This window comes from Puma concolor, chromosome A1 (genome assembly GCF_028749965.1).
Source record: "Puma concolor isolate L17-30 chromosome A1, mPumCon1.1.hap2, whole genome shotgun sequence".
NCBI lineage: Eukaryota > Metazoa > Chordata > Mammalia > Carnivora > Felidae > Puma > Puma concolor.
Genome location: NC_141667.1, coordinates 151,088,529 through 151,204,978, shown reverse-complemented (window position 1 = coordinate 151,204,978; position 116,450 = coordinate 151,088,529). Strand labels below are relative to the sequence as shown.

Here is a 116,450-nt window from a genome sequence, read left to right as displayed (position 1 = left end):
TGAAATGAAGATGAGGAGACTGGATTATCTGGTGAGCCCTGAATGCAAGCAATGGTATGTAATCTTAAAGAGGGAGGCAGAGAGGGGCACCTGGGTGGCTCAGGCGGTTAAGTGTCGGATTCTTGGTTTCAGCTTAGGTCATGATCTCGCAGTTTCGTGAGTTCGAGCCCCACATCGGACTCTGCGCTGACAGTGCTGAGCCTGCTTGGGATTCTCTCTCTTCCTCTTTCTCTACCCCTCCCCTGCTCACACTGTCTCTGTCTCTCTCAAAATAAATAAATAAACTTGAAAGAAAGAAAGAAGAAAGAAAGAAAGAAAGAAAGAAAGAAAGAAAGAGGGAGGGAGGCAGAGAGGTTTCACACACACACACACACACACACACACACGAGGAAGAGGCTCCATGACCACAGAGACAGAGACTGGAGTGGTGCGACTATAAACCAAGGAATCTGGGCAGCCACCAGAAGCTGGGAGAGGCCCACAGAGCCTCTGGAGGGAGCCTGGCCCTGACAGAGCCCACACTTTGGCTCAGTCCAGCCTCCAGACTGGGAGCAAATAAATGTGTGTTGTTTCAGCCACTAAGTATGTGGTGAATTGTTGCAGCAGGATCAGGAGCCAAATGCAAAGGCACCCCCCGCGATGCAGGCCACCTAGGCTCTGGACACACCCTCAGCTGCCCCCACCACTGCCTTCTGCCAAAGGTTCCCTAGGGATTGGGGGTAGTCAGGGGGCTCTGAAAGCCTATGTGAGGTGAAGGGTCAGTCTGGCTTCAATAAAGTCCTGGCCTTGACCACTATGATTTAGGGGCCTGAGACCAGTCTCTTGGCCTCAGTGGTGAAATGGGGACACAATGACACACACATTGCTGGGTAGCTATGGGGATGTATTTTTGGAGTTGGAAATCTTTGGAGTTGGAAATCTCCTTGGAAGGAGACCTACCATCACTGTTCAGGCTCATGGGAAACCAGGAACAGGTGTACTCTGACCACTATGCAGGAAGGAGGGGTGGGTCCTTTAAAGATAAAGAACTCCAGGAAGGGGATGAAGGGAGACCACTGGAATGCCGCCGAAAAGCCAGGCTGCTGGAAGCCCACAGATTGCATGCCCCTACCTCCTCCAGCCTCTGGTTTCTCTCTGTTCTTTCCCTGTAGTCAACTTTTTCTAGTCCTGTCAGCACAGGGGAAGGTGTCCACAGGTCAAGTCCCAAGGTCCCACACTGATCACCCCCAGCACTTCTGGGGTCTCCAGTGCAGAATTCTGGATGGGGTCCTGGCTTGCGGGGGTCTCGGCCCTGGGCCAGTGCCAATTCCCTCCAGTCACATGGGGCTGTGCTTGGTCAGCCACTTCGGAGAAACAGGTAGCTGCCTCTGTAATGAGGCGTACTTGGAGGCAGATGAGGCCAACAAAGCAAACACAACTAGGTGTCCATTCTAAGCTCTCCTAGCATAAAGAATAGGACCAGGGTGGCCCTCTCCATAATGCCACAAAAAGTGCCCCTCTCCAAAATGACTCAGGAGGGGTGTCCAGGTGGCTTAGTTGGTTAAGCGTCAGACTCTTGCTTTCCACTCAGGTCAGGATCTCATGGTTTGTGGGATCTTGCCCTGTGTCGGGCTCCCTGCTGACAGCATAGAGCCTGCTTGGGATTCTGTCTCTCCCTGTCTCTTTGCCCCTCCCCTGCTCACACTGTCTCTGTCTCTCTCAAAATAAATAAACTTTAAACAAAATGACGCAGGAGGGGCGCTTGCGTGGGTCAGTTGGTTAAGTGTCTGACTTTGGCTCAGGTCATGATCTTGTGGTTCATGAGTTTGAGCCCCACATTGGGCTCTGTGCTGACAGCTCAGAGCCTGGAGCCTGCTTCCGATTCTGTGTCTCCCTCTCTGTCTGCCCCTCCTCCACTCATTCTCTGTCTCTCTCCCTCAAAAATAAATAAACATTTTTAAAAATCTTTTAAAAAAATGACACAGGAAAATGTCCCTCATCTGGACTGGGCCTGGTGTGTGGAGGATCATCTACCCCTCTGCACCCCAACCTGGCAGTAACCGTGAATTGGACTTGATAAGAACCCTGAAACCTTGATTGTCAGGAGCAGAGCTGGACCCTGAGCTGGGCCCTGGTGCCTGCCCTTACAGCGCAGTGACCATGGACCAGGCCACATGTGCTCAAGCAACACCAGGGCACATGAGCAGCATCACTGCCGGGGGCGGTGCAGAGGGGCAGGTGACCCCCCCAAGCACTCCACCTCAGTCCAAATAAGAATATTTTCCTTATTTTTGGCAGTGACATTATGAAGACAGCCCACAGTTTCTGTGACAATGCGTTGTCTCCAGTTATTTCCACTAATGGCAGATGGTTTCTCCACCATGTACGTACAGGAGGCCCAAAGCCAAGTGCCAGTGATGTACTTAAGACCACAAGAAGGTTTTCATTTTAGTTTCTCTTTGAATAAAAAAATAATATAATAATAATTATATGTATAATGGATCCAGCCTGGATTCATCAATATAGTCATGAAATATATACATGTATTTTTTTAATTTATGGAAGAAGACACCCACACACCAAGGCAAAAGTCCTGGGGAATGCACAAAAGGCACACTGCAGGCCTGCTTCCTTTTATAAGTAATTGTCACGGACGTTGTCACAAGGCATTTTTGTTGGCATATCTGTTTATGTCTGTAGGATTAATTTCTAGAATTAGATTTGCACAGAGGGAGATTAACAAGAAAGGGGCTTGACCCCTGAGGCCTCTCAAATCCCACAAGGGATTTCTGTCATCTATAGAACTTTGTAAACACTGGTAATTTTTCCCCCAAAGGGTGAATTGTCTTTTATCAATAAATCGTTGAAAATTTCAAAACAATTTTAGTCATTATTTGTTTGAGAAAACTTGGGGCTTGCTTTCTCTGTGCTTGACTTGACAGTGGTCAGAAAAAATGAGGTTCTGCTCCCATTAGTGAGACACCAGGAGAATGAAGCAGGTAGGAAGACATCAGAGACATTTGCAAATTTAAATCTTATGATTTCCATTAAGCACATGCATTTACTTTACTCTCTCCCAAATTTCTACTAAAAATAGACTAATAATAATTGTTTCAAGTTGTAAACCCACAAAGACAAAAAAAAATGGTCATAAAATGACAAACAAGCCAAGAAATTTCTGAATGATAAAAAATGGATGAACGGGATACCCACATGCAAAAGAATGCAGATGAATCCCTACCTCACACCATATACAAAATGTAACTCAGGAGCACCTGGGTGGCTCAGTCAATTAAGCGTCTGACTTCAACTCAAGTCATGATCTCACAGTTCATGGGTTCAAGCCCCACATCGGGCTCTGTGCTGACAGCTCAGAGCCTGGAGCCTGCTTCAGATTCTGTGTCTCTCTTTCTGCCCCTCCCCTGCTCACATTCTGTTTCTCTCACTCTCAAAAATAAATAAACATTACAATTTTTTTAATGTAACTCAAAATTGAATTGACCAATAACCTAAATGTAATAGCAAAAAACACAAAACTCTTAGAAGAAAATATAAGGATAAATCTTCATGACCAAATCTTGGCTTTGGCAATGAATTTTTAGATATGACAACAAAAGCACAAGCAAGAAAAGAAAAAAATAGGTAAATTTGATAACAAATTGAAAACTGTGCACCAAAGAACACTATCAAGAAAGTAAAAAAAAAAACCACAAACAAAAAAAGAAAGTGAAAAAACAACTTACAGAATTAGAGAAAATGTTTGCAAACTATTTATCTGATAAGGGTCCAGTATGCAGAATATATAAAGAACTCTTACAGCTCACAACAAAAAGACAAAGAACCCAGTTTAAAAACGGGCAAAGGACTTGAGTAGAAACTTCTCCAAGGAAGATATGCAAATGTCCATCAGTCATTAGGGAAATGCAAATAAAAACATAATTAAGGTACAATTTCACACACACTAGGATGGTTATAATAGCAAAACAAAGACCAGAAAACAAGCGTTGGTGAGAATGGAAACATTGGAAACCTCACATAAAACAGTACAGCTCCTATAGAAAACAGTTTTGGAGGTTTCTCAATAGGTTAAACATAGAATAACCATAGGAATCAGGTTTCCATTCCTGGGTATCTACCAGAAGAAGTGAAAACAGGTACTCAAATAAATACTTGCATACACATGCTCACAGCAGCACTATTCACAATAACCAAAAAGTGGAAACAGCTCTCATCAGTGGATAAGTGGGCAAGCAAATTGTGGTATGTCCATACAATAGAATAACTGGCCATAAAAAGGAACGAAGCACCACACAGGCTACAACATGGATGAACCTAAAAATATTATGCTATGTCGTACGTTGTATGATTACATAGATATGAGATACCCAGAATAAGCAAATTCATAGAGACAGGCCATGGACTGAGGGTTTGGCCAGAGCCAGAGAGGGAGCAGGAATGGGAAAGGGCTACTTAGTGGGTATGGGGTTTCCTTTCAAGGGGATAAAAATGTCTTGGAACTAGATAGAGGTTACAGTGGCACAACATTGTTCACTTTGAAATGGTTAATTTTATGTTATATGAGTCTCATCTCAATAATAATTTTTTTAATTTTTAAATATATTTATTCATTTTTGAGAGAGAGAGCGTGAGCAGGGGAGGGGCAGAGAGACAGAGGGAGACACAGAATCCGAAGCAGGCTCCAGGCTCTGAGCCGTCAGCATAAAGCCCAACATGGGCTCGAACCCACAGACCGTAAGATCATAACCTGAGCCAAAGTGTACGCTTAACCGACTAAGCCACCCAGGTGCCCCTCAATAATAATTATTTAAACCTTATTAGACAAACAATAGAACAATCATTTCCAGGGTGAGGGGGTGGTAGGTAGAGGGATTGGCAGTGCCAAGGAAGGGAAACTCCACGGTCTGTGCAGACACCACCCCACAAAGGGCTCAGAACAGGGAGTCTGGGCAATGGATGGAAACAGGGATAATCCTATAGGCAGAGCAGCTGAAGCCCCAAGTCCCCTACCCCCGCACACACCCCTCCACACACACACACAGCTGGTGACTACCCAAGCCCCATCCTGGCTGGAGCCTGAAGTTGACCTTGATCCTCTGGGGAAATTGAAGGAAACAAAGGGACACACACAACCCAGGAGGAGGTGATTCCCTGGATGGAATTCCCAGCATAGGGCAGCCACTGGGACCCCCTCACCTGAATGGAGCAGGAAGACACAGTTCTTGACATGGGTGTGTCTCTGTAAATGTCCCCATCCTGTAGATGACCCCAGTGAAGACATCCATGGGAAGAATCAGCAAGACTAGTAGACAAAACTTAGCAAGTAAAAATACAAGGCACTCAGGGTGCCTGGGTGGCACAGTTAAGCGTCCGACTTTGGTTCAGGTCATGATCTCACAGTTCATGAGTTTGAATGCTGTCAGCATAGAGACTACGTTAGATGCTCTGTCCCCATCTCTCTCTGCCCCTCCCCCACTAGTGTGCGTGCTCTCTCTCAAAAAAAATAAACATTACACAAAAATAAAAGGCACTTGTGTTTGATATCAGAAAAAAATATATACAAAAATGTTAAATGTGACTTCATGCAATACTTTCATTGCTACCTCTTATCTCAGATGCAATGAATATTTGTGGGGGCACTTGCCCTGGGCACCAGATGCAAAGATGGAAGCCCAGCTGGGAACAGAGTGACTGTGGCTTGGCTCTGGGGAGGAAGGTCACAAAAGTTCAGATCCCTGGTTCCATAATTCTGGGTCAACTCTTACAGTCGGCCTTCTCTTGTTGGGCCCTGGTCATTTAGTGCATTTAAAAAAGTCAGATAAGGCTCAATGAAGAGCCATCTGTCCCTGGTGAGGCCAATGTTGGGATTGCAGTTCCATTAGATGGGTTTTGGCCAAGAACTCAGGGAATTTTGCCTTGCTCTGGCCATCCCTTTGGAACCCCCAAGGGAGCAATGGTGGAGAAGAATAAAACCCCGGAGTCCTTTTGGCCCCAAACCACAAAGGCCTGAAGCTGGGTCAGAGCCCAGAGCCTAGACTGCAGGGCTGAGGGGCCGCTTCCATGGCCCGTACCTAAGAGAGAGAAGAGCCACGGGGCAGAGAGGACCAGCACTGGCTGAAGCACAGCCACCTGGACAAAAGAGGAAGAACAGTGGACCCACCAAATGAGCAGGACCATCAGCTGTGAGGGGCCATGGACCAGCTGGCAGGAGCTGTGGTCACTGGGGCTGTGGTGCTTGGCTCGGGATCCCACCCCTGCAGGAAACCTGGTCCATCCTTTTCTTCTGTAAACCCACCCTGACAGCTAAAGGTGTAGGTGACCAGGAGTGGAGAGCATCGCCACCTCCCGACCCCTGCCATCAATGACAGGGTCACTTTGCGTCCTTTGCTTCATGAGGTCAGGACTGCTGTCGGGGTGCGGTCCCAGAACCGTGAAATGGGTCGGTAATTAAGTCAGCCCTGAGGACCCACTAACTCAGAATCCTGCCCTGTTCTGGTTCTTATTTGGAATTGTGTTTGGTTGTGCTGTCCAAGCTCTGTGGACGAGGGGTGCACTGTGACTACAAGCCATGGAGTCTGGGTGAAGCCAGCTATGCACCACATGCAGGGCTTGACCAACAAGAGGGCAGCCCCATCTGCATTCCCCACAACCAGATGCCACTTGGAAGTCATGGCTCAAGTTCACAAGGAACAGAGCCTGACCCTGCCCTTCTCCCTCTCTCCACATTGCCCCCACCCACCCCCAAGACCCCAGTGGGTCTGGGGTCCTTTCGCTGCCTGAATCTGACAAGTTAGGTGGCCCTGTGACTGCTAAGCCTTCCTTCCAGTCCCAAGCAGGGATGAACCACATCTCCTGTTTATTTCTTTCTTTGATTTTTTTAATGTTTATTTATTTTTGAGAGAGAGACAGAGTGTGAGTCGGGGAGGGGCACAGAGAGAGGAAGACACAGAATCCGAAGCAGGCTCCAGGCTCTGAGCTGTCAGCCCAGAACCCGACATGGGGCTTGAACCACAACCTGTGAGATCATGACCTGAGCCGAAGTCAGACGCTTAACCGACTGAGCCACCCAGGAGCCCCTACCCTGCTGGATCCCACTCTCTTGTTGGGTCTTGTCCTTGCCTCAAGAGCAGGAACCCTTTGGAAAAATCCCCCGAAGGTGAATTTTTACAAGTTGGAAATGTATATTCTATTGCAATTAGTTCCACATTGAGAATGATAATGCAAAGCACCCCCAGACAATCAAGACAAAGTGTAAGAATTGTGTGAAGACCACACGAATGTTCACACACTGGTCACAGCTACTTAATAAATCCTGTGCTGTCTGCAGGCGGAGGGTGCAAAGTGCCTGCCGTGGGAGCTCAGGAGTGGCTGGAGACCTGCCAGGCTGCAAAGGTCAAAATCCTCTTGTAACCAAAGTGGGGGGTGGGGGGGCGGTATTCTATGACACTCCGTGAAAACTCAGATCTCCCCACCAATGAGCCTGTGTCATGGGGCTAAATATGTTCTGCTAATCCTCCATTGTCATATTCTGTAGTGACAGATGTGTAAGGACTTTTAAAGAAACTCTTAGTATGGAGACTGATGGCAGAGTTGGAAAACTGTCCCAGGTCCTTGTGTTCTCACTGGTAGCTGGCTGTGGCCTCACCAGGGAGGTGGCCAGGAATGAGGTCTGACCTGGGTGGGCTTGGACTTTCCTCTCTGCCTCTCCAGGACCAGAAGAGCTAAGAGGACCCCCACTGCATGCTATTTCCATGGTCTGGCAGCAGGAGGAAGGACTTGCCCCTTCCTCAACAGGGCCCACAGCAGTGCTGGAGGACCAGGTGGGGTCAGAACAGAGAGCTCTCTGCAAAGGCAACATCCTGGGTGGGCCTTGTGCGCACAAAGCATAGCCTACATTCCTGCTCTCAATGAAGAGCCCAGCCCTCTGGTCCAGGGGCCCTGCCAACAGGAAGTCCTTGGGCCCTGGGTGTGTAGCAGGGCATGGGTCTCCCAGGGCCCACCAGGCTGAGGAGGAAGTTGGCCGGGGCTCTACTAGCTGAGCAAACAACACATTTCTCAGGAGGATGAGGTGGGTGAGGCCCCAGCCTGGGAGAGGGGTGGGTGAGGACAGGGTATATGAATCACAGCGAGGCCTGTCTCTGTTCCCAGGAGCAGCCACTGAGCCCAGTCCACCATGGAGCTCACGGCCACCTTCCTGGTGCTCTGTGTGGCTCTGTTCAGTCATCCTGGTGAGTGCCTGCAGGACTTAGTTCCCAGCTCTTCTCTATGGGGCCTTGGCAGAGGCTCTGGTCGGGTCCCCTGTTGCCCCTGCCTTGGGCACAAGGCCACTCCTCTGCTTACCACCTCCTGGGCTCTTCGTCCCTCTGGGCAGGATGTCCTGCTCCTTCCTGGAACTTCAAGGTCCTCTGGGGTCTGCCTGCCCCAGCCCTCAGACTTCCTTTCCTATTCCCACCATTCCTGTTTTCTTCTCTTCACCCAACACCAGGCTGTCCAAGCCTTGGCCAATGCCAGTGCTGGCCCTGGTCGAGGACTACCCATCTGCTCTCTGCTTCTTCCTTCAAGGCACAGCCCAGGTGTCCCCTCATCTGGGAAGCCTGTCTTGGATCCTACTCAGAGCTTTCTTCACCTCCCTCCACCCTCGAGCCACCTTGTATGTCCCTCTGTCCAGCTGCTTGCTTGCTGGGCCACAGCGATCTGCTTACATGACTGCCTCTCCCAACCAGCAGAGGACTCCTCAGGGCTGGGCCTCCCCCAACTCAGACAGGGTAGCTGTCAGTAGGTGGTTAGGGGAGCATGCACAACCTGGAGGAGACAGGCCCTTGGCAGGTCTCCATAGAGGCCCAATCCAGACAGAGGGCTCTTCTCTACTTGTGTTTGCAGCTGCCACTTTCTTCATGGACACAATGGTCAAGCCTGTGGCCTCAGCTCTGACTGACCTCAACCCTGCTGTGGAGGCTGGGGCAGAGGCCCTGGCTGGGGCAGAAGACATAACTGAGACAGCAGCTCTGGCTGGGGCAGGGGCCATGGCCAACCCCCTTCTCAAAGGCTTCAGCCCCCTGAAGTTCATCCTGACCATCCTGGGGATCCCAGTGGAACATCTCATTGAGGGTTCCAGGAAGTGTGTGGCCGAGCTGGGCCCTGAGGCCGTGGGAGCTGTGAAGTCTCTGCTGGTAATGTGGGCACCCTGTGCACCCTCCCTGTGAAGGCAGTCCTCCCCAGCCATCCTCCCAGAGTGGAACGATCTGCTCCTCAAAATGCCACAAAGGCATCCCAGCCCCATGTCAGGGAATACTCGTTGCTGGCCCCCAGAAACAGGATGTCCTTGGGTGGGAACCAAGTTGACCACATACGAATGGCAAGGGGGCTGCTGAGGGCCCTTGGGGGTAAGGTATAACCCTGTTGGGGACTCTGTCCAGAGTCACATCTGTGCCCTCAAGTGCCCAGTGGCAGTGGGATGGAGGAGAGCACACTCAAACTTGGCTTCTCCTTTCCAGGGGTCCCTGATGTACCTTGGCTGAGCGGAGGCTGGAGTATCTCTGCCTGGGGATGATGCTGCCATCTGTAGGCTGGGGACCTGCTGCCCAGCCCTGAACATCCAGCCTTCCTTCCCCTACTCTCTCAATAAACATGGATAAGAGCAGCTTTGAGGCTGATTTCTTCTTGCCTTGATACCAAAGCCTGTTCCTCCCCCTGCTGTAAGTGATGGTGCTAAAGGGGCCTGCAGGTGGGATGGTCCCTATGCCTCAGGAGGTACACCATGCCCCAGATTATGTGAGGGTGCATGCATGTGTGTGAAAGACACTACTGACATTTGGCAGGTGACTCAGAGCCACCAATTAAAGGTGATGGGGATTGGGCAAGTATTAGAGTTAGTTAAAATGGATTTTTCCCCCACCTGTTACACTTCACAATTGTTAATGAAGCATGGGAATTATCTAATCCTTGGAAATCAGTGAGAACCCTCCAAATCTAGCCATTTGTTGCTAATATTTGAAAGTTTTGTTATCTTCCCTCTGACAGCTTTCTTTCCTGGAATGGAGCAGGACTAAGGGAAGACTATGTCATGTTTGGTTTTTCTCTAGGTTTCTGGTAATTTATTACTGAAGTAATTTAGTGACTTTGGGTCCTTCCATTCTACCAGAAGACCCACCATTCCTGGACTGATCCCCAGTGTTGTGGGAAGGTGCCCAGAGCCTGAATATTGATGTCTGTCTTGAGGGAAACTTCCCAGAAAACTCCTTTTTGATTGATAAATTATAACTCCAGGAAAAATATAATTCTGCTTCATGCTTTCTGGGAAGGGTTCTCCCTGGTTTGACTATCAACCCACCGTGGACAATCAAATCCACTTGTACGTATTTTATATGAAAACATGGATCTGGCTTTTTTTCTGTTCCTATTTTGACAAGGACATTCAGGGCTTTAAATGGGGTGGGGGGAGCGGCTGTATTTTGACAAGTTTACACATCAACCTAGAAGAGGGGAGGCAGCCACTGGGATCCAGATTAAATTTAAATCTCTAATCAACACCATTGCCCCCAAGATTCTCAAGGGTTCTGAGTCTTTGTGTAAGGCTCTGGTCTGGACAAAAATGAACCGATAATTAGATGAATCATTATGAATCTCTGGTGAAGAAAGCAGTGGGGACATGACCTGACCTGAAATGACCACAAGCCAATTTCTGGGGACATTACATATGTTCCTCAATTAATGCGCTAGATTAAATTATTCAAGGGGATTACTGGAAAACACCATTCTACTACAGGAGCTTTTTGGAACTGACAGGGGGCTTGGGGGTTCAGGAAAGGACCCCGTCCTGAGATGACCCTGCTACCTTCCATCTCTGGAGCCTTCCCAGGCAAACACTGGAGGGGAAATCACAAAACTCCCTGGAAGAGGGAGTTCATGAATTACACTTGAAACCCCAAGCCTAACAGCAATAGCTAGCTTCCTCCACCCTGCAGATTCCTGGGAAGATACCAACCATAATCCCAGGGAAAGAAGGAATATGGCAGAAGGCTAGATTTCCTTAAATATCCTATTTTGTGGGGCACCTGGGTGACTCAGTCGGTTAAGTGTCTGACTTTGGCTCAGGTCATGATCTCAATGTTCATGAGTTTGAGCCCCGCATCAGGCTTGGTGCTGACAGCTCAGAGCCTAGAGCCTGCTTTGGATTCTGTGTCTCCCTCTCTCTCTGCCCTTTCCCCGCTGGCATTCTGTGTGTGTGTGTCTCTCTCTCTCTCAAAAATAAATTAACACTAAAAAATTTTTAAAAAATCTTTTGCCCATTTGACTTGGTAACTATATAAATATTTTACATGATTCTAAAAGACCAAATAAAAAATTTTAAAGCACTCTAAAAATTGAAATTATAAAAAAAGAGGAACAAACCTAACTTTATTTCTCATGGTGGTATAATCCCCAAAGAGTATTCCAGGGCACCTGGGTGTCTCAGTCTGTAGAGCATATGACTCTTGATCTCAGGTTCATGAGTTTGAGCCTCACGTTGGGCATATAGATTAGTAAAAAATAAATAAGTAAATAAACAAACTATTCCAAGTAACATGAAAATACAGTAATTTAACTCTACATTCAGGGTGGGGGGGGGGGAGTAACACCCCAAGAATGAGAACAGTAAAAACAATCAAGTTTTTCTTGGTGGTGGTGTTGCTATATTGAGGCTATTATCTGCATATTCTGTGATATGACGAATGATTAATTACCTGAGTGTTATTGAAGAAACTTGAGATTTCTGGCAAAGTGGAAAGAAGGTGCCGATATAAGATTATTAAGGTTCAGTAAAAACTTTAGGGCTCAACATTTGAACCGAAAGTAGAATTATAAATACCTGGTGTGTTTTATCTTCAGAGGAAAAAAAAAACTCTTATCTCTGTCCCCTGAAAATTTCTAGAAACTCACAAATCCAGTAGCAATGAGAATCCTCACACCTGGATTGTGGCCTCTAGACACCATTTCTCACTGAAGGAGCCAGGAGTCTTTGGAGAAATGGCTTGTTCCAGAACCTAGAACATCTTTTCATACCAGAATAGAAGTAAGCTACTGAAGACGACCAGGATGGTGCCAAAAAGACACAGGGAACAGTCTGAATAAATCTCTCACTGGCCAAAAATGGGGTAATCTGAACGTCAGTAATGGTAATAAGTGCAATGGATGGCATTAATCAAATATGTTTAAACTGTGTGTTTTTGAAACAGAGAGAAAAAAAAAATAGCCTGTTTGGTAACATTTTGAGGACACAAGAAAATCAGTTCATCATTCTGAAAACCGAAAAATATTTCAAAATACAAAGTTAAGAAAAATTTAAAAGACAACCAAGAAATTATGCAAGACACATTAACCAATGAAGGGTAAGCATCCTGTGTACATAAAGAACTGTGAATTAACCAGAAAAGGACAAAGTCCTCAATAGGCATAAAATCATAAGAGGAACCTGAAATAGCAAAAATATGTCTGTTATTAATAAAGGAAAGATAAACAGAAACACAATGAAATACCATTATACCCACCAGATTGCCAAAAACGAAGTCGGAGAAAAACAAGCATTGGTAAAGTTGTGGAACAATGGGAAAAATCTCATAAACTTCTGATTGGAGAGTAAGCAGAAACACTTTGGACAGGAATGAGTATATCTAGTAAAAATCACATGCATGCCCCCAACACCTAGCAATTCCAACCTTCTAGAGAAGCTAGCACACAGTGGCACCTACCAGAATGTTCAGACCAGAATGTTTTTAAGGGTTGGGGGAAGGAGAAAGAAAACTAGAAACAACGCAAAGATACCTGCAGAGAAGGGTAGAATTTGGAATATTCATACAATGGCAATATCACACTGCAGCTATTACAACTACATGCATTAACATGAGTGAATCTCAAATAATTGAAATCCCATAAAACTCACCCTTTTGAAGTATATAATTCAAAGGCTTTTTAGACTATTCACAGTATTGTGAAACCATCACTACTATCTAATTTCAGAATATTTTTATCACTCCAAAAAGAAACTCAGTCTTCTTGGAGAATGTCTATTCAAATCCTTTACTCATTTAAAAAAAAAAAAAAAACTTTTTTAATGTTTTTATTTTATTTATGAGAGAGACAGAGAGCGTGTGTGATTGGGGGAGGTGCAGAAACAGAGGGAGACACAGAATCCAAAGCAGGCTCCAGGCTCCGAGCTGTCATTACAGAGCCCGACATGGGGCTTGAACCCACAAACTGTGAGATCATGACCTGAGCTGAAGCCAGACGCTTAACCGACTGAGCCACCCAGGCACCCCTCCTTTACCCATTTTTAAATTGGGTTGTTTTTCCATCGTTGAGTTGTAAGAGTTCTTTATATATTCTGGAGACCAGACTCATCAGATACATGGTTTATAAATATTTTCTCCCATTCTGTGGGCTGTTGTTCCACATTCTTTTCCTTTGATGCACAGAAGTTTTTCATTCTGATGAAGTCTAATTATCTGTTTTCCTCCCTTCGGTTGCTTGCACTTTAAGATGTCTTACCCAAGAAACTATTGCTCAACCCAAGGTCATGAAGATTTATACCATGTTTTTTCCTAGGGGATTTTATAGTTTTAGCTCTTAGATTTTTTTTTATTCCTTTTACTTTTTGTACGTAGTGTGAGAATGAGGTCCAGCTTCATTCTTCTGCTTATGGACACTAATCCTTTCCGTACTTAGGTGTCTTGGCACTTTTGTCACAGATCAATTGACCATAGATGTAAGAGTTTATTTCTGGCCTCTCAATTCAATTCCATTGATCTATATGCTATCCTTAGGCCAATACCACACTTCTTGATTATTGTAGCTTTGTAATACATTTGAACTCAGGAAGTTTGAGTCTTCCAACTTTGTTCTTTTTCAATATTGTTTGGCTATTTGGAGTTCCTTGGATTTCCATGAATTTTAAGATCAGCTTGACAATTTCTGCAACAAACAAAAAGCCAGCTGTAATTTTGATAGGGACTACACTGAATCTGTAGATCAGTTTGGGGAGCATCACCATTTCAATAGTAGTAAGTGTTTCAGTCCATGAACATGAAAAGTCTTAACACTTAATTAGGTGTTCTTTCAATGTTTTATAATTTCCAATGTACCAGGCTTCCACTTCTTTCACTAAATTTCTTCTCAAGCATTTAATTGTTTATTGTTATTGTAATGCAATTGCTTTCTTAATTTTATTTTTGGTTTGTTCATTGCTAGTGAATTGAAATACAATGATTTTTGTATATTGATCTTGTTTCCATTAACCTTGCTGAATTCATTTATTAGTTCTAATAGGTTTTTGGTATGTGGATTACCTGGAGTTTTCTATATACAAGAACATATCATCTACAGATATAGTTTTACTTCTTCCTCTCAGATTTTATTACTTTCTTTTTTTTGCCTAATTTCCCTGGCTAGAGCATCTGGCATAATGTTGAATAGAAGTGGCAAGAGTAAACATCTTGTCTTTTTTCTGATCTTAGGGGGAGAGCCTTCACTCTCTCACCATTAAGTAGGTTGTCCATTTTGAGTTCTTTGTAAAAGCGCTTTATCCAGCTGAGGAAGTTCTCTTCCATTCCTCTTTGATATTCTGTTGTAGTTTTTAAATTAAAGGTTATAGAATTTTTCTGTGCCTAATGAAATGATCCTGTCGTATTGCCCTTTATACTACTTGATGAAGTATATTACATTAAGTGTGGATATTAAGCCAACCTTGCATTTTTTAGATGAATCCCATTTGTTCATCAATTTTGCTGATCTTTCCAATCAACTTTTGTGTTTGTTGATCTATTTTCTATTCTCTATTTCATTATTTTCTGTTCCAGTCCTTATTATGACCTTTCTTCCGATTTTTTCCTTTGGCCCATTGGTATTTAGGAGTGTACTTTAAACTTCCACATATTTTCAACTTTCCCAACTTTCTTTCTAGTTTCAATTCATTATGATCAGGGGACATACTTTGTACAATTTCAATTAAGCTTACTGACTTGTCTTATGGCATCACCTATGGTCTACTGGAGAATGTGCCATGTGTGGACTTGAGGAGAATGCGCATTCTGATACAGTTAGGTAGAGTGTTCTATACATGTCTGTTAGGTCTACTTGTTTTATAGTGTTGTTCATGCATGCTATTTCCTTGTTGATCTTCTGCCTAGTTGTTCTTGAAAAGCAACCCTAAACTTACCAAGATACCAACAAATTGTTCCAAATTTTTCTTGTAGTTTTAGTGGCCAACTTACAAAATGTGATTACGATTAAAATTTGTTAGAAAATGTACAAAAATCAGCATTCTTGGCTTGTATCATGATACAACATAAATTTTTTGTATCCGTCTGTGAAGGTCACAAATACTCTTTCCTTGGAGTTTCAATTTTTGTTCACTCATATGCAGCTTGATACTGGTGAGAAAAATGTGTATCATACTGATATGGTTTGCTTTTGATTACTGAATATTTGGCAAGCATTCCTTTCATTGCAAGATAACTTTAAATTGGTATTAAAATAACTGTAAGCCATTGTTAAAATTTCTTCATAATTCAACCAATGAGCTACTATTAGTAAAAGAAGACAAGATCATTAAATTGTCTTCTATCTCTCTGAATAGTCTTAACTGGTGATGGTTCTTTGATTTGAAATTGTATACACTTATCAGCTATGACACTTTTCAGTCTGTTTCGGAAATTTCAATAAGCATAAGGTGAAACACAATAAAGGAAATCAAGGCTCATAAAAAAAATTCCGATAAACCCAGATTTTTAACCTAACATAGCTAGAGTACCATCTGTAGTGACAGAAACAATTTTTCTTCGTATCTAGAAGAAAAATTTTGGCAGATGTAAAAGATGCAAAAATATCTAGGCTGTAAGTTTGATTTTAGGCCGAGAATTCCCATTTCTTGGTAAATTTGGAAGTCTGTTAAGAAATAGCATACAGTAAGTATTAACTGGTTAGTGCCTTTTATATCACAAAACTCCTCTAAAGCTAGTAAGTACTTTCAACTTTTCAAATATTGAACCAATTGATCTTTAATAGTATTAGGAAGATCTTGTATTCTATAGGTAACTGTTGGCATAACTGAACATATTTCATTTTTGTAAAATATTGTCTTCATTTTCTAACAAAATTTCCAAACAAATATATTTTTATAGCATATCTCCATTAAAAAATTCTTTTCCTGTGGAAGAATACAAGCCCTTTTATAGCTGGCCAAATCTACAAGCGCATATCCTATTATAGTTAGAAAAAAAACGAAAAACACCTTTCTGTGGGACTTTCATTTCAGGTGATTAATTTCATCTATTATTCTTTTTTGACTGTTAACAGAACACTGAATTCAGTAAGTATTTGAAGAAAATGTATCTTAATGTTCACTTTATTACCTCTCTAACAGAGGTTTTTCCTTTTCCTCTGGTGCAGTAAATTGCAATTGTCATTCATCATGAAATTCAATGACACATTTTCTAGTCTTTATTGGGACTCGCTCACTTCTATCTATATCACTACTGACTTTAAATTTAGTAATTTGACCATAGTTTTTAAACCAGAAAAATAATTTATATTAAAATGAACAAAGGGATCTCAATTACTAATGATTTACACAGGCACAGTAACTCCTGTTGCCAGCATAAAGAACTCAAACACATCTTAGTGTTACTTTGGTTAGTAAAATAGGGTAGAAACAGTTCTTTGACATCAACTGGTGAAGTGTTTATGTCTAACACAATACAGTGGTTTCATATCTTACACAATGTGTCAGATACAGGGAAATTTGGTCCTATCACAATAGGGTTTCATTTAACAGAAAAACATTTTAGTTCCAGTCACACGAGCCATGTTTCAAGTACTCAAAAGGCACGTGTGGCCAGAAGCTACCATACTGAACACAGGTCTAATCCTCGGTGTGAGGGGATACTTACTTGGGTTTGGAATTTTTGGATTCCTTCCATTTGTTATGTGTTGCTGTATTAAAGTACCTTAAAAAAAATTTTTTTTAATGTTTATTTTTGAGAGAGAGAGAGACAGAGAGAGAGAGACAGCACGAGCAGGGGAGGGCAGAGAGAGAAGGAGACACAGAATCTGAAGCAGGATCCAGGCTCTGAGCTGTCAGCAGTCAGCCCAACCGACGCAGGACCCGTGAACCCATGAACCCATGAACCGTGAGATCATGGCCCGAGCTAAAGTAGGACGCTCAATGGACTGAGCCACCCAGGTGGTCCTTAAAGTATCTTTAAATGCCTACTAATTAATTGTTCAGCAGAGAGACACACTGGATCTATTTTGCAGACTAAAATCTGCATGAAAAATAATGCGAAATGTAGTAAAGCGTAGCTTGAGAAACAAAATTCTTTGCCTAAATGTTTCGGTGAGGTCAGTAAAGGAAAAAAAACAGGTTGCTTTTGAGGCAAACACGTCTCTTACATGGAGTCAGGGTTTGTCTAATGAAAGTAAGGAGTGACTGAACAAAACTTGCTTTTCACCCACAAATGAGGAGGGATAAATCACGGTTCTTCCTAATTCTATTTCCTGAACATTTCAAATTCTCCTTTCTTTCTTCTCTTCTCTTACTGCCCCACAAGCCATCCTCAGCTTACAGACCACAGCAGAAGCCAGTTAACTAGTTTTACTGTTTTTTTTTTTAATTTTTTAAATGTTTTTATTTATTTTTGAAGGAGAGACAGAGGATGAACAGGGGAGGAGCAGAGAGGGAGGGAGACATAGAATTTGAAGCAGGCTCCAGGCTGTCAGCACAGAGCCCAATGCGGCACTCGAACTCACGAACTGAGATCATGACCTGAGCCGAAGTCGGACGCTTAACCGACTGAGCCACCCAGGCGCCCCTAGTTTTACTGTTTTAATCCACCCTCCATAGCACTACTACAGCAGCCTTTCTAAAACATAAGCCTGGTAATGCTGCTCCTATTTAAAACCCTTCTAGAGGCACCTGGATGGCTCAGTCAGTTAAGTCCAACTTCGGCTCGGGTCATGATCCCAACGTTTGTGAGTTTGAGCCCTGCGCCTGCTTCAGGTTCTGTGTCTCTCTCTCGGCCCCTCCTCTGCTCGCTCTCTCTCTCTCAAAAATAAACATTAACAAAGGTCTTAAAAATCCTTCTGTGGCTCTTTATCACCACCTACAGAGTTAAGTTCACCACCTACGGCTCAAGGTTCCAAAGGCATCTACTGTGTCCCAGCCACTCCCTAGTGCACTTCCCACTGAAAGACCCACATGTTCTAAATCCATTCTATTCATAACTATGCACCTTTCACAAAGGGTTTTATTGTAGCTATTATTCACCTGGGAAATAAGTTCTTAGTCCTTCAAAACTAGCTCTAAGGTCCCCTCTAGAAAACTTTATAGGCTCATGTACACAGAGATTTGCTCCCTCCATGCCTGGTGTACCTTTAGCACATGTTACATTGGATTATAATGACCAAAGAGCAACTTGAAGTCAGAGACCAGGGATGATAAATCTGTATTTCCAATCTTAGCATAATGTCTGACAAGAAGAAATTTCAAATGAGTATTGATGAGTATGGTGACCAAGAAAAGTACATTAAGAACAACTCTGATTCACCAAAATGGACATAGGGCTCCCACTATCAGGCCTGTTCAAAGTTACCACTAACAAGCATCGCATCAACGAGGAGAGAAGGTTCTGCTAACTCACAAAGCTCACAGTGTTGAGCATATACCCCTCACACCTATGTCACTGCCCTGAGAACCAGCCACCTCCATCAGCAGGAGTATTAAAAGGAAAGCTTTGGTCATGCCATCATTCCTTTTCAGTCTTTAACAGACCAGGTTTTCAAGAATTACGTAAAATTGCAAAATAGATACTACAAGTGGGTTTGCCATGCAGGGTAGACACGGAACTCACAGGGCTGAAGGACTGGTGGATACGACATTAACTAAGACACGGCTGTGCTGATGGGCTCCTTGGGGCCTGCAGCTTACTCAAAGTGAGTGCTAGGATGGCCTGAGAACTTTTGAGCCTGCCCACCTCTGCAGAAGTCACACTAGTGTAGTGAGCAAAATTTCTTATGACAGGCCCAAAATAATTGAACAGCTTTTGAATATTAGAGTGATCTGAGGGTTGCAGTTCAAGAAAATTTTTAAAAACTGACATCTCCTTACTTACTTGATTAAAAATGTTAATGTTGCTAAAGAAACCACAGAAAACTGGTTCACAATCCACCTTGTAATCCACTAGTTTTCCCAGTTCCTACAGACTGGTCAGTTAGAGTCATTTGGAGAGCAATCCACTTTGAACATTTTATGTTTTTTATTTGGAAGAAATTAGAGAAATGTTTCTCAACCTCTCATAAAATTCTAGTAAAAACTATCTTCTGTATGATTCTTCTAACACAGAATGTTTACTAAAGTTGTCTTTACAGTACTTGTGAAAGCTTATTTTTTTATGTTTATTTATATTTTGAGAGATATGGGGGGGGCAGAGAGAGAGGGAGAGAGAATTCCCCAAGTAGTTCCGCACCGTCAGTCTATAGCCCCCACATGCAGCTGGAACTCACCGAAACCTAGAGAGGGACACTTAACCAACTGAGCCACCCAGGTGCCCGTGAAAGCTTATTCTAAAATCAATTAAAATGTGAATACCTAAATAACACCCCAAATTGGGAATTCTCCGTATATACATGTTACCTAGAACCCAAAAAAGCTTTATTCTAAATATATTTCACTTCATGTTCCCTTAGGTACTTGGTTCCTCTAAAGAACATAAACTAGAATTTATAAAGTAACACGGGCATAATACTTCACTTACTTTTTTACACACTTCTTGACATTTACAAGGAACAAGACTTTTCTGTTATAGAGACAAAATTACATATTAAGGATTAAGTAGAAAATGCCTACTTTAAAAACTGGACAGTCTTGGCAAATGCTCATTGTCATCTGATTTTAAAGGATTTTTTCTAGCATACATAAAAACTCACATGTGTTATCGAAGTAGTTTCCAAAAAGCAAATGGGCTTTTTCTGAAGAGTTGGGAAATCCCATCTTTAAAGCTTATATATACAATAAAATAACACACATGAAAAGCAAAACATCTAATGAATTAGTATAACCCCACCAACACAATGTTTGTTACCGTGTTTAAAAGCATTTATTTAAAATACGTCAAACTCCTTCCAAAAAAGACGGAAGACACGAGCCTAATTCTTATATTGAACGAGGTATATTGGTAACAACAACAACAACAAAATTCCTAAATGCAAATGGACCATCAGTTGCCCAAATATCAAACTGAACTTTGGCAAAGATAGGAGTGTTATACAGAAAACACAGTCAGTACATGGTCTCCCATATCACGGCCCATTCACTCACCCTTTCAGAGGATGACTTACAACCCTGTCCCAGACGACTCAGAATTTTAATCATATGGTCTGCTAACACTTATTCTTCTCAAACCTCAGTACTACAGCTATACAAATTACACTTTTAAGATATTTGAAACAGATATTGAATTTATTGGTTGGCTATGAGTAGGAAAATACATCAGTAAAGAAAAGAGACCCTGTATATAAATATAATACTAGCTAGTTACAATTTGACCAAGAAGGTTCCACTGAAAAGAACAGTAAAAGCCCTTGTTACCACCAGTCCATAGGTACATATTCAGTTTCCCATGACCCTTATCAAAGAGCTGCCTAGGCAAATGCGACATTCTTCAAGCTTAGTGCAGATAATGTGCTGGGTTCTGTTACATGAACGGTAAACACAAATTAGCCCAGTGCATATTACACAAGATAATGTACTGTGAATAAAAACTAGATCTTCTATTTTAGACGCTACTTCAACATACCGGTTATTAAACTTTATGTAACCAAAAAGAAGAGCCAAGTGAACATCTTAAAATACTGTTTCTGAGTAGGGGAGAGACACTTGCTAAAGGTGTTGTTTGAATTATCTGCAGCATTTGTATGGAATACTCTGATAGGTTCATTAAAAGAACAAACTGCTGTAATTGCTTTGCCTAGGTTGGCTTTTGTCTTACAGATGACATGACCCCAAGACCTTAGAAGTCACTATGGAAACGAATTCCATGAATTGAAATAGTAAAAAATGGAATACTACAACTGGAATTTGTCACTGAAAGCTTGAATCTTAGAAAAGCTTTGAAATTTTAATTTCAACATTTAGAAGTGCATTCCACCCAATTTAATAATGTCCTTAGGTTTCAAAGTGCTAACTCAAAATAAGTTTTCCTGGCTGTCACCAAATCAAGAATGAAAACACATTTCTTGGAGATGTTCCTTGCCTGTCTTCTAGAACTATTGAAGTTTCAATCAACAATTTCTACAACTTTAGTTTAAATTATGCCATAAGTTAATTTTGATGAACATTATTTAAATTCTCAAAGCATAAATAATTACCAGTAATACGGTAAAATGTACTTCAAGAGATTTACAACAAGGAATTGAGTGCCTCCAAATTTCTGATCAGTAAAAACAGAAAACATACCCCAAAATTCTCTGTATAACATTCACAAAATGGATTTATCCAGCAAGAACACTGAAATTACATTATGGCAACACCACGTTAAATACATGTGTTACAGAATTTTGAAAAAAGTCTATACTGTGAAAACATACTAATTTTTATTGCATTTTAAGGAGTATGGATTATTGGAAATTACTCAGGACACAGAAAAGATTTAAAACACAAAATTATTTTGGTGTGACTGTTCAGTCCTTACGGACCCAAAATATTTCTTTCTCTTTTGAAGGTGACACTTGTAAATCTACACCCTTGGTTCAATTTATCACTAGATGGAGAAGCTGTTCAAACTGGCCCACAGAATGCAGTGTGCCCAGAAGAGGCAAGAACAAATAGTTGAGACACAACAGGCCCTCATATCTTACTATGCTGCCCCCAAATTCGAATATATTGTAGACAATAACAAATACAGATGAAAACATTTTGTGTAAAGCTCAAACCTTTAGCATCTAACAAGTGCACTCTAGTTCCAGCATCTACAAAAAGAATACATCCTCTGTTAACAAATACAAATGAGTAAGTGCTTCTCCCCTCCCCTGTCCATAAAGCTCTCTGGACCTGTTCTCACGTAATGCAGATCATAGGAAAAGCAGTTCCCTTGCCTCATCAGTCCAACCAGCTCCAGCTCGCCCTCGCTGGAAATTGTCATGATGCACGTTACCAACACAGTGTTTAGGAAAAAATGAGTAAACACACCTTTTATTCACACTTTACAAAAAAATAAAACAAAACAAAACAAAAACCCCATAAAAAGTTATGCATTGGTTCTACATCAGTAATACCAGCTTTCCAATGTACTGATTATAAACTGGATGTGTTTGGTGTCAGCACAACTTAAAACAAAAAGCAAAAAATAAAAAGTCATCACAACAAAATCTTTAAAACCCTCAAAGGAAAAACCAGGTCCCAGACAAAGATTCAAGATCAACACCTTTTGGAAAATTCTTTAAAAAAGAAAAAAAAATCATTTATTTAAACAGCATGTAATTTTATTTTCTCTTAAAAACAGAATAAGCACATTTAAGTGCTGAATATTTTTCATAAAATTTTAAGTCATTATCCAAAATGACTCATTCTCTGTATAAAAATTAAGAACATCTCAATGTTTTTTCTTAATGCTCACATGGTGTCCTTTTGCTCCCCTGCCTGCAGTTGAAACAAAAGCAGTTAGACCACGTTCCCTCTGAATTCATTTGACTTTTGAGAGAATGAATGAATGAGAACAGAATACATACAAGTTACCTTTGCAAAGTTAAAAGCTGGCTTTAATCTCTAATCTACTACTGGCACTATGGGCAAAATACAGGGTACAACAGAACCTTTATCTCGGTTGACCTACTAAAATGACTCAGTCACTTTATAAATGATCTGAAGAATTGTCGTAGGGACCTGTTTTGAAAATACATCTCATTTATACTGTTTCATAAATGGAAAATTATTTTCTTTTTTTTTTTTTTAAAAAGGAATGATTAAAAAAAAACACATGGAAAACAAAAAGAATTCACATGATAGTAGTATTCTGGGTGACGAACAGCACTGTGCAATGACAGACACCAAGAAGCAGTGCCTGGGTCTGGTGAGCAAAGACCCAGGGACCCACCCTATGAACATGTTCCAAAATGGGATATTCAATGCTTCACAATGGAAAAAAAGCCACAGCTCATACAAAAGCATTTTCATAAAATTCCCACAAATGTTAAAACAGTATTTAAAAAATATAAAAGAGGATGCACAGATTTTCTCTGCATGCACAGGCAGTGCTTGGTGAGAACAAATTTAGGCAGGCACAGTGGAGATAGGACAGGAAGTGTCTCAAAAAGGAGTTAAGAAGCTGTATCCAAGCAGCTGGAATTTTTTAACTTAAAAAAGTTAAAGATTAAAAAATACCAGAATGTACATATATCAACCATTACATTCAGTCCATAAATGCCTACAGATCATTCACTGCTCAGCTTATCTGTCCTGGTAGATAGTTTTTGTAAAAACCCAGGAATTCATGAACAAGTTGCCTCTGGTCTGAGAAAATGTCCAAAGCTTTAAGCAGATTTAGATTTAAAGAGCAATGTTCTCAGTTTAAAAATAAAGTAGTACAAAAGGGCTAACAAAACCCTAACAGTGCAAATCATCAGCAGAGAAAGTCTGTTGCAACTTCTTTTACAAGCTGGCCTTTATAACACATGAAACAGTAAAAAAACTTAGCCTTAGTTTACAATACAATCATTTCCAAATCTGAATTTTTAGTACAAAATTTCATAAATCAGGTCTTCTGTGGATCATATACAATCATAAAGGCTAAATTCAAAGTCTCTATTTTACAAACAAGTCTGAAAAGGGAGGGAGTAGAGTATGGAAGAATGGTCTCTGGATGTTATTACTGGCCTCAAAAAAGTAGTGCTACAGATTTCTGTGCAAAGAGAATATGCTGTTCAAACATTTTCCTATTTCAAGGCATGAAAATATTACATTGGATACAAGAAACAGGAAAATTACTTGTAACAAATTAAAGATAGGTGTAAACACACCGATCCCTGTCTAACAGTATATAAAGCATATTGGGCTCAGAATTTGTCTGTTGCTAGCACCTGGCTTTCATACGATATCCTTATCAAATAATCAAGATCGAAAATTCAAATCCTCAAGGAAAAGAAAACAACAAAACAAAACCCTGGTGGCCATACCTCACTCCCCCACATTCAGATTTTATGAGTTTACAAGTGAAATTGAGGTTGTCCTCTGAAGGTACTTGACTACCTCCTGCCAGGGAGGTGAATGCCGTTGACTTGGGGCAGGAAAGGCAGTAAGAGCTCCAGTTGTGCAAAAAGTGAGAAGTGGTCGGAGGGGATGAGTGGATGTGGGCAGCCGCTGATGTTATTCTCAACTAGCCAGTGGTGGTCCAGAGGTCCCAGGATGCCTAAAGTGTTCAGCTGAGGTTTAGAATAGAAGATGTAGTCAATTATACCCTGAAAAATAGAAGGAAAAAAAGATACAGCCTCACATAAGAGAATACTGAAACACTGAGAGCTTTCAAGACATACCCTTACAGTCATGTTTGGTAAACAAAGAAAGTGGCTGGCGTGTGAGAGGTAGGAAGACATAAACCAAATTGTCCCCCAAATGTCCAATCTAGCAGAATGAAGACAGTTTAGGTAGGAATAATAATCATGCATTCTTCCTCCTTTCTGGACTTTTTAGAATCTTTAATGAGACCTACAGGATCCTTCGTGGTATGGTCTCTGCTTCTCTGCCCTAACTTGATTTGTAATATTTTCCTATGCTCACTACCCTATCACCACACTAGCCTTCTTTTTTCCGGGTGGGGGTGGGGAAGACATTCCTTGAAGATGCCAAGCTCTTTCTTGCCCCAGGGCCTCCACATATACTGTTCCTTCTGCCTGGAACACTTTCTTCTTTCTACATGTCAGTTGGTTCATTTCTTCTCAGCCTTCGCGTGTTGAGTTCACTTTCCAAAGACCTTCTTGAATCCTGCCCTCACCCACTTAATACCTGTTACCACCTCCAAGTTTATTCTCTTGCTAAGGCGTACCCCAGGTGTAACTACACACTCATCTGCTTGGTCGAGACCTGCCTCTCCCATCAGACTGTCAACTCCATGAGGGCAGGGCCATCTCTGCCTTTCACATCCTCAGCAGCACCCAGCACAGCACCTGGCGTCTATTTGCCCCTCTCCTCCCTGTAACTTGAGCCTCTCCTCAACATGGTTTCAGCCAAAAATATTTAAGCACATTCAGGTGTCTTCCTATCTCTGTATCAGCAACAGGAACAAGAGAGAAAAAATCCCTACCTCTCCCACCTTTTGGTTATCAGCCTCGCCTCCTCTTTACATTTTTTAAAAATGTTTATTCATTTTTGAGAGAGACAGAGCATGAGTGGGTGAGGGGCGGAGGGAGGGAGGGAGGGAGGGAGGGAGAGAGAGAGAGAGAGAGAGAGAGAGAGAGAGAGAGAGAATCCAAAGCAGGCTCCAGGCTCTGAGCTGTCAGCATAGAGCCCGACGTGGGGCTTGAACTCATGAACTGTGAGATCATGACCTGAGTCTAAAATGATGCTTAACTGACTGAGCCACGAAGGTGCCCTCCTCACCTCCTCTTTAAAACAAAAATCTAAAAAATTGGTTTTCACTATCAGTCACCTCATTCTTCAACTCACCATATTCCAGTCTCTGTGCCTAGCTCTCCAGTGAAGCATCTTTCACCAACATCTTTCTGAAGCACAAAGCACACTCCTCTTTCCCTAGAAAGGCCTTCTTTCCTTGTCAGGTAGGCTCCTACACTGCCCTGGTTTTCTTCCTCTCTCTGATTACTCTTCTGTTGTTCACATGTTCATTTTCCCCAGTCTCCTCTAGCCTCTCTTCAACCCGACACACTCATTTGTTCCCAGGGTTAAATCATTATCTACAGTACTGTGGCTCCTCCAAAGTCAAATTAAAAAGATTTCAAGCTCTAAGTCTAAACAGCGCTCCCCCTCTAAAATTAAGAACCAGCTAACACTAGTATTTTCACTCTAACACATAATCTAATCTGAATGATTATTTTTCCAGGAGGTTAGAAATGGAAAACTAAGATTTAGGAGAGCAGAAATTCAAAAGATGGTTAAAAAGGACAGATGAATGCAAGTCCTAAACAATCACCGATATTATTATTATTTTTTTTTAACATTTATTTATTTTTGAGACAGAGAGAGACAGAGCATGAACGGGGGAGGGTCAGAGAGAGAGGGACACAGAATCTGAAACAGGCTCCAGGCTCTGAGCGGTCAGCACAGAGCCCAACGCGGGGCTCGAACTCACAGACCGCGAGATCATGACCTGAGCTGAAGACGGACACTTAACCGACTGAGCCACCCAGGCGCCCCAACAATCACTGATATTAAAAATGAGGAGAAGCTCTAAGGCAAGGCTCCATATTGTAAGCCGTTAACTGCATATGAAATAAATAGAAGATGTATTTTAAAATGGCTAATATAAAACACATTTTGGCACTTGAGGAGTAGTTTCACTTAAATTATAATATGAGAGATGAAATATGTCACTCCAGCTGACACCAAATTAGATACTACACAGTACTTTCCGAACAGCTGAGCATATAAGAAATGTATCTGCCCCAAAACAGTAACAGTTAACTCAGGATTTACTATCATTATTTCATATGACTTCTCACCCTGGAAATGATTCTATCAAGTACCTCTCAAGTAGGAATGGGACACGGATCACATCAAATTCCACAGAAGAGTGATAAGAGAACACTGCTGTGAAGTGATTCAAGATGGCTTGCTTCCAGTCTGAACACACACCCACACTTGTGTTCAGAGAGAAAGCGCACGCACGTGTGCACATGAGTGGTTGCGGGGAGGGAGGTAGCACAGAGGAAAGGGAGACAGAATCCCAAGCAGGCTCCACACTCAGCAAGGAGACCAACGTGGGGCTAGATCCCACGACCTTGGGATCATGACCTGAGTCAAAATCAAGAGTCGGACACTCAACCGACTGAGCCACCCAGGCACCTCTACACATCCACATTTTAAAGACATAATAAAGTTACAAGACTCTCCAAAAAAACTGGAGGTTTGAAAAGTTTCTCAATCTCAAAAGTCACCTTGAAATCGAACGTGTAATTTGTGTAAGGCATCAGGCCGCTCTCGTAGGCACTCTTCAACTTGAAACCATGAGTGATCCTTCCATTGGTTGTCCCGTTTTTCCCATTACAGCTGAAGTTTGTAAGACTCTCATTATATCTCAGTTCCTTAAAATCTTTATGATTTGTTTCTACTCCACCGGTACTCAAGTATTCCACAACACCTATAATGAAGATACAGGTCCTTTGCTCACTGTCAAGTAGAATATGCAGTGTACAAAACTACAATGTAACAGTAAATACTTTAAACAGCACGTTCCTCCTTTCTAAAATGTTTGGTTGGTTGTTTTACGTCTCCTAGAACCTATCTAAATCCATTTTTACATGGTTTTGATCGTAGTATACTGCATATTTTATACTTTGCTGTGGCACATGAACTCGTGTCTTTTCGATCACCATTTTTTTAATGGCTGCTTAATACAACTGCCCTGGTGTTTCATATTCGTTAAACCAGTTCATTTCTTAAAAAACTTCAGGTTGTTTCCACTTTTTAAGAAGAATTAATACCATAATCAACATCTTAGTATGTAGGTTTCTGCTTATGCTGAATTATTTACTTGGTATAAAATACCAAGATTAGAATTAATGTGCCATTATACATACTGCCCACTACATAAGAGAACGCCACCGGTTAGATGGGCTCTACAAATAGTTCTTTTACTTTGCATTTCATTAGTTAACAAGGTTGGACACTTCCCCATGCGTCTGCCACTATTTTTAACACTGAAATGAGACTTACTATGTATTATTTGACTAGAGTCTCCCTTTGCCCCTCAGATACTTTGTAGCTAAACAGAATGCAGAACACACATACAGCAACTACTAGAGAATAGTTGTCAACTGCTTTAGCAGCTGTAATGCCCAGATAGCTTGATGAGATGGACTAAAGAATTATGGACCTCAGCTACCTTTACTTGCCCTGAAAATGAATTTTAACATAGTTACAGCTCCCATGTATCGTGACGGCAGTGATGTACTAGTGAACTGAACCAACCCAAGTGGACGTATGTGTGTGCATGCATGCTTACACACATACACAAGTGCCAGGGAAAGTATTTTGTGTGAATGAGAAACTATAATCAAGGAGGAGCTGAAATATAAAAAGGAATAAGTACTTAGTTTGATATTATAAGAACTACGGCTTGTTCACTGTACTATCTAATGGAAAAGTATTCAGAAATAAGCCTTTCTGTATTCTTCTGCTTTGTAATAAAAATCAAGATCCCTGTTTTTTGGTGTTTTGTTTTTTTTTGTTGTTGTTGTTCAAATCACTTGCCCGATCTGTGTAAATAAAGGATCTCAATTTCCACCTAAGGTTTATTATTATTTTTTTTATATTAAAAAAAAATTTTTTTAACATTTATTTATTTTTAAGAGACAGAGAGAGACAAAGCACAAGTGGGGGAGGGGCAGAGAGAGAAAGAGACACAGAATCCGAAGCAAGCTCCAAGCTCTGAGCTGTCAGCACAGAGACCAACACGGGGCTTGAACCCACAAACCGCGAGATCATGGACCTGAGCCAAAGTCAGGCACTTAACCAACTGAGCCACCCAGCACCCATAAGGATTATTTTTTCTAATCAAGCCCACCAAAACGGAAATCCTGTAAATATCCAATTTAAACTGGTTTGTATTACTACATGCTGGAATCCCAAAGAAGTGGTCTTAATAACCTTCTCAGAGTCTGGATTATATGTCACCTGGGGATATGGAAATCTAATCACACATTCTTTCAAGTTATCAACCACATGTTTATCGAAGATGATTAATGTCCTTCCTTCTTAGGTTTTCATCTCATTTTTAAAATAGTCTCCCTATTTGCACACAAAATATGTTAAACCTGATTCATAGTTGACGTTACAAACTGAATATTCATTTTGACTAAATTTGGGATTATCAGAAATGATACCTTACAAAAACATTTTAAGTCAAAAAAGCATTCTATATAAAAGAACTTTTCTTACCAGAATCTGGCAAAGAATTAAGATCTGCACATAACACCAGTGGAATAGTTCCAAATTCTCCCAATACACTGGACTGGAGGTTTCGTGAGGCTTTATCAATAATGTTCTTCACTTCTGAGAGGAACATCATAGTTTGAACCAACTTCACATCAGAGTATTCAGGGTCCCAATGCATATGAGCATTAGCCACAAGAATAAGTTGTTTTTCTGTTCCAAGATGGGGCTTTCCAGCTATATTAGATAAAAAGAAAAGAAACAGACAGACAAAACCCGCCCATCAGCCCATATATTCTTACAGGATTCTTAAAGGATTCTACAGTTTCCAAACAAAAAAGGACCCTAAAATTTACCTAACAATCTCCCGACAACTAAATCAATCAACAGGACCACAAACCTGAGAAGCAGTCATCTATGCCTCTGGGTGAATAGCCTCTGGGTAAATACTCTCGAGTAGAGGGCATTCACTACTTGAACAAAGCCCATTCTATCTCCGCCAAAACAGCTATCTCCTTGAAACTTCTAGCTTCATCAAGATGTCCTAAAGTGAGTCTCACAAAATCAAATCTACAGCCTTTTTTTCCTAGATATGTTTAATACAGTCACCAAGCTCCATCTTCATTTTTGACTCTTCAAGTTAAGTATCTCTAGTTCCAACTGTTCCTCAAGTGACAGAACTTCCAGTTCTCAGCACGATGGTCACTCTAAATATACTTTTAATTTGAAATAAGTGGTCCATTTATCCAAAACGCAAGACATTTAAAGTAATGATTACAAGTAGGTCAGGAAGAGAAGTTAGCTTACAGAGTATCCTTGCTGTTAAGAAATTACAGGACTGTATGGAGTTCTTCTCTCTGAGCAGTTATTTTAACTAATATTTACTTCAACATTGTTTTTGTGTGAAAAATAGTGGGGAGCAAAAACACCCATTTTCTCCTCTGGTTTTATGCCTTTCAAAATTTGGAATAATTTTCTGGGCACTGCTTTCTCAATCTTAAGGTTTGTGGTAGAGAGAAAGGGATAGGATATTTTAGAAAGGACTTAAATTCTCACTGAGTTTCTTCAGGTGTTAGACAAGACTATTAATATGTAACAAATTTTCTGCTTTCTATCAGATTTTGGAAGTCAATTTTACAGGAAGTGAAAAGGTCACTCACATGACATTTCAATCAATTCCTTTCGAAGTTCTAGCAGTACTGCAACTCCAATGTTATCTTTTGTCATGACTCTGTTCAGCATGGCTTCAGACCCTTCTGAATTTGCCATTGCTAGCTGATTAAATTCAACAGTGTGTTTCTGAACCAAAGTAAATCTAAAACACAAACAAAAACACACACACAAACATAGAATTGGGAATACCAAAGTATTAGCTTTGTGGGAAATGCAGTTTTCCCGAACTTCCTGAACAAATACAATGGCAAGTAAATCACATTATGGAAAATCATCCACACTTAACACCAAGCTTCCCACATCTGTTTCAAGTTATTCTTCGTCTGTTACTGATACAAATAACATCTTGAAATACTTTTACAATGTAAGATAAGGTAGTCATCTTCTGTGTAAGTTTCATGTTGGAATAGTCCATCTTGTAATTTTTAAATAAATCTTTTCCAAAATCTGGGTTTAAGAATCCCTCTACCATCCTAGAGGGAATGTTAATTACAAGAAGTTTCAATTAACAATTGGAGTTAAACCCTAGTAAACACCTGAAGAAACAGCAGCACTTTCAACAAGTCTCCAAAACAAGATTATTTCTGATGATTTAAAACAAAACTATTGAAGAGTACTGTTTTACTGAGCAATAACAACAATGCTTCATTCTCTTATTTGTCGACTAATTTCCACACCCTTGACTCCCTGCAAATACTGAGAAAATTTTCTTTTTTAAATGTAAGAGGACTTACTTTTCCGTCTTGAAGAATATTGCACAGCCATCGACATGTTTTCTTTCTTGTTCTGACATTGTCCTAGCTCTAGATTTAGGACTAAAGAATCCATTATAGCCACGTTCTTTCAGTTCTACCAGAAAAAAACTGTAATACTGTTCTGTTTCAACCTCCTGAAAAATTGTAAATGGCAAAGTTATTTCATAAGACAAAAAATCAGTCCTACGCATTAACTTTATGTGTACAGTTTGAGGGGCTCAAATAATTTCAAAGGACTGCTATGCACAATGAGGAACATAACATCTTTCCAACATATTTTATCTGAAACCCTACTTGTCATTTTATAGATACCTGCTGGTATCCTATTGCTTAGGAGTAAATAATGGAAAGACATACACCTCCATGTGTGTATATTTTCTTATGTTTTATAATAGATGGGGAACAAGAATCAACAGAGGTAGAAGGAACATCACAGATCATACTTTCAGACCACAGGGAGAAAGTGACTTGTCCAAGGTCATAGGAATTATCAGAAGAGGACTGAGACCCCAAAGTTACTGTGCATCAGGTTCAACGCTCTTTCCACCATGTCCTAATTCCTCTATTACTGCTGATGGTAAAGCAAAACCATACCTTGACAATGCCACAGTTTCAATAATATTTGCCACCCAATTAAAAAATAGTGTGCAAGGGCATTTGAGAGGGAAAGATGAATATTTTAACTGTCAAAGCAAATGCCTAAAACCCAAAACAACCTATTTGCTTAATGTGGCAGCACAGCGCAGCTAAATGAAGCAGGTAGTGAATGTTCCAGGATTCACTAAAAACAGAAAAAGCCAATACTTTAAGAAGTGCTAAAGCTGGAACTTTAAATGTGTCAGGGTAATGCATTCCCATTTTGCTCCTTGCTTATCAACACTGGGGCATTTGTGCAATTTAAACACTGTTCCGATGACTTACCTGAAGACTTATGATATCAGCATTGCAGTTCAAAATTTCTTGAATAATGGCCTTTTTCCTGTAGTCCCAATTTAGTGCCCAAGATGGACAGTAGCCGTATAACTGCCGGGTCGCATATTTATCACAAAGAACATTATAGCACATGACAGAAAACAAGGCTGTAGGAAAGATAACTTTACTTATTCACACACGTGGCAGAAAAAAAAACATAATTAATATCAATAGTTTTCACTTAAATGCTAAGGTTGACTTTATTCATTCAATATATATTCATTGAAAAGCTACTATCTGCCAGACATAGCGGATATAAGTTGGATAAGGAAGGAAGGTCAGATAGGTGAACAAATTATAACACAATGTGTTATCTAATGTTACAGAGATACCACAGAAGGCTCAAAGCTAAAAGACTAAGATCTTGAGTCCCTTGGTCTGTAAGACCAGGGCTCCTCATTTCTATACTCCCCCTACCACTTTGCTAACTGCTAATGTACAACGTGGAAACCTGACAATCCTCTTAATAGGCATGGCTTATTTTCTTTTAAAGAGCAACTATTATTAATTCACACAAAAGGAAAAGGTATCATAGACTAAATCCTATTATACACATCATGTAATTCCCAAACTATTTTCATACAATTTAAGTTAAAAGGAAATTAGGGGTCATTAGTTCAATTTCTCTCTCAAGTAAGTGCTTTAGCTGTCTTACAATTCTGTAGTATCAAATACATTTGGAACATAATAGGGTTTGAAAACTTCCAATATAAAGATTTTGGTATATTTATTATAACAAATGAGTCTGATCAATTCTTTACAGCCCAATTAAAAAATAGTGTGCAAGCTGGGGCACCTGGGTGGCTGTCTGACTTCAGCTCAGGTCATGATCTCACGGTTCGTGAGTTCGAGCCCCATGTTTGGCTCTGTGCTGACAGCTTAGAGCCTGGAGCCTGCTTTGGATTCTGTGTCTCCCTCTCTCTCTCAAAAATTAAATAAACATTTAAAAAAATTAAAAAAAAATAGTGTGCAAAGGTATCTTTTCAACATAATTTCTAAACAATGGCATCACTAACATTACGGGTGGGTAAATTCTTTGCTGTGGGGGGCTGTGCTGTGCACTGTAGCATGCTCAGCAGCATCTCTGATCTCTAACCATGAGACATCAGTAGCACTTCCCCTATTTGTGACAATCAAAAAATGTCTCCAGACATTGCTAAATGTCCCCCAGGGGATAAAAATGCCTGAGGTTGAGAAGCATTGCTCTACAGCAGACCTACAGCATATTACAGAGGTCAGGTAAGCAATAATTAAGTCTTTATTATGATCTCCCAAGCCAAATCAATCTCAAGCATACAAATGTAACATAGCCCATAATCTAAAGAATGCCAACAACACTGTTAAATATGTAATATCAAGTAAAAATAAGTTAAAAAAATATAAGGCTACCAACCAGTTGGCCTTGTTCTGTCCGGTTCTTGTAACATAATCCAAGATCTTGGAGGTGGCTGTTCTGTTGAAACTAGTTGAATATAAACACAAAATTAAGTAATATTCTTACACATCTTATTAAAAAAATCATTTAAGCAAATGACCACTTACTTCTTTTTGCAGTACCTGCCAAATTATCAAGCAAATAGTTCAGTAGCCTTCTTGTTCCATCTGGTTCCAGATAGAGGTTCAATATATCCTGGGTAAGTGGATTTCCTGGAAATATTTTTTAAAAAGGTAAAATGAAACCAAGAAAGGTAATAAAATATTGCAAAAGTGAAAAAACATACCAAAATTATCAGACCTATCACAATATATGTAGTTATTAGTAAGATACCAAACTAGTGGAAATATTTTTTCAGTTTCTGACATGAAGAATAAAAATGATTGAAACCACGTTCTGCAGAAGTATCCAGAAAACAATTATTGTGGACTAATGTCAATCTAGAAGATATCTAATAGTGCTCTGTATCTGGCCCTGTGTCATCAACACTTTTATGACAATCAAAAGCAAGTGAAACTGGACGGGGAAGAATGGGAAAGAGGACAAGGGAAAGAGGACAGCCACTATAATGGATCAGAGAATCAAAAGTTAAGATGCAACAAAGCTAACATGAAGATATCCTCATGACAGATGTAGTCTTCATTTAGATTTTTAAAAACTCTACTAAATAAAGCAATAACAAGATGGGACAGATCTGATTTAAGATCAAGTTACTGGAGCGCCAGGGTAGCTCCATCGGTTGAGCATCTGACTCTTGATTTTGGCTCAGGTCATGATCCCATGATCCCAGGGTTGTGGGATTGAGCCCTCTGTCAGAGTCTGTGCTGAGCATGGAGCCTGCCTGAGATTCTCTCATTCTCTTTCTCTCTCCCCCTCTGGCCCTTTCCCCTGCTCATGCTCTCTCTCTAAAATAATAAAAACATTTTTTTTTTTTAAATTTTAAAAAAGATGTAGTCACTAAGGAAAAGGGAAAACCTCAGGACTGTGAGCCATCTGTAAATTCAATGACGGTTTCATAAGTGCTAAAAATGAAAGCAAATGCAATGATTTACATGTATCTACAAGAGTCTCAAATCCTCTCAGAAGGATTTCTTATGTGCTTATGAAAATTAACAGTATAATGAACTGTTTTGAACAGTGAAGGTCCCGGATACCATAGCTCCACTTTAAGAAAGACTAATAATAAATTTTATAAATTGAAAAGGATGATTTATAAATCATTATAAAGTGATTATAAGATGTTAACCATGCCAAATGAAAGAAGTTCAAAAGATACTGCCCCCCTCACTTTCTCTGCCAGAGCAGTTAGAAAGAGCAAAATAGGTTTAAGTAAGATCCAAAGTTTTATAATATAATATGAGTACGTCCAGTTTCAGGTGAAAATCACTCATCCTACCAAGAACTAGGAAGAATTCAAACTAAATGAATAAAGATAAACAAGACTCAACACCAAGATGACAAAAACATTAGAATAATCTGACCTAAATAGAGCAGGCATGTTTCAATGAGCACTTCAATGAGAAATTACAAACATGCTTGAAATAAATGAAAAAAATAGGAAGACTCAACCAAGAAAAAGTTTTGGCAAATTAACAAAACATATTTTTAAAAATGGAAATATTGAAACTGAAAAACTGAATACATGAAATAAAAAGCTCGGTGGATGGGTTCAACAGCAAAATAAAGCATCAAAGGAAATAATCAGTGAACTAGAAGACAGTAAGGAACAACAGAAAGGAAACTGAACAACAGAAAGGAAACTGAAAAAAAAAAAAATGAAAAGAGCCTCAGGAACCTGTAGGACCACAAGAAAATTCTAAGGTTCATGTCCTCAGAGTTATGGAAACAGACAACAAGAAGCACAGAGCTGAAACAGTACTCAAATAACAGCTGAAAAACTCCCCAGATTTGGAGAAACACAAACGTGCAGATTCAACAGTCTGATAAAATCCAAATAGGACACATTCAAAAGAACCCACAACAAACCACACAGCAACTAAACTTCTAAAAACTAAAGACAAAGACAATGTTGAAGGCAGCCAGAGTAAAACACCTTCCCTCTAGGTAAGAGTAAGAACTAGGGGAAACACAACTTGAATGAGCAGATTTCTCATCACAAGCCATGGTGGTTAAAGGGAAGTGGCACAATAGCTTTAGGTGCTGAAAGAAAAGAGCCAACAACCCAGAACCAATCTCCAGTGAAAACAGCCTTTAGGAATGAAGGAGAAATAAAGACATTCTCAGAGGACTGAAAACTAAGAGAATCTGTTGCCAGCAGGCCTACTATAAAAGAATCAGAACAGAAGTTCTCTAAATAGAAAGGAAATGATAAAAGAAGGAACCCTGGAACATAAGAAAAAAGACCATGGTCTTTAAAAAGGGGCAAACATAGGCTTTCCTTCACTTAAGGTTTCTAACTCATGTTCAGCCATTAAAATGTCTTTGCTGACTTGGTTCTAAATATAGGTAGAGAAAATATTAAGACAATGATACTATAAACAGGGGGCATATGAAAGGTCATAGAGTTAGAGATTCTATTATTTCACTCAAAATGTAAAATGACAGCCCTACAAGACTTGATAAGTTATGTATGTTATCACATGAAACTTGCTTCAAATATAACAATACAAGCAGGCTGAAAAGAAAAAGATGGGAAAATATATGTCATGTAAACCTTAACAAAAGGAAAGCAAGGGTGACTAATATCAGATAAAGTTGACTTCAGAGAAAATAAATTTACTAGAGAAAGTGACATTATGTAATGATAAAGGAGAAGACACAGCAATTCTAAACATGCATCCACAAAATGAAAGAACTAAAAAATATTTTAAGCAAAAACTGATAGAACTGAAAGGACAATAGAAAAATCTACAATTATGCTGATACTTCAGCACTCATCTCACAATTGACAGAACTAGACAAAAACAAACAACAAAAAGAACTAGACAAAAAAATCCTCTAAATACCATCAATCTAACAGACCCTAGTGTTAATATAGAGGATCCAGATGAGATTTATAGAAGATTCTACCCAATTCATATTCTTGTCCAGTGTCCAAGGGACACAAAATTTGTGGCTGGACACAGTTAAAGCAGAGCCAAGAGGGACTTTTATAGCACCTAATGTATATATTAGAAAAGGAAAAGTCTCAGGGGAGCCTGGGCGGCTTAGTCAGTTGTGCATCCAACTCTTTATTTCGGCGCAGGTCATGATCTCATGGTTCATGAGATTGAGCCCCACATCAGACTCTGCGCTGACCGCCTTAAGTCTGCTTGGATTCTCTCTCTTCTTCTCTCTGCCCCTACCCTACTTGAGTGCTCCCTCTCTCAAACATTTAAGTCCCATCTGAAGAACCTAGAAAGAGCAAAATAAACTGAAAGCAAAAAGGATTAAAAACACTAAAAAATAGGAATCAATGAATTGAAAACAGAAAAAGAGGACTTTTTTAAAAAGCGGTTTCTTTGAAAAGATCAATAAAATTGGCAAACTTCTACCAAGACTCACAAAGAAAATGAAGACAAAAATTACCAATATAAAAAATATAAACCCTACAGAAATCAAAAGGATAAGGGAATACCATGAACAATTCTAGATACATAAATTTAACAACATATATGAATGCGGCCATTTCCTTGAAATACACAAACTGTACTCACTCACCCAGTACAAAACTTAAATAGCCCTATACCTATTAAAGGAAATGAATTCAAAATTTAAAAACTACCAGAAATCTCCAGGCCCGAAATGTTTCACTGGAAAATTCTACTAAACACTTTAAGAATTAACTCTAATTCTATAGACTCTCTTCCAGAAAACAAAAGATGAGGGAACACTTTCAAATTCATTTCATAAAGCTAGCATTACCTAGATACCAAAACCAGACAAATTGAGCATAAAATAAATGAAAATTAAAGACAAATACCTTTATGAATATCGAGTCAAAAATCCTTAAGAAAATATTAGCATACAGAAGTAAGCAATATATAAAAAGATTTATAACCATGAGCAAGTGGGATTTGTTCCAGGAATGCAAGGCTGGTTCAATATTTAAAAATCAATTACAAGGCTAACAGGGGCGCCTGGGTGGCGCAGTCGGTTAAGCGTCCGACTTCACCCAGGTCACGATCTCACGGTCTGTGAGTTTGAGCCCCGCGTCGGGCTCTGGGCTGATGGCTCAGAGCCTGGAGCCTGTTTCCGATTCTGTGTCTCCCTCTCTCTCTGCCCCTCCCCCATTCATGCTCTGTCTCTCTCTGTCCCAAAAATAAATAAACATTGAAAAAAAAAAAAATCAATTACAAGGCTAACAAAGAAATCATATCAACTGATACAAAACAAGCATTTGACAAAATTAAACACCTATTCATGATTAATAACTCTCAGCAAAAGGGCAGAGGGAAACTTCCTCAAATTGATAAAGACAATCTACAAAATACCTACTGCTAACGTTATACATAATAGTGCACACAGAATACTTCCATATATCAGAAAAAAGAGGGATGTCTGTTCTCACAACTCTTATTCAACATGATGCTGGAAGTTCTACTCAGTACGATAAGTCAAGAAAAGGAAAGAAAAAGCAGACATATTGGGAAGGAAGAAATAAAATTATCCCTATTTCCAGATGACATAATTTTCTACATAGAAAATTCCCAAAAATTTTACCATTAAGTATACCAAAAAAAGCAACTCCTAAGACTCTAATATAAAAATATAAAAATCCATCCAATTCAAAAAGATATATGAACCATGTCTGACTTATTTTACTGAGTATAAAATATCCTGTACATCCATCCACGTTGTCACAAATGGCAAGATCTTGCGCTTTCTCTCTTTTTATGGCTAAGTAATATTCCACGCAGCATTATTCACTATGGCCAAGAAGATATGGAAGCAACCCAATTATCCACCCATAGATGAATGGATAAAGAAGATGTGGTATGTACGTACAATGGAATGTTATTATACTAAGTGAAATAAGTCAGACAGAGGAAGACAAATACATGATCCCACTTATATGTGGAATCTAAAAAGCAAAACAAATGAACAAACAAACAAAACCAGACTCTTAAGTACAGAAAACAAACTAGTGGTTGCCAGAGGGAAGGGGGTGGGGGTTGGGAGGATGGGTGAAATTAAAAAAAAAAAAAAAAAAAAAAATCCATTGTATTATGTCCAGGAACATACACATGGAAAGCAAAATTTAATACATTATAATTTACAACCACTTGAAAAAAAAAGAAACCCAAACAAAAAGACTTAGAAATAAATCTAACAAAACATTTATGTGGTTTATATACCAAAAACTACACAATACTGATGAAAAAAAAAATCAAAATTCTAAATATAAGGAGACATGGCATATTCACGGATCAGAACACTCAACATATTAAAGATGTTAATTCTCCCCTAATTTGATATACAGGTTTAACACTATTCTGATCAAAATCCCAGCAATATTTCTTTTAACTATAGACAGGACTATTCTAAATATATATAGAAAGGCAAAGGAACTAAAATAGCTAAAAACATTTTGAAAAAGACTATTGTAGGGGAATCGGTCTATCCTATTTCAAGACTTAATTACCTTATTTCAACTTTCAAGTAACTACTGGCAAAGGGGCAGACACATACATCAATGGAAAAGACGAGAGAATCCAGAAATAGATCCACACAGATATGTCCAACTGATTTGAGAGAAAGGTGTAAAGGAAATTCAATGGCGGGTAGACTTTTCAACAGATGGTGCTAGGGCAACTGGACATTCACAGACAAAGGAATGAAACTTGAACTACTCCTTTACTTCTTTTAGCTCTATTTTAACTCAGATCACAGACTTAAATGTAAAACATAAAGCCATGAAACGTTCAGTACAAAACACAGGATCCATAAAAGGAAAATATGATAAACAACTTCATCAAAACCAAAACCTTTTGTTACAGAAAAGACCCTGTGTAACATCATGATTTATAATAAGAAATACATATCTGATCTTCATCCACTGTTCCTAAAGCTCCTAAAATCCTGAAAGTGATTCAAGGATTTCTTCCAAAGTGAAGTTGTAGAGGTGCCTCTTGAGGTGTCAATGAAGTAACTTTCAGCCTCCACAGGAGGATGGGGGCTGGCTGACAGGAACCAACCATGTGACTGGAAGGTTAGAACTTCCAGTCCCAGTCCCCCAGGAGGAGGGGCTGGAAGTCAGCTCAATCATCAAGGCCAATGATTTAATCAGTCATGCCTATGTTATGAAGCCACCACAGAAACCCAAAAGCATGGGGTTCAAGGAGCCTCTGGGTTGGTGAACAAACAGAGACTCGGGAAGAGTGGTGCTCTCGGAGAGAGGGAGAGGGCATGGAAGCTCTGTGCCCTTTCCCCATACCTTGCCCTACTCATCTTTTCCATCTGGCTGCTCCAGAGTTATATCCTTTTATAATAAATTGGGAATCTGTGAGTAAACGGGTTTCCTTATTACTGTGAGCCACTCTCACAAACTGATCAAACCCAAGGAGGGGACTGCGGGAACCTTGATCAGGAGCACAGGTGACAACCTGGCCTTGTGACTGGAATCTGAAGTTAGGGAGGCATGGGCAAGTAGCAGTCCTGTGGGACTGAACCTTTTATCCATGGAATCTGAGGCTATCTTTGGGTAGGTAGTGTCAGAATTTAGTTGAATTACAGGACATCTAGCTGGTATCCTAGAATTGCTTGTTGGTGTGGGGGAAAGCCCCACAGCGCTGGAACTGGGTGTGTTAAGTGGGTGAAAAGACTACACACTGGGGAAAAAATGTCTGCAAATCACATATTTGACAAAGGCCTAGTATCCAGAAAATATAACGGACTCTGAAAATTCAACAGTAAAAAAACAATTCAATTAGGACATGGGCAAAGGCATGAAGAATATTCCACAGATGATGACATACAGATGACAAGTAGGGACATGCAAAAATGTGCAATATCTTTACCTAACAGGAAAATACAAATTAAAACCACAATGAGATGTCACTGCACATCTATCAGAAAAACTAAAATAACAGTAGTGACAACACCAAAGCTGGGGAAGATTCAGAGTAACTGGATCACTTATTCATTACTGGTGAAAATGTTAAATAATACAGCCAGTCTGGAAAAGTCTGGCAGATTCCTAAAAAACTAAACAACACTAAAATATGACCAAGCAATTGCATTCCTGGGTATCTATCCTAGAGACATGAGGACTTATGTGCCATAATAATCTGTACACAGAATTGTTCATAGCTGCTTCATCCACAATAGCCAAATACTGGAAACCAGCCAGATGTCCTTCAACAGGTGACTGGTTAAACAGACCATGATTCATCCATACCATGGAACACTGCTCATCAATATAAAGAAGCAAACATGCAACAGCCTGCGAGAATCATCAAAGAATTAACCTGAGTGGAAAAAACTATTCTCAGGTTACATACAGCATGATTCTACTAACACAATATTCCTGATATAACAAAGTTTTAGAAATGGAGAACAAATCAGCGGTTGTCAGAAGTTAACAAGTGAGTGGGGCAAGCTCAGAAAAGTAATGGATTTGTCCAAAAAATCGGTGAAACTCTATTTCGAAGAAAGAAACCTAAAACCTAGATGTCAAACATTTTAGAGGATCTTTCTGAAATGAAAGAGCAAGGGATCCTCAAAAACTAAGGTGCCACAAAGACTGCCCTATCACTCCCCAACGCTTCCAAGGCTTTCATACACATTAACACAATGTGGACATGTGTGACCAATGACCCTAATGTCAAATAAAGTTTGTGAATCCTTAGAGAAATGAACACATTTTTGTAAAATAAATACTGTTAAGATTACAAAACCTGAAACTAAGAGGACATAAAACAGTAGCTGCTTCTGGGATGAGAAAGGGACCTAAAGAAGAACAAAGAGGGTTTTTACATTCTGTAATGTTCTATTTCTTTGTATTAGAAAACAGACACAATATTAATTGTTCATTCTGATGTTGCTACATTTTATATTTTTGTTTTTCAAAGTTAAAACAAAACTTTAAAGGGCTTTTAAGGAGCCTCAGTCAAAGGGTGGCTGGGTGGCTTAGTTGGTTGAGCATCTGACTTCGGCTCAGGTCATGATCTCACAGTTCATGAGTTCGACCCCATGTTTGGCTCTGTGCTGACAGCTCAGAGCCTGGAGCCTGCTTCAGATTCTGTGTCTCCCTCTCTCTCTTCCCCTCCCCCACTTGCACTCTCTCTGTCAAACATAAATAAACATAAAAAAAAATTTTAAAAGAAAGCCATTTATAGTATGATGACATAAAGTATGATCTGAGGAATGTATCATCAGAACACTGAACTGAATGAAACAAAGGATAGAAGAAAGAAAAGCCGGGCTAGGAGTAAAAAGGAATACAAAGATTAGCAGACAGTCTCCAGGTGGACAAGAGAGAAAACCACTGGGATGTACCTAAAAAACTGATGAAGTCTGGGGAAGAGTGAGCCTGCAAATCCCTGGCGACAAGATCCCCCTCTTACAGCTTCTTTAGACTCAAAGACACAACATACAAACCACAAGAAGCACAAATATGAGAAATCATACCTTTCAGGCCTAAAGTCTGCAACTGAAACAGTTTTCCCAGCTCAAAAGGTAGAACTCGTAACAGGTTGTTATTTAAATGGAGTTCCCTGTGGATGTAAAAATTCCACATCAGAACATATATTACCTTTTAACCCATGGCTAAAATCAGCACTATAATTTCTAATATTCTTCTCAGAATGAAAAATTTTATATTATATTCCAATGTCTAATATAGTGCTTCTCAAACAATGATGTAGCAAAGAAACAAAACACGACAAAAAAACCCCAGATTGCCACAGACCAAACATTTTAAAAATAACAGAAAACCGGGGCACCTGGGTTAGTATCCAACTTCAGCTCAGGTCATGATCTCACAGTTCATGAGTTTGAGCCCTGTGTCAGGCTCTCTGCTGACAGCTTAGAGCCTGGAGCCTGCTTTGGATTCTGTGTGTGTCTCTCTCTCTGCCCCTCCCCCGCTCACACTGTCTCTCTTAAAAATAAATATTGAAAAAATTTTAAAATATTTTTAAATATTTTTAAATAATTTTTTAAATTTTTTTTTTAAATTTCTAATTCAAGAAAAGAGAGGAGAAAAAAAAAAAAAAGACCAACAAAGCACAAGTCATATTTTTAAAGTGCATTAGATTCAATAGATACAAAACTGCTCTCACACGTTGTCTATTTCACTGCAGGCTGATGACACAGTTTACAAATGGGCACAGTCCACAGACTGCCCAAGAGCAGCACTGATCCAGCCACATGGAGTCTACTACACAACTTTAAGAAAGTGGAAATGATAAAACAGCCTAACAAGTTAATTGTTAAATGAGATTTAAAATGATCATGTAGCACCAACTGAAAATAGCTTATGACAGCTGCAAAATTAAGTTTACCATTAATATTTCTCCAAATTTTAAAGTTTCACATTAGACATAATGGAAGCTTTATTAACAATTAATATTTTTTTATGAACTATCAAAAGAATCTTCAGTAGTGAAAAGAAACAAAGACTCAACACTGAGTGAGATACTTACAATTTTCTGCGTAAGTTTTATTTATCAATTTTTAAAGGTGAGGAGAACTACTTCTAAAAAAAAAAAGAACCAGTATAATCCCTGGTTCTTAGAATTTAAATGAACCTCGGTTACTACTTAGTGAACCAGAGGCTGGTGAGGCCATAAACTAAACAAGCCTAAATAATTTGTTCCCATTTATTTCCACATATATCACATGGGAAAGGAGGTCTTTTAAGGAGATTAAAAATGGTCATGGTATATACTCAGTAATTAAGCCCAAAACAATGTCAAAAAGCTGGAGTGGGAATAACAAAGGTAAAGAAACTCTCACGAGGTCCTTATTCCTTTGTACTATGCAGCAAATGGTAGGAAGCAGCAAAACAGCCAGGGGAATAAAAGAAAAGGCAAGTAATACGATATGGAGCAAGATTTTTCCACTGGGATTAACATAATAACTAGAAATTAGCTTTACTTTCAACTTGGGTGGATCCCATCTACCATACAAAAAAACAGGGATAATAAAAGAAATAGCAATTACCATTTATTAAATACAATATGTGTCCAGCAGGGTGCTAGTAGTTTCTTACTCATTATCTCAGGTATCTCTAATCTCAGCCCTGGCTAGGTAGGCTTTACAGTAACTTTACAGAGGACAAAACACTCAGCAAAGTTAAGGAGATTGCCCCAAATCACACAACTTGTAAATGGCAAAGTCACAGGATTCCAAACTGAACTGTGTGACTCCATACATATCCTATCTACTCCTCTACTCCTCACTGTAGTCCTCCAAATGCAGTGACTAATTCTAAATGTTTTTTTGAGTCCAGGCTTTATTACTATCATGCGTACAAGCCCTGGGATGGCCAAAAAGGTGTCATTCCTTGGCAGTGGTATCCTGGACCCTGTGTTAAGCATAATATGGTACCCCAGAATTTAGAGGGGAAAGCACCACAATCATTTGTAACAGGAGAGTCCGTATGTAGGATTAACATAACTGCCTTTTATTTATTTACCCCCACTTTATCCAAAAATTTTGTTTAGGAATAAAGTATATTACACATAACATAGCAATAAAACAAATTTTAGGCAATGTATCTACCTAATTTATTATTTATTGACATTCAATTTTCCCAGAAAACTTTACAAGGGATACAATTATGTTTGCTCTTGTTCAAATACCATTTAATTGGTAGTGCAGTTTCCTAGCAAAATAAGTGTTCTATTTTGTTTGTAGGGGGTTAAAGTCAGAAAAGAAGTCGAATCTGCACACCTGAGTGATACCATGTTTCCGAGTTCTGCCGGTAAACTCCGGATTTTATTAGAGGACAGGTCCAGATACACCAGATTGTGAAGCTTGGCAATGTCTGAAGGAATGCGGGACAGGGAATTGTCACTCAGATGCAAAGCTGTCAAGTGAGTTAGTGACCACAAAGATGAGCTTAAGCTTCTTACTTTTCCTGTAAGAGAAGGAAAAAATGGGGAAAGGATTATATGGTGTTGTCTACAATTTGGTCCCTGGATCAAATAACATTTAGATGTTTCAATGAATAATAATCTATCTTTCAAAACATTGTGAGGAAGGGTTTAACAGGAGAAAGCTTACCTATTCTAGGACAACGTACTGCTATGATTAGGCTATAAGCTCTACTTAGCAAACCAAAAAAATCTCAGTGTTTAAAATGCATCATTGTTTTTTAAGAGCACAACAGCTAAGACTTTATCCTTTAAGGTTGCCTCAGCTATGACACGAAAGAAAGATATGAATGATTTATAGTAATGATAAATCTAGTACGTCACCACGATCAATTTGGATACGCAAAAAAAAATCAAATCCTCTCTCGGAGGCTGTTCCTATCTATACCCTAGAAAACAAGAATTCTGCCTGCAAAAAAAAGGTAAACCATATATTCTCAGCTTAACAAAGTTTTAAGACCAGTGTACTCAAGTGATAACTGCATCAAGAATCGTATAACTAAACAAAAGCTGTACTGAATAATTTACAAGCAAAAATACTTGCCCAGAAACATCAAAGATATGAAGTCATAATCAAACAGTAGTAGACCCCGGGTTCAGTAACTAAGAAAGTAATCTCTTTCAATGTAACATTAAATCAGTACTTTGGTACTTCTTGGTAAGATGACAATCATTTCTACAATCCATCTAAGAACCTTCCTCCAATCTCTTTAATGGTCTAAGATCTAGTCTGAGACAGAATGAAACAAACAGATGTAATGGAAATACACTAGTCTTTGAGAACTGATTTTCTATTGGCTGAAAAAGCAATCTTAAGATTTCTAATCAAGGTGGAGTAACAGAGACCAAATTTACTATCCTACCTGAACAACTACCACACCAGACAATATATATGAATCAACAAATTTCAGCGATTAGACTTCAACCAGTGCAGAAGAGTGATCCCCAAATGATCACAAACAAGGCAGGCCTTACAACTGTCTCAGCTTCCTGGACTGCACAGGTAGGAGATCCCAAGGGCAGCACAGTGATCTCCCCTAAGTTCTGGAGCAGGGAAGCCAAGATGACCAGAATTTACAAAGGCAGAGACAGTACCAGAGAGGAAGAGATAAACAAAGAAGTCTGGAGATGGGAAAAAGTTCCCCCTCAAGTTTTCAGCTAAGTATTGATCAGTATAAACATGTGAGAAATTGCCTGAGCCAGAAGGAAAAACACCCAAAAGAAGTAAAAACAATCCCTACATTTACACAGAACTGAAGCTAGCTAGTGCTGCCAACTACCAGAAGGAAATGTATCATAACTCACAAGGTGCTGGATTTATTAGTGGTATAAAATCAGGGGCACCTGGGTGGCTCAGTTGGTTAGACGTCCAACTTTGGCTCAGGTCATGATCTCACGGTCTATGAGTTCGAGCCCCGCATCAGGCTCTGTGCTGACAGCTCAGGGCCCGGAGCCTGCTTCGGATTCTGTGTCTCCCTCTCTCTCTGCCCCTTACCCGCTCATGCTCTGTCTCTCTCTCTCTCAAAAATAAATAAAAACATTAAAAAAAAAAAATCAGCCCTAAAGATTGCTCTGGTCTCACCTAAGAAAGTTTAAGAGCAAGCCTCAAAAGAACTAAACTGTTTCTGAGTAACCTAACTGTATCCCAAAATAAAGTTCAATACTGGTTATAGGAATACAAAAATATGCATTGCCCAACAGGGCAAAATTCACAATACAGCAACAAAACTACTCAAAATGAAAAGAGAGAAAAATACTAGAAAAAAACACATGCATGGGCACCTATGTGGTGCAGTTGGTTAAGCATCCAACTTCCGATTTTGGCTCAGGTCATGATCTCACAGTTTGTGAGACCAAGCCTCACCTCAGGCTCTGCGCTAGCCTACTTTGGATTCTCTCTCTGTCCCGCCCATTCGTGCTCTCCCCCCCCCCCCAAAATGAATAAACATTAAAAAAAAAAAACAACGTCCATGAACTCTTGGACAACTTTAAGCAACCTAATATATATGTAATTGGAGTCCCCAAAATAGGGGAGTTGGGGACAGAAAAAAATATCTTAGGAAATAAACCCAAAAGATAACCAGATATCCACATGTTTTAACTTTTAAGAGTTAAACCTTTACCTTACACCATATACAAAAACTGACTCAAAAACTTTTGGAAGAAAACAGAGGCATTTACCTTCAAGACCTGAGATTATGCAATGGTTTGTTAGATACGACACTAACAGCATAAGCAACAAAAAATATGTTAAACTGTACTTCACCAAAATTAAAACCTTTTGTGCCTCAAAGATCACCATCAACAAAGTGAAAAGTGTGTTCACACAGGAGAAACTATCTGAAAGTCATAAATTTAATAAGATATTTGTATCTAGAATATATAAAGAACTGATACAACTCAGTAAGAAAAGACAAATAATTCAATTTATAAGTGGGCAAAGAACAGGCACTTCTCCAAAGAAGATACACAAGTGGCCAACAAGCACTTGAAAAGATGCTCATTATCACCAGCCATCAGAGAAAGGCAAATCAAAAACAACAATGATACGCTACTTCATACCCACTAAGATGACTATAATAAAAAAGACAGAGTATTGGCAAGGAGTAGAGAAACTAGAACCTTCACATACTGCTGGTGGAAATGTAAACTAACGAAGCCACTTTGGAAAATAGTATGGCAGTTCCTCAAAAAGGTTATACAAGTTACCACATGAGCCAGCAATTCATTCCGATGAATATGCCCAAAAGAAAGAAAAACACGTGTCCACACAAAAACTTAAATGCTCACTGCAGAATTATTCTTAAGAGTCAAGAAACAGAAACAATCCAAATGTCTGTCAACAGATAAATAAAATGTGGTATATTCAAACATATGAAATATTAATACGTGTTAAAGCACGATTGAACCTTAAAAATAATTCGCTGAATGGAAAAAGCTAGTGACCACACATTACATAATTCCATTTATTTGAAATGCCCAGGAGAGTAACAAATCCATTCAGACAGAAAAAAGATTAACGCTTTCAAGGTCTGGCTAGCTGAGGTGAAATGAAAGCTAATATGTATCGGGTTTCTTTTGGAGGCAATGAAAATGTTGTCAAAACTAATTGTGGTAATGGGTGCAAAACTCTGTGAATATACAAAACCACTGAATGTGCATTTAAGTGGATGAATTATGTGAATTATATCTTGGGCTATCACCAAAAAGAAAAAAAAGAAGACAATGAAGAGATGCAAAAAATTTTCTACTTTTCATGAAAACTATAAACCTAGACACAAAAAGCTCAATGAACCCCCAAGTATATGAAAACTCCACGAAGAATAAAAAAGAAAACTACAGGAAGGCACATCTTAATCAAATGGCTTAAAACAAATGATAAACAGAAAATCTTAAAAGCTGCAAAAGGAAAAATAATTACACAGAGAAACAAAGATAAAATGTCTGCAGACTTTTACTTGTGAACAGTACGAGAGAGATGACAAGCAGAGCAAAATCTTTAATATACTGAAAGAAAAAAAATACTATGAACCTAGCAACCCAGTAAAAATACCTTTCAAAAAAGAAGACAAGTTAGAAGATGAAAAGAGCTACAGAGATGGATGGTAGAGACGGCTGCACAACATTATGAGTGTTTTTTTTTTTTTTTTTTTAATTAAGTGTATTTTAAGAGAGAAGGAGCACAAGCAGGGTAGGGGCAGAAAGAGAGGGGGGAGACGGGGGGGGGGGGGGGGGAGGGAGGGAGGAGAGAGGGAGAGGGAGAGGGAGAGGGAGAGGGAGAGAGAGAGAGAGAGAGAGAGAGAGAGAGAGAGAGAGAGAGAGAAATCCCAAAAAGGCTCCACACTGTCAGCGTAGAACCTGATGCAGGGCTTGCACTCATGAGCCTTGAGATCATGACCTGAGCTGAAACCAAGGAGGACGCTTAACTGAGTCACCCAGGTACTCCTGAACATATTTGATAAAAACCTTCCCACAAAGAAAATTCTTGAACCAGAAAGGCTCATTGGTGAATACAACCAAATATTTAAGGAATAACTATAACAATTCTACACAAACTGATCCAGAAACGTGAAAGCAAGAAGATCCTTTCGAACTCATTCTATGTGGCCAACATCACTCTGATACCAAAACCAGATAAAACTAGTACCAAAAAAACTACAAATCAAATCCTGCATGAACAAAAATGCAAATTTTAACAAAATTTTAACAAATCAAATTCAACAATAGATTAAAAAGATAATGGCCAAGTAAGACTTGCGCTAGGAAATTCAAGGTTTGTTAAACATTCAAAATAATTTTTCAAAAAACTTTAGAAAAGAAAATCATATACACAGATGTAAAAAAGCATATGACAAAATCAACATTTAAAAATCAGCATTTAATCAAATCAAATCCTGATTTTAAAAAAAAAGCTTGCTTGTAAGCTAAGAACAGAACTTCCTAAATCTTGAAGAAGGGTATGTATAAGAAGGTTAGTGGTAAGGGAATGAACACTTTCCCCCCGAGATCAGAAACAAAGCAAGATACGTCCACTATCACCACTCCCAATCAAAATTATGCTGGAAGGTTTAGCCTGTGCAATGAGAAAAAAAGTCGAAAGAAGTAAAGTCATGGTTATCTGCAAATGGCACAATCATCATGTAAAATCCTAAGAATCTACGAAAATACCACCAATAAATGAGTTTAGCAAGGTTGTAGGATAAAGTATCAATATACAAAATATCTACTGTATTTTTATATACAGCAATGCATAATCAGAAACATATTTACAATCACATTTACATTAGTACCAAATTACAAAGTAGAGGAAAATATGACAAAAATATGTGTAGGACCAATATATTAAAAACTATAAAACACCCTGAAAGCAAGTAAAGAAGTCCTAAAGAAGCAGAGAGAGGGGCGCCTGGGTGGCGCAGTCGGTTAAGCGTCCGACTTCAGCCAGGTCACGATCTCGCGGTCCGTGAGTTCGAGCCCCGCGTCGGGCTCTGGGCTGATGGCTCAGAGCCTGGAGCCTGTTTCTGATTCTGTGTCTCCCTCTCTCTCTGCCCCTCGCCCGTTCATGCTCTCTCTCTGTCCCAAAAATAAATAAACGTTGGAAAAAAAAAAAAAAAAAAAGCAGAGAGATATATAGTGTTCACAGATCAGAAGATTTAATGTTAAGATATTAGATCTCCCCCAAATTGGTTTAGAGTCAACACAATCACAATCAAAATGCCAGCATGTCTGAAAATGGCAAATGGATTCTAAAATTTGCATGGAAATTCAAAGGCCTTATAAAATTCAAAACAACTTTGAAAAAGAAGCTGGAAGACTAAAACTACCTGATTTTAGAAATTATATAAAGAACTCTCAAAACTCAGTAATAACAATGCAATTTTCAAAACAGGAAAAACATCTAAATAGACACTTCACCAAAGAAGACATACAGCTGGTAAATAATCATATGAAAAAATGCTCAACATCAGCATCATTAGGGAAATGAAAATTAAAACCGCAATGAGATACCACTACAAACCCAGAAGAGTGGCTAAAATTAAAAAGACTTGACAAGTGTTGGTGAGGGTATGGATCAAAGATATCTAGTAAGAATGTAAAATGAGACAACCTCTTTGCAAAATAGTTTGAGGTTTTTAAAAAGTTAAACCTTACCTACCTTATGATCAATTTCATTCTTAGGTATTTGCCCAAGAAAAATGAAAGTTATATCCTCTATAAAGAAGTGTACATAAAGCTTTATTTGTAGAAATTATCAAATATTTTCATCAACAAAGAAATGGGTAAATAAATGCTGGCACATACAAATAATAGGATACTACTCCGTAATAAAAAGTATGAACTATTAAAAACCAACTGCATGGATGAATATCAAAATAAGTAGCAAAACTAAACAACAACAACAAAAAGTAAATACTGTATTACTTCTTTTAAATAAAAATTCTACAAAATGTAAACCAATCCTATGGTTAAAGAAAACAGAACAGCGATTACCTGGGATTGGGGGAAGGGACAGAGAAATGAAGGAGGTAGAGAAAGGAATTACAAATTTAGGGGAATGATAGATATGTCCCTTGAATGTGGTGATGGTTTCAAGGATGTATAGATGTCCAAATATATCACATTATTCACTTTGCATACATGCTGATTATTACATGTCAACTTAAATCAATACAGCTATGCAATAAAATCTATCTTGGTCTAAGAAAGTATTTTTCCTTACTGTGTAATAATTACAGTAGAAACCACATCATTTCCTATTTGTAAAACAAATTTATTTACTTTTCAGTTCATAAAACTAAAGCACACAGCTAATAGTCAATATAAATAAATAAAGCACTTAAAATATCACAAACTACTTATTGGGTACATGTCTTAACATATGTTTCAGCCTCAAGATAACACTTAACAAAAAAAGGTAGAAGGGTTTGAGAAATACATTTTTATACCTCAACTTAATAGGAAGGATACAAAATTAATTCTCAAGAAAGTAGGCAGAAAGAAAACCAAGAAGAAAGGATGAGGGGCTGGGTGGCTCAGTTGGTTAAGTATCCAACTCTTCATTTTGGCTCAGGTCATGATCTCATGGTTTGTGGGTTCAGACTCTGCACTGGACTCTGCACTGACAGTGCAGGGCCTGCTTGGGATTCTCTCTCTATTCCTGTCTCTCCGCCCCCACTCCTGTCTCTCTCTCAAAAATAAACATTAAAAAAAAAATTAATCAAGTATAAGGAGTCATGTATTAAATAAATCAATCATACAAGATTTAAGGGAGAGGGAAAGGAGGAATCAGATCTCTACCATACACAGATAAGTAACACAAATAAATTTCTAAATGCCAAAAAACCAGAAAAGTAATGGAAGAGATTATTTCTAAAAATAACTCAAACCCAAGATTCCAGAAACTGTCAGGTTTGAGTACATTAAAATTTAAAACCTCTCTAATGTGGAGATGCCAACAAGTACAGCAGCCAAAGAGATAATATTCAGGGACACCCAGGTGGCTCAGTCAGGTAAGCATCCAACTCTTGATTTCGGCTAAGGTCATGATCTCGTGGTTGTGAGACTGAGCCCCACATAAGGCTCCGTGCACAGATCTGCATAGGGCTCCACGCTGGACATGGAGCCTGCTTCAGATTCTATCCCTCTCCCTCGGCCACTCCCTGCATGAGTGCCTGCTCTCTCTCTCTCTTAAAAAAAAACAAAAACAAAAACAAAAACAAAGAGAGAGAGAGATAACATTCATTTATTCGGTCAACTTTCAGTGACTAGTAAGCTGGTGTGGGGACAGAACAGTAAATATAAAGTCCTCAAGAAAAAAGGGTTAGTTATAAAAAAAATGTCTATTTCAATAATAAAACATATGCAAATTTAAACAAAGTATTCACTTCTACTTATGCAAATAACAAAATAAGATTAGTATCCAATATTCACAAGGCTAAGAGGGTTGAGACACCTTCATTAATTATGGGGAAAAACACAACTATATTTTGAAACCAATCCTGAAATAGCTACTAAAAATTTTAAATGTGAATATCCTTTGCCCCATCACAATTCCTCAATTAGATTAAAACTCTACTGGTAGAACTATGTAACCTAAGAAATTAAGGTTCCTAATTTTTGAGAATAAAAGAGAGTCACCTTTTGAAATTCTGAGGATATCTATTTACTTCTCCATAAAATTGTACATATTCCTCTGCATCCAAAAATGTGCATTCAATTTTAAGCAGCTTTGTGACTTGAGAAATGCTGAGATTATCCTGACCTAAATTAAGAGCTGTGTTTTGAGAAGTAATTTCATTCTAACATATCCAGAATCCTTTATTTGTTAAATACTAAGAGACAGGGGGAATCTAACTAGTGTTCCCTCAAATCAGAGGGGCGATTAGCAAACTCTAGGGACCAGGTATAATGAACATCCCTATGAAGAAATCAAAATTGCTACCTCTACATTTGCAGATTTAGAGAAAGCAAGGAAGAAAACATCTTGACTTGAATCTTTAAAACTGACATTTTAGAAGAAAAGGGAATTATACTTATCTCCATTATTCCCAGATTCTGTATCTGTGAATTCTCCTATCCCCTCCAGTTTACTTGTAACTCCAAATGCAATTCTTGTATTTCTGTTACACTCATTCACAAACATGCATAGAGAAGCAAAAAACTGTAGTCACCCAGAACAGTTCCCAGATGAGGTCCAACAAGGTAACACTCTGGCTTCTTGCTCCACTTTTCACAATGTGAACAAGTGTCTTCTTCATAATTTAGTGCTATATTTGTTTTTGCATATTTGTTTTTTACGTATTTGTGCTTTTTGTGGGTGAATTTGAGGTTTTAAATGGCCCTAAAGCATGGGGCTGAAATGCCAGCTGCAAGGCTGTGAGGTGTCTAGTGTTCGAGCTAAGTTTCCCTCAGGCATTCGTTAGTGTCCAAGAGTTCAAGGTTAATGGGTTGACAATATACATTAAATAAGGTGTCTTTAAACATAAACACACATAAAACAAGCTTATGTATTGATAGTTGATGAAAAGTGTTGTGACTAGAGGTTCACAGGAACCTAACCATGTATCTCCTCTCGGAGCAATGCTTCAGTACTTGCTAATTCCATGCTCAAGGTGACCATATATAGCATAACTACTGTGAATAACAAGAATCCACTGTAACTGGAAACGGTGGCCATTTGAAATTTTCCCCACTCACAACTCCTGATGAAGTTAAAGACCAGGATTTCGGGGTCACGGTAAGGTAAACTTCACAAAAGGAAGAGGACTGTGCTGTGAGAATGGCAAATTGGATTAAGAAGAAGAAGAGAGACCCGATTAAATTACATGAAGGGCACTAAGGAGAACATTTGGCAGATTAAATCCATTGATAGTGCTTAATTTAAAAATAGCAAAGTTGATGGGGAAGGAAACAGCCTTAACAGGGCATGTGAGTTAACAAATGGAAGTTTCAATCCGTGAAGGAAAACACATCTGCAAAGGTACCCTCATCAAACTTTGGTGGGAAAGAATTCAGGTCTTAAATGCAAGGAAAGAATGTCGCTTGTTCAAATTAAAGAGATCTAGTTTAAGTAAAAGAAGATTAGGCCTGGAGGTAAAAAGCCTAGAACCTGAGAATGCAAAGACTGAGGCGAGTATTAGAAAAAAGGCAAAAGAACAAAGAAAGGTGAGAATATCAGGCTCAAAACAGAATGACAGTGGAGGTGGTGTGATGCAGATGAAGAAAGGGCTGAACTCAGGTAAGGGGACTCACAATCGTCTGTGCTCTACCACTAAGGAGCTCTACCATCTGGTTAACTGACCTTAATAAAAGGAAATGTTTGTTGCGAAGCTCAGTCAGTAACATCTGAACCGGTTACACCTTTTGCACTTTCCTAACTTCATTTTTTAAAGATTTTATTTTTAAGTAATCTCCACACCCAACATGGGGCTTGAACTCACAACTTCAAGATCAAGAGTCAAATGACTGAGCCAGCTAGGTGCCCTGTTAATAAATTTATTTTTATTATTATTTAAAAAAATTTTTTTAACGTTTATTTATTTCTGAGACAGAGAGAGACAGAGCATGAGTGGGGGAGGGGCAGAGAGAGAGGGAGATACAGAATCAGAAGCAAGCTCCAGGTTCTGAGCTGTCAGCACAGAGCCCGATGCAGGGCTCGAACTCACAAACCGTGAGATCATGACCTGAGCCGAAGTTGGTCGCTCAACCAAGCCACCCAGGCGCCCCTAATAAATTTTTTAAATGAACATGCTTATTATATAATTCAACACTGTTTAAAAATACCAAATCCCATCACCTGGTGTAACTACCATTATATCACATTCGTGTTAATATAAAAAAAAAAAAACAAACAGGAAACAAAATTAAACTATACATGATTCCTTAATGTGATTTAAAAAAAAAAAAAGAAAAAAATTAAAAAATGATGGAACTATAGAACTTTTGTTTGCTATAAAAGATTTTCTAAAACTGATCTAAGATTAACAGAGATTCTAAAAACATTAAAGGTTACAAATCTTAGTTTTAACTGCATATTTTGCTTTTAAACTTGATTGCCTACAATGAAAGTGAAATAGACCATCATTGTACATTTCCCCCATCCACTCATTACATACTTTTTCTATCAAAAGCTTGTATCATCTCCAAGGAAGATAAGTAAATGGTCAATAAATACACGCAAAGATGCTCGATTTCATGAACCATCAAGGAAACCCTAATCAAAGCCACAATGCTTCTTTCATGCCCACTAAGATGGCTAAATCAAAAAGACATATGTAACAATTGTTGCCAAGGAGTGGAGAAATTGTAACCCTTGTACAAGGTGGTTTAGAATGCAGAATGATGCAGAAACTTTCAGAACAGTCTGGCAGTTACTCAAAAAGTTAAACATTTACCATATGATCTAGTAATTCCACTAAGTACCTACCTGACAGAAATGAAAATGCCCACAAAGAAACTTGTACACAAATGTTCACAGCAGTATTATTCTTAGAGCCAAAAAGTAGAAACAATCTGTGATGCTTTGATTTATAACAAAAAATATACATTTGATCTTCATCTCTGTTTCCAGAATGGAGCTCCTAAAATCCTTGGAATTTCTGAAGTGATTAAAACAGTAAAGGTGTCTTTTATTACAGGTGCTCCTTTCAAGGACACCAGAGTTTAACCTTAAATGAGGTGACTTTTTTAATGCCCCCATAAATGGGGACTTGTTGCCAGGGACACCAAGCAGGATTAGAGAATTGAAATTTTCAGTCTTCACCAGCCCCCATCCCCAACCACCAGGGAGAAGAGAGGGGGGAGAAGTTGTATCAATCACCAGATTTAATCAACCGTGCCTAATGAAGCCTCTGAGGGAATCTGTTAACTATGGAGTTCTGAGCTTTCAAGAGTAGGGAACACAGGGAGGTATGGGGAAGGCGAGGGGTCTGGAAAGAGCATGGAAGTTTCTTACCTGTTCCCTACACCTTGCTCTATGGGATCTCTTCCATTGGCTGTTCCTGAGGTTTTATAATAAGCCAGTAATCTAGTAAGTAAACTCTTCTCCTGGTTCTGTGAGCTGATAATAGCAAATTAATTAAACCCAAGGAGAGGATGATCCTGGGAACCTCTGGATTTGTAGCTCCTCAACTGAAAGCACAAGATAACCTGGACTTGTGACTAGTGTCTGAAGTTGAAGGGAGCAGTTCCGTGGGACTGAACCCTTAACTTGTGGTACCCGACACTAGTGTCAGAATTGAGTTCAATTATAGGACACCCAGCTGAGGTGGTGTCACAGAATTGCTTTAAGTGTAGAAAACCGGCACATCCAGTGTTGAAGTAAAGTAGTATTGTAGTAGAGTACTGAGTAGACAAGACACACAGGAGTGTGTTTTTACACAGATAAATAAATACAATGATACACAGATAAATAAATACAATGATACACAGATAAATAAATACAATACAATTCCATGTGTGATATCCACACATGGAACATTATTCAGCCACTAAAAGGAATGAAGTACTAATACATGCTACAACACGGATGAATCTTGCAAACATTATCCTAAGTATTAAGAAGGCAGTCACAAAGACCACAAGAAAATGTTTGGAACAGGCAAATCTATAGATGTAGAAAATAAACTACTGGCTACCTAGGGCTAGGGGACCGGAAGGAAATGGGAAGTGACTGCTAATGAGTATAGGGTTTCTTTTGGGGTGCTAAAAATGTTTTAAAAGTGAATGTGATAATGGTTGCACACCTGTGAATAAACGAAAACCCACTGACTGTGCACTTTAATGAATTATAGGATATGTGAATTATATCTCAATAAAACAGTTACATAAAAAAGTTTATAGCATAACAGAGAACAAAGCACAAAATAACATATGCAAAACAATTTGCATGTATACAATAATTAGATGAAAAAGTAACAGAAGATTCTATTCATAAGAAGAACCAGAAGGTAAAATACCTATGAATAAATCTACCAAGAAGTATATAGGACTTCTACAAAAAAACAAATGGAAAGACATCCTATAGGGAAGCCTGGGTGGCTAAGTTGGTTAAGCATCTGACTTCAGGTCATATTACAGTTTGTGAGTTTGAGACCCACATTGGGCACTGCACTGATAGCTCAGAGCCTGGAGCCTGCTTCGGATTCTGTGTCTCCCTCTCTTTCTGCCCCTCCCTGCTTGTGCTCTCTTTCTCTCTCAAAAATAAATAAGCAAACATTAAAAAAAAAAAAAAAAAAAGTATCCTACAAATCACCCTAATTTATAAAACAACATGATCATGATAAAAATGCCAGGACCAGATAAGTTGATTCTGAATTTCATTATTGAAAAAAGTTGCCAACTATCATCTGTCAAAATTATAAACACATACACCCTTTTGACCTACATATACATTAGAAAGGATGCAAAACAATCTACAAGGTTATTCACTGTAGCAGTGGTTTGTCATAGACTGAACATCAATATAGTACTACTTAAATAAGTTACAGGGGTGCCTTGAGCCCTTCATCCGGCTACACACATGGAACCTACTTGAGATTCTTTCTTTCTCTCTCTCGAAAATGGGAAGGGAGAGGGAAGGAGGGAGAGGGAAGGAGGGAGAGGGAGAGGGAAGGAGGGAGAGGGAGAGGGAAGGAGGGAGAGGGAAGGAGGGAGAGGGAAGGAGGGAGAGGGAAGGAGGGAGAGGGAAGGAGGGAGAGGGAGAGGGAAGGAGGGAGAGGGAGAGGGAAGGAGGGAGAGGGAGAGGGAAGGAGGGAGAGGGAGAGGGAAGGAGGGAGAGGGAGAGGGAAGGAGGGAGAGGGAGAGGGAAGGAGGGAGAGGGAGAGGGAAGGAGGGAGAGGGAGAGGGAAGGAGGGAGAGGGAGAGGGAAGGAGGGAGAGGGAGAGGGAAGGAGGGAGAGGGAGAGGGAAGGAGGGAGAGGGAGAGGGAAGGAGGGAGAGGGAGAGGGAAGGAGGGAGAGGGAGAGGGAAGGAGGGAGAGGGAGAGGGAAGGAGGGAGAGGGAGAGGGAAGGAGGGAGAGGGAGAGGGAAGGAGGGAGAGGGAGAGGGAAGGAGGGAGAGGGAGAGGGAAGGAGGGAGAGGGAAGGAGGGAGAGGGAAGGAGGGAGAGGGAAGGAGGGAGAGGGAAGGAGGGAGAGGGAAGGAGGGAGGAAAAATTACAGTGATAAGAGAACTATCTATTATTTAGAATCTCTCCACAGTACAATGTTACATGGGAAAAAAAGCAAAGTGCAGAAATTTGTACATAATATACTATCTTTTGAATTAAAAATAAGGTGTAGGGGCACCTGGGTGGCTCGGTTGGTTAAGTGTCCTGACTTCGGTTCAGGTCATGATCTTACAGTTTGTAGGTTCGAACTCTGCGTTGGGCTCTGTGCTGACAGCTCAGAGCCTGGAGCCTGCTTCAAATTCTGTGTCTCCCTCTCTCTATGCCCCTCCCCTGCTCATGTTCTATCTCTCTCTGAGAGATATTTAATGAATACACATTAAAAAAAATTTTTTTTAAATACGGTGTGGAATAAGAAACTGTATTTGTATTTACATATGTATGGAAGGACTCCAGAGGTGTATAAAAGAAACTAATAACCCTGTGTATGAATGCATACGTGTGTGCATGCTGGGAGGTATAACGGGAAAAGGGGGATGAAAGGGAGACTTCCACTGTATACTTTATATTCTCCATGTCCCCTTTTCCTGTGATGTCCTTAACTCCACTTTCTCCTGGCTAATATCATTAACTCAGTAGTCAGCTATTCTAGGATGTTTTCCCTGATCCTGCCAAGCTGGCTAAGACCGTCTTAAAGAAAAGATAATATAATAGGTCAAGCTTTCTGTCCTGTATTTATCATGGTTTTATAATTATCTTCTTGTGGGAGTCTTCTATAGCCTGTAAGATTCCTGAAACCTTATGTCTCATCACCTTCCACATCAGAAGTCTCAGAGTAAATGAATAACATGTAAGTGATTTCCAGTAAGTTAGTGATGGCCTCAAAACTAGTATTGTGCATGTCCTGCCTCCACTTGAGTTTCCCTCCTCTCTTGTTTACCTGTCCGCACTCTAGACTTCCCTAGAGTAGACATCAGGGTCACCGAGAGGGTGGACAGCTGCACAAGCTGTTAACATTCTGAAAGCTACTTGACTCTGGAGTTACACTTACCACAACTACCGAAAAGAGCTAAATGTAGTACTATCTTTAAAAAATTCAGAAGAACTTGGGACGCCTAGGTGGCTTTGTCAATAAAGCGTCCAACTTCAGCTCAGGTCATGATCTAACAGTTCATGAGTTCGAGCCCCATGCCGGGCTCTCTCTGCTGTCTGTGCAGAGCCTGCTTTGGATCCTCTGTTCCCTCTCTCTCTGCCCCCCACCCTCACTCATGCATGCTTTCTCTCTCTCTTTCTCAAAAATAAACATTAAAAAAAAAAATCATACTGGCACAAAAACAGGCACTCAGACCAATGGAACAGAATACAGAACCCAAAAATAGACTCACAAACATATGGCCAACTAATCTTTGACAAAGCAGGAAAGAATATCCAATGGATAGACAGTCTCTTCAGTAAGTGGTGGTGGGAAAGCTTGCCAGTGACATGGAGAAAAATGAACCTGGACCACTTTCTTCCCCATACACAAAAATAAACTCAAAATGGATGAAAGACCTCAATGTAAGACAGGAAGCCATCAAAATCCTCGAGGAGAAAGCAGGCAAAAATCTCTTTGATCTTTGCTGCAGCAATTTCTTACTCAACACGTCTCCGGAGGCAAGGGAAACAGAAGCAAAAATGAACTATTGGGACCACATCAAAATAAAAGGCTTCTGCACAGCAAAGGAAACAATCAGCAAAATGGAAAGGCAACCGACAGAATGGGAGAAGATATTTGCAAATGACATATCAGATAAAGGGTTAGTATCCAAAATCTATAAAGAACTTATCACACTCAACACCCAAAAAACAAATAATCCAGTGAAGAAATTGGCAAAAGACATGAACAGACACTTCTCCAAAGAAGACATCCAGATGGCCAACTGACACATGAAAAAATGTTCAACATCCCTCATCATTAGGGAAATACAAATCAAAACCACAGTGAGATCCCACCTCACACCTGTCAGAATGGCTCACATTAACAACTCAGGCAACAACAGATGTTGGCGAGGATGCGGAGAAAGAGGATCTCTTTTGTACTGCTGGTGGGAATGCAAACTGGTGCAGCCACTCTGGAAAACAATATGAAGGTTCCTCAAAAAATTAAAAATAGAACTACCCTACAATCCAGCAATTGCACTACTAGGTATTTATCCAAGGGATACAGGTGTGCTGTTTCAAAGGGACATATGCACCCCAATGTTTCTAGCAGCACTATCAACAATAGCCAAAGTATGGAAAGAGCCCAAATGTTCATCGATGGATGAATGGATAAAGAAGATGTATGTGTGTGTGTGTGTATGTATGTATGTACGTACACACACACACACACACACACACACACACACAAATGGAGTATTACTCGGCAATCAAAAAGAATGAAATCTTGCCATTTGCAACTACGTGGATGGAACTAGGGGGTACTATGCTAAATGAAATTAGTCAGAGAAAGACAAATATCATAGGACTTCACTCACGAGGAATTTAAGATACAAAACAGATGAACACAAGGGAAGGGAAGCAAAAGTAATATAAAAACAGGGAGGGGGAGAAAACATAAAAGACTCTTAAATATGGAGAACAGACGGTTACTAAAGGGGTTATGGGAGGGGGGATGTGGGCTAAATGGGTATGGGGCATTAAGGAATCCACTCCGGAAATCATTGTTGCACTGTACGCTAACTTGGATGTTAATTTTAAAAAATTTAAAAAAAAGAAAATCAGAAGAACCTGATCCAGAATTTGAGCAACATGGTCTACCACTCTTCATGGAAAAACATAAAGAAAGCTTACTCAAACTAGACTCAAACTCAACTGAAGCCTTCAAAATGTCAGAAAATGTCACAAACTAGAAAAGGCTAATGTGTGACCCTACAGCTAAAGGCACCTGATTTATAGATCATTTAAAAACTACCAAGGAGGACCCCCCGCCCTCCATGGCCCCTGCACCCACTCTCCTGGGTGCCCAGCAGGCAAAGGTGCTGGAGGACATGCTGTGAGAACAGTCTGAGCCGCTGCCCTAGCTGGCCACCATCTGCCAGTTCAAGTGGTTACCTCCAACTGGTGCTGGAGCAGGAGCATGTGGCCAACACCAAAGAGTATGAGTGGATAAAAAAATCTGAACTTTGGTTTTGCCAAACTGAAGGCACTTGTGCTATTTCTTCCCCAGAGCAGGAAGCACAGCAAAGCTGATATCCTTAAAGGTGCAACTGAATACATGTAAGTTCCCAGTGATATTTTCAAAAGAGCCAAAGACTCAGAAGAAAATCCAGATCACCAGAACTATAGCAACAATACTTCTGAACCACATATATCCTTGGCTAGAAATCTATCGAGAAACAACACCCAATATGCCAGCTGTATTGTGGGCTTGAAGAATGAGGAGGAAAGGCCCGGGGCAGATGGTAGCAGTGGTGAGTCAGCATACACTTAGTCGCCAGAGCATGATGTCTAGGACTGGAGAGATCTCCCCAACCGGGAGTCTGGACAGATTCTTAGAAGTGGATGTCCTGAGTCACAGGCTTCCCCAAGTATGCGAAGTGAAAAGGCCAGACCAGGCCTACCTCCTAGAGACACATGCAGTCTTGAAAGTTTGAAAAAAAAAAAAGACTCCCAAGGAGTCCAGACCTAAGTTCCTATATCCTGGAAGGTTCCTTAGTGTGACTCTGGTCAGTATATCTCTCCCTACCTGCACTGCCGCCTCAAGGGCCTGGAACAAGTACCTGTTCTGGGCTACAGATGTACCTCAAAAGCAGGCAGTCACAGTGCTGCCACAACACAATGGAAGAACAAGAGGAACATGAAAGTTGTTTGTTACCTGCAGATTCTTTATGTAGAATTTAAAAATTTGTACATATCTGAATTTCAGCTTCCTGTAACAATAAAATAATTTGCTGTTGACCAACCACCCTACTGAAGGAAAGAAAAACTAGATGAAAACTGGGTACAAAACACAAAAATGAATTTGAAAGCACCAGAGAACTACCAAGGCAGCAAAGAGATGAGAGACAAAGAGCTCAGAAGAGAAGTACCAGGTAGGACAGGTCCCACATTACCTTTGGCAAAATATGCAGAATCACAAGCAGCTAAGGCAAGTAGATGAGGCGAAAGCAGAGAGGCTGAGGTGCTAAGCAAAGCTTTAATCCCTCTTCCACCGCTGGGGAAACAACACAGGAATTCGGGAACCATCACAGAAGACCCTGCTAAATCATCAAGATTCTAGTTAGGATCTATAAATGGTGGGGGGGGTGGGGGGGTGCCTGGATGGCTCAGTTGGTTAAGCTCAGGTCATGATCTCACAATTTGTGAGTTCAAGCCCCGCATAGGGCTCCCATGCTGACAGCGCAGAGCCTGCTTGGGACTCTCTCTCTCCTGCTATCTCTTTCTGCCCCTCCCCTGCTCATGCTCATACTTCCTCTCAAAAATAAATAAATAAACTTAAAAAAAAAAAAAGAAGATCTATAAATGTAGTAAGTAAGACCTGCAATAAGCCAACCCAATGAACACCACACAAAAGGAGATAAATCCTTGATTAGATTATGGTCAGCTGCTCCTACCGTGACTACCTGCCCAAGGACAAAAGTAAATCCACCCGTAAGGAAAAAGAACACCATCCAGACTATCAAATTATTCTACCATTTCATACAATTTCCAGAACTCAATGAAAATCACCAAAGTGGGGTGACTGGGTGGCTCAAGTAAGTGTCTGACTCTTCATTTTGGCTCAGGTCATGATCTCACAGCTATGAGATCAAGCTCTGCAGCAGGATTCATGTGGATCCTCCTTAAGATTTGCTGTCTGCCCCTCCCCCGCTCATGTGCATAGGCACACTCTCTCCCTCTTTCTGAAAGAGAGAGAGAGAGAGAGAGAGAGAAAAGGAAGGAAGGAAAGGAAAGGAAAGGAAAGGAAAGGAAAGGAAAGGAAAGGAGGAAGGAAGGAAGGAAGGAAGAAAGAGAGAGAGAAAGAAAGAAAGAAAGAAAGAAAGAAAGAAAGAAAGAAAGAAGAAAGAAAATTACCAAAGTATTGAAAACCAAAAGAAAAACAACAAAACAGAACTCCCAGGAGATTTGGATATTGGAGTTATCAGACACAATCTTAAAAAAAAACTATGATGGGGGCACCGGGGGGCTTGGCTGGTTGAGCAATCAACTTCAGCTCAGGTCATAACCTTGCAGTTCATGGGTCTGAGCCCTACATCAGACTCCTGCTGTCAGCACAGAGCCCACTTTGGAGCCTCTGTCCTCCTCTGCCCCTCTCCCACTTGCACTGTCTCAAAAATAAACAAACATTGAAAAAAAAAAAAAAACAAACCTATGATGGACTTGCATTTTAGGCAAGAAAGAGTGACACATACTAGATTTACCCTCCTACATAAAACAACTAAAAACCAAACAAAAATATGAAAAATTGAGTTTCAGACATTAGACATCAAGTAGCACGGGACAATAATCATTGACAGATGGGACACAGACAAGGTGAGCCTTTGTGACAGTTGTGCCTGGACGGCTTCCTTAGAGTGGTGTGGGGAGATGGAACCCAAGTGGAGTCTGGTGGTCTATGTGAATTGAGATGAAGCTGTCAGTCCAGGGACATCAAGGTGGCTACAGTTCACAGGGCAAAGTGCCAGAGAGAGCTACACAGATAGAAAGCTCTAAAGATCTGAAGATCCTCCTGAGTCTTCAGCTGAGTAATGATCGGCAAATGCATATGAACAGAATCTGAGACCAGAGATGGGGGAGGACAAACAGAAAAGGGCAGAGGAAACAAACCTTAGATAGATCACACAGGACAAGGAATAGTTTGTGTTCCCATCAGATGGAAAATTTCATAATTCAGAGAATTTAGAAAGGTAGTACTTAAAGCAGATCTTGAGAAAAATCAAACTGTTTCCAAATAATTCAACTGCATCCCAGAACAAAGCTCAGGAGTATTTATAGGAGTACAAAACCTTCAAGCACCCAAAAAAGTAAAATTCACAATGCAATGTGACTAATACAAAATTACCAGACATGCAAAAGGAGAGAAAGAAAAAGAGCAATGGGTAGAGGGAAAGTGAAAAGGAATCATAACCAATCCAATCTATCTAAAAAGACAGAATTAGCAAATAAGGACATTAAAAGTTATTTTAACTGTATTACATACCCTCAAAAAGGTAGAGGCAAAATGTTAAGTAAAGGCATGGAAGATTAAAAAAAAAACACACTTTTAACTTCTAGTCATGAAAACACTATTACTGGATGAGATTAACAGCAAATTAGATATTGTAAAAATTAATGAAATTAAAGACAGCAATAAAAACTGTCTAAAAAAAAAAGGAACAAATTAATAAACAGGATTAGTGAGCTATAAGGGAACTTCAAGATACAAGTACAGTAAAACCTTGGATTCTGAGTAACTTCTTCTCTTAGTGTTCCACAAGTAAACATTTCTTTTTAAAAAAAATTTTTTTTAATGTTTATTCATTTTTTGAGAGAGAAGAGAGACAGAGCATGAGTGGGAGAGGGGAGAGAGAAAGAGGGAGACACAGAATCCAAAGCGGGCTCCAGGATCTGAGCTATCAGCACAGAGCCTGCCTGACATGGGGCCCAAACTCATGAACCACAAGTTCATGACCTAGCCAAAGTCAGATGTTTAACTGACTGAGCCACCCAGGTGCACCGATGAGCAAACATTTCTAGCACATTTTAACTTGAAAAACGAGCCATGTCTTGCAATAAGAGTAGTATATGACGCTGAACGTCACATGATCACAACTGAGCCAATGGTTCTTCTTTCTCTCTCTCATTGCAGGATTGTGGGTGATCCTCTCCCATGGCTGTGGTGCTTGCAGAAATCAGTGATTTCTTTTAGAATGTTGGAAGGGCACTAGTGTATTTTTTGTCGACTTCAAAGCACCTATGGACAGTCCTTTTCCACTAAGGAGTAAGCTTAGGAATTCTTTGCTTCATTCTAGGTCAGGCTGCCTGCAGGGACCCTTTCCTCTGTCTTACTGCCAGTTACATTAACTACAGTATATAACAAGAGTTTATTAATACTGCACTGTAGTAAACATCCATGAGAGCACGTACAATGGCTCCCATGCAGAAAAAGGTTGAAAAGAAAGGCTGTAAGAAGGAGATGATTACAGTGGAAGTTAAGAAGAACATCATGGAGGGACGCCTTGGGTGGCTCAGCCGGTTGAGCGACCAACTTCAGCTCAGGTCATGATCTCACGGTTTGTGAGTTCGAGCCCCACATCAGGTTCTGTGCTGACAGCTCAGAGCCTGGAGCCTGCTTCTGATTCTGTGTCTCCCTCTCTCTCTGCCCCTCCCCCACTCATGCTGTCTCTGTCTCAGAAATAAACATTTAAAACAAAAAAAAGCAAATCATCCAGAAGCATGAATGAGGTATGAGGGTGGCCGAAATTGAAAGATTTTGTAAGAAGTCTACATGTGCATCTCATCTGTAGAGAAGGAGGAGAAAAGGCGGAGGAATCCCTCACTTCAAATGAGATTAGGGAGATGTGTAAAATGTGGGAAACAGTCCAAAATTTTGTAAAAAAGCACCACCTGAATAAGGCTGTGGCAGTGCAAGTGATGAATCTGTTTCACAATAATACAATATTCCATTTCTGAGAAATCCTCAATGACAAAAGCCAAGTGTCATTGGATAGGTTCCTTGTTAAAGCTGCACCAAAAGAAAAAGATTCCATTGAGCCAATGAGTAACAGTGATTCCGTTAGGGATACTGGAAGTCGTCCTACACAATAACCCTCCTCTCTCATCTACCTCACATCAGTCATGAAGGTTTTCAAAGGTAAGTGCAGGTTAATTTGTTTATTTTTCTTTATAATTTTGTATTTTCTTTATTATTTTGTATTATATTACAGTATTGTAATCATTTTTATATGCATATTTTTGGTTGTGGAACAAATCATCTGAGTTTCCATTATTTCTTATGTGGAAATTTGCTTTGATAGACAAGTGCTTTCTTTGGATTACATGAATGTTTCTGCAACGAATTATACTCACAAACCAAGGTTTTACTGTAACTGTATTCCAAAAAAGGTGGGGAGTGGAGGGAAGAATATAAAAAATTACTTAAAGAGTAGCCTAAACTCTTTCAAATTTTCTGAAAACTATTAACCTACAGATCCAAGAGGTTCAACAAAACCTAAGCACAAGAAAAAAAAAGACACCAAAATACATCATAATCACATTGCTTAAAACCAGTAATAAAGAAAAAAATCTTAAAGCAGCCACAGAAAAGGGACATACATAAAAGAGGCAAGGGTAAGAACAACAGCAGACTGCTCATCAAAAACAATGCAAGCACAAAGATGGAACAGGATCTTTAAAGTACTTCAAGATGAAAACTGTTAACCCAGAATTCTATACCCAGAAAAATTATCTTACAAAAAAGAAGGCAAAATAAAAAGACTTTTCAAACATGAAACCTGAACAAACCAGCAAGCATACCTCCACCACAGGAAATACTAAGGGGAAGTCCTTCAATCAGACAGAAAATGAGAACAGAAAAAAACTTGCCTATACACAAAGAATCAAGAACACTGGAAATAGTAAGTACATGGGTAAATAAAAACAACTTTTCCTAATACTTCAGTGTTTAAAGCAAAAATAACAATATATTGTGAGATTTATAACACATATAAGGAAAATATATGACAGCAACAGCACAAACACCAGGAGAAAAGAAACAAGTAGACTGTTAAAACTCTCATACTAAATATGAAGTAATAGAATATAACTTGATATACTTTATATTAATCCTAAAGAATTAGACATTATTAAACAAAGAATTATAGCTTACTAGTCAACAAGGAGATAAAATGCAATTTTACAAAAAATACTGAGTTAATTCAAAATGAAAAAGGCAACAAAAAAAGATTATGAAAATGGAAAATAAATCACATGACAACAGATTTAAGCCCAACTAAAAGAACTGAAAAGAGAGAAACCAGCTAGTATCCACTGGAAGCACCTATCTGAGAACATCATCACAGCTGGGAGGAGTTTAGTGCAACTCAATTACGAGAGCAAAGTGTCCACAATAAGTCAAAAAAGCAGTCTGGACCCCAGGAATTCCAAAAACTGGCCAGCCAAGGCCCCCCACTGGGGGGGGGGGGCAGGGGGGACACAGACACTCTCTAAAAATGAGAGCAGGGAACAGAATCAGGAAGTTTCACTCTGCAAAAACCAGAAGAGGAAGCTCTAAAGTTAGAAAAACAATCCTGAATTACACCTTCTAAAAGTTCAGAAAAATGAAGTTTAAATAAAAATGAACAGAAAAGTTATATGGTCAAATCTCATAGAAGCTGTTAAGTTTTTTTAAAAGTAACAGAATAACTAAACTCCCTATGGACAAGGAAAGCATACCACAAACATGCTCAAAAAACTACTTATAATTTCAAACGGAGCTAAAAATTTGACATTAAGAAATGATAAAAAAAAACATAAATAAGAATTAGAAAAACTCAGTAAAGGAAAACTAAACTACCAAGAACTTAATGATGAATAACCACAAAAAGAGTATGCTTTTACAAAAAGAGGAAATTTTTAAAAATCACAAATAAATGAAGAACTAAGGGTTCAGAATCAATTGTTTTGTTATACACCAGCAATGAACAATTGGAATTTGACATTAAAAACAGCAATACCATTAGCACCCCAAAAATGAAATACAGTAAAATTTTGATTTGCGAGCATAATTTGTTCCAGAAACATGCTTATAATCCAAAGCATTAGTATATCAGTGAATTTCAAGAACCCTTGTCTCAGTTGTGATCATGTGAGATTCGGCATCACGAAGGACTCATATTGCAAGCCACTGCTCATTTATCAAGTTAAAATTTATTAGAAATGTTTGTTCATTGCAGAACACTTACAGAACAAGTTACTCACAAAGGTTTTACTGTACTTATGTACAGATCTAATAAAATATACACATGACCTGTATGAGGAAAACTAAAACTTTGACGAAAGAAATCAAAGAATTAAATAAATGGTAGATATTCCATGTTCAGCAATAGGAAGACTAAATATTATCAAGATGTCAGCTCTTCTCAACTTGACCTATAGATTCAATGCAATATCAACTGAAAGTACAGCAAGTTATTTTGTAGATGTTGACAAACTAATTTTAAAGCCTTATATGCAGAGGCAAAAGATCACAAAATTATCAACACAAAATTGAAGGAGAAGAAGCTGGAGGATTGATGCTAGCTGCCTTCAAGACTTACTCTAAAGCTACAATCATCAAGACAGTGTGGTACCGGCAAAAGAATAGACAGATCAACAGAACCCCAATACATTCATACAGTCAACTGATCTTTGACAAAAGAACAAAGACAATACAATGGAGAAAAGTTTTTCCAACAGATGCACAGGAGTAACTGGATATCCACAAGCAAAAAAAAAAAAAAAAAAAAAAGTAGATACCTCACACTCTTTATAAAAATGAATTCAAAATGGATCACAGACTTAAATGTAAAACACAAAACCATAAAAATCCTGGAGATAGTACAGAAGAAAATCTATTGTGATTTGGGTTTGCAATGACTTTTTAGCTATAACACCAAAAACACAATCCATGAAAGAAATAATAAGCTGGACTTCATTAGAATTAATAACTTCTGGGGGCGCCTGGGTGGTGCAGTCGGTTGAGCATCCGACTTCAGCCAGGTCACGATCTCGCGGTCCGTGAGTTCGAGCCCCGCGTCGGGCTCTGGGCTGATGGCTCGGAGCCTGGAGCCTGTTTCCGATTCTGTGTCTCCCTCTCTCTCTGCCCCTCCCCCGTTCATGCTCTGTCTCTCTCTGTCCCAAAAATAAATAAAAAACGTTGAAAAAAAAATTTAAAAAAAAAGAATTAATAACTTCTGTTCTGTGAAAGCCACTGTCAAGAGAATGAAAAAACAGGTCATAGACCGGGAGAAGGCATTTGCAAAGACCTATTTGGTAAAGGACTGTCAATCAAATACACAAAGAACTCTTAAAACTCAACAATAAGGAAACAACCCAATTTAAAACTGGGCAAAAGAGGGCACCTAGGTGGCTCAGTTAAGTTAAACATCCAACTTTGCCTCAGGTCATGATCTCATGGTTCATTAATTCAAGCCCCACATTGGGCTCTGTTCTGAGAGTGGAGACCCCACTTCAGATCCTCTGTCTCCCTCTCTCTCGGCCTCTCTCCGACTAGTGCTCACTCTCTCTCTCAAAAATAAACATTAGGGGCGCCTGGGTGGCGCAGTCGGTTAAGCGTCCGACTTCAGCCAGGTCACGATCTCACGGTCCGTGAGTTCGAGCCCCGCGTCAGGCTCTGGGCTGATGGCTCGGAGCCTGGAGCCTGTTTCCGATTCTGTGTCTCCCTCTCTCTCTGCCCCTCCCCCGTTCATGCTCTGTCTCTGTCTGTCCCATAAATAAATTAAAAAAGTTGAAAAAAATAAAATAAAATAAACATTAAAAGATTTTTTTAGCATATAAGCATAAGAAAAGTTATGCTCTTAATCATATGTCATCAGGGAAATGAAAATTAAAAATAGTAACAATGAGATACCACTACACCTACCATTTAGAATGGTCAACATCCAGAACACTGACAACATCAAATGCTGGAAAGGATGTGGAGCAATAGGAAGTCGCATTCATTGCTAGTGGGAATGCAAAATGATATAGACATTTTGGAAGAGTTTAGCAGTTTCTTACAAAACTAAACATATTCTTACCATATGATCCAGCAATTGTACTCCCTGGCATTTACCCAAAGGAGTTGAAAACTTACATCCACACAAAAACCTGCACATGGATGTTTATAGCAGCTTTATTCATAACTGCCAAAACTTGGAACAACAAAGATGTCCTTCTGTAGATGAACGGATAAATAAACTGTAGTAAACCCAGACAATGGAATATTATTTAGCACTAAAAAGAAATGAACTATCAAGCCATGAAAAGACATGGAGGAACTTAAATGCATATTATTAAGTGAAAGAAGCCAATCTTTAAGGCTACATACATACTATATGATTCCAACTATGTGACATTCTGGAAAAGGCAAAACTATGGAGACAGTAAAAAGATCACAGGTTGCCAGGGTTCAAGGAGAGGGAAAAGGAGGATGAATTGGCAGTGCACCAAAGTCTTTTAGAGCAGTAAAAATATTCTCTATGACTCATAATGGTGGATACACTCCATTATATATTTGTCTAGACCCATAAAATGTACAACACCAAGAGTGAACCCTAATGTAAAGTATGCACTTTTGGGTGATCACATGTCACTGCAAGTTCATCAACTGTAATAAATGCATCATTCTGGTAGAGGATGTTGATAGTCAGGAGGTGGAGGGAGTCGTGCACTATACTTTGTCAAATTTGCTGTGAACCTAAAACTGCTCTAAAAATTAAAGTCATTAAAAAAACAAAAATCTAGATCAGTGGCTGCCAGGGGCTGGAAGTCAGGAGGTCTGCTTAAAAAAGGTTCATGGGGAAGTTTTTTGGGGGTGATAAAGCTCATATTGTAACTGTAGTCGTGGTTATACAACTGTGTATTTATTTTAAAAGCTGTACAACAGTAAAGTGAATTTTACGGTATTTTTATTTTACTGTAAATTATACCTTAATTTTTTTAAGTTTTAAAAATGATTCAAGAGACCAATATGCAAATTCAGAGAATAAATCTCTGAAAAAACACAAAGGAATTGGAATAATAAAAAAATATTATCCAAACTATACTGAAATGGTTTTCTTTAAAAATAATGTATAGTTTGAAATTTTTTTTCTTTATATACTGTACTTGAGAATATCAAGATAGAACAACCAACACCAAGATATATTCCAGTAAAATTACAGGTAAAAAAAAAAAAAAAAAAAAATCCTTTGGGTATCTAGGCAAAAAGAGCAACTAACTAATAAAAGAAAGAAAATTATACTGGCATCAAGGCCATAGCAAAACTGAAGTAACATACATAAAATATTTAAAGAAAAAATGTGAGCCACCAATTTTACATTCAGCCAAACTGACTTTCAAATATAAAGGACACAAACTGTTATCAACATGCAAGAAATACAGAAAATACTACTCCCATGAGCCCTTTCTAAAAGGAAACATCTAGAGAACAAGCTTCCAGAAAACCGAAATGATTAGGAATAAATGAACTGGTGGGAGGCACTGAATATATACTTACCTACAAAACAAAGTCTAAATGGGGAATTATGCAGGTTAAATGGGAAGGCTGATAGTATATGACTACATACTCTATCTAACAGTATAGACAGAAAACAACTACTTAATGGGAGTGAGGAGGGAAACGGGGATAATATTCCGAGCAGTTTTACCCGCTTTCAGTACTCATATTAGTAGTAGTATTTTTAGTACTGTTATTCTGAGACTGCAATGTAATATGGGATAAACCAAATAAGTAATTACAGGATATTCAAATTCCATCATCCCATGTCCCTGAGAACTAGGACACCCAGTATTAAAGGAGATACACATGTAATTACAGAAAAGGTTAACTAAAATCCCTGTTATTCTGATTCTGAATCAAAAGTCTCAATATATTTTTATATTTTAACTGTAAATATACACATATATTTTTAAAGATTTTTATAATAAGTATGTATATATCATATAAGTATATATCTTTCAATCATAAACATGTACGACTATACATATATGATGAAAAGCTATGATGCATATAGTCTTATTTCACAGCTCTGTCCAGTGAAAAGACCTAGAAACAGTGACCAACCCAATAGTAACAAGCATCTGTAGCAACAGATATTTTGGTCTTGAAATATCATTTCCAACTTAAAAAAAAAAAAGATTTCTTGGAAAAAATTATAAATTCCAGGTTTGAGGCAGTAAATACACAAGATGAGTCAAGAAAATCTTATTATATCAGATAGCAAGGAAACTACCAAAGACAGGGTTGTATCAAAAACTCATAAATCCTTTAAGAAGCTCTCCCACTGGCCAACAGAGCAATTTAAGCATCAAAATAAAAGTAATAATCACAATCCACAACATATGTTTGAAACTAAAATGTTTAGATATCGTAGTTAATAATGACACTTTAAAAAAACCTAATTAGTCACCATCAAAGAATGATAGTTTATACTGAAAACTGGTAAATAAAAGGAAACAAGCTTTCTTTTCTAATTAATCTTTAAGTGTGGGAAAGCATGTGTTTGTAGATGTAGCTCACTTAATGAAAAAAGATGACAGAATTAGAGTATCACTATTTTGCTTAGATATACATAATTTACTATTAAAACTATAAGGAAACAAAGGAAGTGATTAAAAGAAAGTAATGGTTACTTTTGAGAGCACAGAGGTGGTTATAATTGGCTGTGGCAAAGGAAGGGGCTCTGGGGTAGGTGAAAAAGTTCTAATTCTTGACCTGGATAGCGGTTACAAGGCTATTGACCTTATAATAATTCATTAATAGATTTGTCTGTGTGGTTTTCTTTATCTGTGTTTCATTTTACAATAAAAAAGGTTTTCTTTAAGAAGTAAATGATGAATAGCTGTTTGGCTTATCTGGTTAATACCAAATGGCAAAAGGAACTCACCACCCATCCCGCTGGAACCAGAGGAGCATATGAGATAACTGTGGGTCCAGGATTCAATGACCTCAGGTCCCTAGAACTCTGCATCACAGAATCTTAAGGAACTGGTGCTAAAGCATATACATGAACTGTCTTTGCATGAACTGAATTCAGGCCTTGACAATTTCTACATGTAGGAGCTTATGTACTCAAGACTGCTAAAACAAAAAGTGACCTTTCTGATAGCGGCTTTATTACAAGGTCCTGTTCCATAGACCAATTTCAACCAACAGTTTATCCTCCGTGTTACTTGGTAAAGATACGACTATTTGTTAAGAAAGTTACTTCACAGGAATCCTTTCTTCCTTCCTATCTTGTATACAGATTTCTTACCAAAGCTCAGAGTAAGCAGAAAACAATGATTCAAAATTGTCAAGTAGTTCTCAACATAAGGTAAAGGGGGGGGGGGGGGGGAGAGTGAGGTAGTAGGAGGAAAGAGTGGAAGAGAATCCTCTTAACCTCAGAGATATAATCTCACTGACCAAAGTGAGTACTTTTTAGTTTATCCTGGTATTGCAAGAAAATGGAAACTTCCCTACATGCAAGGACCTATAATTCAAAAGCCACTAACACAGGCTGAAAAAAAGAGAAAAATACAGTTAAATACCAATCATGAGGAAATTAAAAGGGAAAAGCAAGAAAGGGTGTCTGCCTGAGCTTTAAAGGTAACTGGTAAATCAGACAGCATGTTTCCCTTTGGGCTTACCTGATCCAGAAAGCCATATCTGACAGAAGAGGGAGAAATTTTACTCTCTACCACACCTACTCTATGAAACTGAACACCCCTTACTTACCACCAGCACTCTAAAGAGAGAGGGAAACCAAGAGAGACTCGCGTGGGTACCCAGGGAGAGTGTTTAGGTTTACTGAATAGGTTCATAGAGATTTTGAGCTGACAAGGAAAGAATACTACTATCATTACTTTCTTTTTGCTGCCTGTAAATATTTTCCTGCCTAGTCTTGGCAATTCTATTTTGTCTATTAGTTACTTATATAGGTGCACTCCGTTCTTCTCACTCCCTAATATGCCATAAGCTTCAGAATGCAGGGACTGTGTTTTTTTCCATCCTATGTATCTTCCATATACCTAGTACAGCACCTGGCAAGATGTTATACACATAGCATGTGTTCAGTATGTTTGCTGCATTAAATTAAAAAAAAAAAAAAAAAATTAAGGACAGTCAGGAAAAAGAGGAGAAAACTTGCAAAACTCAAGACAGAATAGAAGAAAAGTATGAGGAGGCATATTAGGCCAATATTAACACAAAACCTCTTTAGCACTGGTTGCCTTAAGAATAAGGCACCTGGTATTAACCAGGTGTATCCCTTCACCACCTTTGAAGTATTAAAAAAGAGGCTGCAGGCCCCCCGGCAGGGATGATGGGGATATCTCTGCGGCTTTGGTTCTAGGGGCTCTCCTATTTCTTTGACTAGGTCTAAACTGCATTAAAGTAGAAGGGAACTTTGAGATCTGCTTTGAATTCTTTAAAGATTTTGTGTTTCTGAATAAGGCTATCCTTAGAGACTCAGACTGAAAAGCAAATGAAAAAAATAAGGAGAAACAAATCTATCACATAACCTATTCTAGAACAGGCATTTCCCATCCCACTGGAAATCTGTAATTTGATAATACAAAAGCTCAATCCTACTTTATCAGAGAATTAAGTATCAGAACAAACCTTTATGCACTAGGCAGTTCACATGTGTCATTTTTATTTCATCCTTGTCATTCCCATTTTTATAAAAGGACACTGACACTGAAATAAGCAATGAATGGGTTTTGAACTTTGACCAAAACCATATTCTTTCCACTGAACCTTCCCACTTCTAAGATAATTAGCACTGGTAAAATACAACACTGCCTCTTTAGTGCACTGGCATTAGAAAGCTTAATTTCTACCATCTTGATTTCCACACCATTAAATTTATGCGTGCATGTCTTACCACTTATTTCAAGCTCTGCCCAATGTGATTTCTTTCCATTTGCTGCTTCTTCAGAGGACATAATTGTGTACATCCTCCTAGGGTCAGGAGGCTCGTATTTTTCTTTGGGCATGCCTGTTGAATTGAAAAAAGCAATCAGTATTCTGAAGAACCAAATAACTGGAAATAACCAACATCCTTTTAAGAGTAAGTACCCATATTATCATCTCTAAATACCACTTCCCACTAAAAAGAAGCTTCTTGGAGAAATGGAGAATTGCAGGTCCAGGATCAGAAAAATATAAAACAAGGCTGGGTGCTAACAAAGATGCTGTGACAGCAGACAGCTTGGAGAAGCTTCCATTGGCCACAAGTAAGACAACATGAACATCAAAAGAATTAACTATTAAAAAAAAAAAAATTAAAAAAAAAATTCAGTCACCTAAAAAGTGACAGAAGGGAAAGAATTAAGCATTTATCCTGCATTTCTGGCCAAAACTAAATAAGGGAATAATCTTAATAGAATTCCATCTAATAAATGCAGAAAGTTAAATAGTTAGAAAAATCACTATTTCACAACCCAAAATGAAAAAAAAAAAAAGGACTGAGGCAATGACCACCAATGATTAATGAAAGCATTAGGTGAAAAAAGAATACAATGGAAAAATTACAAATGGATATTCAGGCTATGAGATGTCAACACAATGGTCCATCTCATCATTAGGATGACTAAACTCATGTGCCAACACGACATATTTTGCCCCCTCATCTAAACATAGTAAAAATAAAAAAATTGAACGTGAATCAAATCAAGCCCTCCTACTCCTGGTAACCAGTTGACACAAAATGAAGAGGATAGAGGAATATGTTAAAAATAATACATTCGGGGTGCCTGGGTGGCTCAGGTCATGATCTGGTGGTTCATGAGTTCGAGCCCCACGTTGGGCTCTGCACTGACAGCTCAGAGCCTGGAGCCTGCTTCAGATTCTGGGTCTCCCTCTCTCTCTTCCCCTTCCCCACTTGTGCGCATGCACTCTCTCAAAAATAACTAAACATTAAAAAAAAAACACAAGACATAACAACGTGAACATACTGAACACTTCTGAACTGTATACTTAAAAATGGTGAAGGCAGCAAATTGTTATATTTAACCACAATTAAAATTTTTTAAAAAATTGTAAACAACTCCACAAAAATACAGCCAACCAGATACAGAATATGGAAAGTTCTACATGAGAAAGATCCAATTTCTTCAAAAATAAAGGACATGAAAAAGAGGAGACCAAATTGACATGGATTACACAACTTACAGGGCACAGCAATGAAATGCAATACCCACACCTTGTTTGGGTCCAATTTGAACAAACCAAGCATAAAAATTTTTGAGAATTTGAAAAACTAAATGTAAGTTGATACTGAAAGATTACTCTTCATTTCATTTGTGGTTATTTCCTTAATCCTTATCTGTTATCCATACATTCTGACATATTTACGTGAAACGAAGTCTCACACCCTTGCATATCCCCCAAACTCCTTGCCTGAGTCTTACTTCACCTTATTTGTTTGGATGAGCCCAAAGTCACTTAAGCCAACTCTCCATCTACTATGGATACATACCCAGATAAATATAGCCAGAGAAAAACCTACTACACCATGTGAACTTAAAGGGAATCACTCAGCAACCACTTACGTCAAATGGACTATTTACGCCGCCAAGAAATTATACTTTAAATTCTCCTAGTCCCTTCTACATGACTTTCTCTTCAAACTTCTAACATTTACCCTCCATCCTCCCTTTCTTACTTCCATTTTCTCACTGAAACAGAAAACAACCAAAAGAGGCCTTTCTATGAACTCCCACCCCCACCCATCTACACTCTCATTTAGTAGGACAAATTGCCCCTCTGAACACTCAATCTCATCCCCATCATCTTGCCTGTTCAAGGACATTACTTGGCAATTCTCTCCTACATCACTTTCCCCCTCTATACTAGATCTTTATCTTCAGTATACATATGTATGGTATTATCTCCTTTATTTAAAAGTCCTGACCCCATTTCCCCCTCCAGTTACACTTTTTTTCTCATTCTCTTCACACACACACACACACACACACACACGCACACACACACACACACACACACACACACACATTATCCTTGGAAGTTACATATGCTGTCTCCTCCTCCCTTTTTCCCAGTTAAAATCATTCAAATCAGTATGTGCTTTTAACATTCCACCAAAAACTGCCAGGAAGAAAACCAGTGGCCCAACATTGTTATAATCAATGCTCGTTTCTTAGAACTACTTTTGCTTGTCTTACGATCAGTATTTGATGTAGATGATCACTCCCTCTTAGACAGACTCACTCAGTTGGCTTCCAGGATATCTTTTCTCTTGGTTTTCCTCTCACCTTACTAAATTTAGTCTTTTGCTAGTTCTTCCTACAGTCAGAATTAACTCCATTTTACCAGCAGAAACCTGAAGCCCAAAAACGTTTAAGAAATTTAACCAGCATTATAAGGCTGGGAAGTAGCAGAGTCAGGCTTTGATTGCATCTGATTAAAAAGTTAAAGCTACTTTCTAAGTGAAATAAGACAATCACAAAAAGACAAACATTATTTCATTTACATGAGGTACTAAAGTAGTCAAACTCACAGAGACAGAAAGTAGAATGGCAGCTGCCAGGGGCTGGGGAAGGGAAGTTACTGAATGGGTGCAGAGTTTCAGTTTACAAGAATTACGGAGATGGATGGGGGGTAACTGTTGTACAACATTATGAATGTATTTAATACTACTGAATGCTACATTTAAAAATGGTTTTAAGGGGCGCCTGGGTGGCGCAGTCGGTTAAGCGTCCGACTTCAGCCAGGTCACGATCTCGCGGTCCGTGAGTTCAAGCCCCGCGTCGGGCTCTGGGCTGATGGCTCAGAGCCTGGAGCCTGCTTCCGATTCTGTGTCTCCTTCTCTCTCTGCCCCTCCCCCCTTCATGCTCTGTCTCTTTCTGTCTCAAAAATAAATAAACGTTAAAAAAAAAAATTAAAAAAAAAAAATGGTTTTAAGATGATAAATTTTATGTACATTTGCCACAATAAAAAAAGACTGGAAAAAAGTCAAAGCAACTTTCATTATACTATGCTGCCTTCCTAACTGATGGGAAGTAGAGCTATTTTTGAAACAGAAATGAGCTTTGGGCAGTCAAAACATATTAGTAAATAATCCTTAAAAAGCTGCTTTAAAAAATATAAAGGATGAGACTAATCATCTGCACAAGAAACAGCACATGTATTTTTTGTTTTCTTAAATATTATTGATGAAACTGTTGTCTTACATGTTAACTTCTGGAAAAGAGAAATACAAGGTCTGAAGTTTTTAGACTGTTACAAAATACCTAACAGAGAGCTATACAGTCAGAAAACTGTTCCTATTCTAGAAGACAATCTGGCAAAGCAAGTGCCTTTTCTGAATGATATGAATATCCTAGTAATAACCTAGAAAATATAAAACGTTGTGTAAGGCTACCAAAGCTTGATGGTTAACAGTGCTTAAGATCACCCAAATGCCATGATTTTGATCAGACTCTACTTAGAAAACAACCATCTGGGGGCACCTGGGTGGCTCAGTTGATTGAGCATCCAACTTCAGCTCAGGTCATGATCTCGAGGTACATGAGTTCAAGCCCCACACTGGGCTCTGTGTGACAGCTCAGAGCCTGGATGGAGCCTGCTTCAGATTCTGTGTCTCCCTCTCTCTGTGTCTGTGTGTGTGTCTCTCTCCGCCCCTCCCATGCTCATGCTCTCTCTCTCTCAAAAATAAATAAGACATTTAAAAAAATTTGGAAACCAACCATCTGATCTTCATTGGCTTTTCCAAATAGAATTTAACAATGGTAAGAAATTGGCTCTCTCCAGCTGAGTTTAGTATCTTGGTCCTATTATTAATCATTTGACTCCTTAGTGAAAGTTCAGAAGTCTGATTTGCCAACTACATGTGAGCTTAGTTTGAATCAAGGTCCAGAGTTTGATTCCACTTCGGAGAATGGACAGAAGTGCCACTGAACTAATAAGAAATCTGAAAACTAGGCCCTGCACTTGGGGTCATTCCATTAGAGGGTCATAATTTCTGCATAGGTAGCCAACCACTCCCTTTCTTGATTTTTCATAATGTGGGATGGGTTGTCTTAAAATTTAAGAGACAGCTCATTAAATGTGAAAGCAGTGAGGAGATCATCTTTATTTCCAAATCCCTGAGACTGAGGATTCGGAAGTGGGGGTGGGGGGAGGTGTATGACAGCAGAGAAGTTGGCCAACCACTATACTGTACACCTGAAACTAATTTAACACTGTGTCAACTATAGTCAAATTAAAAAAAAAAAAAAAAGTAGCAAATTGGACAAACTCCAGAAGCAGCAAGACAAGCACATCTGCCCACTGAACATCTCCCCATTTTTTTTTTTTTTTTTGACTCTGGCAAAGCATAGCATTGGTAGGGAAAAGGATATAAGAATGCACACAATTTAGGATCTTTCCCAAGACTTTGAAATCAACAAGCAGATCTCTCTTCTAAATAATCTGCAGTGGCATACCTTATTTTTATCTAAAAAGACTAAAAGGTTTCCAAAACAGACTTAAAAACTGTCAAGGATTACAAAAGAATTAGAAACAGCTAGGCCAGGGTAAGCAGCTATGCAGCACCTGACTAGTCAATCCCCTATCCCTCCAACCCAATACCAGACATCACTACTGACCCTGGAAGCATAAAACCCACCCCCACTCTGGATCTGAGAAACAGTTTTTCATTATCTTAGAATAATTATTTGCCTTAAAGAAACACAGGACATAATTTACCAACATAGAAAGACAGGCTTTCATAATTAAACATTTTAAGAAATGGCCTCAAAATACAGAACTATAATCACAGTGGGAAAGTTAGCATTGCAAAGCAGAGTTACAAACCATAACACAACTAATAAGGTTATCCTGGAGTGTTTAAACTAAGAGTGGCCTAACTGCATACCATAAACTTAGAAAAACAGCTATCTAAATGAGGAAAAAAAATTAGGAACCTACAGATTCTTTACCTAACATTTCCAGAAATGGTCTGTGTGTGTGTGTATGAATATGGTGCAGTGAGGGGCCTGGGGCAGGAATCACAGGGAGGGGTTACGAGGGATTTATCAGAATCTAAAATAAAAGAAGAACACGTAAATAGGAAACAGACTAGAATGAAGATACAAAGATAACTTGCAAAAAGTTCCACCCCACCCCCATAGCCCTGAAAAGATTCATAGTTCCCTAATCAAAGGCCTTATATTAAATCTATTTTAACCATCCTCTGGCTAGGAGTGGAAAGAAACAGCTGCTAGAAACAGGAACATAAAGAAAGGGGTAGGAACCTCTGGTCTTTTTCCTGTTAGGAACCAAACTTCTACCAATCAAAACCAGGGACAATCAGGTATCTGAATGTTCCCATGGAAGGAAAATGTAATTATAAAAAACCACCAACTGGGGGCTGAAATCCACTAATCATAACTACCCACAGCCAATAGGTGTGCCACAGCCTGCCTCTCCCTCATCTGTACTTAACCTTCACAATCAGTCCGAGTGGAAGCCAACAGAAGTGCTTAAGTACCCACCCACACCATATCTGTATAAAATGCAAGTCAACAGAGTGGTCAGTGTCAAACACAAAATTAAGCATAATACACGTAGCACAATGATTATACAAAATCATACAAAAGAAAAAAGAAATACTACAGAAATCGAAAAATATTCCACAAAAAAATTGTTTCTTGTGCTTAAAAAACTACATAAACAAAAACTACAAATAAAGAAGTCAACTGTGCAACAACAAAAAGTGAGATAAAAAGAGTGTAGATCTAAGAGTGTAGAGGAAAAAATATTTGAATATTAGAATCTCTAGAACAAAATCAAGGCAAAAAAGTAAAGTCACAGACTACATAAACATAATTCCTACTAAAACAAGAGGCAAAGACAGGTGAAAATTAAACACACGTTTTTATGGAAAAACAAAAGAAAAGAGATGATTAACATAATATCTAAGAGAGTAATTGAGTAATGCCATAACTCAATAAACCTACGCTTTGGTATTTACCAAAGAGAAAAAAAACTGCATTTCCAAAAAAATACATTTATATAAACTTGCATAATAGTTTTATTCATAAGTGCCAAAACCTGAAAACTGAAATGTCCTCAACAATGAAAGGATAATCAAAGGATAAATACTACTCAGCAATAAAAAAGGAATAAACTATTGATACATAACACACATATACAGATGAATCTCAAACATTACACTGAATGAAAAAGACCCAAAAGAGATTCCATTTACATGAATTTGCAGTGGTAACACTGGCTGCCCTAATGGGAAATGATGAAAATACCCAATATCTTAAATGAGGTGTGGTTTATATTGGTATATATTATGTATCAAAATTCAAACTGTACATTTAAGGCCTATACATTTTACTTTATATAAATTTTACCTTAACTAAAAAACCTTTTGTACTCAAAGACTTGGTCAGGTGTGAAGACAAACAAAAGGACATTTTCAAGCAATTACTAACAAAACATACAACCCATGTACTTTTCTAAATTACTCATTATAGCATTATGACAAAAAGTGCACACAACTTAAGTGGCCATTAACAAGAATGTTCAATTAAATGAGTGACTCTACAGCCACACTAGGGGAAATCATGCAGCTGTGGGAAGAATGATGGTAAGTATTGGCATTACATTGAATTATTTACTTTGTATTTTAGGATTAAGCAAAGAATGACTTATGTCAATGATGTTAAGAACCAAGATTTTCAGGGTAAGAAAGCATTTATAAATCAAGTGAAAACACCAACACCAAAACTGACTTGAGAATACCAATATAAACTAATGATTTTAAATTTGTTTCTAACAATGCACTGGAGTGCTTCAGAAGCTATGCTATGTCTGGAATAACAGCACCTCTAATCCTCAGTTTTGATCTCTAATACCAAGAAAGCAAAGTTCTTTGTAAAATGGATGATTACAAGTCTGCGGCAGGAAATGTATAAAATGTATAAAGCCTGAGACATCCTTTAGTGCCAAAAACCTAAGTCAACAGGACACAGGAGCCAGTTAGAAGGGGTCCTCACTGGCCAAAACTGTGGACAACTTGAGCAAAAAGAATCATAAGTATAAAGGAATGAAATACACTGAATCAACAAAGATGTGTAGATAATGTAAGTACCTGTGCTACAGAAAACAGCTGGCAGTGCTGTAAAAGGTGGATTAGCAGCAGAGGAAACTACTGCAGTAATCAAGGCAAGAAGAAAGCAAGGGGGAGGAGGAGGAGGAAAGGGAGTGCCAAAGGTGCAAGTTAGACAGACACCATTGGAGGCAGCTTTCAAACTAAGAAAATTGGTCACCCAAGAGAAAGATTTAGGTGTTTAACTTTTCAGCAAGTACCGCATTTGAGTTAACCAAACAGTTCCAGTTGAAGAACAGCCCCACTTTACAAAAAAAATGACAGCTAACAAATGAATAATAAAAAAAAAAAAGGCAGTATCATTTTATAACTCCTTTTTTAGGCAAGGATTCTAAATTGTGTTAAAACCATTAGATGAATCACTGGCACTGGTGTAATGCTAAGGTAACACCATCATCCAAATTGTTTTTGGATCACAAGGTAGAAAATGTTCAAGGGAGGAATAAAAGGTTACCTTCTTCAATCTTCACGACACTAATGGGGGGGAGAACCAGACACTGACTGAGTCTCTTGATATGACAGAACCCCAAGTGCACATCAACAATGTTCACCTTGATGAAGAACTAGAGGAACTGGCCAGATAACACCAAAGAAGCAATCAGACAAAGTGAGAATGCAGGAGCTTCTGCAGGATAACTGGTCTGCTTCAACAAGCTGGTGCCAGAACTATTTTAGATTTGAAGAGAATTAAGGGATACATAATCAGAGGTAATAAATGGTCCCTATATAAGACCCACAAATCAGCAATAAAGGACATTTTGTGGGCAGCTGGGGAAACATTTAATACCTAGTTCATATTTAAAATATGAATGAATAAGGGACGCCTGGGTGGCTCAGTTGGTTGAGCTCTTGATTTCAGCTCAGGTCATGACCTTGCAGTTTGTGAGATGGAGCCCCATGTCTGGCTCTGTGCTGACAGATTCTTGGGATTGATTCTCTCTCTCTGCCCCTCCTCTGCTCATGCTCTCTCTCGCTAAATAAACATGAAAAAATTTTAATATTAATGAATAATTATGAAATCATGTTATTTTGGCCATGTACAAAAATGTTAAGAGGCACTCTGAAGTTGAAGAATTTATTTTAATTATATTGGCCAGATCTTTTTCAAGGAAAATGAAGTTGAATTACAGCCATCCTCAACTGACAAAAAATGCTAAATTTAACATCTCTTTTTTCCTTTTTACATTTTCATATCCATTCTTTGTGTATTCTTTCTCAAACATGAAGGAGAAAAGGACTGGGGCAGAGGAAAGGGAGGCAGGGAAGCAGAAAGAAACTCATGCGCAAAAAGACCCTTTTGATTGACTTATCAGGCCCCTGTCAGAGCTACAAGTTAGGGTGTACAGTTGACACCTGAACAACACAGCTGAAAACCCATGTGTAACTTCCGACTCCCCAAAATCTTTACTAATAGCCCACTGCTGACCTCAAGCCTTACTGATAACATGAACGTCTGATTAATACATATTTTGTATGTTATATATTATACACTGTATTCTTACAATAAAGCTAGAGAAAAGAAAATCATATGGCAGAGAAAGTAGTTACAGAACTGTACTATAAAAAATCGACACATAAATGGACCTGTGCAGTTCAAACCCGTGTTAAGAGACAACTGTATTTGAAAAACTAGTGACACTAACCTTGGTGCCAATTTATTTCTTCTAATCCAATCTTTCACTAAATCAGACTTATTTTTAACTCTTTATAATTTCTAAACCTGTCGTCTCCATTTTCACTGCTACTGAAGCTAATTTACACCCTCCTCATTTCTCACCTTCAAGTACTAACAATCTCCTCTATCCACATCTACCTTCCAGATAGATGCCTGCTCATGTTGCTCCCCTGCTTAAAAACCAAAGATGGCCCTTTCCACCGATCTACCTACCTAAATTTCAAATTTCAAATTCCTTTATTATCTAGACTTAGCCAACTATTTTCTCATTCCTCTTCATCCACTTACACTCATGCCACCCTATAAAGTCCTAAATTGATTACAGCAAACCTACTTCTAAGGGGTAGTATTTTAGTATGTGCTAACCCCTTCACCAAAGACAACCTTCACGCTAGACTTCTACTCGCCCTCCAAGCAAACCCAAGTCACATGTTGGAGCCTCTGTAAACCCTTCCCAATAAAAGCACATGTTCACTACTCCCTCCTCTGCGCACCAAACACTTTCTCCACACCGAACACCCAAACAGTTTGCATCTCCCGGAGTCTGGTGGAAGCACTACTAGAACATTCCACTAATGAACTGGTCTAAACATTCTTTCATTCATGACCCAGAATCAGGTTTTCACAGAAGAAAAATCCCAAAGCAACTCAGTACATCTGAACCATGCTTCCTTAGGGAGCTTTCTTTACAGAATCACTCATTCACCAAATGCTTACTAATCACCTTCTCTGTGTCAAGTACTCTGTCAGGTGCCAGGAATAAACAATAAATAAATACATGGTCATGGCACTTTATCTGCTTGGGGAGCAACAATTTCACAATCATATAATCACACTACAACCCTTTCTTATTTTTACAGTCATCACTCTAATTTAGGACTTTGCCTTTTTTCAACTATTATAATAAACTTTCATAATTGGTATTTATGCCTTATAGATTACAACTAACCTACATAACACTCTCAAATTATTATTATTAACCTACATAACACTCTCAACTTCTAAAGCTGAGTCCTAATTACACTGCAGAATTCAGGAAAAAGAACCATTCTTTGTAAAAAACTGGGAAGTCTTCTGGAATGATTTCTGGTCCTATATCAGCTCTAAAACTGGGATTCTATGGCATCCTCTCTCCCATCACTGCCCCCCACCTAAACTTTCTACTCCTTAGAAAACAAATTCAAACTTCTTAGTTTAGAATTCAAAATATTCCCTTTCCAGATTTTATCCAATACTTTTTTTTTTGGATGTAACTGCCATCCTTCAAATATGCTCCACTATCTTCTACTACCATTACAAAAACACCAAGCCACTGTAAGAATGCCACCAAAAAAAAAAAAAAAAAAAAAAAAAGAAAGAAAAAGAAAGGAAGGAAAGAAAAAGGAAAAGAAAAAGAAAAAAATTACTCCCTCTTTGAATACAATCCAATTTATTCACAGGTACATTAAAAATCTGCATAACAATAAATACTAATTTAACCTGTTTTCTGTTCCTACCAAGACATGTAATAAGACATGTAAAATGTCACATAAACACAATAATTCGATGCTTTTTTAAAATATGAATACACTCTGGAATTTTAAATCGATAGTAATTATGGCAGGCCTAGCACACCCTGTACCTTACCTTCTGTTTCTTCCAGGTGTATTAGTTGAATTCTACACATGAGAAACATGTGACTCTCTGTAACTGAAATCAGCTACTTCCCGCGGACTACATTCTTAAGTCTTTTTTTAGAACTTCAAGTCAGTTAAGGCACAGCTCCATCTCACTTTAAACCCCAATCATCCTGACTCTCAATGTCATCACATTTGTCTTCTTTTTCTATCCAGATTTCCAGCACGATTGATGGGCCAATTAAAAGTTTACACAGATGATAAGCCTCATTCAGGAGCTGTCCTTAGTGGCAAAACTATCACCCTGTCTATCACTAGTGCCCTGTGGCAAGCCAAGCATAAAAAAAACCTTTGCAGGAAGACTACTCTTATCTAAAACGCAAAACTTAAATCCAAACTGTGAGATCTGTTGAGTTCAAGGCTACTGTTATAAACAGCCAAAGATACAGCAGGTATCTTACATTTCATGATTATCTCTCAAAACAGGTTTCTGAATTGCATAGGAGAGATAATAGAAAAAAACAAGGCACCAAAAAGATCTTACTAAAAAGTGAAATTGTCTTCTTGGTCTTCCAACCTGCCCTTCCTCTATGATCCCCACACTAGCTTTCCAAGCCAGAAATAGGAGTATTATCCTTAACTCCTTCCTATCCAATCCCAGCCTTCATATCCAGTTCCCTAGTTCTAGTCCACTTGACCTCCTAAATCTTCGTCTCACCCAATCTGTCTCAACCTCCCAGGCTCTTCCCTGAGATACGAGCTAATGCAACAGTCTCAGACCCACGTTCTTCTGCTGCACCCCAACTTGAATGTAGCCTTAGACACTATCCAAAGTGACCTCCTAAAAACACAAGTACTTAACTCATGGTCCTAAAACCACATCTCCTTCAACTTTGTACCCACGGACTGACAGTGTACCTGACACAAAGGAGGCTCAAATATGAGTTGAATTAAACAGAGGAAACCCAGGCTCATCTACAAAACAGGCCCCTGTGTGCCTCTCCAGTCATATCCAATTCCCACTTACCTCTCACAAACCTCTGTGCTTTACCATATGCTATCGCTCCTGCCTGAAATGCCATCTCTCCCTCTCCTCCAGATACCTTAAGGAACTCTGGTCATCTTCAAATGCCAAATCAGATATCCGACTTCAAACAGGTCCTTCCTTCCCTATCCCTCCCAAACACAGAGCTTATCATTCCCTGCTTTGAGCTTTTCCGAACCTTGAAGATTTTTTCTGTAAGAGTATCTTTAACCACACCTGACTTTTTCTTTTATGTCTCACTCACCTACTCTAATATAGCTCCTTGCACTTCTATTTTTAATATTTTTTCTCTTCAGAGCCTGGCAAATAGTAAGTGCTTGGTGAATAATTATAAGAATTCAAGGAGAGAAGCTGTGATAGTTTAAAAAAAAAAAAAGAGAGAGCAAACATTTGTAAGAGACAAGTGTGCTAACAGAAGCAGGGCCCATTTTACCAGCAATAAGAAAAACTAACATCTATACTTCTAACCTTGAGAGCAAAATCTAGAAAAACCAGACAGAAAGGACCAAAAACCGAGAGTACTGGTTCTAGGAGAAGAATCAAGGGGACAAACTTAAAGATTAAATTGTATAAACATAATCTTAGTGACATGCCCTAGCAGATTAAGAGCAAACCTCAAACAGATGGGGGTAACGGCAAAACTGTGTTGCACTGCCCATCTGCCACACTCTGCACTTGGCAGTAACAGCCAATGTTATCTGAGCACTTACCTCGTGACAGGCCTATCAGGCCCTTCACATATATGGTCTCATTTAACCCTTCAGGACTCCTGTAAGTAAATACTACTATTCTCCTTACAAACAGAAGGGAAGGTCCAGAGAATGAGTAACTTGCCCGAGGTCACAGAGATACCAGTGGCACAACTATGATTTTAACCCAAGTCTGATCCACAAGTCTGTGCTCTACCTAACCACTATGCAGTCATTTACTTTTATTACTCTCAATTCAATTCTCAAAGCAGCCCATGAGTTAGATAATATCGCATTGTATTTTAGACGAAGACACAAGGGTTTAAATCATTTGCCAAGGTCATACATGCTTGTTAAGTAGTAGAGCTGGGGGGCGGGGGGAGGGGTTGAACCTAGGACAATCTAGCTCTTCACACAACTCTAGAATTCTGGCACTGATAAAGCCAAGATCTCATGTTCATTCCTCAAATATTGTGTGGTTGAGACCATCAGCCCTCCAGTTTCCTTCACAGATGTATCATCTTTCCAAGCTACTCCCCACCTGCCTTCTCTACTCCCAACCTCTGCCTAATACTCTAAGACAGATCTCAAACACTATCGCCTCAGAATGCTTACATACTTTTAAAAACTCACAAATACCCCCAAAGAGCTTTCATTTATGTAGGTTATACCTATCAACATTTGTCATCCTAGAAATTAGAACTAAGAAAATTTTAATATGTATTAACTTGTTAAATATACAACCATCCCATGTTAAAACATTTTTATGAAAAGGAACTATTTTTGAAAACAAAGTAAAATTTTGTGAGAAGAATGACACTGTCTTGCATTTTTGCAAGTCTCTTTAATGTCTGACATACTAGAAGACAGCTGGATTCGCATATCTGCTCCGAAGTCAATCTGATCAGATCCCACACATCATTTTTTTTAGCTTCTGGAAAACTCCACTGTACACTCACTAAGAGATTAAGAACGAAAAAGACAAATAACATCTTAGTAATATTTTTAAGAACTTAAGGTTTCTGTAGCCACCTCCCCCTCCTCCTAAAATCTCACACACAATTTCCTTAAATCCTTTTTCAAGTAGTACAAAAATAAGTTCCAGTCCAAATTGGTTTAAAATTTCCAATCAGTAAAAGACCTTGGTGAAAATGGAGCAATTTTTAAATTATGGTAAAATATTCCTCCAAAACATAGAGCTGAACAGCAGATGTAGCAGTCAAAACCAAGCTCTAACAGGAAAAGATCGGCATACCCATCTGCATCCGTAGTGCCCAGCCCGTAACAGACAGCCTGCAACAGCCTGTTACCAGACTCCTGTCACAACGCAATTCTAACTGTGTGCATGGGCCCAATCACACACGAGTGAGTATAAAATATAGTCAGAGAAGCAGAGAGAGAAGTTTCCTGTGCAACAACCATAGGAAACTACCAATTTGAAAGGTCAAAAATGGTTCAGGGGGCACAGCTCAGTTGGTTGGGCATCCGAATTCAGCTCAGGTCATGATCTTGTGGTTTGTCAGTTGTTTATGAGTTTGAGCCCCAGATCAGGCTTGTTGCTGTTGGCGCAGAGCCCACATCAGATCCTCTGTCCCCCCCCTTTGCCCCTATCCCACTTGCGCTCTCTTACTTAAAAAAAATAAGTAAATATATTTTTAAAAATGGTTGAAATACTAGCAATTTCAGTCAATCCAATAAATTAACTCAAAACACGACTATGAAAATACAGCAAATACAGGTTAGGTTAGATTTTTATTTTCTATATTTGAAGTTAAAGTACAACATACTAAGACAAGTAAGATTTGCCATCTAATCAGCAAAAGCTAAGTAAGTGCCCACTAATAAGCAGGGTAAATAAGTCAAAACCTCACCAAGATCAAAACAGCAAGGTAAGGGGGGCCACCAATCCTAAATCTGCTCCTTAGCATGAGATAAGCTGTAAACAACCATCTCATTTACAGCTTCAGCACCAAATGATGGATGCCAACAGAAATCTCTTCATTTCCTTCTTATCTTTTGTCAGATTTTCCATAATCTATTTGCTGCTCTCTCTCTTACAATAACTCATGATGGTCTAGCTACCACCAACTAGTGGTGATTTTGGCCTTTGAGGCATTCAACATTTATTCTAATTCATATATCCAATCACTTAGGAGGTTTTAATATCCTGGCCATGTTTTAACCCACTAGTCCTTTTTTCCCCTACAAGAAAATTATTCATGAAATGCTGACCTTACAAATCATCAATAATAACACTACAATATTGCTCTGAAGCTACCTAGTGATGTTTCAGAAGATTTGGAAAGAAATCTTAAGCAACTCTGTTGAAATGGAGTTCCATTATGCACTGCTTTCTGACCACATAAGTGACTGCCTTTTCCTAAAACAATGAAATGCTTTAAAACTGGATTTTTGGCCAGCATGAATAGTATTCTTATGTGGACTCTCATGAAGTTTTTGATCCATAACCTAAGAGGATCACAAATATTAAGAATCTGCCAGGTAGTTTCATTCTATCAATACGATCAGCCACCAATGTAAATGGTTATAAATTTGGGGCAGCAATTGGGTCTCCCTATATCATCAAATGTATATCAAAGGTCCATTCTAAGCCACAGCACCATGAGACTGTGTTAGGACGGAAGTGGGGGATGTACAGTGAAATTAATACAAACTAGAGGGGCGCCTGGGTGGCTCAGCCAGTTGAGCATCTGACTCTTGATCTCAACTCAGGTTGAGACCAATGTCATGGTCCTGAGACACAGCCCCACATCAGGCCTGCTTAAGATATTCTCTCTCTTGGGGCGCCTGGGTGGTTCAGTCAGTTAGGTGTCCAACTTTGACTCAGGTCATGATCTCGCGGTCCGTGAGTTCGAGCCCCGCATCAGGCTGTGTGCTGACAGCTCAGAGCCCGGAGCCTGCCTGAGATTCTGTGTCTCCATCTCTCTCTGACCCTCCCCCGTTCATGCTCTGTCTCTCTCTGTCTCAAAAATAAACGTTAAAAAGAAAATTAAAAAAAAAAGATATTCTCTCTCTTTCTCTCCCTCTGCCCCTCCCCTGTTCACTTCCACTCTCAAAAACAAAAACAAAAACAAAAACACACAAACTAGAGTCAAACAGACCGATATCAAGAAAGATATGTTTACATTCATCTTTAAGGCTAAAGCTTCCTCATTTATAAAATGATATCTACCTCACAATTTTGGTATGAGGATTAAATAAAATAACACATGTAAAGCACAATGTGTACCACATCATTAGCATTCAACAAAGCTCCTTCTTTCTTTGACTGCAAATCCCTAAGTCTGAATATCTCTAGTCTCCCTAAAATTAGAAACCAAATGGTAATTCTTTAGATGTCCCAAATAAAGTACAGTTTTCATTTTCAACAATTTTAGATGAAAATATACAAAAGAAGCTTTCAGTCCACAAAACATGGCAGTTAGCTTCATCAGATACTGCTTTATGATGCTGTGGTGTTTGCATACAACCATACACAATCTTACGGAAGAAAAAAAAAATTGCCCCCCAAAAAGCTGAATGCAAGAAATACTTTTGACTTAACTTGAATAAATCTTCGTTTCTGTTTGGTCTTAATTAGCAAGGACTCCTCTAATATCCTTTTTCATCTATCTTGCCACACCACCCCCACTCAAAATCTGCCTAGTTAGGGGCGCCTGGGTGGCGCAGTCGGTTAAGCGTCCGACTTCAGCCAGGTCACAATCTCGCGGTCCGTGAGTTCGAGCCCCGCATCCGGCTCTGGGCTGATGGCTCGGAGCCTGGAGCCTGTTTCCGATTCTGTGTCTCCCTCTCACTCTGCCCCTCCCCCGTTCATGCTCTGTCTCTCTCTGTCCCAAAAAAAATAAAAAAAAATAAAAAATAAAAAAAAAAAAAAACGTTGAAAAAAAAAATCTGCCTAGTTAAAAAAAATCTATATGGGACAGCTAGATGTATCCAGAGAATCACCTGTAATACTCCTTTTAGATACAAAGATCACTGTCTAATTTTTGTTTTGTTAGATCTCCATATGCTTACTTTGTAAGGTATATATGTGTAGCAAATAACTTTGAAAGAAAATGACTATGCCTTCTTTGCTACTATTCTACATTTAAAAGTACATCAAACATTTAACTCAACTGCAGACTGCTGAGCACAGGACAAATACAAATCTAGCAAGGGAATATGAAGAGTAAATTTTAGGCTTTCAGTAACTGAAGACTGAAAGTTCTAATATTATGATTTCACATCAGGTCCACCTCCAATGAGGAAATTTTTCCTTTGCTTTTTAAATCACATAAAATTCCACAAAGAAAAAGCTTTATGTGATCCAATAAAAAGTTCATCATTTCAGCTAATATATCAGGGAAAAGTCTGAAATATAAATATATATAGAAATTTCCTAAGTTTTGGGCTTAAGGAAAACATAAGGTAGGCAACAAATATAGGTGTTTACCTTCAGTCAACCCTGTCCTCTTCTTTATATTACCCCCTTTCCTTCTTTCCCACTCTAAACTTTTCCAAACAGCAGTCTATAACATTTTTCCATCTTAACCTCCCATTTGTCCCCAGCCTAACCTACAGTCTGACTTCCACCTCCCTGGTTCCAGAAAAATTTGCTCTGCTTATATTCACCTAACCGCCAAATCCTATTAAACTATTCTCAGAGCTCATCCTACCCTAAACCTGGCCATCACTCGTCACTGAAAACTCCCTCTTGCTCTGAAAACTCCCTCTTGCTCGGCACTCCTACCTTTCTTGGCATCTGTAATTGTACTCTCTTATTCTCCTACCTCTTTAACCATTTTATTGCCGTTGTGTCCAAAATGTAATTTTGGCTGTTCCTAAGGGTTCCCTTGGTCACCTCTTCTTCCTGTCCTATATTATCCTGTGTTTCATTAAGTAAGTTTCACACTTAAGTGTATGCATATTTTTATTCTCTTCAGCAGGAGCCATAATTCTCAACCGATTCTCAAATGGGGACTCTACCTCCCTAAAAAAAGGTAAAAAGCATTTGTTCATACACTCTTCCTGAGTGATCTCCTAACTTCCAAAACTAACTATATACTAACCCAGTCTTTAAAATTCCCAACATTCTCTGGTCCAGATACCTATTAAGACATAGTGCACCTAAATACCCAATGGGCATATGAAAGTCAGATGCAAAAGCAACCTATTCCACTTCCTTTGCCCAAATCTGCTCTTCTTCCTCTACTTCCCCCAAGTTAAATCATACCAAGTTACCCAAGCTAAAAACCTTCTGAGTGGTACTCAATTCCCTATTTTTATAACTCATTGCTTGTCTGTCCCTAATTCTGGTATCTTTCAAATTTATCCTATTCTTGTCCAGCTCCTATGCTGATATCCTTAGCCTCTCACAAGGACTTAAATGAACTCTGACCCCTTTCATCCACTGTCCGTATTTTTACTGTCTCCTGAAAAATGTGTCACACACAATTGCCCCACTATTATCCACTCAACCTCTCAGTGGATCCCCAGGATATACAGACAGAAGTCCCAACACTTTAAGAAAAAGCCTTAGACTATTCACAAACTGTTTCTGGCCACTCCTCCTATCCCTCCCATCCTTGCGTCCTATGTTTCACAGCCAAAGTCGTATGTAACTTGACTTTGCAAATATCATTCCTTCTCCATGAAAAGTCCTACTCAACCTGGCAAGTGCCTATTCACCCTTCAAAACTCAGCTCAAAGACCTCGGAGATGACTCTATCAAGTTTCCCAAGCAGAATTAGTTGTTCCTTTCTTAGCACTTGCTTTGTATACTCCTTATTACTGTATAACCTGTGAGAGTTTTATTGGTCCATTTGTCTTTACACCCCACTATAAACCCCACTTGGGACAAAAGACCGTAAGTCCCATAAGGATAGCAAGTCTATACATGGTGCCTAACATATGGGTGTTTGGGTATTTTTTGAACTGCGTTTCAGTACTATTTTAAGATGCTGTATTCAAGTATAATTAGTTCTGCTTTATTGCTTGTTCTGAAATGTGAGTTTGTTCCAGTGTGATTGATATATTAGGGAATTTAAGCGTAACGCAAAATTCTCATTTGCATGCCATTTCTCATCTGCATCTACCGCACTAAACGAAGGTAGAAAACTGCACCCAGCCAAACTGAGCTGAGCAGAAATACAAAAAACACACACATCTTAAACACCCACCCTCCAGACAGTTCTCCATGTGTGTGATACAAGACACACCCACCCACCCACATCTGGTGTTACTAAACATTCCATTTGATTTCAGATAACCTGCCTGCTACCACTTCAAAGTAACAAACAGCAAACATTTTGATGCCCATTTCCACAAGCAAATGAGGTCTTTCTCAATGTAAAGTGCCACATTTACTGGAATATTTAGATACTCCTTAGCCATTTCACATGTGTAAAACTTTGCTACCATTTTCATCAGGTTCCTTTTTCAAAATAAGTCACCACGTTTTTGAGTGTTGGACTCCAATCTCATTTTCCCCCACAAGGCCTGTAGTTTTTACTGCACAATCTTGCATACCATGGTAGCTTTTGGGAACCTGTATGTTGCTACACAGCAGAATAGACTACATAAATTAACAGCTAGCTGTATCATGAGCTCAGAGACTTTAATTTCTATGCTCCAATTGCAGTAAATTACTGGAGAGAAAACTCTGCCCTCCTACAAGTTTCACATACATATGGCCTATGTCCCAATAGACTATTAGGAGAGTTGCAATCTTTAAAAGTTGGTGCCTCCCACTTCTGGTGAGCAGAGAGTTGTGTTTTCCAGCTTAAGCTCTACAGTCTGCCTAAGCAGAACTCAAAAAACAAGTTCTCAGTGCCTGAATTTTCAAGTGTACCATTTTATGGGTTTCATTGTTTTGACTGCTTTTAACTTCTTCCAAAACATCCTGACATTTTGATTTTAAATTACCCAGCATTGTAAAGCAATTGGGCAAACCCTCAAGTCCACTATAAAAGGAACTACAGAACACAACAGACACTATATCCAAGTTAAAAAGATTCAGAGTCATTAACTCCACAGTACCTAAAATGTGACTTTTTTTATATATAGGGCCTCCACTCAATCCTCCACACTGATGCCAAAGTGGTCTATAAATCACCTTGCTCCCATACTAAAAATATTTTGGTTCCTTCCTTTGCTACAGGATAAAGATATAAACCTCATTTTTAGTTGAGCAAGCATGGTCCTTCAAAATCTAGGCTGGACACACCTTTGCAGGCCACTCTTCCTGTTCCATTAACACCTCACCATTGGGTCTTAGCCCAACTTTTGGCACCTGAGTGCACCCACCGTTCCCTTGTTTGAAATGACCCCTCTCCCCAGTTTGACAGACACCTATTCTGCTGTTATTTTCTGTAAACTGGCCCGACGCCTTCTGCGAATTTATTCTTTCTTCTATTCTCTCATAGCACTTCATGCGCCTATGATAACTAGAGACTACATGACAAAAACTAGGTAGTATTCATTTTTGAACTCTCAGGGTCCAATACCGTGTCCAGCATGTTTTATTCCTTGACATCCAACTGAAGTTATCCAGAAAATATAAACTGATGACGGAGAGGTAAGGCCAGAGAAGGGTAAGGTTAAGGCAGCCTACACATGGGTCCTCATTCTGGATACATACAACCTACTCCTTTTCATTACTTGTTCAAAAACCAAAATATGGTGCATTCCATTGTACTTTAACACGCCAGGCTCTGTGTACAGGAAGTTTACAGTTTAATTTATCAAATATATCTTAATTTCACATGGTGTTTCCTTAATCACACTTGTTGTAAACTGGCTACCTTTGGAAAGTGAGTAGCAGGCAAGGTGAAAGCAAAAAAAAAAAATAAGCCAAAAGTGGAAGCTGAGGATTTGAAAACTGAAATCGGAACCTTTTTCTACATAGCACTGAATTCCATCCACAACAAAAAAACGCAAATAAGTGCTGCAGGCCCACAAATCTAAGTCTTTCTGCATTAAAATATATATCCTTACTGAACCTATTTGGACTTTTCCAAAATGATAAGCATTTTAAAAGCATAGCTTCCCAATGAGCAAGCATATAGGAAAGTTAGTGGTCCCTCACCCCTCATGGACCAAAGGCTACGGCTGTAATGTTGACCATTTATTCCAGTATGCCTTACATATATTATCCCTTTCCAGTGCACTACGATATGAAAAAGGTTTATGCTTCAGGGCACCTGCGTGGTTCAGTTGGTTAAGCATCCAACTCTTGGTTTCAGCTCAGGTCATGATCTCATGGTTAGTGAGTTCGAGCCCCATATCAGGTCCTGCACTGGCAGTGCAGAGCGGTGCTTGGGATTCTTTCTCAAAATAAATAAATAAACTTAAAAAAAAAAGGTTTATGCTTCAAAGAATATAAGAAGGTTAACACAAGTACAGTGGCATGCCTAAGCATGGACCAAAATTCATATTTATAAACCAGTACAGTAGGCAAATTCCTACAATACCTTTATTTGCAGTCAGGACCAAGTTCTATAACCAACTTCATTTCTAGTCAAGAGAAAATAGTCTGAAATTTTCCAATAATTGTAGTTTTGATTTACCAAGATTTAAGAAACCTGAATACACCTACAACCAAAACAGGCATTCAAAAGGGCTTCTTCATCTACATCCCACTGATCAAGACGCTTCTGAAACTATGCAAAAATCAACTTTCAGAGAGTGAATCTTCCTGAAAATGTCTGTCTTCTAGCCCATCCTTGTTTTCACTACTTCATTAAGTATCTTGTTCACCTGAGAACTGAACAGACACATCTATCCCAAATAACTTCTACCCATTAAAACACCTTCTGCCCTCCCCACCAATTACATCACTCTTTGATGTGCTTTCACACTCACACAAAACCTGGTCCTTTCCCTTTAAAAGTACCTTGGGCAAATCACTTTAACCTCTTTAGGTCTCAGTTTCCACATGTAGCTTTACAAATATTTTGTTTAAAGCAAGGTGACTGGGCCAGATCACTGGTCTAAAAATATTAAGCAATTTTAACTCTAAAAGTCATCCCATGCTGAAGACTGTCATAACCGCTCTGACAGCAATTACAAAAGTCTTCAAAATCTCTTGATCAATGACCATATCAACTCTTAGAGCCAACAACACTGTTTTGAAATGGTAAACCCTAGTGATTGTGAAAAACACAAAGTGCTATTAGATGCCATTCTATTTGCCACTTGTTCATATTCCCTCTTTTCCTCTCCAAAATTAAATTTCCAGACACAAGAATGCAAGAAATTCCGCACTAACAATACAATCCACCTAGAAAATGGTAAGTGCAGGAACTCAAATTCAAGCAGATTATTTAAACAACGTCAGTTTAACACAGTAATTCCAAGATCAAGCAAGATGACTATTCACAATGTTGTCATCTGCAGTAACAGTTAAAGAAAAGGTTACAGGTGTTAGCAGACTCTCTGGAGAAGATGAGAAAGGAAAAAGAGCCAAAAAGTTTACAAAGACAATAACGATTGGTGTTTAAACATAAAAAGGAGGATGAGGTTCGGGGTTACTGGAGAAAACGGCTTCAAGTAATTAATTAGGGCTATCTCCGAACTCTGAGCAATACTATAAATCTTCAAATCTGGTGCTAAGTGCCTCTTCAACCAGGTCATGGTCACACCTACCCCCTCCCCCCAAATCTGCGTTAAACTGAATTTTAAATACTTTTGGGGTAGAGGGTCAACAGTTGGTTTCCCGCGTTGCGGTAACTGCGAAGTTCCACACTCCATGGCGCACAATCCCACACAGCCACTCCGCCAAAGTTGCCACCCATCCTGGCCAAGAGTCCCCAACACCCACCCGCCTCCTCGGGATGACCAGAGTCGGGGTCCCAGGGCCCGGGCGCCGCTCCCCCGCGCCCTGAGCCCCCCAGTCCCCGCCGTCAATCAACGCCCCCCGCCCCCGGGCTGGGCGCGGGGGCGCGGCCTGGGACCCAGCCCGATCGGAGAAAGGCTTTCCCCCCTAAACAGCCGCCAGCTCAGCCAAGCTACGGGCTCGCTACCCACAAAACTCAAGTTGCCCGCGCTAAGACCCCGCGCGCTTCGGTCTCGGGGGCACGACCGAGCGGGGGCCGTGCGCGGCCAGTGCGGGCAGCAGAGCCCGGCCGGGCCTCGGGTCCGTCTCCCTCACCTCTCGGGGTGCGCCGCCTTCCTCCGCCGCTGCCGCCGCCTCCTCCCTGTGAGTGCAGCGGGGTCTGACCTGTGGAACCACCATACCAGTCCCGCCCGCTGCTGCAGCGCCGCCGCCGCCGCCGCTCCTCCGCCGCCTCAGCCGCCGCTCTTTGTTCCCCCTCCGAGCGCCACCGCGTCAGCCGCCCGCCTCAGGCGCCCCGACGGGCCGCCACTATGCCCTCCCGCCCTCTCGGCCCCCGGCCTCGCCCTCCTCGCTGCGCCCACTGCCGCCTTCGCCTCCGCGCCGCCGACGCCGCCGCCACCGACGCCGCCGCCTCCTCCTTCGCGCCCCCCTCGTTTTCATTGAAAGCAAACAAGCATCATGGCGGCGGCCGCCGTCCCCCAGCCAGCGAGCACCCCGACCGCCGCCGCCGCTCCAACATCCCGGCCGCCCATTGGCCGCCGCCGCCGGGCGCGACCATTCGGTGTCCGACGGGGTGGGTCGCTCCCCTTTCGTAGTTTCCCAAGCCCCGCCTTCTCACCCCCCGCGCTGGACAGCGGTGCGCCTGTCCGGCGCGCTCCTAGGCCAGCCCTCCCTCTCCTCTTCCCGCTCTGTTCCGCTCCTTTCCTGCTCGGTCCCTACTCTCTCCTCTCCTTAACGGTCCTCCGTTTTTCCATCTCCCCTCCCCACGCCCCCTTTTTTTGTGTGTGTCTCAGGCTGTTCACTTTTGTCTCCTCTCTTCCCTCGTTTTCCTCGATCTCTTTCCCCTTCGTTCTCCTGTCAATCACGTGAAGACGTGGACCAGCTCTCAGACTTTTGACTTTAGCCAGTGCCTTGATCTGATTAAAGACGATACATTAAATCGTGAACAGTCTCACGATTCCTCTTGCCTCACATATGCAGAAAAAAATTAATGGCCCGTTTCGGCCCATTAATGGTCGTCCAGTCCAGCAAGTTAAGGGACAGTTCTGGTGGTGGGATCCCAGCCGGAGTAACTGTCCGAGGCTGCCTTCAAAAATCAAGATATTCTGTTTAGGTGATGATTGAAGATGAGCAGGAAAAGGACTGGGCTAATTGATGATGCTTGCATCAGTGCACGTCGGTTAACTGGCGGTTGGAGCCCCTGTGTTGGAGCCAGGATGTAGAGATGAAACACCCCACCCTGCCCTGAGTAAGCTCAAAGTCTAGGGAAAAGAGAGACACCCAACAAACAAATCCATTAGAGAGGCATGCTCAGGGGCGTGATGTGAGAGACCTACATGGCAAACTAAGATGGGCCACTGGCTCCTTCTTGAAAGATCAACCCCCAAGAAATGTGTGAAATTGATTCCAGGAATTAACAATAGCAACAAAGTGAGACCTCCCCACACCGAAGGCTGTCTTGGGCTACAGGACATGGGAAATGGGTGGCAGCTTGCTGCTGGGGCAGAGGAGAACTGGAAGAGCCAGGAAAAGATGGAAGGGCAAAAGCTGTTTGAGTTCCATACTTGCCTCTCCAGCACCGCGTGGGATTGTCCTTACCTGTCTTCTTCCAAGAATTCAAGTGACAGCCCCATCTTCAAGTGCCAGAGGACACTGGACAGGCAAGGCAGGGCACCAGCAAAGCCCAGCAGGGGTAAGGGATTGATAAAACAAGTGCAGACCTACACTTGCCCATCCCTCCACATCTCCCAGCCCCAGACCACAGAGTACTGGAATTGTGCAGCCTGGCTGAGGAGCTGACATCTATCTGGGTCTCTGCCCCTGCCTTGAGTACTGTGCCCTGGCAACCTGTGCTCTAGCCTGGACAGTGAGGTGCCATTTTTGTAATTGATCTTTCCAGAGGGAGCTACTTTTTACAATTGGCACAGTGGGGATGGAGGAGGGGAGTTCATAACAAAAACCTTAGTGCATGAAACAACTAATTTATGAAATCTCATGATTCCGGTGCCTGGCTAGACAGCTCTACTGGTCTCACTGGGGGTCTCTCATGCCTGCATCTGGGATGGTGGCTAGGGATTGGCTGTCTGCCCCCTTAGAGCACTCTCCCCCCCCCCCCCCCCAGTGAGACCTCTTATCTCTGTGTAATGTCTCATCCTCCTGCTTTTCTGTGGCCTCTCCCTCTAGCAGGTTATCCTGGATGTCCTACTTGGCAACCCAGGGCTCCACGAGGGAGGAAGGGGAAGCTGGCAGGCCTTCTAAGGAATATCACTCTCTCTATTCTATTGGTTAAAGCAGTCACATGCCCAGTCCAGATTCAAGAAGGGAAGACATAAGCAAGGCAGGAGCTGCATGTACATACAGGGAAGATGGGCTTATTTGATGCCATCTCGGGAGACTACCACAGAGAGAGTACCAGTGGTGGTCCCCTGCCTGAGAACCTCCTGGGTTTTTTTTTTTAAGTTTATTTATTTATTTTGAGAGGGGAAGGGCAGAGAGAGGGAGAGAAAGAATCCCAAGCAGGCACCACACTGTCAGAGCAGAGCCCGATGTGGGGCTTGAACCCACCAACCTTGAGATCATGACCTGAGCCAAAACCAAGAGTTGGATGCTTAACCCACTGAGCCACCTAGGTGCCCACGTCCTATTCTTTCTGAAGAAAAACCCACCAAATGCCTCACCTTTCCAGTTCCAGATCAAAGAGACCCATGTATTAGGCAGGACCTCCTGCTGCAAGTTGTAAAACCCCAACCCAAGTAGAAAGACTTATGCATAAAGACTTTCTTTATGCAGAAAGAGGTCATTTATGGATTCAGGTGTCATGTAACTGAAAAGTTCGGGCATCATAAGATGTCACCAAGAATTGGTCTCACTCCCCCACCCTCCACTCTGCACCTCCACACCAGGGTCCTCACACAGGCTTTGTGACCAGGTAGGGAAGATGGCCACTAGCATCTGCTTCTACCAGATTCTACCAGTTTCTCCACTTGGACACAGTACCTCTTTCCTAATCATTCCAGCAAAAAGCCCAGGACAGGCTCTCACCGACCTAGCCTAAGCCCCATCTCTAACCCTGGTCAGCCCCATGTGAACTAGATGTATTGAGAGTGAGGAAGGGATTCCTCAGGGAGAGTTGGGGACAGCCAGAGAATGGGAGCAGATTCTATCTCATCCCTCTGGGAAGGCTCTTGGTAGAGCTAGTCATTCTCCTCAGACCCCCCTCCATCTTTGCCTCTATAAGGGCACTTAACAGATGATGCTGTTATCTCCCCTGCCAGGCTCTGAGCTGCTCATGTGAGTCTAACTCATGTTGCCTCCATGCCACCAACTGGGGTTGCTTTTGAGTCTTTCCAACCTGCAGGCTTTCCCACTTTCTTCCTCTATTAGGAGAACCTTGCCCCTCAGGTCCAGGCATGTGACCAACGCAGGACCAATCTGGGATTGATTTGTGGACACAGGAACAGAATTCTGGCTCCATTGGGATGCTAAGCTAGGACAGTATGAATTGGTGTCAGTCAGTGCATCTTCCCCACCACATGGAGAGATGACACAGTGATGAACAGAGATTGTCTTGGGGACATAGAATCTTGGTGCTGGGCGCCAAGGTCCCAGTTTCAGTAGTTTCTCCTTTTAGCCTGTGACCTATCTCAGGTACATGTCCAATCAATGCATTTTCTGCTCAAAGAGTTGGGCTTCTGTCACTTGCAAACAAAATACTTATAATGTGATACTCACTAAATGTATTGGATAATGGGTGGGTGGATGAATAAGGAAGACGAACAACTGAGTGCTGGCCATGATCACCAATGTTGGTGTGGTGTCTATTTCTCACACATGCCTGGAGCATTGGAATTCAAACTCAGGGTCAATTTTGGATGTGGACCATAACTTGATGGGTCCAGCAGCTGGAGTTGTCAGGGTCCCCAGAAATGAGCAGTGTTGATCAGACTGACTCCAATAACTAAAATCCACAGGAGACTTCCAAATGAAGCAGGTTCCCAGGTTTATTTGCAAGATAAGCCCCAACCACTGTGTGACCAGAGTGCTTGCAGTGGAAAATCCATGCACCTTCAGCCTGTAAACACAAAGTCATACGAGAGGTTGCTGCATGAGCCTGAAATATGGACCCTGGCCACTCAGCTTCGATAGTCTGATGCCTTCTCTCAGGGTGGAGACTTGCTAGCTAGGGACCAGAACTGATGACCAAGATCCCTCATCCCCACTCAGTGCCAAAAACATGGATACACCCTGCTCATCTTCTCTGGGCTCGAAGCCTCCAGATCACAGTTTTCTTCACATAGGACATAATACAATAGATGAAGTTTCAGATCCCAGTCATATCTCCCTATAGTGTCCTTTGTCCATTGTTTTAGCTTGAGATTGATTGAAAAATCTAACTTAAACAGCTTTAAGATAAGAAAGGAATTAGCTGGCCCAAATAGCTTTAAAGGGTGAGGAAATAATACAACAGCTTCAGGTGTGGCTTGATCTGGGGGCTAATTCCATTCTCAGCTCTGCTCACCTCCATGTTGATTTCATCATCAGAGGCCATGGGTGCCAGCTCCTACCAAGTTCAAAGCCAGTGGGGAGAGCTTTCCTCAACAGATGAACAGACATCCTGGGCCTGACTCTCATTTCCATCCCTGAACCAAATGCCACATTCAGGGCAATGTCCTACCCTGGTCAAGAAGAAGCCACACACCCACTCTTGGACCTGGATTGTCTTCAACCTCACTCAAAACTGAGGATTTTTTTTTGCTGGAGGAAAGAGGACTAGATGTAGAAAGGCAGAAAGAAGCAGAGGTCCAAAGCCTCTCTATCAAGCCTTGAGCTGCGCACACTCGTACACCCTGTCAGCTGCTTCTCCAGGAATCCATCTAGTCCTGATTTCACTCCCAGTGCACAGAGTTAGAAGGTTCCTTGATGCCTCAGAACGTGGGAGGCAGGGGGGTTCTCCCATTTCAGAACTCAGATGCTCTCCCTGAAGGCTCACCTTAGAGATATAATGGGAACAGGGAAAAGCTGCAAATCCATTTCTGGTTTTAAGTGCATGTGATTTTTTTTTTTTTCTAAGATCAACCCACCCTTTTCCTTGTAAAAGTAATTTGTGGTCATAGTTTAAAAAATGGTTGAAATCGAACAGCAGAAAGGCATGAAGAAGAAAGTGGATATCTCCTCTCTGTCTAATCCCAGCCACACTCCCTAAAAATTTGAATTGATTATGATGCTTTGGCCTTAAATAACAAAGTAAACAAACAAGCATACACAAACACCTTCAAATACGCTTACTGGATGAAGTACTTACTCCCAAGACTGAAAATCCAAATGTAGGGCAGCCATTAGGGGTGTTTGATTTAAAGCCTAAGGGGAGATTAATCACCGATACTACCTCGGCTGAAAAATATTTTGTTACTTTGCTACTTATTATGGAATACATGGGGTGATTAGCAGGAGTCTGAATGCAGGTCCCTCCAGAGATAGTTGGGGCCATGGGGATTCATCCAGAGGGGCTGAGGTGACAGAGTCTCAAGGGTCTTTATGTATAATTTGATCTGTGGGTCACTTTCTGAATTTATTAGGATTTATTCAGTTTCTAGGATAGAGACCTGACTCATAATTTAGGCAGAAATAGTAACTTACTGCCTCCGGTAATGCTGGCTGCTTTAACAAACAGATACAAAATATCTTGCTCATGTAACAACCCTTACAGCAGATGACTTTCTTCCATGCAGTGATTCAGGGACGTGGGCCCCTTCCTCTTATGGCTCTGTCATCCCCTAGGACAAGAGTTCTTATGGGGGCAGGGGGTGTAAGGAGGGGAGGTAAAGATGTGGGGCAAGTACTCCCAAGGGATCTGTGCATAGACCTCAAGGTGGGATGCTATGAATCCAGATGGGAAGATTTTCACATTTGCTGCCATTTTGAATCTAGGTAACAATCCCAGTATTATGAGTAGAACCTGTGACTATCCCCAGTGGAAACCCCAGCCTGACAGTTCATTATTCTGTCATAGTCATTGGGGAGATCTCCCCCACTCCCAATTAATCTTTTTTTTCCTTTTTTATTAGGGTGAAATTCACATAACTTAAAATTAACCATTTTAAAGTGTACAATTCAAAGGGTGCCTGGTTGGCTCAGTCGGTTAAGTGTCCGACTTCGGCTCAGGTCATGATCTCATGGTTCATGAGTTCGGGCCCCTCATTGGGCTCTGTGCTGACAGCTCAGAGCCTGGAGCCTGCTTTGGATTCTGTGTCTCCCTCTCTATGCCCCTCCTCTGCTCATGCTCTGTCTCTCTCTGTCTCTCATAAGTAAATAAATGTTAAAAAATTTTTTTAAATAAATAAAGTGTACAATTCAATGGTATTTAGTATATTCACAATGTTGAGCAATCCCCTCTCCCTCAATCGAAAACATTTTCATCATCCTAACAGAAAATGTTGGGGATATCTTGAAATATCATTTTCACTCATTCATACTTTGAGAATGTGGTAGCTATGAGACCCACAAGTAGATCTTGCTATTTGATACTCTATTTAAATGCATAAATATGTCATAACACTTAGAATATTTTGATAACTGTATTTCAATATAACTGATTTCCTTTGTAATGCTATGTATTGTATTTTATGATTTTTATTTATTTGGGGGGTGGGCAGAGGGAAAGGGAGACAGAGAATCTTAAGCAGGCTTCACACCCAGCATGGGGTCTGACGTGGGGCTCCATCTGACAACCATGAGATCATGACCTGAGCTGAAATCAAGAGTCAGATGCTTAACTGACTAAGTCACCCAGACACCTCTATTTTATGCTTTTTAAAAAACATTATTCTGCACAGGGGTCTATAGACTTTTTTTTTTAATGTTTATTTACTTTTTGGGTGGGGGAGGGGCAGAGAGAGAGGAAAACACAGAATCTAAAGCAGGTTCCAGGCTCCAAGCTGTCAGCACAGAGCCTGATGCAGACCTTGAGCTCATAGACTGAACCCATGAACCATGAGGTCATGGCCTGAGCCAAAGTTGGACACTTAACCAATTGAGCCACCCAGGTGCACCAGGGATCTGTAGAGTTTATCAGATTACCAAGAAGGTTCGTGATGTAAAAAATGCCAAGAAATGAAATAAGTCAGAGAAAGACAAATAACATATGATTTCACTCATATGTGGAATTTAGGAAACAAAACAGATGAACATATGACGGGGTGGGGGAGAGGAAAGCAGGAAACAAACCACAAGAGACTCTTAACGATAGAGAACAAACTGAGGGTTGAGTGAAGGATGTGGGTGGGTGATGGGCTACATGGGTGATGGGTACTAAGATGGCACTTGTGATGAGCACTGGGTGTTGTATGTAAGTGATGAATCACTGAATTCTATTCCTGAAACCAATATTGCACTGTATGTTTACTAACTAAAATTTAAATTAAAAAAGAAAAAAAATGCCAAGAACCCCAGCCCTAGGCTTTGGTTCACTTGGTCAACAGGGAAGAGGTGGAGAGAAAGCTTGCGCTTGTGTGTTTCTTCACTAGCTCAGCTTGAAGTCACCCACAGAACTTCCCACACTCCACTGCTGAGAGCTAGTCTCATATCACCACCAAGTGCAAAAAAGACGGGAAAGATTTCACAAGCTTAGAAAGAACTTACTTCATTCTTGTTGTGCTTCACAGCTACCAGTCTATACAATGGAAGGAACAACATGAATTTGGTTAAGCAGACGACCATCTCAGGCACGGTCACCCCTCTGTATATGAGATATCCACATGCACACTTCTTCCAACAAAGGGTACCTCCTCTTCCTGTCCCCAAGGAAGGCCCCATCTATCACTGCCTTCTTCCCTTAGCCCTTCTTCTGTCCTGCTTCCTGGAACTTGGAAGCTGCTGTCTTTGACCATGAGAAAGAGGCCCACAGTGTCAGAGTAAGAATAGAAGCTGGAAGAAGCCTAGTTTCTGAGCATTTTGTGGAGGAGCGACACCATCCCAGCTCTAAGCTGAATTCTTCCAGAATCAAGGTATGTATTTGGCAGGAGATAAGATTGATGCCCTGTCATGCAGAAACCAACAGCTTGCTGGCAGAGTGTTGCCCTTCCAAACTAAGTTGATTATTTAAAAAATGGCCTCAATTTCATTAGGTTGTGGAATTTGGTAATGAGCAGACCACAGAAGCAAATAAGGAAATGACTCAAGTCTCAAGATTTTAAAACCATGTCCAGGCAAGATCTTTGGTTATGAGTACTTTTATATGGAATGAATAAAATGAGAAGAGACTGGAAACCTAGTAGGTTTTGGAGGGAAGTGTATTGCCAAAGGAACCACCAATATGGCCCATAACTCCATAATTATTTAACCCTGAAAGCAGCACCCAATTTCTCAAGCCTGCACCAGCTGGGAGTAGGTGCTCTACTTTCCAAATCTAATGTGATCACAAAAGAAAATATACCTTCCAGTAGGTGGGGACAAAGCTGTAGAGGGCAGCAGACAAAGGACTACCAGTTGGGCTGGCCAATAACTTACTCTACTCTGGAGAAGGGAGACTGCAGTGTTCCTAGAAAACCAGATGGACAAGAACCAGTGACTGCTGTATATCCACCATCATCTCGCTTTCCTTTTTTTAAAGCTTTTTAAAGAGGCCTAAGAGGTATGTTGTACTGGGACCATAGGGTAACTCTTCTTCCGGAATAAAGATTAAATTTTCCAACCTCCTTTCACTTGCCAGCATCCTTACAGCTGAGTAATATGAATAAATATAGAGAAACCCTCTGCTTTACTCTCTTGAGAGAACAAAAAACAACAAAAAAAACAGGGTGGGGGAGGGGCAGACATCTGGCTGAGCAGAGTAGGGGAGGGGACCTGGGTCTAATTTCTTCTGAGTGCTTTCTCCTGTTCTTGGTTTTAGCCTCCTTTACAATTAAAAAACAAAAACAAAAACAAAGCAAAACCAAAAAACCATAATTTTCAGTTGAAGATATAGCTGATGCCAATTTCTGAGACTTGAGGATTTTTGAAGTTTTTCATTGTTTATTTTCCTTCATAGGAGTTCCTTTCCTCCTTAAAAATTTTTTTTCATTTTGAGATAATTATAAATGTACATGAAATTGCAAGGAAATGCACAGAGAGGTCCATGCAACTTTCACCCAACCTCCCTTGATATTAACAGTGCAATATCAAACCCAGAAGGTTGACATCAGGCACAAACCGTTGAGTTTATTCAGATTTCATCAGTTTACATGCACTTACATGTGCATGCATGTGTGTGTAGCTGTGAAATTTTGTCACACGTGTAGCTTCATGGAACCACCACAATCAAGATGCTTAACTGTACCATCACCTCAAGACTCTCTTATGCTGCCCTTTTTCAGCCACATCCTCCCCTCCCCAACCCATCCCTAGCCCGAGTCACCCACTAACCTCATCTCTCTAATTATGTTTTTTCACAAATGTTGTATAGATGGAATTATGCAGTTTGTATCCCTTTGAGATGGCTTAGCATAGCTTCCTTGCCATTCATTTGAGTTGTTGCATGTGTCAATAGTTCCGTCATTTTTATCACTGAGTAGTATTCCATGGTATGGACATACCACTCTTTAACCATTCATCAGTTGAAAGACATTAAGATCATATCTAGTTTGGGGCTATTATGCATATGGTTACTAGAACATTCATGTACAAGTTTCTGTGTGAAATTAGCTTTCACTATTCTGTGATAAAGGCTCAAGAGTTAATTGCTGGTTCATATGATAACTACATTTTTTGTTTTAAAAGGAACTGGTGGGGGGGGGCACCTGGGTGGCTCAGTCAGGTAAACGAATGACTCTTGATTTTGGCTTAGGTCATAATCTCATGATTTGTGAGATGGAACCCTAAGCTCCGAAACTGGAGTCCAACTCAGGGTCCTACTCGGGGCCCGATCTCACCAACCTTGAAATCATGACCCAAGCCAAAATCAAGAGCCAGACACTTAACCAACTGAGCTACCCAGATGCCCCAAGATAGAATTTTTAAAAATTATATTATACTGTATTATTTTACATTCTCACCAGTAACATATGAGTGATCCAGTTTCTCCCCATCTTCACTAGCATTTGTGTTATCACTATTTTTTATTTTGATCATTCTGATAGGTATGTGTCATTGTGATTTTATTTGGCCTTTTACTAATAGTTAATGATGTTGAACATCTTTCCATTTGCTATCTGCTTATTTGCCATCTACATGTCTTCTTTGATAAAATGCCTCTGTGTGTCTTTTGCCCACTTTCTAATTGGACTGTTTGTCTTTTTAATGTCAGGTTTTGAGAGTTCATTATATATTCTAAGTACAAGTACCTTGTCAGATATGTGATTTGCAAATATTTTCTTCTAGTCTGTAATTTGTGTTTTCATACTCTTTTTTAAAAAATGTTCTATTTATTTTTGAGAGAAAGAGCATGAACGTGAGAAGAGCAGAGAGAGAGGGAGACAGAGGATCCAAAGCGGGCTCTGCACTGACAGCAGCAAGCCTGACGTAAGGCTCAGACTCAGGAACTGTGAGATCATGACCTGACCCGAAGTCAGACACTCAAACTACTGAGCCACCCAGGTGCCCCAGTGTGTTTTCATACTCTCAACAGTGTCTACTGCTGAGCAAAAGCTTTAATATTTGATGAGGTACAATTAATCAATTATTCCTTTTACGGATCACACTCTTGGTGTCAAATTTAAGAACTCTTTGCCACTATATTTTGCCAAAATACAGAATCCAGAATATCTTCTCTCATTTTTTTTTCTGGAAGATTTATAGCTTTACATCTTACATTTAAATCCATGATCCATTTTGAGTTAAAATTTGTATAAAACGGATGGCTTCGTTCAAGGATTTTATTTGTTTCTTTTAGTTATGGATGCCCAACTGCTCCATCACTATTTACTGAAGAGGCTGCCCTCTCTTGTTGAATTGCTTTTGTTCCTTTGTCAAAAATTAATTGAGACCATTTGTGTGGGTCTACTTTTTTTTTTATTCTCTATCTGTTGCATACAGTGCTTTGATTACTGTAGCTGATAGGAAAGCCTTAACATCTGGAAGAATGATTACTCTCACTTTATTTTTCTTTTTAAAAATTGTTTTGGCTATGGGGCACCTCAGTGGCTCAGTTGGTTAAGCCTCTTACTTTGGCTCAGGTCATGGTCTTGTGGTTCATAAGTTCGCGCCCCCGCATCAGGCTCTGTGTTGACAGCTCAGAGCCTGGGGCCTGCTTCAGATTCTGTGTCTCCCTCTCTCTCTGCTCCTCTCCTGCTCATACTCTGTCTCTCTCTCAAAAATAGATAAACCTTAAAAAAAAATTTAAATAAAAAAATAAAAATAAAAATTGTTTTGGCCATTGTAGACCCCTTTTCATATAAATTGTAAGTATTTGTTTTAATGTTTATTTGTTATGAGAGAGAGTGAGTGTGGGGAAGAGGCAGAGAGAAAAGCAGAGAATGACAAGCAGGGGCTCATTGCTGATGTGGGGATCAATATCACCCCCTGAGATTGTGACCTAAGCTGCTACCAAGAGTCACTTAATCAACTGAACCACCCAAGTGCCCCTAAATAATAAATATTTTTAATAAGCATTTCTATATCTATAAAATAAACCTTGCTGAAATTTTGAGACGAATTTGGGAAAATTGGCATCTTTACTATGTTTCTGAACATGGTATGTCTTTCTAATTATTTAGGTCTTCACTGATTTCTTTCATCATCATTTTGTAAATTTCATCCCACAGATAATATTTTGTGCATGTTTTGTTAAATTTATACCTAAGTATTTCGTTGCCTTGAAGCAATCTTAAATGGTATTTTTAATTTTGATCTCTACTTATTTATTGTCAGTATATAGAAGTATGATTGAGTTTTGCATGGCAATTTTGTATTCTACCATCACTGAACTCACAAATTAGTTCCAGGTGATTTTTTGTATATTCTTTGGAATTTTCTATGTAGACAATCATGTTACTACAGGTAGAGGCATTTTTATTTCTTCTTTTCCAATCTGTGTGCTTTTTTTGTTTTTTCTTGCTTTGTCACAGTGGTTAGAACTTCTAGTACTATGCTGAATGAGACTGGTAAGAGCAGACATCCTTGCCTTATTCTTCATCCTGGAGGGAAAGTTGGCAATAATAGGCTTTGTAGATGCTCTTAATGGAGTTAAGGAAATCCTTCTTTATTCGGTGTACTAAGACTTTTTATCATGAATGGTTTGGTGGTTGAGTTCAAGAAAATGCTTTTCCAGTGTAAATTGATACAATCTTTCCTTCACGATTTTCAAATATTGAAGCAACCTCGCATACCTGAAATAAGTCCCACGTGGTTGTGGCGTATTAGCCTTTTCACGTGTTCTTGGATTTAATTCACTAAAATGTTCTTGAGGCTGATTGCATCTACACTCATGTGGGATATTGGTCTGTAGTTTTCTTTTTTGTGTTGTTTGTCTGGTTTTTGTATCAGAGTAATACCAGCTCAGAAAATGAGTTCATGAGTGTCCCTCCTCTCCTATTTTCTGAAATAGACTGTGTAAAATTGGTGTTAATTGTTTTAATGTTCAGTAAAATACTCCAGTGAAACTATCTTGGCCTGGAGATACTATTTTTCCATTCTTTTATTTTGTACCTATCTATGTCATTATGTTTGAGGTGAATTTCTTATACCCAATATATAGTTGGGTTATCATTTTTTAAGCCACCCTTCCAAATCTTTTAATTGGTGTGTTTCAACTATTTACATTGAAAGCAATTATTGATACATTAAGGCTAAGTCTGCCATTTTATTTTTCTGTCCGTTCTCTGTCTTTCTCCTTCTTCCTCTGTTTTTTCCCCTTGCTTTGTGTTTCAATGCCCTGAACATTTTTTTTTAGAATTTCACTTTGATTTATTGATAAAGCTTTTAAGTGTATCACTGCATAATTTTTTTAGTCATTTGCTCCAGGTGTTATCATGTATGTCCACATATGTAAGCTAATCATAGCCTGATGGTATCAACATTTTACCATTTTGTGTAAAGTATAGAAAAATTACCTCCACTTAGGTTCCTTTATCTTTCCAATTTATAAAATATAATTTCCTTTTCTTTTTTTAAATTGTATGTATTTTGGGGGCACCTGGGTGGCTCAGTCGGTTAAGCATCCAACTCTTGGTTTCGGTTCAGGTCACAATCTCATGGTTCATGGGACAGAGAGAGACAGGCAGAGCAAGTGGGGAAGAGGGAGAGAGAGAGAGAGAGAGAGAGAGAGAGAGAGAGAGAGAGAGAGAGAATCCCAAGCAGGTTCCATGCTGTCAACACAGAGCCCAACATGGGGCTCAAACTCATGAACCATGAGATTATGACCTGAGCTGAAACCAAGAGTCAGACACTTAACCAACTGTGTCACTCAAGCATCCCTAAAATATAATTTTCTTAAGTATTTTCTCTACATACATTGAGCACTATAGCAGATTGTGCTATAACTGTTGCTTCAGTCATAAACTATGGTTAAGGAAACTGATGAGGTGAAGGATAATCTATTCTGTTTACCAATTCCATTGTTTTTCACTCCTTTCTGAGGGCTCTGGTTTCCTCTGTCATTTTTTTTTTCATTTCTGGGGAGTGTCCCTTAGCCATTCTTTTTTCTTTTTTCATATTTTATTTATTTATTATTTTTGAGAGAGAGAGCATGTGCACGAACACGTGTGCAGGGAAAGGGTGGGTGGGGGGAGCAGGGAGAGAGGATCTGACGCATGCTCTGACAGCAGAGAGCCCTATGCAGGTCTCAAACTCAGGAACCATGAGATCATGACCTGAGCCAAAGTCAGATGCTTAACCGACTGAGCCACCCAGGCACCCCTAAAGATTTTATTTTTTTAAGTAATCTCTATACCCAACGTGGGGCTTGAACTCACAACCCTTAGATCAAGAATCACACGCTCTGAATACTGAGCCAGCCAGGCACCATAGCCATTCTTTAAGGGTAGGTCTGCTAGCAAATTCTCTTAGTTGGTATCTCATCAGAGAATGTCTTTATACACCCTAAATTTCTGAGGGACAATTTTTACTAGATTTAGCCTTCAGAGTTGATATTTTCTTTCAGCACTTGAAAAATGAGCCACTTCCTTCTGGCCTCCCATAATTTCAGATGAGAAATCCACTGTCAATTGAATCACTGTTCCTTTGTGGGGTAGTGCACTGTTTCTCTTCAGCTGTTTTTAAGATTTTTCTTCTCTGTTTTTGGTTTTCAAAAGTTTAATTATGATGTGTCTTGGTGTGGAGTTCTTTGGGTTTTCATATTTGGGGTTCTCTTCAGTTCTTGAATCTGTAGGTTTATGTCTTTCTTCAAATTTGGGAAAATTTCAGCCATTATTTCTACGAACACCTTTTCAGTTCCACACTCTTCTTACCTTCTGGGAGCTTTACGACATGAATCCTTTATCATACTCACAGGTCCTTGAGGCTATGCTCATTATTTCTTCAGTCTATTTTTTTCTCTGTTGCTCAGATTGAGTAAGCTCTGTTAGTGTTCAAGTTCACCGCTCTTATCTTCTTTCATTTCCACTCTTCTACTAAGTATATCCAGTGAGTTTTCATTTGGGGTATAGTATCTTTTAGTTCCATAATTTTCATTTGATTCTTCTTCTTCTTCTTCTTTTTTATTTGATAACCTCTTTTTCTTTGCTGAGACTTTCAAGTTTTTATTTGTTTCAGGAGGACTTGTAGTTGATTGTTGAATCATTTTTTATGCTGGCTACTTTAAAATCTTTATCAGGTATTCCCAGAAACTGATTTATTTCAGTGTTGGCCTTGGTCTATTGTCTTCTCTCAATTGGATTGTGATTTTCCTTCTTCTGGGAATGACAAATGATTTTCTATAGTGCCTTTCATATTTTGGTTAGTGTGTGAGAAGACTCTTAATCCCCCTTGAATCTTCGATGTCAGCAGGAAGTCATGAAGTTTACTATGTAAGTTGTGTCTGCTTATGTCTTTAGTTCTGGTGACAGCTTTAGTTTTCTGAACCCTTACCATGTTCTCGTTGGCTTTGTTCTTCTCGTGCTTCTGGGCCCCTGCTCAGTGCCAGCTACCCTTTTGGGGTCAGGAGGCACTTCCTGGGTTTGACTGCTGTTCCTGGGTGACTTGTTTGCAGGGGATGGGGGTGAACCGAAGCCACTGAACCTGGGTCTCCTAATGCCACTGGGTAGAGGGCAGGGAGACATAGCTGCTTTGCTGTCCCATTTCAGGGGACTCGCAAATCCCTGGTTGTGGAGTGGGGTCCAGAACACCCCACGGCTTTACCACTGCCATTGCTGCTGCAGGTATAGAGCACTGTCCCAGTGCCCTGGTTGTGGAGTGAGACTGGGGTGGCTGGGGACTTTGTAGCTCTGCTCCTGCCCATGGATCCACTGGCCGGGGTTGTGGTGCCAGGGCTAGATTCTGAGGTTTTTGTTTTTGTTTTTGATGTTTATTTATCTTTGGGACAGAGAAAGACAAAGCATGAGTGGGGGAGGGGTAGAGACAGGGGGAGACACAGAATCCAAAGCAGGCTCTAGGCTCTGAGCTGTCTGCACAGCTGTCTTTCTTACAATGTTTTATCTTCTACATACATATGGTCTTATCTTTTTCGTCATTCCTAAATTTACCTATTTCTGTTTCTAGCTCTTTTTTAAGTTTGTTTATTTATTTTGAGAGACAGAGAGTGCATGCAAGGATGGAGAGAGGGAGGAGGAGCAGAGAGAGAGAGGGAGAGAGAGAGAGGATCCCAAGCAGGCTCCACACTGTCAGCACAGAGCCCAATGTGGGGCTCAAACCCACAAACAGCAAGATCATGACCTGAGCCAAAACCAAGGGTCCTATGCTTACTTGACTGAGCCACCCAGGGGTCCCTTGTTTCTAGCTTTTTCCCCCTCTTGAAGGCATACTTGTCAGAGTTTTGTCTATTTTATTGGTATTTAGAAAATATTTATCAGGGCTACTTTTGTTTCTTATTTCATTAATTTCTTTAAGTTCACTAATTTCCTCCTCCTACTCTGTCGGTATTTATTATTCATTTTCTTTCTAGAAATGACTGCTTATTTCATGTTTTTCTTTTCTTTTTTTTTTTTTTTATTTGATAAAGTTTCCTAAGACTTTGCTTTTTTTTTCTGTAAATTTTCCTTTGGCTACATGCAATGGTTTTAATATATGATATTATCATTGATATCACTTTATAAATTAATATTTTATTCTATGTTTCTTCCTTAAAAATAGTTACTTATGAAATTTAAAAAAATTCTAGATGGCTCTGGAATTCTGGTAGGTGTGGGAGGATGGGATGAAGCAGGAAGAAGCTCTCCTTTTTTAGTTAATTTCTCAGTTAGGGGCACCTGGGTGGTTCAGTAGGTTGAGCATCCAACATCAGCTCAGGTCATGATCTCATGGCTTGTGGGTTCGAGCCTCGCATCAGGCTCTGTGCTGACAGCTCAGATCCTGGAGCCTGCTTCGGATTCTGTGCTTGCTTCGGATTCTCTCTCTGCCACTTTCTGGCTCACACTCTGTCTCTTTCTCTCAAAAATAAATAAATGTTAAAAATATTTAATTTCTCAATTATTTCTTCACGGTAAGAAAATGCTCTGTATAATTTCTACATTTTAAATTTTACTGAGGTGTTCTTTATGGCTGAATAAAACAAGTTTGGTAAATGTTCCACAAGTATTTGAAGGCCATGAACATTTCTGTGAGAGATTCTATGCTTATATATGGAAGATAAAAAGAATTTTCTGCTGTTTTTTAATGTTTTATTTATTTTTGAGAGAGAGAGAGAGAGAGAGAGAGAGAGAGAGAGAGAGAGACAGGGCACAAGTGGGGGAGGGGCAGAGAGAGATGGAGACACAGAATCCAAAGCAGGCTGCAGCCTGTCAGCACAGAGCCTGACCCAGGGCTCGAACTCACGACCTGTGAGATCATGACCTGAACCGAAGTCGGATGCTTAACAGACGGAGCCACCCAGACACCACTCTGAAATACAATTTTACTTTTAATTTTTACTTTAAAAAAAATGTTTGTTTTTGAGAGAGAGAAAGTGGACGCTTGAGCAGGGGAGGGAGCAGAAAGAGGGAGGGAGACAGGATCCAAAGTAGGCTCTGAGCTGTCAGCACAGAGCTCAGTTTGGGGCTCAAACTCACGAACTGTGAGATCAGGACCTGAACCGAAGTAGGACACTTAACTGACTGATCCACCCAGGTGCCCCCTAGAAAAAGAATTTTCATTGCAACTCTTAAGAAAATAATTAATATTTACTGACTGCTTATTTTGTGACATGCACTATTTCAGGGTTTTTCAACTTTGGCACTACTAACACTTTGAGCTGGGTGATTTCTTTGGGTAGAAAGCTATCCTGTGCAGTGTAGGATATGTTTAGCACATCCCTATGCTCTGCCCACCAGTTTCGAGTAATAGCTGTGGTCTCCTTCCCCAAGGAAGACCAAAAATGTCTCCAGACATTGTCAAATGTCCCCTGGGTACAAAATTGCAAAATTACCCTTGATTGAGACCCACTGCTGGTTTACATTTATGAATGCATTTAATCCTCATTACAAACCTATGTGGTAAGTTCTACAGTTCCTCTCTTTACAGAGAAGTATCCGGGTGCCTTGGGTGGCTCAGTCAGTTTAGCGTCCAACTTCAGCTCAGGTCATGATCTCACGGTTCATGAGTTTGAGCCCTGCGTTGGGCTCTGTGCTGACAGCCTGGGACCTGCTTCGGATTCTGTGTCTCCCTCTTTCTCTGCCCCAACCCTGCTCATGCTCTCTCTCTCTCTCTCTCAAAGAAAAATGAATATTAAAATTTTTTTTTACAGAGAAGTATCTGTAAACTGAGAAAGTGCCTGTAAACAGAAGCCTAGAGAGGTTCAAAGTAACTCTCCAAAATTACAGAGCAATTAAGCGTCATTTGTAACTGAAAAACCAAAACAAGGCAAAACAGAATCAACCTAAATGCCATTCAATAAATTGTGGAATAGGCATACAAAGGCACTTTGAAAAAATTAACTACTTGGTTTATTTACATATGATGAATGAATCTCAAAAATAACACTAGGAGGAAAAAGCGAGTCACAGAAATCTTTCAGGGGGAAAATAGAATATACATTATTGTCTGTAACCTCTCTGAGGATTCTTCTCATTTTTTTTTCTTTAAGTATTCAGAGAGAGACAGAGAGAGAGAGAACCAGCAGGGAGGGGCACAGTGGTAGACAGAGGATACAAAGCAGCCTCCCCCCCCCCCCCCCCGCCCCAGGTGGGCCTCAAACTTACAAGCTGTGAGATCATGACCTGAGCCAACATCAGACACTTAACCGACTGAGCCACCCAGGTGTCCCCTCTCTGGGGATTCTAATTAGCGTTTTCCTTTCTGACCCCTTGCCCACTCCCAGAATCATCCTTGCGTCTCTGGGAGTCCACGCAGGCCTCTGTTTCTCCATCTCTCCCTTTCGGGAAGCTGGCTTTCCTCACGTGTCCAGTAGCTCTCGTTCTTCCATTCACATACAGGGGAAGAAACAACCAGGATATTGGGGGCAGAGCTTGCTGGCTGACAGCCATCACTACGGGGTTGACTCTGTCCCCAGAGCACAGGGTTGCAGAAAGCATCTGCACCTGGCCTAGGCACCCGAACCCCCTCTCGGCTGGGCGGCCTTGGGGTCCCCAGAGAATGCTGCTGCAGCTCAATTCAGCTGCAGCTGCTGCAGCTCCCTATTCTTCTGCAGAAATCTTTAGCTGTTGACAACACCCCCCCTTTTGTTTGTATTGGGGGCTCATAGGGCCTCTATTCCTTTACTCTCATGTTAATAGTGTCTTGGGAAAACAGTAGATACCCAGCCAATGCACTCTGCTGGGTCAGTTACCACTCAAGTGCCTGCCTTCCAGCTTTTGAAATGGTATTACTGCTCTTCTCCGCATACTTGTACATTTGTGTATGTGTGTGTGTGTGTGTATGTGTATGCCTGTGTGTGTGTGCGTGTGTGTGTGTGTGTGTGTGTGTACCGGTTGTTAAAATGCTGACTTGACCCCCCCCCCAACTCTGGTTGGTCCCTTGAGCCTCCAAGAATTCCCCACAGGCCTCACCTCTTCCCGGAGACCCCCCAGGCACCCCTAATGATCCAGAAACTGATGGGGTAAGGCCTGGTTTAGCAGGGAGGGGTCTCCAGAGCCCACTCTAGCTCCAGGGCCAGCCTCTACCCTGGGTGGCCATGGTCGTCTTGCCTTTGACATTCTGTGTGTGTCACAGAAGGGAGAGTAACCACGTGCACATGGCTGATTCCTCACCTCTGGTTTGAAAATGCTCCCTGGGGGGCGCCTGGGTGGCTCAGTCGGTTAAGTGTCCGACTTCAGCTCAGGTCACGATCTCGCGGTATGTGCCCACTCTGGGAGTGGGCAAGGGGTCAGAAAGGAAAACGCTAATTAGAAACGGGTATGTGAGTTTGAGCCCCGCGTCAGGCTCTGTGCTGACTGCTCAGAGCCTGGAGCCTGTTTCAGATTCTGTGTCTCCCTCTCTCTCTGACCCTCCCCCGTTCATGCTCTGTCTCTCTCTGTCTCAAAAATAAATAAATGTTAAAAAAAAAAAATTAAAAAAAAAAAGAAAGAAAATGCTCCCTGGGTGATTTTGCCTACCAGGCAGATTTATAAGCCATTGGCATGGATGACAGCACTGGGGTTCAGACAGACCTGGAATCTAACCCTGATTCCTCTACCCTCCAGGTGTGTGATTTGGGAGCCATCACCTCCACTCTCTGAGTCTCTGTTTCACCATCAGTGACATGGGGATTTGGATCCCTCACACAAAGGGTTGTTGGAGATATCAGAAGAGATATTGTGTGTAGCAAGCCGATGATCCTAGGGCTAAGGAGGGAACACATTGGGAGCCTTCCTTTAGGAACGCCATGTAACTCACCCGAAGGCCACCAGGTGGGGCCATTGGCATCAGTGACCCAGAGCGGCA

At 40.0% G+C, this 116,450-nt stretch overlaps 2 protein-coding genes and 1 pseudogene across 5 annotated transcripts; 2 read left to right on the top strand and 1 right to left on the bottom strand.

The window, feature by feature from the left end:
• Positions 1-8,076: 8,076 nt before the first annotated feature.
• SCGB3A1 (secretoglobin family 3A member 1) lies at positions 8,077-9,637 on the top strand. Its single transcript, XM_025925051.2, has 3 exons — positions 8,077-8,225; positions 8,878-9,167; positions 9,492-9,637. The coding sequence occupies exons 1-3, from the start codon at positions 8,171-8,173 to the stop codon at positions 9,513-9,515; spliced, it is 369 nt and encodes a 122-aa protein (XP_025780836.1). The 5' UTR covers positions 8,077-8,170; the 3' UTR covers positions 9,516-9,637.
• Positions 9,638-20,464: 10,827 nt separating this feature from the next.
• CNOT6 (CCR4-NOT transcription complex subunit 6) lies at positions 20,465-96,977 on the bottom strand. Of its 4 annotated transcripts, none has more exons than XM_086706572.1 (12): positions 96,606-96,976; positions 74,189-74,302; positions 44,294-44,480; positions 42,029-42,114; positions 33,580-33,669; positions 33,416-33,484; positions 31,972-32,129; positions 31,030-31,184; positions 30,283-30,437; positions 29,129-29,359; positions 27,127-27,329; positions 20,465-24,477 (listed from the first exon to the last, which is right to left on the bottom strand). In XM_086706572.1, the coding sequence occupies exons 2-12, from the start codon at positions 74,298-74,300 to the stop codon at positions 24,265-24,267; spliced, it is 1,659 nt and encodes a 552-aa protein (XP_086562698.1). In that variant the 5' UTR covers positions 74,301-74,302; positions 96,606-96,976; the 3' UTR covers positions 20,465-24,264. The 4 variants fall into 4 exon arrangements, with proteins under 4 accessions (XP_086562698.1, XP_086562690.1, XP_086562714.1 ...); XM_086706564.1 differs by having other exon boundaries at positions 33,565-33,669; positions 96,606-96,974; XM_086706588.1 differs by lacking the exons at positions 42,029-42,114; positions 44,294-44,480 and having other exon boundaries at positions 96,606-96,977.
• Positions 60,575-61,234, top strand: LOC112861682 (factor in the germline alpha pseudogene; annotated as a pseudogene).
• Positions 96,978-116,450: the final 19,473 nt, after the last annotated feature.

Excerpts from the sequence above, each read along its gene's own strand:
- CNOT6 (XM_086706564.1), bottom strand. The coding sequence starts at position 74,300 with ATGCCCAAAGAAAAATACGAGCCTCCTGACCCTAGGAGGATGTACACA. Across the intron at positions 44,481-74,188 it reads GGCAGAGCTTGAAATAAGTG|GAAAAGTAAGAAGCTTAAGC; the intron begins GTAAGACATGCA and ends CTTCTCTTACAG. Across the intron at positions 29,360-30,282 it reads GGAATTGATTGAAATGTCAT|CTGGAAAGCCCCATCTTGGA; the intron begins GTGAGTGACCTT and ends TATCTAATATAG.
- SCGB3A1 (XM_025925051.2), top strand. The coding sequence starts at position 8,171 with ATGGAGCTCACGGCCACCTTCCTGGTGCTCTGTGTGGCTCTGTTCAGT. Across the intron at positions 8,226-8,877 it reads GGCTCTGTTCAGTCATCCTG|CTGCCACTTTCTTCATGGAC; the intron begins GTGAGTGCCTGC and ends TTGTGTTTGCAG. Across the intron at positions 9,168-9,491 it reads GAGCTGTGAAGTCTCTGCTG|GGGTCCCTGATGTACCTTGG; the intron begins GTAATGTGGGCA and ends TCTCCTTTCCAG.